The sequence below is a fragment of the Varroa jacobsoni genome, unplaced genomic scaffold (assembly GCF_002532875.2).
Source record: "Varroa jacobsoni isolate VJ856 unplaced genomic scaffold, vjacob_1.0 scaffold_482, whole genome shotgun sequence".
NCBI classification, from domain to species: Eukaryota; Metazoa; Arthropoda; class Arachnida; order Mesostigmata; family Varroidae; genus Varroa; species Varroa jacobsoni.
In genome coordinates, this window is record NW_019213384.1 from 1 (window position 1) to 138,448 (window position 138,448).

Genomic DNA, 138,448 nt, shown 5'->3' on the forward strand with positions numbered 1-138,448 from the left:
ATATTAGGAACCGCCTATTTTAAGACGTGTGAATGTCTTTTATATAGCACTTAGTATATTTATGAGCGAATTTCTTTTTTATGTATGAATTACGTAGCTCTTGGTAAACGAACTGTGCAGTGCATATTGTAACGGAGAGTTCAATAAATAATATATTTTTGTATTCTGGCTGGTTCTTGCAATCACCCATCAGTCAGCTACAATGAAGAGATACATTGCGCATATCTTATTTATTAATTTCCTTATATTCTTCACTATTTATTCTAAACTTAACGGAGCACATATAATTGCTACCGTGTGACCTAATAATGTCTCGTCGTTCACAGAGAAGAAGATGTGTTCTTCTTATCATACAGACATACTGTACTGTGAATGAAAGAAGCTCTTTACCGCTTGCAAAGCGAATATTCCAAAAGTCTTGAGTTCTGATATTGATTTATTTACAACACTGTAATTCTCTCAAGCATACGGCGTTACGGGATCAGTGCGACGTCCTTTTCTTCCGATCACCTAAGACACCGAGTCCTGTTCGAATTTTAATGAGCGTTTACAATTAGGCGAACGGAAATTGCACGCATCGTGCTATAGAACTAGATATCTTACTAATAACTTCGCGTATTTCGAACTCTCGGTATCAAGTGAATTTGCTATTTGATTGAAAAGGCCAGTGGTTAAATATTCACAGAACATAATTAGTACTATCGTTCGTGTATGTACTTTTTCTATGGATTTCAAAGGGAACTGTGTCAGATTGTTTCAAATTTGATCGCTTGCGGCTGAGGAGGAACTAATCAAATAGTGTGTTTGATAAGCCTCCCTTAAATTAAAAGAGTCGTATACAGTCTACATCTATGCTCTTACCCTGTTTTTACCCCCCATTTTTACCGAAACTGAACTCGCTCCAGCGATTCGATAGGCCGCGTTTTTGCTGAATAACGTTCAGGTCAGGTATATCGTGTCCGGTATCGCATCCGATATCGCTGATAGGCCACCAGCGTCAGGGAAAAACGGCTTTAAGGTAACTCCCATTGGTTGATTCGTCTTTTCAACCTGCAGTATGAGCAATGAAGGCAACGAACGTTACGTATACTTGCTAAAATACCAAAAAAAGTTCCTACCATTCCTCTGGTGGTGTAATCGGTGGCAGTCCTCTCCTGAGCCCGCTATTCTGCAAGCAGACTATTAAGCGACCAGAGACACGCGTACCTAACAAGGACAATAAAATTTAGCGTGAACTTTAGTTCTCAAGTTAATTGGAATAAGTTGCGTATATATCACCAATTCATTAGTTACGCTCATATAATTCTACTCCTGGATTGAGCTGTGCGACAAAAGGTGTCCACGGAAGGCTACGTAATGCACCAACGAAAATGCTCGTCATACGGCTCGTACCTCATGCGAAACAATACTCAGTGTCTTAAATAAGGTCAGCCCTGCTTTCGTATGATTACCACTATTTAGCTACGTATTCTGCTACATAAGCTTTGCCATAATTTGTACTGCGCAGTTACTATATCGGCTCAGATGCAAACGATCTTTCTGTTCTACTTGTGTACGCTGTGTTTTCGCTTCACATTGGCCTCATGTGCAAGCTTCGCCATCAACATGAGCTGACCTTCACCATTGCTGACGGCACCGTCTAAACGGAACGCGCCGGACGTTAATCTTGATAATAAATTGAAGAGTCGCTTGCTTTTCGTCATCATTTCGGCCTTCATCACCGATTTTTTGGCACCAATAGCGAAATCGGCGACCCCGTTCTTACGGAATAAGCAAACTGATTAATTTCATTCAAACAGAAGAATTTCTCATTTTATCGACATTACCCGTCCTTGTTTAAGTCCTGCCAGACGTCCCGTCGCCGATATATGGGACGTAATACCTACAATTCGCCTCGCGGAATATAGTGTAATGCTTCAGCTAGGAAAAATCAGTGTCTTCACAATGTATGCTGTTAAGAGAGCTGGTTAATTATATGAAAACCCTGACTTTTTCTTGTTGCTACACACAACTGCTTCATATCAGCTCTGTGCACTATGTTCATTTTTCCGTTTCCCTTCTTGGCAGAATAACCATTGAAGTTCTTCTACTGAGTGCCGACAGGTCTCATGCGTATTATGTAATGTGTGGGGAAAGAAAATGTTATGCTCAGGCGTAGAGAGAGTTTAACGAATACCAAAAATACTTTTTGAAAGAGCGGGTAATTAAAGAACGCGAAGATTATCCGACCGGACTGCACAACATGTGATAAAAACAAAAAATTACATAAAAACATCAATTAATATTGCACTGAGGTAATATCTGCTGCATCCACGTCTGATGCACCCGAGATGCCCTGCTATGAACAAAATCTTGCTAAAAATAGTATTGTTCTGTGTTGTCGTGGGCTCCGTTTTCTTTATCGTCGTCGTTGTCGTTGTCGTTTTTCTTTTTCTGTTGTACATTCGACTTTCAGCGCAGCTTGCAACATAAAGACATTCGCCAACCTGACCAAAACCACATTATAAATAAATTTTTATTTTCAATGCTTTTAAAAGCGGGCTTTGAAGCTTGCATCAATCCCGTTGTCTCCATGCGCCCCCGTATAGATGCCTGCCCGCCCAGCACAATCATGCAGCCAGCGCGATTCGGTCGATCGTCGGCAACCCGGCTACTTCGTAGCAACAGATCCCGCACGGCCTCAAGGATTGCTTGCCTGCTACTTTCTGGATGCTCGGAGGTCTTCAACGAATGCAACATGTGTGAACTCTGCTGTGCTCCTACCTAACTCTAGCACGAGTATCGACTTCTGTCAGAACAAATTACATGAGTGTTGCCGCCGCTCCGGGATGGAGATACGCCGTAAAACATCAAAGTTTTGAGGCTGCCGCTAACCCTGCTAAACTTGACCCCCCGTAACTAGCCCCTGCAATACAAAAACTCAGCGCCCGACTATCTGAGCGCCGTGAGCCTCCGGAAACGGCGCCGTGAAGGCGTTGGCGGGCTATTTCGAAAAGCTGTAAAAAAAAGTTATTCTCCTAGCACGATAACGGGGAATGATATGGTAAAGGAAAAGGCAGCTTCGAATTTCATTTTTTCGCTAAGATTTAGGGTCAGCGCGCCCAGTACCTAGTATTCGATCAGACTGAACTAGCGTTTCAGCAGTAACTAAAGAAGCATGGAACTTGAATTCAGAGCTTCTCATAGAGAGGCTTTGATCCTACAAAAATCAATTCAAAACACTAATTCGCGGCAAAAACCCATTACCTTTATTCGCTCTCGTATTTCTTAAAACGCTGTATATTTACTTGAACTTAGCTGTTCAGGCTGTTTGAAGGATATCTTCTAATTCCGCCGATTATAACCAATATGGATTCTTAATAATAAACGAGTCACTATAACTCTGCCAGTTCCCGTGCTTTCTCAAAAAAAAGTCGTAAATACTCCAGCCTCTATTGGGCGCTATACTCTGATTTATGCTTTTCCCTCCTAAGATCCAACTTCTCCACTCGAAGCAGTACACGTTGCTTTACGTTTGCTATTTATCCTTCTGCGAATTTTCCAAATATTCTTTTTAAATTCTCATACATTACTAGCAACATTCTCTAGAGCTGGTTTCATCTAAGAACGCTTTCACTTGTTCAGAATTAGACAATCGTCCTAGATAGAGGTAAGAATAGTTCAGTATAGTTCTATACGATGAGCTTCGGAATACGGCGTTTTCCAAATAATAATAAATTTTTCAATAGAATCGCCTCAGAGTGATCGACCTCAGAATCTTTCGATTCGTTTCATCTCCTTCGAGCATCATCCCAGCATGCACTCTCAGTCTTAGCAACGATAATATTTCTATATTAATACAAAGTTGTCCCAAAAGAATATATGAACTTTTTCTTCGATTGCCCTTTGTCGATCATTCGTGCCGTGTCGTTTTCGATGAAGACTTGCACCCGTGGTCCGTTATTGTTGCAAAATCGTTTGCGCTTCAAGGAGCGACCTGGTGTAGCGTCAGATGAGTCAGTAGTGAACTACGTATATGCATTTGTCAGTATACGCGTCTTTTTGTAATCGATTCTCTAACTGCGAGGACCCGTAAGTATGTCTACGGATACAGCCGTAGACATTTTCCTCCAATTGTTTCTAATCTGCCATTTTCATCTATATATATAGAATGATGTTTCGTTATGATCAGCGCTTGGCAACGTAGACTCTGGTTTTTAATTTTATTATGATGGTGATTATTAAAATGATGTGGATCAGTCGTATCGGCTTGAATAAACAACATATAAGAAAGATTTCTTCAGAAGCTTCATTGATCCGAGCGGGTCACTTGAGCCCCTATCGTATCGAATTAACCTTCCAATAATTCCAATCTCACTAAAATGTCTTTGGTCCTTGTTAGAATTCTTGAGTCTTCCATGAGCGGGTCTTGCGTAGCCTATTATTTGAGACAGAAAACTACGTGAGTCAGATAACCACCAATAATATTTTTCGCTACTAACTACGAGAATGACAGTCTAAGGTTCAGTTACTCGAATTTGACCTTTTTCTGAGAAGGTTTATGCAAAATCCTTACGTTCGAGTGCGACCAGGATTAATTTTCGTAGAAGCCTAGTATGGCGCTTAGCTCCGCTAGCTAGACATATCATCAACTTGTTTTTAGTTTTCTTCTTACATTTTACTCCGAAAAAAACCCAGTTGTACATTTAACAGCACTACGGTTGTATTAGATAAATTTCATCTTCTCAGAGCGCACATAGTCTACGAGAAATAGGAGGTCACAGGTTTGATTTTGCTAAAACTTAACTACTATTTGAAAGGGTCTAAAAAAAAAAACAGATCTCTTTAACGCCAACATAAATCAGTAGACTTAATTGAAACAAGTGCTTTTTGTAAATAATGGGTCTCTATAGGTCGCGAACAGCCATTGCATTCTTGATCGTATCTATACTTGCCTGTAGCTGTTTGCTAAGGTGAACGCGATAGTTCTGTAGGAGACGGACAGTTGTCTGTTTGACTAACGTAAGGGCAAACCGCATCCCAACACAGCTTCGTGGACCTTCCCCGAAAGGCATGTAGTAAGCCGAAGGCAAATTAAGTGCAAAGCGGTCAGGATCAAACTCATTTGGCTTAGGAAACACTCTGAAAATAATAGATACAAGCGATGAAATATCATGTACTTCTCAGGTTCATAGATACCTATTATAGCGCCACGTAAATTGATAAATATTAGAATTTAGCAAGAGGTTTATCACCACATAGATACGTCTGTTTCAAAAGGCTAGCTTATTGCAACATACTCATCCGGGACTACACAAGGGAGGTATCGCTTAGCGTTCTGTAAGTTCAGTAGAAGGGTTTAGTTAATAACATTACCTGATTTCACACAATAGTCTTTCAACATTTCGTGTATTACGCAATATTTAGTCACTTTCATAAATCCGTACCTTATTTGAGGTTTAAAGTCAACCTTAAAAAAACGCCAATATCTATGAAAAGGCTGAAGCTAGCGCAGCGTATTACTTGGGGTCACGTTGAAGAACAGTTAGAGGGACCTGAATAGAAGTTCCCTGTGGAATCAAGAGACTTCCATGCCAGTAGTCCTTGGCGGCTTCACGTAACACAAACGCAGGAGCTGGAGGCTGCAGTCTAAAACAGAGTTCGCATACTTTGGTGTCAACTTTGTAATACACGAACCTGTGGGTATATTTTAATTTTTGCTGATTCAGCGACCCTTATCAAATCTATAGCACTGCCGTTTTTCTTGTAAAATATCGGCCCAGACACGTCCGGTAGTAAAGTAGCATAGAGAACTATTAAATGTATATGTTAGCTAAAGGGATTTGCCGTGCTATCGACAGTGCTGTCTATCTGATCATTGTTAAATATGGGCAAGTGCTTGTGTCATTTACTGCCATTGCTTTGACTGGATAGCAAGTTGACGGCAAAGCAACTGATTCAAAAGTACAACCCTTGGGTAACCTTTTTAACAGCATAAAAGGCCTAAAACAAGCTCGGGACATTCTCGATGCCTAGGATATCGTATAAAGGATCACTATTCCTCGGCGCACATTGGTAGGTAATCGTTTGCAAAGAACAACCACAAGTCCCCAAAGTTTCAAGGTTGGCCGGCCATTCTTTTGACACCTAATCGAAATCGGTAGATTTGGCGTGAACAATGGTCTCAATTTCTTATGAAATGCACGCCTAATTTTTAGCTCCAGTAAGTTACACCCTACACACCTATGCAATTCAACGTAAATTCAACGGACTCAATGATATATTCAACGGATATCTCATTTTATGATATACTGGCAAAATCACATATAAAAAAATCATACACAAAAAAAATATGTAATGCAAACTTAATTATGCAGTGTAAAGCAACATATGACCACCTGACCCATTGGGTCTGTCATTGGGCGCCAAGGATTCCTTAGAACGCCTTTGCAGTCTTTTGAGCATCACATCATTTTGCCTAATATTTTATTATACTGCCCTCCGTATAATAGTAAAACATGAACTGCTAGTTCCTAGGTATCTAGCAGTAAAATCCTCCATGTGGAATTAACGTTCAATGACAAAAGTTCTCCTGAAAAAGCCTTTGAATTAGATTCTGATACCTCAGGGTCTCTGAAATGAATCTGTCCAACAGTTTGAGGCTAGAAATGCTTGCGGAGGCATCGGCCTCGTTCCAGAGCTCTCTGATTTCATCTCTAAGTTTTTCCTGCCATTCAGGGTGACGCCCAAGTCGATACACAATCAGGGTCAAAGTAACTGCGCTGGTGTCAAAACCAGCAAAGAACGCCGTGGCTGCATTTGCCATTATTTCTTCTTCTGTCATTTGACGGCCTGAAACAACGATTATTGTTATTGTTAATTTACAATAACATGTGATTACATTCTCATTTTCAGTCGTATTTATCTTGAATCAGTTGAGAGGTAAACAATAGTGATTTTTTGTGCGCAACAACATGGACTATTTGTGTGCTCCACACCGATCGAACAATCAATCAACAACGGAAATGGTTGAAGTTTTATAGACTTTCATGGGCGAACAAACATCGGCCCTTCTCTTTACCCAAAATCTTCTTGTAGAGGAGATTATCGACAATGGTACCACATCGATCCGGATTCCCCCTCCGGACATCAATGATGGCGCCAATTTTCTTTACCAGCGGGTCCATACTATGCGCCAGCAACTTGACAGCGTAGAGTGCTCTTAAGGTCGGTTGAGTGATGCTGGCCGGCAGGCACGCTCAAAATCGTAATTGTACACAACAATAATAGTCGTAACGTTATTAAGGCTGGTTGTTAAGAACATAAAATAACGTCTCTAATAAAATATCTGTATGTAAAATGTTTGTTGTTTCATAATTAGCTAGCATTTGTACAACGAAACCTTCTTGCAGTTTTTCTTCCTTCTAAAATCACCTATATCACTAATCTAACTTAATGAAGCTATTTTCTGCTATGTGCTATATGTTTGCGCAAATATGAACGTTCTTTCAATAGTAAAAAAAACTATTATGATTCTGGGTAACTGTAATAGTTTCGTGTTAGGCTGTGCCTCTGAGTTCAGTTTTACTGTTGGTGGAGGTCGGGGAAGTACCCTTATTTTCCTATTGCTCTATTAGTAATAGCATCGACAAAGGCAGATTTACGTCCATTCGTCTTGCTCTCGGTCAGCTGAGGCAAAGTCAGTGGTCATCTACTGAACGTGTGTATCAATAGGTATTTATCGTACTTCGCTAATTGACGCCCACGAAACGGTCACTCCTAACCTTGTCAAGTTCCTAATGGTATGTGTCGTTATGTGAATAAGCACCTATTTATTCCTGGTAGAATATATTATAACTATTCGAAAAACTGCTGGATCCGTTTAATTTCGAATTTAAGTCTGTCATAGACCGTAGTAGGCTACAGTAAATAGTCTTGTTATACAAGGAATCCAAACTGACATACTGGCCAAAAATTCCGTTTTAGAGGTTAGACTCTCCAATGCTATTTTTTCACATAAGTATAAGATTTCTGGAACCTTTTCCGCAGTCTGTACAGGAAGTGCTAGGCCGAACGTGGTCCTGCTAACCACGTCCATAGCAAGCCGCTTCAATGGTTTCGAGATTTCGAACGCGTTACCTGCCACCGCAAACGGCTTAACAACCTCTAAAAAGAGTCGAATAGCGTCCTCTTGTGTTTGTATCACCTAAAGAAACAATATAATGAGTTAAAGAAAAAAAAAATAACCTCGAGTGAGAGGGCAGCGTGGGCCATTTGTTCGAATGTGCCGCCATAATAATCATGAACATGCAGCCGTTACTTATTCGCCTTTCAACCTTGGCGCTATGGTTACTGCTTCGGAGATTTGTTGGTAAATACTTCCAGATAAGCTCAGTAATACCGCCGGCTAGACATTTTAAGGAGGGCAGATCCGTGATGCTCTGCCTAAGAGCTGCTCTCTAGGACTTGTTCACACAAAAGAAATAACCAAAAATCGTAGGAAAAAGAAGCAGGATTTGTCTCTTGCGCAAGTACTAGGTACGCTCAGTGTGCCCCGTATCTTGATCGTACGGTAATTAAACAAATATAATATCTGAAGTTCTTTTTATGTTTTTTCAGATCCGTACGAACTTTCCTCACTTAACTGACATCTCAAAACGAACCACTGTGCCGAACTAGCAAGTCAGAATTGCGCGAGTCGTACGTACATTATAGGGAAATGAACCGATAAGACCTGGTAAAAGTCCTGCGGGACCGACCATATATTTGTTAACTTTGGTAGTTTTCGCGCTAGCCACCTACCTAAGTATATACATATGGCGCTAAAACATCTCTAGTATACCTGCAATATGTTACCTTTTTGAGTTTGCTTGAAGTAAACGCAGATGTAAATTGTGTTCGCACTGCTTTAATTTCATTAGCATCTCGAAGAATATGGACCTGTCTTCCTGCCACAGGGTGGGGTGTGTCCAAGTTGAACTGGAACTGTGCAAGTTCGTCATTTGGAAGTAAGGCAATGATAACCGTAGCAAGACAAGTTAATGTTCGCACTGAAAATTGGCGTTCGGCATTTATTATTCGGGCATAGAGATAGCCAAAATCACAGGAAGCTCATCCTTTACATCTAGGTCTTACGATAGCGTTTAGATTGATAGGTTAAACGAATTAGCTTTCAAAATTATTTAGAAATTACATTATCTAAAATCAAATAGATTTCGTATCTATCCGCTGTTCGTTGTTTGGGTTACTCGTGAGCGCACAGTTCGGCGATCGCTGCTGATCAGATTATCTAGCAAAAATTCAGCCTGTTCTCGTGGCTTGCGTTACTCTACTATTTGATCTACAAGCTTCGAACATTGATACGTCTTGTATGAGTAACACTATTGCTTTTAATTTAGGAACGGCTATATTCTTGAACTATTACACTTGAAGCAAAAAAAAGCGGAAATCTCTTTTAAAAAACGTTGCTGCTACGCTACAGAGTTACGTTATCTTTTTGAATTTCTAGTTAACATATGTTTCGCACGACGTTAACAAGAACCGAGTGTCAAAAATCATAGATCGAAATTCGAATGTAAAAAAAATCCGTTCAGGTACCAACGAACCATGCGGTTGTAGAAAACGTGTGCATCCTTAAGAAGGACCTTGCGTAGTAGCTCGACGTCGGTCGTTACAATAATGGGTTGAAGGCCATAAAAGTAACCATACGTGTCTCCGAAAAGACGCTGCCACTTCCGGAACGCCTCGGTGTGACCGAGTTTTAAGAGCTGTAGCAGATTACCCGTTAACACTGAAGGCGTCGGACCTGACAGGCCCAACTTGTTGAATAGGGCGAAGTGCTCTCGTCGCCGCCTAACCAGAGCAGAATTTTTCATAAGTACACAACAATAGCCAGCTAGGTGAGTCACGCCACATTTTCATGAACGAACGGCAAGGTCTTTTGTAAGAAAAAGTTGACTTCAGTAAAGACCTCAACGACAACGGTGGCCAGTGATATCAAATAGATCGCGAACTCGTATAGACGACAAAAGAGTCAAGGTAACCAGTTGATTGTTTGGTTACAGACGTGCTTTCTAGTTCCATGAGCATGCTTTTTAGCATGCATCTAAGCGAACGTACTTCACAATGCATAAATAGCTTTTTTTTTTTTTCTTTTTTAAGTACATTAGCAGTGCAATATTTACATCTTTTTTAGCTAATATTATGTTAATGCTAGTATAATAATAGCTAATATAAATAAATAACTAACATAATGATTTGATGGGATCATTCGTAGATCCTTCTCAATGCGTAAAGTAACTACAATATAACAAGCTAGATTGATACGAGGTATCAAAGATGTCGTCGCGTATCTGAAAATGCTGGCTCTGTAGGTTGCAATCTCCTTCATTCGGTACTTTAGCAATAAACAGGGTTCGAAGTTGAATCCAGGCATATTTCAGGTCGTACTGGAAGAAATCGGCTGTCTGAAGCCAGCTTAGCTATTGGACCTCAGCTATCGAAGCGAACATATGGATAAACAGAGGGACTGGGTGTATAAGGTTTTGAGTGTACTGGACTTACCTATAAACTAGTACAAGGTATATGGATAAGATGAGTAACAACAATGACCACATTTCGTTGCCTGGCACAAATTCACGCGCACTGTTACCCTTTGCGTATTAAACTAATAATAGCCGTCAAGTAACCCATATAACTACATCGACAAACGGAGAGGGTCAGAACAATGAAAAAGGCTCTTTCAAGGATTTAGCTGATGCTTGAACGTGTTATTGCTTAGATGTATTGTTAACTCAAGGGCCAAAAGAAGACAAAACTAACGTATTCACCCAAGTGTTCAGCTTGCTAGTTTGCTCGCCGCTCGAAGGGACCGTTCCGTTACTTAGCTGTGGCCTTTCACTGGAGGAAAAGTATCAAGTGTATATCCATATCTATAGAGGCACGCAACTGACGACAAATAATGATCACTGATTCACACACGTTCGTGCTGGATGTCGAAGCAACAGAAAGCAGCTATAGTAATTAATGTGTGTAATATTGGCATCAGTTCTATTCTCGTGAAGGCAATCCTTTGGCAAGCAGACAAGCCTACTGCGAATAGCGATATTTACTTGGGCCAATAATTTAGCAGAAACACGATAATTAGATAAGTTACTAAGCGAAAAGCCAGCCGTTTGACAAAAGGGAGAAAAGAAACTGCCCCGAACGTCCTACTTCCAGAAAGCTCTCCGTAAACAAATTGTTATGTTTACCAATAATTTCTATTCATTGTGGAAAACAACTAGCTACAAGTAATAGCCAATTACAGGATGTTCGAAAAGTGATACGAGGGTACAGTTGTGAAAAATATGGAGGCTATTTTGGACGCACAGTTGCTGTGTTTTTATACGATAATTTTAGTGTATTTTTTGTCTAGGTTTTTTTTTTATAGGAATGAATAAAATTATGCTTGGATTAATAAAACTGGTAAGCTTGTGCGACTCTTTCAATTTATTCTAAAGGGTAGCTTTTTTCGTTTGATACCCACCATGTCTGTGACTTAATATTAACTAATGAAATAAGGAAGCGTTTTAAATTAATAAAGCTTGAGGTTTAAGATAAAATTACTCTAAAATTTTACATGACCAGCGGAGACGTAGAAATATCTACTTAAGCCCAATAAATAGACTTACATATAAGATTACACCACGGACATTTGCAGTGCGTTATAATGATGAAAAATAAGGTAAAATAAAAAAATCAATTACTTGAATAAATATTGAATATGGCATCCGATACTGCAGCTGCACATTGCCTGGCTCGGAAAGTTGACTTTCAGAGTATTCCCTGTGCAAGACGGGTATAGGCAGCTAACCTAGCCTTTTTTTAATTGCACGTGAATAAATAGGTTGTGGCCTTTTTATAGCATAATATATATATATATATATATATATATAACTTTATAGCAAACAGACACTGCTTTGTCTCAACGATTTGTAAAACGGCTCTCGAATCTCTGCTCAGTTGATTTCATACTTCCCTTCAAAGCTACAAAATTGCAGATTTCTACATAATTCGAAGAAATTATCTCTGAAACAAGGTTTAAATATAGCTATCTGAAGTAGTTACTACATCGCAATTCATTTTCTTGCTTGGAGCATTGTTGGGACATTGAGCACGAAGGCCACCACAATCGTAGCATAATACCCCACTTTTCAGTAAAAGGTTTGTATCTTATTGTACCGCCGCACACAGAAACAGATGTGGAAAACCAGTCTGTTCTAGGATAAACCTCTTTGATGGTAACCGTATGGCGAACATAAAATGTGTTTTTAGCAAGCTAAGGTAGCAGTATACTTTGTTATGAATTCATTACCACAGAAGCTTACCTATACAATATTCTTTCGATGATACCAATAAGTGTCAACTCAAACTAGCTGAATATGAAAACACCTATGCGTGTTTGCTGCTCTTGGTCATCAAGCCTATTATCTCCGTTTAGAATCAGTACGGGCCATTGGAAAAATACATCTTACAGGAGGTAGATTCTCTCAAGCCACCTGCTCTGTGTTACGGATTATCGGATTGTTTTTCTACCTACATTGAATGCAAAATAAATGTCAAAATGTATATGCGTAGACACATCTGCAAATCCATTGAAGTTTGACCTTATACGGGTTCGACATGCAGAGATATTCACAAGTTCACTGCAAATCTACTGTTTTTGTTGCCTACCTGAAAACTTACACGAACCATTTTACCTCTATTACAACTTAATTATACAAGTCAGACAATCGATGTATAGAATCGTTACGGTTTAGATAGGTCATTTTATTCTGAACCTAATACAGGTCTTACGACGAATTCTGTAGGTCGTTGTAAAATTTCGAAATCAATTAACAACGATTCGCGCAAATTCAGAAAATTAGATACTTAAGTTTTTATGAGCTGTCGCTAGGGACAGTTCAATTCAGTAAGGTTTAATATGTATTTTTTCTTTCGGAGATCTTCAGGCCGCATTAACAACGAATGTAAAGAATCTCTTACAAACTCACCCCCACAGGAGTAGCTTTGGCGATCGCCCGAACGCAATGGTCGTCGTTTTACCCTGCGAGTGCTATAGCTTTCTGTATAACAGGTACTGTGGAATAAATTCGTAAATATGTATATGGTAGTTTTTCAAGCTGTCTATTAAGGTAGGTGCATCCTAAAGCGATTGATTTTTGGTTAATAACAATGAGTGCCTTTTACAAGCTTAACTGATCCTTGTATTTAATAGTCCAAGATGGATATGGTAGAGATCTAGAGATGAACGCTTGCAATAACAAGCACCCCTACACAGTTACAAGGATCATCCTTGCCAAATAGGGCGATCGAGGTCAAATGCAGGGCTGGTAAACGCCCTGACAACGAAAAAAACGTTTCTCGATTGTCCGTTTTCGCGCGGAAAATTTTTGCTTTCGATGTGAATGGTCAAGTAGCAGGAAGTAGGTTTACAGTGAAATACGCAATGGATTTATCACTGTTGGGATGTATTTTGAAATTAATACCTATTTATGATACCTGCACGCAGAACGTAAGGCAATAGCAGGAAATATAATCGCTCATTTAGCTAGAGGACCATTTCCATGTTTTCTCAATGCGGGTTACGTTTTCCAGAATGAGATTGGCTTATCTGACTGTCTGCAAAGATGTCTACTGCTTACAATCAGTGTATAGATAAACTGTTTAAAGGTCATGGAAACTTTTATCCTACGGAACAGCTGATATACAATGCAATAGAAATGTTAGACGTAAACGTCTCTCAATACAGAATACCGCAAAACTGTAACAGATGTTTGCACAGGAGCTCCCTTTCGAATAAACTGATCCCCATGCCTGTAGTGTTCAGCAACTTCCCAATCAATGCAGATGAATCCAATCTATAAGTGAAATTTATACGTATATTTAGAATGCAAATATACCTGGTTCTGACAGGTTCTATTGGTCAATATTAAAGTCTCCATAAGTATAACACCCACACAATATTCTTTACGCGTGACTGCTACAGGGTCCATAAATGTCATAGTGTTCTTTGTCCCAAAGTAAGGCTTTACTTGAAATGGAAAAGCTTATTCACTATTGTTGAATTTTATCATATAGCTAGTTTTAATTAATTATGGCTGTGTGCAGGCAAGAACACAAATGGCACCGTAAACATTTATCTCTATATTCACGCTTGATTCACGAGATCTGTGCTGTCCTAAACGATCGGACAAAAGTGCCATTGATTTTTATAATGATGAATAGACATTGACCAAGTATTCAGATGGCCTAGACAAACCCCCACACGAAATTATATCTGGCTACTGTTTTGTTAAAAAGCACCGTTCAGTGTTTTCTTCTACCCTGACGTTTTGTTTTCGACCGTATAGTATACTGTTCTGTAGGCAATTGAAAAAAGGTTACAATCAGTAAAGATGCAGAATATCCCTTGCTTCTGACATCGCTGTTATAACTCGGCAGGGAATTCACTATTAAGAAGCCAGAAATTCGTGTGTATGACAAACAAGAAGATTGAATCGCCTTAAAAAAATTAGTACACAATGCCGTTTCGTTCAAATCGTTGCGTCAAAATCAGTGCTGACGTACGCACACTTCAAAGTTTCCCAAATAAACTTTTCAAGCTTTTTCAACCGGCAAATACCTCCATAAAGAGCTGTATCATTTTATATTTCGTTAACTTCTGTCCGAACATTGTTCTGCCGCTTGGGATGCAACGCTAGCCAGAACGCGGACCCCGTAAGGAACGCAACCGTTACGTTGGCGGCAGCCTCTCGGCGTAACACGGACCGACCTGCGAGATAAGTGTGCTTTATGTGCGCATCGTAGGATTTGCCTCATTAAGGCTTAAAAGAGGTTCAAAGAAACGGCAAGCCAAAACAATGGGTCAAACTATAACAAAAACAAAATCATAAAAGATTAGCTAGGATATTGTGAAAATAAATACTAGCCGTGCTTGCTACTAGTTCCTTGGACGTGTTGAAATTCCTTATAAAGAGGTTCTTCGCTTAGGGATATTTTTTTTTCGTTTTTTAAATCAAACGCCAGCTCAAATAACATGTGACCCACCGCATACACCATGAACATTGGAATCCGTTCATTTCCCGATTCGCCAGATCATTCGTCACCGACAAAGGTACAAACGCGGGTCTTGCGCGTTTTTTGTTAGGAATTATTCAGTCATAAGGAATAGTTCAACTTTTTGCTACGGGTGTAAGTTTGGTCCACGGGATAATCGTTTAATCCGAGATATTGCCTTACTGTCCTTGAACAGGCCAAATATGCATACAGTAGCTGGTCGAAAATTATGTAAATTGTCCATATGACCGTATGCAAAAAAGGACTCGCAGCTATAGAAAACTGCTACAGTTGATTTCACTGGCCAGTTAGCCATTCTTCTGACATGATGTTTCAGAGTCGACTATCTGTTAGATGCTTTGAAGTAGATGCGGATTGCCCCGCGATCTTCCGGCACCATTTAGCTTTGACCTTCCTAAGTTTATTCATTAACTATGAATTGATATAATAATTACAGTCATACAGATGATCCTGATCTCTTCAGTTTGCTCTTTCCATAGCAATAGAAATGCTTGCGAATAGACTGAATAATTTAAGTGGTTTCAGGTTTATACTATCCTGTTTGTGGCTCTCTCGAAATATTCTCTTACAATATGCGTTAACTTAGTAAACCGTAAGTTGCTAAATACGACTGGTTTCTGTCTGAAACAATTAATTAGAGTTGGCTTCATTTTAGATAAACGCTATTCGAACGTCTACTTCATAATGCCAGTTATTAGACAAGCACACATACGTTCTACCCGAACTGTGGACTTTTCGAAAAGGCATTTCTTCGAGATCGCATCTATTTTGAGACATTTGGCTCGCGTAAATGATTGCTTAACTTGGCTAAAAATTCAAAATTTTAACCTCACTAGCTAAGTAACCGATTTCGAAGCAAGTAGTCAGTACTTCACACCTATTAAACCCCTTGCCTGATATCCACCCTATTGTCTCTCTAACTTACATCAAAGCTCATGTTTCAACCTCTCTTTCTTGCCATAATTTATTTGATCCTCTAAACGGATCTAAAAAATCGCTGAAGAAGCTGGGTGTCGAATTTATACCCCGAGGATTTAGTATCATTTTGTCCATTGGTATGCTCCATACTTATTTAAAGCATGTTAGCGTAAAACTGACGGCATCGTTGATCCCGTACTGATTAGGACGTAAAGCATCTTACAAACATTAGCCCTTGAAAAAGTTTTATTTGTAGGAGACGATACTAAAGATCAATTCATCCTATACAATGCATTTCGAGTACATGGCACAGCAAAACATTTATTACAAGCTAGCAACTAGATACGAAGGAACTTCTGCTAATTGTTTGCTTTCTCATGATTTTTTTGTTTTTGATAACTTCGTGCATTTTTTGCCTAGCTATCGTCTAAGCTGCCTGGAATTTACGGTTTTTTCTCCAAACATAGATTAATCGATTCTTCAGACTGTAGGTTTTTTGTAGACTCGTCTGATTTATGTCGTCCGTTTTTACCGCATCATTTCACTATAGCTATATAGGCTAATTCACGGTCCTCTACAAACCTGTTAAAAGAGACTGTCTTGGATTTTATGTGACTCGCATGACGAACCTTTTCAATCTATACGAGGAACACAATCTTCGTTGTATGAGCCCGTATTTTTCGGTGCCCGAAATGATGCCATGGTAGCGCCGCCCACCTAAAGATTATCGCCGACAACAAAGTAACAAGAAGAGGCTGCCTTGGGATAACACTTTCACTTCTTGCCATCAAAGTAAGCGCATTTGTGAAAGACAAAGTCTCGCGTACCGGTATGTGCTTCTCTTACCAACCCCCGTAATGCTCAGGCTTTTGGCTAATCCTCCTCATTCAAAGATCACTTCCTTGTTTAGTAACAAGGTAATGAGAAACACTGAGAAATATTCCTAACCCTATTTACCTAAGGCCACATGCAGAAAGTCGATATTGAGGGAGCACGTTCTCTAAATGTTTATTTTTCCAGTATTCATTGTTCATTAACATTTATTGTTTCTTAAAGAATCTTGAATTTTCCTTAGTCTTTCTTAGTTACTTCGTGAGTGCGAGCACAGTTGTACTAGCTTCTCTAACACTTCGAGAATAACGCGAATTGTCGCCACATATCTTTTTTATCCCGTGCTTGGAACACAACACAGATCTATTTGGGGGGAGGGGGGAGGGGGGGGGGGCATTCTGGAAACTCTAGAAAAGCAAGAAGAGCGCATAAAATTTTCATATATATATACATATATATGTATGTTTATGTAAATAGGCTAACACGTCTATCTTGCAACAAGTTCCAACAATGGCGTCAACGTAACTTTTTGACAATCAAAATGTGTCATTTTACGTCTCGTGTTATATGCACAGCTTACTTTCACGTCTGTTGGATCATTTGACCTCTTCGTCGTGCTCTAACGTCTTCAGAGGAAGCTAGGCAAAACTGAATTTATTCTCTGCAAGAAAAGACCGAACTCACTTGTTACATGGAATACTTCTCCCAGCTACACAAACACAGACATTCGCCCTTTCGATACAAAGCTACCGCATCTTGATCTTTCTCTCGCTTTCCTATTGCAATTCGCTTTGATACGGGTTCAATCGTACTATATCCATGAAATCGATAGATGCAGATATAGGAAAACGCACATGTGTAATCATTGATGAGCAAGCCGATTCGAGTACATTCGAACAGGATCAATAAACGACTCCTTCTCCAGCGAACTGTCATAGGAATTGTAGACGGAGCTGTTAAGTCTAACGCGCAGTTTTTGATCCTGTGGATTTTGCGCACTTCGTAACCTAATTCTCACACAGGTTCTTGCAACTTAAAAATAGTGAACACACTCTGTGCAACACACGAAGCAAAATAAACTAAGCAGCAAGTTCCCTGAACTAAAAAAAAAACGCAAAAAAATTACAAAACATCAACAGGTTTTTGTATTAATAATATTCCGATACCATTATTGGACCTTCGTAAACCCTTGGATTCTTGTAATTCCGGTCTCTAGTATGTTGGTACAAGCAATTTTTTAGAAAATAGAAGCATTTTTCCTTTTTGAAAGGTAAATAATTGGCTTGTAACAATAGGCCACACTAGAGATCAGGAATACAAGATTTATATACATATATTCCTGTTAATTGCACCACCTAAAGTCACCCGTTACCTTGTCGGTCTCGTCACCAAAACTGTCAGAACCAGTTTGTCCTGAATTCTTTAAGTTTGTTTTTTTTTTTTGAGTAAATGAAGCCGATTTGTGTTTGATGCAGGATGAACTTTGTCTTTGTCATGCATAGACGTGACACAGAACGTTGATACTGCTCGCAACGTCGCTAACCACTACAGTATACAGAAAGCCTCTACTCTACGTCCTCCTCAATCGAGGTCCGTTGCAATTGTCGCGAAATTTCCGGCAACTTATTAAGCATCATATTAAATACCTGCAAACAAAAACAACACAGTAGACAAACCCAACATGAATTTAATCCTAGGTAAATGATACACTCATTACTATAGTCGAATACAGGGTCCATGAAAAATCTATAGACAGTTTAAAAAACTGAACAGTTGAAGACCCTTGATTTCATATCCAAAAAGCAGAAGATACGCCTGAGTACGGAGCAGATATAACCACGTACTACGTTTTTATCCGTAACACCTTAATGTAATCCCTATAGTTCCTGAAATACTATGTTATAATGCCGGATTGTTGTGATAGCTACTGTGATTTTTCAAACTAGACGATCGGCATATCAAACCTACATTAATTATGGCATACTATTACAGACTATGACGAAGCTTTTCAGGAAGAAACGTCAGGATAAAAGCACATGTTAGTGTAAAATTAAGAAATGGGGCGGGAGCGACTGTCCATTGTATACTTGATGCTCTCCACTTCGATTCGTCGACTCTTGATTTGTCCTTCTCTCAGATTAACGAAACTGTCTTCACGTGGCCTGTTTACTTAACAGGACTGATAGGTAGACGATAGCTGTAAGCTCCCAAGTAACAGTCGTAGAGAAACACCTGAAACTTGCCATACGAGACGCTTTTGGGCCTTCTAAATCCCAAAATTACAGATATAATACTTTGTAACTATGTATAATTTCTCGTTCCGAAGAGCCAGCAGCTCTTGTCGTTGGATATAAAACCTCCAATTGTCTGCCGATTAAAGAGGAAAAGTCTATAAAATACTACACGTTCGAGGACAAGCTATGTCCAGCGTGAGAGAGAAAGGAAGAAAGAGTGTTTCGAGAAATTTACGACCATTTTTTGTCTGTAGACCTGTTAACATCGGATCTGGAAGGCACTTAACAGTCACCATCGCAATATAATAGCTTGAAATTGGCTTACGTCGTAGTATTAGCATGTTTCTGCAACAGGTATTTCCCCTTATGGCAATCATTTGTGTAACCCCCCCCGCTGCTGAAACAGTTCTGAACTAAATGCTATTCTGAGCCTTTAGGCTCAGCCTGTATAGTTACACGCTGTACGCTCCGCGCTTTTCCTCTACGAAGTGCATGGCGTTCTAATAGAAATTTGTTGTGCATATACTTGGACTCCCTGGAAGATGAAGAAAATACTACATCAGGGTAGCCATTGAGTTAATATGATGTTATTGTGATTTCCATGGTATATTCTATACACAAAGCTAGACACAGAAACTTCCCAAAAGCTAGCGGCATAGCTTGAAAAAGCTCCTCAATTCGACCCTTCCTATACCCCCACTGCGATGTTATAACAAACCAAATCAAACGTTTTAAGGACTGCCAAATAAAGCAAACTGTGTCGCGTACCGAGCATTTTCTTTTTCGTTTGGCAATAGATAGGCCGCTAAAGTATTAGGAATTAAAGTACAACTGTCGAGAAGCCCCTAGAGCGCTCGAAATGCTTTAAAAATAAATGAGGACACCTGTTACACATATCAGGAAAAAACGTTCTAGCCAAACTAATTAACAAGTTATTCAACTGCCAAGTTGGCCAGATTCGCTTACAACAATCCGAAATGCAAAACGACAAGAAAGGCGGAACAAACCTGTGGCGGTAACGTATGCTGCAGAATTTGTAGTAGTTGCTGGGGCTGTTCGCAGATAGCGACAGCGGCCGACAGATGCTCAATGCCCCCTTCGGTGTCACCTAGATGCAGGAGAGTTTCACCTGTCTGTACTTCCTGCAAGAAAAACTTCTGCACCGCGTCCTGATCTCGGGTGTCGGGTACTACAAATCGTTTCTCTTTCTTAGCCTTCTGACGGCGCTCACGAATTTTTTGTTTGTATAATGGGTCACTTCGCCTCCTATGGTCGAAGTATATGCAATAACCTGTACAAAGAAAACGGGAAATTATATCCTCTGTGATGGTGACATCGTCAAACTATGGTAAATCAGAGTTTGTTCATTACTGAGGCATATTATCTAAAAAGTCGTTTATAATTCGAAGTAAGACAACAACTAATAAAACATCATACTTCAGTCCACAGTGACCCGCCGTTTAAGCATCAGCTGAACTGTTGTTAGCACGTAATTTGCCTGAATGACAAGCTCTATGCAGTCCCAGAAGACGCGTCATTATAGGTTTAATTTATATATACGCTTTGTACAAACGCATATTTACGAGAAAAAAATAGAATAAGAACGTGTTCTATTCCCTTGAAGACATTGTGAAATCACTGGTAGCCTTACCAGGTAGGAGACAAGCCAAAGCAATTGCATAATGTGTCTAGATCAATATGAACTAGAATATTACCGTAGCTTCGGATGTCTAACTGCCAAAGCGTTTTCACATTTCCAGCGGCGTCTTTTATGCTTAGCCCACTTTTTAATACACAAGATTTGCATTCAATTAGACGCACGCTACGTAAGGCGTCTACGTTCTCTCATCTCAAACACCAATGAATATTGGTATTATGCCTCGTAAGTACCTGCTGATTTGCATCAATGCAATAGACTAGCTTCAATCGCTTGTAGGATCCCAGCTAGTTGATGTAATTGAGATCCTGGCTTTTAAAAGTCGCCTTCAGTATCTTCACACGCACACGATAACCGTCAAAATCAAATAACAATAAACCGAAGGCTTGGCGCTGCTTTTGAGCTATGACATAACCAATATCTGAAGACAAATTTTGTTTCCAAAAACGAGTCTCACGAAGTAATCACAACAACAGTCATCTGTGTGCGTTAATTGAGGTACTCAATTTTACTTACGCTTAACTTACCTAGGAAGAGCGTTCCTGCAATTCCCGCTGCTACTAAGGCAGTATTCGATGTCGAAGAAGGCAGCATTGCTCTAACGGCCGACAGCGAGCCTGGGAATGAAACGTTAAGTTCACTATTTTGTTAATTCCGACAAAGTCAAGCCGCACGCTGCGCGCATGGAGTATACAGAGCAGACAACCTAACACAGGTCCCCTTCGGGCGCTCTTAGTCAAGCTAACGCACTGGGTGCCACATTTCGAATTCGTACATATCTCGGCGTTGAGGCCGCACGTAAATATTGCTTAAGCTGCCGGCCGTCAGTGTACGAACTAAATCGAATCGTTTGACATTGTATAAGACAGCTAGAGGCTCAGTCTTTTATTTAAGTGTTTGTCGAAACTATTTTCTAGTGTTCGAACGCAGCGCCGTTCGAACTTGCGCGACTCCATATCAATAGAAAACCGGCTCACAGAAACATGGCGCTACCCACGATCAGTTCAGGCGTTTTCGGCGCGCTGAAAAAACTGTCGGTTTTTACTCGAGTTTGTTCTTCAGACGCACGGAAAGTCACTAGAAATACTTTGCAATACTCTACGATATATCGGACATTGCGTAGTGATTCAGTTCTCAACGTGCCGATTCAGTGTAGCTCGCGCAGCATACCCCGGCTTACACAGCAGCCACTACAAGCAGCGCTCAGAAGCTTTAAGAGCAATCAAGAAAATGCTGATTCGAAATCCACTTCTGGTGAGCATCAGCGAAGCTCGGAAGATGCTGAGGAGAACGCCCGCAAAAAGAAACACATGAAGTGGACTTTCTGGAGTTTTGGAATCGTAGGAACTGGCTGTTCGATAGCACTCATCTGTGAGTATGGTAAGTTCATCTCTCAGCATGCTTGGAGCCAGCATAGTGGCTATGGTGAAAATGGGTAGTGATACAAAGCTGAAGTGGTGCGCCTGGTGACCGTGACAAATTAATACTGATTGAGTGAGAGAACTTTCGAATGCTCCTAATAGTACTAGTGATGAAAACACGAAATTTTCTTCATGAAGTGGCAAATGAGCGACGAAGCGATTTCGCAATTTATCATCTTCGTGAAAAAAAAGCACAGAGGTTTTTTTTTCGGTAATACGGTTGTAATCCTTTGAGTTATCTGGACGCGGCCCAGGCCCACTATCAATAACGCCATTTCAATGTAATGGCTATGGACGGCAATGAATCGATATACTATTGATCAGAATGCCGCTCAGAGGTCAGATGATATTGTACTTAAGCTTATAACGCATATAGAGATCTAGATGTGGATAGAATTTTTCGTATGAATTGTTAAAACTGCCACACTTCGTTCGGGGCAAACTTCTTGATGCTAAAATATGTGCCTGAACAGTTGCGTCGATATGTGCACTATTTGTAATGATTTTAAGAAAGACACGATGAGTTCGCGCATGACAAACTCCGATTCTGCCCCTTGCTACAGTTGAGATGTCGCTGCAGACAGAGTAGATGATCCTTATGAAGTTATCATGAGATAACAACGACATAGACTATATTGATAACCCTATGGATATCCAGTTATGTGCGAATATTATGCAGTTACTCTAGTTGGATCCTGGAATACGCACTACCAATGAATACGTAAATCTAATATAAAGTTTGTGATTGTTGCCATGTAAACAAGTAATAGCCTTAACTAGATCGATACATCCACGCATTTCCTATGATGTTTTAATAGCAGTGAGAATAATCCTCACCCTCAGATAGCTTCTGCTTATCTTACATTAGTCATGTTCATTTTTCAGCATATAGGTTAAGATGTGTCCTAAACAAAGGTCAGACCTCATGGAAACGATTCAGGTACAGTTTTTTGACGCGCCTCGCGCGTTAAAGCTGGCGGGACCTGATTCGAAATTGAACGGTTCCTACTTTGTGCATCGCGCTTGGCCGATGTTTGTTTTACATGCAAACTTACGAATCATTGCGATCTAAGAAAATTTTGGAGGGACGCAAGTATAACACATAGTCCAATTATCCTTTCATGAAATAGGTGCTCCAAAGCGGGATGAGGAAGGTAACTTTATAGTGGATGAGTTAATGAAATATTCCGTTGTACCACAGTACCTCTTTCGTTTCTACCGAGAAGCGTTATCATTCAAGAAAGCTATCGAAGAACCGTCACGTAAAACCCTTCTTCCTGACCCATTGCCGGCGCCCTACCGACAGCCTCCCTACACTTTGTGTCTAGAAATCACTGGTGTTCTTGTAAATCCGGAATGGTCATACAGTACAGGATGGAGGTGAGTGATGTCCCTTCAAGATACATTTCATCTGCTGCTATCTTTTCCTAAATAAATGCGTGTAAAATCCACTTTTCTGCATGGTAGAATTCCAATTCTGTTGTCATAGATCACGTTTTAAAGCCAAACATTACGAAAGTTTTAGCTATATAACGTAGTAGCAGTGATGGATATTAAATTGTTAACGGTAATAGATAGAACCACATCCATCTCCTCGTTTGTTCAGCCGTATTCGTTTTTGTATCCATCTTTCTATTTGCTGTCCTACAATAATTATATGCCGATTTTCATGCAAGTTCTTAAGTGATTCGAGCCCCCTTGTAGCGTGTAAGAAAAAAAAAGCCTTCATTCTAGTAAATAGCCTCTTTCCTAGATGGCAAACAATCCAGGATTCCAACGTGTATTAACTACATTTTTTCAGGTTCAAAAAACGTCCCGGCGTCAATTTTCTCCTGCAGCAACTTAGTATGCAGTCTCTGTTCGAAATTGTTATTTACACGAAGGAAAACGGATTCACTGCTTTCCCAATTATCGACAGTTTAGACCCTCAAGGATATATTATGTATCGTCTTTTCAAGGACGCAACTCGTTACCAAGATGGACAGCATATAAAGGATCTAGGCGCCCTTAATCGGCCAATAAACAAGGTACTTGATTCATTCAACTATCAGCTATTTTTTATGAAATTAAAAATACGATGTTGTCCGACCCGTTTAGAAATGATCTTCAACATGGCCAAATAACATTTTTTTTTAATCAACAAAGTGGCTTGTTCAATATTAAGATTACGCAGATAAAACAATTTATTTCCCCACAATTGCCTATTGATTCACGATATTTGCATTCAGGTTATTCATGTTGACTGCGACGAGAAGGCTGTTCAGACGCATCGGTCCAACGCCGTTTGTTTGAAAAAATGGTTAGGCAACATGGATGATCGAACTCTTATCGATCTCGCCATTTTCCTTCGTACGATCGCTGAATCAGGTGTTGAGGACGTTCGTGGTAAGCAAATACGTGTACCAGCCTGCATAATATATATATATATATATATACATTTTAATTTACTTCTGCCTTTGTTACGCATTGATCAGACAGGATCCTTGTCAAAGGCGGTATCTACTAGCTAATGGTCATTCATAATGAGAGCTTTAGCAAAATCCTATATATACTACTGTTTCCGCTTTATAAAAAATTCCGTTACGCGTTCAAATGCAATATCCTTCGATGTCCGCTGTTTCCAGGAGTTCTTGAGTACTACTCACAATTTGAGGACCCTCTTAGGGTGTTTCGGGAAAATCAGCGTAAACTCGCAGAGCAACAAGAACTGCAAACGAAGGAAAACCTGAAATCACCCGTGATGCCGGCATGGAATGCGTTTCGACGCCGGTAAAATTTTGGTAATTATCGCGCGCTTGTGTATTTTATTTTATGGATGATACTGACTTTACTTTGGTAATTCTTATTGCTACTAAAAGTTAAAAGAGGAACCGAGACGACGTAATGGACCAGAGCGAAGCGTATATAATTGTCGGATGAGAATCTTCTATTCCTTAACATTTTGGGCTAGCGTATAAGGTAGTTTATTCAGGGTTGTATCCTAGGTAGCTGAGATCATCTATATTTATGTACTTCTAGGTCCGTTCGGAACTCGATTTCAAAAATTACAGATAACATATTTACCCAAATGGATTTTCATCGTACAGAATTGAGTTTAACGGACGATGTCGCGCTAGATTTACATGATGGATGATACCCTTTTCTTAACGTGTGCAAACATTGAATGTAATTATAATAATTCTACTATAGTAGCAGTAAGACACGAATGAAAAAGGATTCAAAAACGGTAGCAAAAAACATCGTTAATCAATAGGAAATACGTTCTTATGCAGAAAATAGGAGAAGTGGTAACGGAAGACAATACAGAATGTCGGTACGCGAAAGATACGAGTATGTGTCCGTACTTTTGAGGAAGCACGAAAACACACCGAGTTATTATATAGGGCTTGTAAGAAATAAATTGATGATATGAATGATTTTTTTAATGTGAGACGGCCATCAAAAGACGGAACTGAAAGAACGATGACGGCCATTTCAACGCAAACATCTTCTATTCTGTGGATATCTAGGATAAGCTAGTGACGGACGTCCAGATTTAGGCGTTTTCAGTAAAGAAATAGAACACACAAATCGATATACGATCCCGCATACGATCGTGTACAAATGAATACTGAAAACAAGATGTTGCTGTGTAATAATATCTGCTGAAAATCTAAAACAATGCAAGGCGGAAATAATTACGGAAAAATCGAGATTAACTACGATGGTGTTAAGTTTATAACAGTAAATATAGAATTATATTGTAAAACTAATACATGATTGAGTGTATTTTCCTTGCTTGCTTATTAAGTCTACAATGTATAGGCATAAAATAGAGGTACTGCAGCACTTAATGGTCCCCTATAAAGTACATTAACCCTTTCGATGATTTCTTCTACAGATGATCCAATGCGCTATTCGGTGTTTTAGTGCACAAGAATTGTTGCCGCCAACTGTGTGTCAGTGAAATATATAAAGCGTAAAAAAAAGTACTCATTAGCGTTGTTATCAATATTCAAGGAAAGGAAAGTTCACAGTTACGTTTTATAATCCCTAGAAGAACTTCATCCGCTTTCTGAAGAGCTTTACGTTTGAAACTGTGTTTGCAGTTCATAGAGGCGGCAATTATTGAGTCGAGTCGACGTCGTTCATCTCAAAAGAGTTTAAATATGCTGCTTAAGTTACATATGTACATACTCTTATTGGCTATACAGAGGTCATTAAGAGCGTTTTCAGACCCAATTACACTTCTATTCTAAAAGTCTGACACGGTAATAGTACTAAGCCTCAACATGGCCGTCCTATTGGTGTTTTTTCACTAGCTATGTTGGACGTATAAATCGCAACTTAGCGGAGTTGATACGATACGAATGAAACTTGGGTCGAAAACGAGAGAATCGGTTGGTAGGATCGATTGTAAGTAATAGTTATACAGAAAAAAAAAAAATAAACACAACTAGTACAGTGTCTGATACACGGAAAACACTTTATAAAGAGGTCATCATGCATGTATGTTACTTACGATTTAAGGACCTAACTGAAAGTGATAGAAAGGTCGCGGTTCGTGTCGTTGCTGAGCCCTTACTAGGCCAACGGCATAACGCAGTACCGCTAGAGTGCAATGGTAAGATTTATGGTAGATGACCGCTTCGTTGGACGTACTATGCACGCTCCTTTATCAGGTACCACATCTGCGAAGTTTTTTCACAACTGGGCCAGTACACGAATGAAACAAGATGGCGATACTTTACCCAAGAAACGTCCAGGTTGTCGTCAGTAATAAATTCCATTCTACCTGTATGTTCAGTGTATTAACTGCGTTACGTTTAATCAAACTAACTGCAAATTGCCCGAGTGTCACATCGAAAAACACGATTTTTTGCATTACGGTCCAATAAAATAGCCCTTAAATAGGTTATCTTATCGAAACAGGTGTTGTAGAAGCTCCGCTGTGGTCGCTCTGAGAGGAAAACGAGGACCCTTACACGTATCATGAAAGAATTCTCGGATAATTGTACCGCCTAAAAATGTAGTTAAACTACAATGTGCAAGACGACCTTAAAAGAAAAAGAAATACATTTTTGCAGGCGATTAAGACATTGTAATAGCTATGAATCAAAACTAAGGGCAGAGTAGAGCTTTCATAATCGAACACAGCACAATGTGTTTGAATTTTGGACAATTCTGTGTAATCTCCTTCTTTGTCATGAACGGAAGCCTTAATTTTTTAACCATGCAGCGAAAGTATTTTATAGCATGGGGGGGTGGGGGGGGTAAGCTATGAATGTTGTTCGTATAATCAATATCTCGTAAATCGATTTTTTTTTTAAATGTAGGTACACGTAAATTTTATAGTACAGTGAAGATGCAAGGGAAGGGCTTAAGGTCTCAGTTCATCAACGAAGCCTCACGACCTCTGGAAAATAACTCTGTAAAGAGATATGGGCGAAATGATGGTCGTTGTAAGACAAACCTGTTAGTTCCGGTATAAGAAACCGAAAACGAAGATCGCTTTTCTAAAAAAAACCCAAACCTGATCTAAACCAAAAAAAAGGGTTAACTTTCGCAGGTCATCGATCCTGGCTGGATTAATCTTTCCATGCTCGCACTTACCTTACACGCAAGTAATAATGCGTATCTCTACGCAATACATATATATATATATATACGGAAATACATATTTTTACAGTATAAAAATGATTTTATTGTACAGGTTACCTTTGCCGTTACACACTCCATACAGCACCTAAATAGAAACAATCTTTAAGCATCATGGTATTCTTAATTTTCATCGTCCTCATTCGCTTCAATATAATTCGCGCCCCCCTTCTTTTCTTCTTCCCTCTCATCTAACCTTTTTCTTCATTGGAAAAGAACGTGTTATTTCCGTGTCACTTCGTTCTTATAAATCCTTTCTGACACTAGGTGTCCCATTAGTAGCAAGCAGCTTGACTACACCAATATCCACAAAGCTTATGTTGGCTTGATGCTCTTATGTTCAACCCCCTAAATTCTCAACGATCGTATAAGGCTTTCAGTAGCCGTCTACCACACAGGCGTGTTTCCTCACATTTAGCGCGCTTCTGTCGTCTCAATGTAATCACATACATCAGTTGTAGTTCGCACAGACACGCATTCACACATACACCCCAGTTGGTTTTCATCTTTTGTATGCACTACGAGCGCAGATCTGATCTTCATCCGATGATTCTGATGTGCGATCTCGCACAGATTTGCGCGAAATTTCATTTTCAGGTGCCTATTTTTGCGCTTTTTGTACGGAGCTATATTCTTGATTGACTTCAAATCGTTTGCTATCTTGCACCTTTAAGTATCATCACGGAACCGCATTAATTGAATGTTGAGTAGCTCGCAGTGCGGCAGGATAATAAACAATGTTATGTATTGGTTCCTGAACGCATCGTGGGAACTTTTTACGCTCCTGATAACATTCGAATAAATTTGTGTTAGCTGTAGATAAACATTCCACGAATTCCCATTTTCATTTGGCTTTTTTGGCGAGATTTTCGTATTTCGACTTCGACGAATTGTATAGAAGGAACGGCACAAGTAGCGATGGCATGCATAGAAGCAGAAATACAACCCAGTCAAGGTAGTGTGGCGAGAAACGGCGTTCAAACTCGACCTCGGGCATGATGCCACCCTGACCAGGCTCCGTAGTTAGGGAATGACGCACTTCGGCGTTAGCAGCCTCGCTCAGTTTGTACTCAACTTCAGCAGCGGTGAAGTTGAACATGCCGTATTTATTCGGCCGGACCACAACGGAATGTGTGATATTCGTGTTAGGTAAGATCTTGGGGAAGGTCGCTTCAAGCGAGCCCGAAACAACGTCAAAGTCCGTGGGCGGAAAGGTGCGATCCTTAAGCTGCACGTCGACTGCCGTCGCATCACCTACGTTATATAATTCGTAGTCAATTGACACATCGCGATTCTCTACCAGGTAGCGATTCAGCACCTAAACCGTAAAGTGACAGAAATAAGAAAAAAAAAAAGAAGAGCTGTTTTTATTAAACAACGCCCTGAGGAGATGATTCTGGGTGAATGAGGCGCCTACATGTCACTAGTTTTAGACAAACGCAATTCCAAGGGCCACGGGGAGCATAGTGAACAAATTACAAGGTTGTTGGCGCATACCCACCTTCTTGAGGCAGAGGAGGCGAGCCTCAGGAACACGATCCTGGGCTAGCGTCATGGTGCAACAAAGACCGAGTAGAATAATTGAATGTATTCGCATTTTTGGATGAAATCAGCGGTAGCTAGAAATATACAACGATCAATAGACGAACTTAATTAAAACTCGGAATACTGGTGGAATCGTCTGTTAATTCAAAGATAAAGAAAAGACTAGACGACAGACGTAAATTTCGAATCTTCCTTTTTCCCCACTCAATTAATACCACACAGCGGGAACGGCACAAAATCAGCTGATAGCAGAAATCACGATCGCATCAACGAATGTTGTTAAACATTTACGCTAACATAGCGCCATTTATGTTTACCAGTCAACTCAAGGCAAACGTGACATAAAAACGACTACACAAACATATACAAATTCAATAAACGAGGCAATGAACAGCGAAAAATGTCGCTTCTATCAATTTCATTTGTAATTTGTAGCAGCTATGTATCGCTGCCAGTCCTATAATCATCGAACTGTTCACCAGAAGATCCGGCACTCTGCTTCTCCACTTATCGAATACGTTGACGTATTCTCTATTGGATCACAAAAGATTTTCTCTGTGCTTCAGTTTTTTTTTGTCAGCAGTGTTACGTATGATCATATATAAGAGTAACACTCTCAAGGCGGAATATGTATTGTGCTAAACCAGCTAATCCCCTGACTGCCGAGCACTCGGTAATCGAATCGTCATCATCGCACAGAGTTTCGAATGAGCCAAATGAAAACCTGCATACGTGCACAATACAAACAAAAAAACAATTTTATTCGTACAGTTTGTCTCGTGATCTCTCAGCTCTTTTAATCAGAGGCGATACGAACTATACAGCCTTTGAACTGTGCAGAATTTTCTGCTATCGCGTTAAGTTATGTCGCTTATTTTCAACGGTGCAGTAACTGCAACGGGCTGTGCTAAAGCACACATTTGGTCTCAATGCTTGGGACAAAGACCGGCTTTTTAGATTTACGAATCTGTGCAACACTGCTTGCCGGAACACTGCCAGACTGCCGGAATAGAAAAATAAAGACCTTCCAAATGATTTTTCTCGGAGACACTCACCGTCCGTCACTGAATGAGGTACTAATCGACAATACAGACTAATTCACGGCACTGTAAAATGCCAACAATCTACTTCGACTAGCCACGTTGGATCGGGTCTTTCGTCTGGGAGGTCTTTAGGTGAAAATGCCGGGCGGCTGAAAACGCGTTTGAATTAAGCTAACTGGGCTCGTAAGGCTAAAGTCGACACTATTATACAATCTTGGACTTTGGATTGCACGACTTTCGTCTATGATAATAGAAAATGGGTTAAGCCTACAAATCAACTGGTTACTCGTACTAACCGAGTATCGTTAGGTAAGCAGTGCGGCGAGCTGCTCAGACATTTTTTAAATACGTTACCTGTGAAAATAGCAGAGCAGTTAGTTACCAGATTATTTTTCTTTGTTTAATCACAATAGGCGCCTCACAGAATTTCAGATCCTTTCGCTATCGTCGAAGTATGCTTTTTATGTGTTCGAATTGAAACGACCTTGGTCTGCACGCTGACCTGGAAAGTTCATCCTAGTATAGTAGGAGTATAGTTTATTGTCGCAAAAAGAAAGAAGAATGAAGTATTTTCTCATGATATTGGAACCCACTGCCTGCGAACAGCGGGAAGTATGTGAAAACACATTAAGGATATTTTACACGATTACTTATTGCTTTAGCCACACTAGGCACATTCTACACGGAAAAATTATGACCTGGTAGAAATTAAAAAAATTTAGATTTTTTGAAGCATAAAGTGAATTAATCGTATTTTATATAAGAAATCTCAATGGTACGTATACTTATAATGACCAACTACTCTAGTTGCTTCGAGATTCCTGATTTTACATGTTTGCGTCTTTTTTAACGATCTTATGTATCGTTCCTTAGCATCCCACCATGCGGCCCCCTATAAACGCATATCGAACCTGCTAAGATTACTATATAGAGCTAATTTTTTTTGAGGTATACACTAGAAGTTTTGCTCAGTGCTCTGGTAGCTGAGCGGCTTTTGTACTTACACACAAATGGGACATTGTAGGTAAACATAGCGAAATTCTCATACCAAGAGCATATATGTTCACATCGACGCTTATTTTCCGCGAGCGAGAACGTTGTAAACAAACACATTAAAAACACCTATGCATCCCTGCACACCTGGAATGCAGAGGGGTGTTTGTTTGGCTGGCCGTTTTCCAGATTCAACTTATCTCAAGGGGGCAAACATTACAACACAAAAAAACAACGTGTGTTGGAAATTATCACAGCAAAGGCGTCTAGACCGATATGTCCTCTATCCACTTCGGAAACCTTTGTGAAATACTTTTCTACCACGACAGACAGAGTAGTACAATCTGATCCGAGTTTAGTTCGAGATTAGGATAGTGGTAAGCTATTTTTCTTTGAATGATTGCCAATATGCGGATACATCACTATTGTTATTATTATAGCCGTTTGTTGATTTCATTGTACTAAATAATTGAATTGCCGATCTGTAAACAGCAGATCTGCCATGTATTACTGGCTTTCCGTTAGCGGTGCATATGGTTCAACATGAATTATCAGATCAACATGTATCTGTTCAGATACATTGGGCTATGCCGCATAACCGATAATATGCAAAGCATCAGCCAAATACTCAAGGCACTATTTTGGGCAATGATCCATACTCGTACACAAGGATTTCGCCTTCCGTTACGCATCAGCTAAGAAATATTGTATACGCTGACATCGAATACCATAAACTCGAGCTTGACTCTGCAGCTTGCTAACAATCATCTAACCAAACTGTTTCATTTTTTCAAACAAACAATTAATTACAGGGCATAAATGATTGATCTACCTAAATTCAAGGACAAATGAGTTCACTCAGAAAAAAGTGCTTGGTGACGACCTGCCAAAATGAACGTTTAGGTACGGTGGTGGATTTTCGAAGATATAAAAGAAGCAAGAATTTCCAGCCTTCATTTCGTGCCTTGTCTGTAGTACTATACAGTTTCATTCAGACTAAAGGGAAAGCTAACTGTATGTCAGGATGTATATACAATCAGTGACCGTTTGGAGATAATCAACGCATGCTTCGAGACTTGAATTTATAGAAAAAAAATTAACGAATTTTTTTCTAGTGCTTTAACACTAGGCAAACATAAGCCAATACAAACGCGTTCAATCATCTATAGGGTTAAGATTTTATTTGAAATTATCAGGGAGAGTCGTTTTGAAGGTACTAATGTCACTTAAACGACTTCTTCACAGATAGTTACGTTTCGAGAGTTCGTGTACGTCAATGCAAATGTCCTTTGCGTAATATAATCTTCACTCCTGACCGTTATCTTGAGGGCATGCATATTAAACTGATTTATTTCGACAAACGCAACAGTTACCGAAATGATGAGTAAATATACGATTTTTTTTATAAATAAAAAGATATCGTCTTTTCGTTTATTATTATTAAACCGAAACTTTTTGTACATAATAATGATCACAAAAGAACAGAGATGCCTAAATATTTACAAGCGTATACCGATATCAGCACCGTTGACCGATACTTCACATTATCCTTCATTGAGTACATACAGTTTACAGTTTATCTACATATCGCAGACCTGTTGTTAATGTCCGTATCTATGTTTTTCCATGTTAGGTATTTGTGGTCATCTTTCTTGCCTGTTTCTCCCCCAAAAATAACCCAAGGTGGCTTTGAAGCCGTTTCAATAGTCCCTGTTATCCTTCGACAACGATTCTGCCTATTTTGAATGATAAAAAAGAGGACCTATTCACCGGGCAGGCGGACTACCGTTGTCTTATTGATCTGCCGAAAACTGTCCGCCCATGTTACCCATAAGTTACCATCATCCATATCACGTTGATCATTCGTATTTTCGATTAAGGTCTGTTTTTCCGGTTAAGACCGAAGACATCCTGAGAAAGGCTTCACCGTAGCGTTATTACATACTTACATTTACTAACTAGCCCAAAATCAAACATGCGTATTACATATAAACCATGCACCTGCTCGTCTGCTTGAGTGTTTTTCGTACAATTATGTATTTCCATTCGATAATATGCATTCTTGTAATGCTAAATGTATTGTCTTTTTCGCCTGTTGTCCGATTTCTCTTTTCCGTGTCTGTTACGTACACAATATGTATTTCTGCTCCCGTCCATCCAAATGGATTAACGTCGTCTGGATAGACTGAGTGAGTGAGTGTCTTCTGTCAGCGTTTGTCGCTTAACATTCGGGTCAATCGCTGTTGCTTAAATGTAATACAAAAGCGGTGTACAATATCTGATCTTTCTTTGTGTCTTGCGTTTTTCCAGCCTCTCCATTACACACTGTTGTTTGCAGGTTTTCCTTTACTACGATGGATGTTTATAGGGCCAATGAATCATCTTTATACAAGCTATCTATCTATCTATCTATCTATCTATCTAAACTGAGTAAACTTCCTTAGTTAGAGGTGCTAAGTCTTTGAAGAGAACTGAATAAAGCGAACACCCGCGGACGTCTCTATGGCCCTATCGTACAATATCGCACGCACTCGGGGGTGTGTCTCACGCTGGTGTGCGAAAAACCTCTTAAGAAGAGACGTATGGGGGGCAATTGAAGGGAGAGAGAACGGGAAGGATAATGCTGTACCTTTCTTGTCGACGAGAATCTACATATCATACAGACTACGTTAGATTGATATTTTGTTCTTTTGCATTTCGTCGACGCGTTGCCTTTAAAGATAGAAAAAAGTTTGTTATTCGTTGTCAAGGGCAAAGTAGAAGAGTTGATCGATATCCCTCACAATCATACGTACCCCACACAAATAGACAGTCATATGTCATATAGACCCACATCATCGACTACGCGAATGGATGTAAATGTTTCAGCAAATACAATAGTAATAGTAACTTCTAGTTGTGTTTTACGTTGGCGCGAATGACATCTTCCAGTCATTCTGGTTCGCACGCGCACACACACACACACACGCACACACATATGTATATATATCTTTAATATTAATCACATTTAAAAGATATGCTATATAATAATGGGTTACAGGTGGCGGGAAATGAACGAGCACAATCGTTTCGCTATTATACATAGAAAAGAAATGCTAGCCAACACAACCGGCCAGTTTATCGAAAGCGAAAGAATAGAAAAAAGATTATATAAAATGATGATAATGTTATGATTAGAGAAGATGACTTATGTTGATGATGATATAATTACTAGTAGCATACTATGTCGTAATGAATCAGTAGAAGAGTAATGGTCGTAGTAGTGATAATTGTAGTTGTGGTAGTAATATTAATGAAACTAGCTGCACCGAGATCCATTCCTGTCGCTGCTGCCGCGTTCACAGCAAACATCGAAAGAAGTGTTGAAGACAAGCTGAAGATATCTGTCGTTTTCGCAGCAATTCGTCTTCAGCGAAAGTAAAATTCCTTCGTCACCTAGCTTTCTCTCTCTCTCTCTCGCCGCCGCCACCGCCGCCGCTGCCGCCGCCGCCGCCGCCGCCGCCGCCAACTCCTTCCTTTCCGCTTCCTTTGATCCTTGCAATGAATGGATCGGCGTGTCATTGTATTAATGAAGGGTAGCCATCGACATAAAAATTCTTCGACTAATCGATCAGTTATTGTAATCACTAGCTAATTAGCCAGTTTTTAAATCTCGTCAGAGCCTTTCTAGTAGCGTCCTTAGAAAATGAAGGCCGTTTAGGAAGGGTAAATGGTTCGTTTCGTTTTTGGGTGAGTGGCTGCGACAGTGCGAACCGCGCGGATAACGACAGGCCAGTCACACAGGCTCTTTTCACTTGATCTGGACCCTTGAATTTGAATCGGTAGGTCTTGTACGGTCATGTTACCAGTCTAGGGGGTCTGTAGCACGTTCTAGCATTACGACAAATTTCATCTGCATGCGTGCTGCTCGAAACAGTCCTTGCTTGATTTGAATGCGCGTCCAGCATGAGGTAAAAGTATGTCTGTGTCTGTTCATGTGAAATGTGTATAGCTGCACATTATGAACAAAGCCGACGCGCGTTACTCATGTACTAGATTTGCTGTCGGTAACGGCGGCTGTGATCGGCGCCAGCCAATGAGACACCTTATCGAGACTCTGACTAGTAGCTGCTATCGGAGTTGTTGCTATGGTTCGAAGACAATGGATGATTGTACGGACCCTCCCAGCCCACGAACTCATCCACAATGGAGAGCGCTGGCGGTGTTAACGCATCAGGCAGCTCATCCTCGTACTCGGGCGGTTCATGAGGGGAGGGGGCGTCACGTTAGAGATTGGGCACGATGGTCTCATCGGCTGCTCCACCGGACATCGCCGAGTGAGCCGTTGAACAACGGTCACTGTCTTGAGTGTTGGCGTCCTCTGTAAGCAATGAGCCGTCAATTGGTCCGACGGCCGGCAGTAATCCCTGATTTCGCAGTTGAAGTTGTTGCTGCAACAGGTGCTGCTGCTTCTTGTAGTTGTTCTTGAGGGTCTGCCGCTTGTTACAGAACCATACCCGTACAACCTCTTTATCGTAGCCTAATCGTTCGGCTAAGGCGTTCATCTCGGCACTTGATGGATGTGTGTTGTCCTTGAAGTAACAGTTAAGCGTATTGATTGCTGCTGGTGCGAACGACGTCCGTCGCTTTCGTTTTTTGTTTGAATCAACTGCTGAATCTATAACGAAACAAATTTTCCAAAACGAACCGCAAGTAAAACCTATCAATATCATGTGAAGACAATTAATGCTCGGTAGCGTATACAAAGCCATGATGGGATGTCTGATACACGTTGGCTACTTTGTTTTGAACAAACGAACGAACTTCGACGAAGATGCCTGACAGTAATATCAATAAACATTACATGGTGGCTATTGCTTACCAGGTAGGTCAACGACTTCACAAGCTGTCCCGCTAGCGTTGTGTTTGTCTTCCATCTCTTTCATCCACCGCTCGAGGACAGGCTTGATCTTTTGTGCCGACTTTGGCGTGATATCGAGCTTCTCAAATCGACAAATAGCGCTTTGCGAATACGAAGGACCTTCGGTAGCCGAGAGCAGAACGCCAACTTGTGTTTGCGTCAAACCCAATGACAGGCGTCTCATTTTGAAAGCCCGCGCGAAATTCTTAATCTCCTCCAAGTTAATGCCATCCACAATGTTCGCTTCGGTTGAACTGATTACTGTAAACAAGAATAGGTCCGAACAAACCAATGTGAAGATCACCAGTAAAATAAATAAATATAAGTTCTAGGCAACTAAATATAGCCCGCACATAGGAGAACGGGATCAGCGTCTTTGACGAGCATTTTCCAGCCCTTTTCTTTTATCTATCAGATATAGTGATATGAGTAGTCAAAAATATACGATACGACAATAAGTCATCAGCTTCTGGTGCCTATAACTATCGAGTCCAGGTAATAGCCTACCTTGTTGCTGGGTCTCTTTGGATTCATCGGTTCCACCCGATTGAACTGAGCCAGGTCGGTTATCGTCGGTCGATTCGGCCGTTAGTAGCGCAGGTGGTGAAGGTGACAGGGGCGGAATGTTTGGCGTCTGTGGTACAACGATGCCACAATGCGAGCTCGCCACCTGCATCTGCTGCAGCTGTTGGACCGGGCTGTCGTCACCAACTTGTTGACGCCAATCATCGGCGGCTGCGGCAGCAGCTGCCGACGATAACGCCATACGCTTGGCAGCGCTTCCGCCGTTCAAATCCGATTTCGTGTCCATCGCTTCGACCTTGATCTCCGACTTGACAAACTGCCCTATCGAGATATTATGTATGCCCGTGAGAATCTTCGAGCCAGCCGATACTACCACAGAGTCCTGCAGCTGTTTCATCTTTAGCTGTGTAATGGACTCGATCGGCTCCGGCTTCGAGCCGATCCCAGCGCCACTGAGCGAATGGTCCATCTGTTGTTGCACGTTGTTGTGCGGACCCGTCGTTGTAGCGTGATTTTTGTTATTGTTGTTGTGGTTGTTCATACTGTTAATGTTCATATTGTTGTTTAAGTTATTACTATTAGTGGCGCCGTTCGTCAGTTGACTGGTCGGTAGTATCGTCGTGGTCGCGGCTGTTGAATGCTGTGTAGTATTATTATTACTATTAGCGAGTGGCACCGATGTTACGGGTGTCGCTGACACCGTGATCGCCGTCAGAGCTGCTGCTGCTGCTGTTGTTGTTGTTGTCGTCGGTGTAACAGCAGCAGCAGCGGCAGCAGCTGCTGCTGCTGCTGCTGCTGCTGTCAATGTATGTGTGGTAGCTGTCGATGACTTCTCAATTTTCGGGGATTTCGCGGCCAGCTTGCCTGTGTTGGTCGAGAGCAGGTGCACGCCAGCGGGTCCATTATTCATAATGTTGCTACTGCTGTTGCTAGTACCGCTGCTGTTGTTATTGTTGTTCGTTACCGAAGCAGTGCTAGTTGAAGTCTGGGCTCCAACTACCAAGCCATTCCAGCCATTTTGCTGCTGCTGCTGCTGTTGCTGCGTGCTAGCGCCGTGAATCCCCGCTGCCACGTTTTTTGACGTCACCATGACGACAGTTTGACCGCCGGACAATTGCTGACTTGTCGGCTGCGAGGCGCTCACGACGATGTTTCCTGTCAGTCCATTCACCTGCAGCTGGGGCAGATGATTATTGGGAACCATGATCGCTTTCTGACCACCGCTCAGTTGAATCTGCTGCAGCTGAGGGCCAGTAATAGTCTGCTGCTGCTGCTGCTGCTGCTGCTGTTGCTGCTGCTGCTGCTGCTGCTGGGGCGCCTGTAGCGATGTTACCTGTTGAGCATTTTGCTGCTGCTGTTGTTGAGGGCCCTTTTGCAGCTGCTGACGTTGGATAGATACTTGTTGCGGCTGTAGCGAGCTTTGCTGCTGCTGCTGCTGAGGTGAAACAACCTGCTGCTGTGGTTGTTGTGTTTGGAACTGCTGTTGTTGTTGTTGAAGCTGCTGTAACTGTTGTTGAGCAGCCTGCTGGGCCGTCTGTTGCTGAGTGGCGTTCGTTTGCTGCTGCTGCTGCTGTTGTATCTGCTGTGTCCCACTGTCGGCACTATTAACTTGCTGTTGTTGGGCGGCTGCAGTTCCTACTGCTTGTATCTGCAGCGTCTGAATATTGCTGTTGGCCATTTGCTGAGGCTGCTGCTGCTGCTGCTGCTGCTGCTGCTGCTGTTGCTGTTGTTGTTGCTGCTGTGATGGCTGGCCAAGTGGCGTTTGACTGGCAATCGTGAACAGCTGACCTCCAATCGAGACGGGTATTAGCTGTTGGCCATGCGGACTCTGAATTTGGATATGCTGACCACCTGCTCCAGCCATAGTGATGGTGGCATTCTGGCCGATACGCACGGGCTGTGCGCCCTTCGGTATCGTGACCTGCTGCACAGTGGATGCGTTGCCGGTCGCCTGTACAGCGGGCCTGGATATAACCACCTGTGCACTTCCAGTCGCATTCTGAACAGCGGACACATTAACCGTGCCCGTAACCTGACTCACGGGCACGACTTGCGCTAATGAAGCAGATGCATCCTGGGAGCTTATTGTCGTTCCACGCTGTTCAACCTGAACAAACCAAATAGACACTTCAGTGTCAGTATCCTATTATTTAATCCCATGATCACTGTCCCCGTGATCTTGCGGAATGCGTTTGTCTGCTAAACGTGGGAGCAGGTAGTCCAGGTTTGAATAAGGCCGTAAACATACTTCGTTTGGTTGGAATAAATGCTTAACGCCTCAGCTAATGCCGTACGTAAAAGAAAAAAATGCCCCTTGCTACTAGTTACTAAGCAGCATCCGCGAACGGCATTACAATACGATATTGAACTATACCGTAATAACATCTCAGAACAGTGGAAATGCGACAGGTGCGAGTTGCTAACGTTATGCCGGCATCCGAATCGAAAAGGACAAATTGAAATAAAAAAAAAACACTTCACCGTTTACCCACCTGCTGCGACTGCATCTTGACCTGTTGTACGACTTGGGCAACTTTGGCGTTCGCCAACTTTTGCGGCGAAGCGTCCGTTGTCGCTGGAACAGTAGTCAGCTGCGAATTATGGAACACTGTTTGGCCTGCCGGCGAAAGTTGGCTAACCTGATGCGGTGGTTGGGTCATTTGGAGCTGCACCGTCGTTGTTTGCTGTTGCTGAGGGTGTATTGCTGTCGGCTGAGCTGTTGACACTTGCACTTGCTGTACTTGAACGAGCTGCTGTGCCTGTTGCTGCTGCTGCGTCTGTTGTAGAGACTTTCCGGCCTGTTGAGAGGTGGGGCTTGCCAGTGAGATGCCTTGTTGTTGGGTTTGCGCCGGTGTTTGGGTAACATTTGCCTGCTGCTGCTGCTGCTGCTGCTGTTGCTGCTGCTGCTGCTGCTGCTGCTGCTGCTGCTGCTGCTGAGGTTGTTGTTGTTGTTTGGGCTTTGGAGCGATCGGCAGAGGGCCTTTCTGTGTGGGCGTCGTAGGGGTAGCCGCAGGCGCTGGAGAGGCTGTGGGTGTAGCTACAACACTTGCTGTGATCGTCCCCTGCGGAGCAGCAGTAGCCCCTTGGGGCACACACGCGATCTGCGTTCCTTGCGGGGTCTGAAATAGCGTGACACATCAAGACAACAACATAACGCCTTATGTGTGTTACTTTTTAACGTTAGCTTTCAGGAAGAGAACGCGTAGCTGCGCAGGTAAATCATAGCAAGAAAAGCAAAACCAACATCTCAACATTAACAAAAAACACGACAACACTAACATTGGAGTAAGTAACGATGCGCAGCACAATGGATGGACAACAAGGGCGGATTGTGTGAGACACAAAAAACATGCCATCTACCGATAACTTTTCTACCAATAAGCGTTAATATTAAAAAGCATCTATGAAGGCCACACATCAAAAGTATTACTACACCGAAGGTGCCATCACACTGTACCGGCCTTGGGTCCTCGATGCATCTTATTTGTAGAAAAGAAATACGGGATAAACCACGAATTATGCAAAAGTTACAGTTACTGCTCGAACGTATCCGTAGCCTCGAGGCGTTACCTGAAGGCACTAACTAGGCCATTCATTATCAACAGGTCCCCTATCGTCAAGGACAACAACAGGAGTGTATAGATATCGGATGATTGTCACAAGCAGGAGATAGTGATAATGATGATGATCACTGACAATAATACCGCTGTTACTTTTCTGTTGTACAGAGATCGTATCTCTGCAGGGTAGCCACGGGAATCAAGCGGGTTCATAAACACCTGATGCATAGAATTGGATAGTGGGTATTGCAGGAGAGACATAGAGGGTTCGTTGCCGTTGGCAACCTCAATCGCTTGATATTTGCTTATTAATTAGGAATCGATTGGAAAGTTTAGAATAGCTAACAACTACAAATTGCAATGCTATAAAATAAAATCGGGATGGATTACTAGCAATACAACATTATCGTATTGGGGCTGTAGGGTTGGGCATCTCTAAAGCATCCACTGATCAGACGGCCCCTTACCATGATTGTCACTCGACGCGCCTTAAGCACTTCGCCGAGGCTGCCCGCCTGTATTAGTTTCCATTCACCAGGAGAGCGGTGGTGGAACGCGTATTAGCGCAACGAATTTGGCAAAAGAACATACCAGAAAATATGTCATATAACTTTTCATGAAGTTAAATAACCCCAAAAAGAGCCCACGATAATCTCAGTGAGCTTTACTTTTTAACAAGCAGCACTCACAGGGCAACTCAGAAGTCTGTGAGACATTTTTTTGTGAACATTCGTAACGGGCAATATCGTCCTCGGGCTAATAAACGTGACAAAAGCCCCCCCCCCCCCCCCCCGCCAAAAAAAACAAAAAAAATAGCGAGTCTAACTTTTGCAATAAAATGTCATCATGACATAAACTAGCATTGATGTTCCAGTTCCTAACGATTAGAAATTTTTGATGTACCTCTGAATTACCCTGCCCGGTTGGCTGAGGTTCAGATTTCTTTATATATATATATACGTCCATTTTCAACTGGACGAGTTACACAGAGGGGGAATTTATTGTTTACCCACAATTTTCCACATGTTACCCCTACTGATATACATAGAGATGACCTCTAATAATTAATATAAGTGAATCTGGCACAATGCAATAATAATAATTGTGGGCTGGTGACGGTTCGCGGCTCGTTAGTGCAATCTTATGTTCGAACTTCTGGTAATAAACATGTAAAATATATATCATAAGTGTGCTCCTATGGGCAGCGCAAAATCACCCTAATCTGCTGTTCTCGCTCTGACGTTCCATCAACGTACCTGCGTAGCAATCTGTATCGTCTGCTGCGGGGCGAGCTGATGTCCCGCTGGCGCAATATTGACAATTTGTCCATTTGGTAGCTGTATGAGTTGGCACGCAGGCTGTGCCGGGGGAAGAGCAGGCTGCGGTGCTGGCGCTGTGATCGCAATCAATTGCCCATTTGGCGTGGCGAAGAACTGTTGCGTGGTTTGCGGCTGAGGGGCCTGCTGCAGCGTCTGCTGTAGCTGGTTGAGCTGTTGCAGCTGCTGAATTTGAGCTACGATTGGCTGGGCGGCCGCAGCAGCAGCAGCTGTTGTCGCACGAGGTCCGCCAGCCTGAACGGCACCTGTGGTGGTAGTTGCCCCTGCAGCTGCTGCGGCTGCTGCCGCAGCAGCTGCCGCTTGCACCTGTCCAACCGCCGTCGGGTCCACCGCTCCAGCAACGGCTTGTTGTTGCTGCTGCTGATGCTGCTGCTGCTGCTGCTGTTGCTGTTGTTGCTGTTGCTGCAGGAACGCCTGTACAATGGCCTGCTGCTGAAGGGCGGCGATCAGCTGTTGTTGCTGTTGGACCTGCAGGAAATGTGCCAGAGTGTTGGCGTACAGCCCACCATTAGGCTGAGCGATCATCTGTACACCCCCAGCCGTACTGCCCGGCAGTTGAATGAACTGGGGCGCGCCATTCGCTCCAGGCACGATGATTTGTTGGCCAGGTTGTGCTGCAAATTAGCAAATTACAGGAAAAATTGCGAATAAAGTAGAATTATTATGATCGTTTATCAGGAATGGCCGACGATGATCGTTGGTCCCGACTCATTGCAGACAGCAGTAATAATAATGCCAACAGGAAGTTAATCCGATCTTACATATACACACACCATATGACACCTTCCTAAGACACATCAGACTGAAGAGGTGCTGTTGTTACAATCGCGAAGAATCAAAATGCGTCTATCTTATTCGTTTCGCTCGCTGGATCATCGTTTTTTTTTACCGAACAAAACAACCCACTTAGAATATCGAGTCTTCTTCCTCTCCTCAATCACTCATAGGCATTAAAAAAAGTAGATGGCATCATGCAGAGACATAAATAGTTCAGCTATCAGCTCACTACTAACCGAGCATAAGGCCAGCAGTATTTTGCAACAGTTGTGGCTGGGCGGCTGCAATGACGAACGGCTGCTGTGGGGTCGCCTGTTGTTGAGGCTGCGCTGCCTGGCCAGGTTGTGCTGTCGTGATGGTTACCTGCTGGGGCGCCTGCCCAGCTGCCGCGTGGGCTGCAGCTGCCTGTAACTGCATTCCTGCGAGTTGTTGGGCGGCCGTCGATTGTTGAACAGCGGCCTGCTGCTGATCGTTTGCCTGTTGCAGAAGCTGCTGGGATAACTGTGTGGTATTAAACACACAATCGAAACGAACGTCGTTAGATTCGAATCTTCGGATGCTATTTACTTAATCCTATCGAGTGGCTCTACTAACAAACGACAAAGCATAGTATGATCATTTTATGAGTGCAAGATTATTTATACGACATTCGCTACTCTGGTAGAATAACGCAAGTGTTTGCAATATCACATAGACGATTGTCGATAAATACTGTGAGAAATGTTTTCTACAGATTATAAATTTATGTACACCGTCACAGTATGGCACAATCACACATATTACAGGTATGAGGTGTCTGCCATGTTAGTAATGCTTTCCGCGTGCCATGCGAGAATACAATTTTGCCTTGTCAGAGCAAATAAAGTCGCTTGCGGCCTGATCACGAACCCGACGACGTAAGTTAGCGATCTGCCTCGGAGCAGGTTGTTAAACACAAGTTCCTCACATAGAAATTTTTCGAACTTATAATGACAAACAAACGGCAACTCCATAAGATGCGAGACAAGATTTGACGGATAAAGTTTTTCTTTTACGAGTCTACATGTTCCCACTTCTAATAGGAATCTACATAGTGCATATATAACGAGGAGGCAATATCTGCACGGTTTTAGGTAGACTTTTATGAAATTAAGAGGAAATTATCTCAATAGCCTATAGCGAAGTGTTATTTCGGACAAACTCTAACCACAAACAGTTTCTTGCGAAAAAAACTGGAAACAAATGCGACAAGACGGAGTCCAACATCCAATAAAATAGATAAGTAAAACGATTGAATGCGGACTCCTTTCAAAGGCACTTCTAATACCTCCGTGTAGCAATCAGCAGAGATGCTGTCGATGCAATTAACGCGGAATACGGATTGGAAACCCAAGAAGACAATCAACGGTCGTTGCGGTTTGTGAAGTGTCGCAAAGAGATGAGGTCATATACGTTCGAGACAGCAGCCAACAGTATTTCAAATAAAAACGGCTTATGGCAGTTTGGGATTATGGTTCTGTTCGGGTGACCTATCCTGTAGCTAACCGAATAGGTCACTGTGGACAGACGAGTCTTGTTTGCGTGTTGCGCAGTATTCGGCCAGAAAATGGACATTGTGCCCCGACTAGCCTATCTAGTCGTAACATTTCCCTTCTCTCGATTACTTATCACCTTAGCGCTGTCAACGGTTATCAGAATAGATAAATCATCCTTGACTTCCGAGATTGAAAGCAGTATTTTATACAATCCTCAGATTCCATGATACTCGTCTTAAATAATAAACACTTCTGTTTCGACTGGCAACTTTGTAAATGACCCCGTAGCTTGCACGTAGCAGCTTCAGTCGATCGCGACGGCAGGTCTAGCAGCGCTCATAAACATTTCATGGAGTGTGTTATTAGCAACAAGACTGAGATGATTTACAAGCAATTTATATTGAAACCTCTTGTTCCAATTGGACAAACGTAAACCACGATTTCACGATAGCTCGCCTTCGAGATAAAGCACGAACGTCTTCAGCAGAGGTTATTTCATCAGAGCATAATAATGACTTGGAAAATTTTCCATCTCCAACTATAATCTTCGTACAAGCACGTTTGAAAGGTTTACAATTAAATTGACATTTTTCTTATTATAGGGTTCTATTCTTTCTCTCTCTTCTTTTTTGTTCATTACATTGTATATATCAATACCCGTGCTGTTTCTATAGACCCTCTGAATTTCCTGAGCACAAAATAAAAACACACGCTATTAAAATTTCTAGATCGCAAACGAAGCCACCAAATTAGACACTCGAGAAACGTAGAGATTGATTCTTGTACACAGACGACAAATATATAAAGCCTAATTTACGAAACGGAACGATGCAGTTAGTTCAAACACATCGTCCACACAAAAATCACTACGCGCATAACGAAGAGATGCCTGCAGCAAGGATGAAGGGCTGGGCAACTTCGGTTTTTGTTCACTCATACGTGAATTGGGCGTACCTTTAGCCAGCTGATAACGTGCAGCTGTTTCGGTTCCTACACATCACCCGCCCGCTGTTAAGAAAGGGTACACAATTGCTTGTTTTGCTTAGACTCGAGCGGCGACAGCCTTCTGTCTTTCGAACAGCTGACAATGATCAGTAGAAGATCATGACATAGTCCAAGACATCGGTGCAGCTCTTAACTCCCTGACCAGCGGCTGTGACGTTCTACCTCTTGCGCTTCACGAATAGCATTTTGAGGAACTTTTGAACACGACTGCTTCACGTTTAGTTGATTCGATGGTAAGCAAAAGTTGCATCCAAGGTTATCTTTTGCTAAGGGAGATCATACACCACGGCTTACCAACAGCGCTAAATGTACCTGATAAAAGTAAGCTTCGGTTCTCTTTCAGTTGAAAGACTTACTGAACTGTATATGACTATAAAGAAAATACACATTTCCTGTTATCCAGGTAATCTACATTTAACTAAAGCAGGTGACGATCTTTCTATAGACCGAAACGAAGTATTGCTCATACTTACAGTCGCTTGCTGTTGGCCTTGTTGCTGTGTGGCCTGTTGTGCCTGCTGTTGTTGTTGCTGCGGCTGTTGTTGTTGCTGCGACTGTTGCTGCTGTTGTTGTTGTTGTTGCGATGCCGCCTGAACCGTCTGGAGCTGCAAACCAGCAGTTGCTCCTGTCGCCTGCGCGGCAACCTGTTGAGTGCTACCCTGATTGATAGCGAGTTGCTGTTGTATGGCAGCCTGTAATTGTTGTTGTTGTTGCTGCTGCTGCTGCTGCTGTTGCTGTTGTTGTTGAGTCCCCGCTGTGGCCTGCTGCACAAGCTGCTGCAATTGGAGTTGCTGGCCAGCCGCTTGAAGATGGGGCTGTAGATGGTTAACTTGCTGTTGCAGGGCGGCGGTTTGTTGAAGCTGCAGCTGTTGTTGCTGATGCTGCTGTTGTTGCTGCTGCTGTTGAGGGTCTATGTGTTGTACGAGCTGTCCCTGTTGAGCCTGTTGGCTGAGATGCTGGCCCAAATGTTGCTGCTGCTGCTGCTGTACCTGCACCTGTTGCTGCTGTTGTTGTTGTTGCAGATGCAGCTGCTGCAGCTGTTGTTGGTGTTGATGTTGAAGCTGATGTTGCTGCTGTTGGTCAGCGGTTGCCGCTGTCAGTTGGCCTGGCTGCTGCTGTTGCTGCTGTGCAGTCGTTCCCAACTGACCATCAGCCGTGATGCACTGTTGGCCAAGCTGTCCGACCTGGCCAACCTGTTGTAGCTGGCTATGTCCGACCTGCCCGGCCTGATTCGTCTGAAGGACAATCTGCGTGTTTAATGACATATGCTGTCCTAGTTGCTGCTGTTGTTGTTGTTGTTGCTGCTGTTGTTGTTGTTGTTGTTGCTGGTTGTTGGCGACACCGACCAGCTGTTGATGCTGTTGAGAGCTGACCCCAACACCGACGGCAACCTGCTGTCCATTGGCCATCTGCTGCTGCTGAGTGGGGTCAAGCTGTTGCTGAACCAGTTGTTGCTGTTGTACACCAACGCCAACTCCAATTTGTTGTTGTTGTTGTTGAGCTCCATGCATTTGCTGTTGCTGCTGTTGGCCGATTTGTTGCTGTCCGTTTAGCTGCATCTGCTGATGTGTTTGGCCGTTCAGCTGTTGGATCTGTTGAGAACTGAGCTGCTGGGTCTGCTGGCCATTCAGGTGCATGTGTTGCTGACTTTGGTCATCTAATGCAGACAGGTGGCCAGAAACCTGCTGCCCGCCCTGGCTTAGCTGACCAAGGGTGGCCTGCAGTGTGGCCTGGTCCAAGTGACCCAGGCTGAGCGTTTGCTGGGTTTGTCCGCCCACATGACCTCCGTGCGTCTGTAAAAGCTGGTTGCAGTCGAGTAGCTGCGCCAACTACAAGTACCGGCAAGAATACAAATTGAACAGGGTAGGATGTTAAAGTATGTTCGCAAAGCAGTCAGTCGATGAACCAGTTTGCCACAGCGACTCCAAGTTTATTGAAAGTACACTGAGACTAAAACTTGTTATCACATAAGTATCGACCAGATACTATCTACACGAAAATGGTTACATCCGTTTAGCGCTAAGCACCCATCAAGATATTCCGTATAGTTAAAATGATATAAACAGGCCAATTAGTAGACTCATAATCGTCATCCACAACTCTCTCATATGGTCAGAGGCAAAATCGAAAAATATTTAGAAAGGCTAACTTTAATGTTAAGTCTAAAAGATTACCCTGCACACTTAAGCTATTCATAACAGCAGTAAACGCGGCAGAGTTCGACATACTATTGCTAAAAATGCCCGTGACGTTGCAAGAGGATTCATGTGCTGTGATTCAAACCACACAACAATAGCCCCACGCGTTCAGACGCGTCGGACTTTGCCTGATTAAATATGCTACCAATAAAAGCTGTCGATTAATCTATCAAAGTCAACCATCGTAACGGCTACGAGGATACCTTTCCCCCCGGAGGCATGACCGACAGGGAAATCTTCAGAATCGTTTGCAATAAAACCTATTGAACGACAGGTTACTGAAATTCGGCTGCAGGTGTACAAGCGCGTAAGCTGATCGATCAAGGTAGCTTCTTTGGAATACCTATACAACGACGAACCAATAAGAGTGAGCGGCAAATGAACAGTGCGAAAAAAAAATAGATCATCATTTTGGGTTTTCTAGTCTCTGGTATATTGCTGGCAAGGAATAGACCACAAGAAATGAGCGCGTGTGGAAAGATCTATTCAACACCAATATCAATATTATTTCACACAAAATTTGCTTGGTCCTATACGGTAATCCGCGAACAGCTTAGGAGAGAATCTTTGCATTGATATGTCCTTTTAAAGGCACATGGACAAATTCAACTCCCTGTGACCGTTGGCTGACAGCGAGCGATACAAATAACAAAAGCAACTAACAGCAGAAGAAGCTGCAGGTGTCACCTCCTTGGCGTATAAAAAAGAAACAATGAAAGCTGACAGCATGAACCAGCGCGGGAATGAACTCGCGGGTAAAATCTGAGATATATATAGTATGAACTCAAATTATCTCTGCCACAAAACGCGGAGGCCTAGGCACACCGGCATTACGTGCCTTAAAACCCCATGTAATTTTTGTACGTAAACAGTTTGCTAGCATATAAGGCATGTGCACAAGGATAGCTTGCGCAAGCGACAGGAGATACGCAAAACTACGTTCTGCTAGATACTACTGAGTAAATGTTATATTTCGTAGAACGCGTTCAGTCCTGGGGTGGTTTTTGTAAACTACGCGTGGTCTGCAATTACTATACGTCAATAGAATATGCGCTAGCGTCGATGTGAACAACTCACCTGGGCCGTGTTATGACTGGGATCTTCATACTGGGTTGTTGCGTACTGATTACCACCTGCCTGAAGTTGTTGGCCAAATGCGTCTCCAGCGAGCAGGCCCATACCATCCACGGTTGTAGTGGAGCCATCACGGCTTACGTCGTAGGCCCCTTGCTCAAAACTGGGCCCAAACAATGAAATGCCCAAGAGAAGGGTGTATTAGTAGATTATCGATAGATTCGAGTAAACAGAGTGCAATTTTAGATATGCTTACAGAAAAGGTAATTTTACATTTTGCAACTGAGATGAATTACTCATCGCTATAATATTAGAACTTTACCATACTTAAAGTTCTCATATACGCGGACGCGCAGTTACCTACGGTTAACAATTTTACATTTCTAGCGTTACAATTTTAAGATCAAAATAACTGACTTCTTGTAGCTATTCGACTCACATAGTTGTGTGAATGTATATAAGATTTGATGCTTACTGCGTCTGATTTTGGTATACGCCGGCGGCATTCGCTCCCGCTGCCGCAAGCTTAAAGTCGTGCTGGCCAAACTCGTGTGCGGTAACCGCTCCTTGGGCATCGATGCCCGAGCTGATTGTCGCTGTTCCTAATGGGCCAGCTCCAATCTGCTGTTGTGCCTGCTGCTGTTGAGGTCCGCATTGTTGAAGCTGCCGGATGACATCCTGAAAGGCGTCCTGCGACATTCCGGGCTCCCAAACGGCCGAGCTGGCAAGGGCAGCTGCTGCCTCTTGTTCTATTGACACCGCCCAGTCTATTAGGGCCGTGAGAGGCCCGTGGGAGCGCGAGGAGAAGGCCCCTGATCACGGCCTTCTAAATGCCTTTGCACCTTTTTCGTTGCACCTAAATTCGCAAAACACAACAACGAAAACCAAACAACATATATCAGAGTGCATTAGTATCAACAGATTCGACAAAGACAAATGGAATGTAAAGAATGGTAGGAAAGCCCACATTACGCGTGCACATATGTAACGTCCAATAAGATAATTTTATTTTGTATGATATTATTTTTTGCTAAATGTGACAGTGATAACGCTGTTTATTAGCGTTCTAATATCAATGTGTTACGCAGCTTGGTGCTAATTTATCGTAGAAGAATTGGCTAGAACAAAGAAGTTCTTTCGAATACGCTTACACTGTATCGTGCTACAGTACTTGAAGATTATTTCATAAAGCAAAATGACATTTACGTTGTATCAACAGCAGCACAAAAAATATATAAGTTGATTTCGTATATGTTAAGTGTTGACTAATAATAAGTGTCTTCGTTAAAAACTTTACGTAGAAATTAACTGAAGCAGCAAAGTATAGTGTCGGCAATATCTAAACGATTTAATATGTATCATCACTGTCGTAAGATTGAAGACCACTCGTCGAGTATAGAAACTGGCTAAGCACCAGTTACAGAAAAACCATATATAAAAAACAGTAATTCATTGACACTATCGATCTATTGTACAACATCGACACAAGCGTCAATAAGCCTCATTGAAAAATAATAATATATTTTCGGAAAATAATAGTGTGTACGCTCAATTTTTACGGTCCGAATTGCTGCAGACTGGGTAGCCTAAATTAGTTTCTCTAGCTTAAAGCTGATTTCACTTTTACGACACTATATTTCTGTTACTAATGGTTGTAGCGTTTTGTTAGTCGCGCCTAAGGCCACTTCAGAAAGCCTTATTCTCTGGGCAGTCTTCTAGCACTGCATATCGCAACGGCGGTTAATGGTGGAACATGCTACGTCAAAACGACTAAGGCAGTCTAGGGACTACTTCCATTAATAACATGTGTATGTAAACAACTATATGGTAACAATAAAAATAGGGGAACAAATCTTGCGTATCCGGATCTGGTGCGCGGTTTCACGATCGAATATCCACCCCGGGAGTCAGTCAATGACGCTTCTCAAGGAAAGCAGCGAAACTGCCCTATGAGGCTGAACCGGTTTTTGCTCAAAACCCTTATACTGTGTTTTAGTTGGCTTATATCATTTGGTAGGTTTGTCTGTACACACATCTGGAATAAGATCGATTGATCGGTGCCGACAATTTAGATGGCAGCGTAGATAAGTCCGGAAGACTCAACTGAAACGGGAAAGCCCTCATGAAACCAGCGTTAAGCTGATACTGTTGCAGCTGGTTTACAGCTTGGAGCGCACAAATTGTAAGATGCGGCGATAATCTTTCCTAACAGATCTTCTCTGCTCATCTCTGTCACGTCTCGGCCAGTCGCAAGACACAGTATGCTGTCTTGCTAGAACTGCCTGCATACTTAACGCCATCTTAGATATCAATAGTGAGCTTGCTTCAGAGGGCGGTGGGGGCGACGACCTCAGCCCCTTATTGGCGCTATAGGAGCACAGCGCATCTTGAAAAACGTAGTTTAAACATTCGTCAATACGGAGGTCTGCTGGAGAGCTTCCCGACAGCATGTCCATAGCCTGACGACCATAAATTTCCCGTATATATCTCATCTATATTAATAGAAAATAAACAATAATATGGCGGTGCCTGCTGACTCTGTTTAGGGGGCCGTCCCAACCGACTAAATTATGTTAATGCAAGCTGGGGCAAGATTTTGCCACTTTTCCTCGAACCTACATCATAGTGCACACTCGGACGTCACCACACGACACTTGCACACCATTTACACATAGGTCCTGCCCGAACGTCGAGCGGAAATCACGTCGTTTGAAGTAAAAAACCCGCACGTACACGATACACAAGCGACCAGGCCTAACACTGAGCATTATGCCTCGGAACGAGCCAAGCTGGAGTAGTGCCGCCATACTGATTTCAGCGGCTGACGTCTGCCGCGATCCGATAGGCAAAAGCGATTCGATGCGATGCTGTGCCGTCTGCAGCAGCTGCTGCAGCAGCGGCAGCAGCTGCTGCGGCGGCGGCGGCTGCGGCAGCAGCAGCAGCCGCGTATGTTATCGAACTGCGCGAGACAGGACGAAAGCACAATATCACGGGCGTATGATGTTACAAGAAGGTGCTGCTCCGCACAGGGGCCTGTCTCGTAGCTTGCCTTTACTTACATAGTATCAGGGAGCGAATATGCTGGGACCTAGTAGGGCTATCGAAGGCTACGATCTAGCCTAGCAAAAAAAAAATATTATCGTCTAATTCGGTATGAAAGATAGATTTATATCGTCTATAGCATATGAATGTGCGGATCCAAGCTGGAATGTAGGCGTGGAAATCATAATTAAGTCAGGGTAATAATTGATTAGACCAATAGAGAAAAGTAAGGGATCTTGTTGTTTTGAATTTGCTCGTTCTCAATCGACAACTTCAAGGTAGATTGATTCCCACTTGAATGCTTCCCCTCAGTACGAATTTTTCCGTTTGTTAACTTAAATGCTGCTATCTAATTAGTTAGGTGAGCTCGTGGCGTTAACAGTCATTAACAAAAGTAAGCTTTTGCTGCGCCCAAAATGTCGCTACTATCGAAAAGTGGACTGGAAACGAACGCGTTGATAGTTTAAAATTTGCTTCGCCAATCCGTCCGTTCATATTGCGTTTGTGTGCGGTCTAATTTGTTTACTGTATCAGGATGTTTCACGTCAAACGTATCTCTATGCAACTAACTTTGCCGCTAATAACTAACATTAATTAACAAAATGAATGCTCCGCGACATAAACTAGATCACAATTCACAGCGGCTCAACTTAAACACATCTTATTTGAATGAGCACCGAAATGTATTGGATCATTTCAGACGCTCATGCATATTTCAAGCAAATGTATATTTTGCTCGCTGCTTTTGTTGCTTGCACTTATTTAACTTAGTCTAGTTAAATGAAAATAGCATTATGAGAAGTGCGGTTTTAGCGGCGCGTTTGCAGGCGCTCGAGACCCGGCTGGTGGAACGGCCAGCGCGTGACGTCACACCGTAAGCAACACACAATTGGCCGCCCCTCTCGTCCAGTAGTTTCGAATTGCAGACGGAAAGCGCCTACAACGTCGTGCAAACACTCCTACCACGACCCTCTCTCAGCTCCCCAGCCGAAAGAGCGGTGGCTGATCGTTCTATGACTGGTGGCTTGGTGCGCGGTTCTGCATTGCTGACTGCCGTTATGCAGTTGTGTGAGTGGTGGTGGCCGCTCGGTTGACTAGACATCGGCCGGCCGGCCGGCCTGCCTGCCTGTCTGCCTGCAGGCAGGTACCAGCAGCAGCAACAGCTACAAGTAGCTGAGTCTCCCTTTGCTTCCTTCAACTTGTGAGAGTGAGGGTGGCGGCGATGGCGGTCATTTTAGTATCTCTGGTAACCGCTATGCGAATGCGCTTCCTCGCTGCTCACTCGCTTCGCCTGTGTATATGAATCGTTACCGTTTTTGTTGTTGTTGTTGTTATCGCTGTTGTTGTCGTTGCTATTGGGGACCGAACTGCTTGAAACGAACGGCAACGTCGCGCAGTCAGGCAGACAACCGTGTCATAACGCGTAATGACGCGGTGCAGTTTCACAGCGATCGGCTTTGCCACCTGGAAGCTCCGACGGCAGCCAGCTGATACCGGATTTTAGACTGTCTACCTTGTGTAGCTGCATGCGTCGTAGGCAACAGACGCGTCAGCCGGTCGAACGGCCTCGCGGCCGTTGGTGCTAATGCTCGCGTTGGCGGGGCTGTCGCGGACAGCAACAAGAGAGCGCTTTTCCGTTCGTTGCTGCTGCTGCTGCTGCTGCCGCCGCCGCTTGGTGGCTATAACTAAGGTGATGGTAATGGCAATGGTTTTCTGCGAGCGCTAGTAGAGTGCCGCTGAATAATGTGTCTTAAACGCGACCCTCTCCGCTCTTTGGTCCCTGCTACAATAGCAGTTCGGCCAACTTGCGCCTGCCTAGCCGTCCGTCTGGCCAGCTCGCTGGTTGGACGATTATTATATGCCAGTGAATGAATGAGTAGGTCATGACGCTCTAGCCAGGTTGGTGGCCGGGCAGAATCTGCTTAAGTTATTCATTCATGCGTCAGTCAAGTAGTTAGCCAATAAATCAGCCTTGGGGGATCGAATGATCGATCTGATCTCCACACCCAAGCAAGATCGGAAGTATTCAGCAAATGGTTGGTCCGGCAGCGGCTAGACGCCCAGCCGATTGTATACCCAAGGGGATGTGGGTCTAGAACGCGTCCTATCCCTTGGCTTTTGCTTATGAAGCTGCCGTGTGCTGCCCAGTTGATGCAAAACAAGACAAGTAATAAACGGGCCGTAGTATTTCGCATAAATATTGTGACTACATTATTTGTGTGTGTATCTCATGTAACGCCTTACACATTCTAATTGGCTGAACGCGTATGCATTTGTTTGCGTATGTAAGAACATTTGATTGTTTATTAACAAATGTCATTATTCTATATATACTGTGATAGGAGGTTATAACGTGAAAGAATCATAGATTTTCTTATTTATCTAGACACCTTACTAGGGGAACAGGTTTGCGGGATTATTTTTCTAGCTTCCTTCGAACACATGATATGTCAAGAAATCAACTATTATCATGTCTATTGCTATTTATAAAGTTCGACATGTTACTACCAGCACCGCATCTTTGCTAGCCGTAACGAGACCTAGTCCTCTTTTATTGGCATAGAGCCGTGTGTGCGGGCGTATGCACATGTGAGCGTATATTTGTGTAAGTGCGATACCGTCATAAATCGTAAGCGAACCCATTATCGTCACTATTTACGCAGGCATCGAAGCCACGTTTGTTGCGGCAGTGAGATTTATCACTTCTGCCATACCTGGCGTGTCTGCGCTGCACCGGATCTGTTCAAGAATCACCCATCGTCTATTCGGCTCGTAACATTATGATAATTCAAATAACTGTAACATCCATTATTATTATATCACGCGTAATTAAGAAGTCGCCGAACGAGGGAAACAACGGAATGGAACAGAGCAGCGCAACGCAACGTTCGGTTGTTGCCGACGGCAACGGCTGTATGCGAGTGTCCCGATGCTGGTGCCGCCTGGCGGCCATGGTAACGCTGCTGGTGATGGCGGTCCTGGTGGTCATAGTGATGGTGGCGTCTGCTGCCGTTCGCGCTGCAGTTCAGCTGCGGCAGCAGCAACAGGCATGGTATTATGCCACCGCTGGCGTCGCAGTCGCCACTGCGAGTGGCGCTGCCACAGCGGCACCACCACTAGTCATCAGCGCCCCGTGTAAAAGCCACGACCACCAGCCACTGCGGCCATCGCCCACGGCCATTCGTTAGAATTATTAGTCGGGTTGGTAGTTCCTGTCTATGTGTACATGTTTATATATGTGTGTGTGTGTGTGTGTGTAGATTAGTCGGCGCTCGTGAGCCGCTCTTTCCGTCTGTCGTCCGGTGACATAACCATGGACTAGCGGCTGTAGCGATAATATATTAATGGTTGGCAAGGCGGGTTGGCTATCCAGAACTACATGCCCAGGGAGAAAGAGTAATAAACGGAAATAATTATATTAGTAATCATATTTCGGGGTCATATTGGTGGTTATTAGCTAGCAATTATAGAATAATTATGTTCCGCAGCGAGTTGCCATTGTATATAATTTTGTCAATTGCGGATGTTTACATAATGTTTATGGTATCTATAAATGTATTCGATTGTTATGATTGTACATCTGAATAAATAACGGTTTTTCTCCACTGTCCAGATTCTGCGTATGGTTGAGGTATTTTCGAATAGGTTTCCTCTTGTCAAGTATATGTCAGATCTTACCAGCAATTTTTTTTTTGTCTCGCAGGTGAATGGTGCACTGAAACATGAGTACGGAAAAATCTACTCCGATTTCTGTATGAAATTACGCAGGAATCGAGAGCTGGCACGGTTTTTCTGTACAACTGAAAAATAGCAGGTCTGCACTGGCCACTTTATTCAATCACCAATAGTCCACGCAACATAATCGTTGGGCTAAACGAAAACGTGCTAAGAATTAAGCCCACATCTAAATGCCGTTCCTGTAGAGGGGTGTTTTTCGGCCACCTAGCTAGTTAAGTATCTCACGGTGCTATCCACTTTGTTGGCAATAAGGGCTGTTAGACTACCTATAAAGGAACAAGTCTAATAAACTAGCTTCCCGTTAAATTGTTTTCCTTTTCTTTAATACCTACCTAACCAGTAGTAATATATTAAAACTGTGAATTTTTGCGATGTAGAAATCATACCTTCTGAGGTAAATCAGTAGCGCTTCGTAACAAGCACTATTTGACATACGAAAATGTGATTCTTTCTAAGTACGTGTATACATAATCGATCTAGGTAAAAATAAAACCAAAAGAACGGTATAGATTAATTTATTAGGCATTTCTTTTCAGCATCAATAATTCTGGGTCAGGTAGTTCTAATGGATGAAAATATTCGAATATATATGTATATATATATATATATATATATATCACAAGGGTAGGTAATTTTTCCAAATCTTAAAATAAAAGTAAAATCTGGTTAAGGCATTCTGGCTTGTACGAAGACGCATAATATACAGCTGATATATGCAGATAGTGACATAAACGCTAAGTTCTACTACATGTAACTATGATTACGCGTACATGCAGCTTCATATAGCGGTTTGTACTAGGACATGCCTCAGTAAATGTACCTACAAGGACTGAAGTTTTGCCATGAATTTTGACTTGGGTTGAAGTCAATTATGGTCGCTGAAGGTTAGTCCATTTTGCTAGAAAAGGTGTAATCCTTCAAGCACGCCCCTCCACACATACATACGAGATTCAATGTTCTAAGACTTCTCAATTCAATCTTCTAGGAGGCTAAAACTTGTCGCCTTACAATGGATCTGTCTGGACCCTTGGTTGCTGGAATCATATGGACAACAAAATCGACAGGAGATATTATATTTCGACAATTCTGATGAAGTGTTTGTTTGATGATGTATAGCTCATTCCTGCTGATGTAGTCGATCGAAATAGCTAGCTTCGTCTAGACATAAACGAGAATTATAAGAAGTGTTCGTATGAGCCACTTAACGTAGAGTCGTGTCGCAAATGATGAGTTTCACATACATCAATAGGGATAAACAAATGAAAAAAACTAATTAAAACTGAGCGATAGAACGAAGTCCATTATGTGAATCAGAGTAGTTTGCTTCCATCTGAAACTGGCCTCTGTACGGTCTTTCTCTGGACCGCTTCTATATGCATGCAGCTGTTAAATGGTGCGGGAAACGTGCGAATGCGGTGGCATAGATTACGCACCTCTCTTTTGACCGAGGACTCACAGATGTTGATCGGGTGCGTATGGTCCTTTTCAAATATTACGCGACTTGTCATTGGTTTGCCAGGATAGCGAATCGTTACAAACCATGTAAGAGTAGTTGCTCTTTGTTGATGGTAGCTAACTAAACCGAATACACACATTTCAAGCAAGGTTTTTGGGTGTTTACTGCAGATCGAGAGAGTCACTATAATCAGTTTGAGTTCAAAAACATTATTATTTCCGCCCTTACGCAATGACGGTTGTCCTTAGGCATGACGATTGTATATTCCTACTGTTAATATGGGTGTTAACATTATTATCATATGATATAATTTACGTGCAGAAGCGAGTGGTTTGGTAGGTTGATAGAAGGACCTCCCGGGGGTGGGTCCCAATTTGTTCAGGCCGTGCCGTGCACGCTAGCAGCGACACCATTACATACATACTATTGTCCTGGCCGCACTTTGGGCTGAGGAGAGAGAGCGAACGCTCGATTCCTATGGGAGTCCCCTTCCCGCTAAACGTCGAACAGGAAGCGGCCTGGGATGATGGCAAGGAAGTAAAGGCTCAGCGACAGCAGCGCCGATTGCCGCGACCACAGCTGCAGCGGCCGCTTGTCCCCACAGTGACTCCGTATATAATAATCAACTTCAATGCTGCGTGGTAACGGTATCATTTGCTGATGGCCAATCGGGTCTTTGGTACATTTCCTAAATTCGTAGCTTGACCTACTTTCAGGCACCTCTGTTTCTATTGCTGCTACTGCCGATGATGATTCTTGGGAAAGGGAGAGGAAGCATACTTAAGAGGAAGGTTCGCCGCACCATGCAGACTTCATGAACGTGGCGTAGAGCCGCACCCCCTTTTGATGGGGCTGCTTCTAACAGGCCCCTTTCCTGCCAAGGCCTGATGTTCATTAGCGGCGGAGGGGATATGGCCAAGAACGCTCGGCCGTGCCAGTGTACTGCTCTATATATATACATACACATACGCGCAAGTGAGTGCATAATACTTCGGGCCACCGCAGCTCCCTTTCTCTTTGTCACCGAATGGAGCAAACGTGCCTGCGGTCTGTTTGTTTGACTTGGAAAAAGCAAGTGCAAAATCTATAACGTTTTCCAGACCTTTCGAAGCCCCGAAATTTTGTGGTTTGTCCCGCTATGACATGTTCGTTATAGCCTGCTATAGGTTAGCAGCGTCATTGTTCCTACAAACCAGCATCGTGTACACGACAAAATTAGGGGATAAAAGTCTGAGTAATGGGGGCCCGTGAAGCAGCAGGCGCGAGGATAAACGGCATGCGCCTCACAGGGAAAAGAGTGAGGGGTTTCGCTGGCGGAGGCAGCGGCGATCCATGAACACGAAGGCGAAGGAAAGGGAATAAAGACGAACAAAGGAGAGTAAAGGCGGGCTGAACGTGGAAAAGGTTGAGTGGCTAGTCGAACTCCCTGTTGTGCTCGTGCTAGACCGAAAAGAGGGTTTCTGTTGTTGTTGAGTTTGCTCTGCAAGCGTGCCGGAGGCAGGCGCTGGAGCCAGTCCCTGGAGCCCGCGTGAGAGGGAGTAGATCGCCGGGAGGGTTTCCAAATGGCGGCGAGTGGAGGAAGGCCGTCGACCACGAACTGCCGAACCGTCGTACCCCGTACGCCAAACGCTCCTCCATGTGTCCTCTCTCGTGCGTCAGGCGGCGCCCTCAGCGGGGGCCTAGCGCAGGGCGCACGCCCAATGGGTAGGACCACACGTCAGGAGAGGGAGTGTACTCACGAGTTCGAATGGGCCGTGCAGGGCGCTCCTTTGTTCGGCCATCAACGATGAGTAGAAGCTTATAGCGGATCGGCGGAGGCGTTTCAGTCGCGGGCGTGGCGGGGCATTAGACTTTAGCGGCGTCCTAGCTCTCACTGGGCTGCGCCAGTGGGTGGCCTGGCTGCTGCTACTGCTGATAGTGGTGATGGTGGTGCGGCGCAAAGAGCGTACGTAATATATATATATATATATATATATAGATATATACTTTTTTTCTTTTTTCTAGCTGACTCTATTTGACACTGAATAGATTTGTATTTAGAACACACGAAACACACGCACATAGAACATTAAAATACGTTTAAAAAAAGACAGTACGAATAAAATTTCTTGAAAAAATAAACGTAACTCCACGTCCCGTTGAGGTAATGATAATAATGGCTACAGTTTTCTTTCGTCAACGGCTATCGGCTCAAAGCAACGTTGTCATTTTGCTCTTCAAAGGGGTTTGCTGCGGGGAAGGGGTCCGTCCGGCAGGGGGGTGGCAGAGGCTTAACGCGCGCAGCCGTTGGATGGAGGGCAAATGCGGAGTAAGTGAGCACTGACTGGAGTTCGGTGCGAGAGGGCAGAATGAGATGCAAGCCAATTCCGCCCCTTGGCCTCTCTCTCCCGACACAACTCTCTCGCCCACACGCGAAACGATTGAAATGCAGAGCGGGACGTCCTCCGTTTTAACTTTAGCTCAACCATCGGGTTCCCACTCCCTCTAGTACTCCTTCACGAATATTAATATCATTTTTTGCCTGGGGCGGGAACCTCTCGGCACCAATAGCCTCATGACGTATATGTACGCTTGTTGTAACACTTAACATTAGACGACCGCATGGTACGTAACGAACGGGATGCGTCTATTGGAGTCTTTATTTATTAACTGAGTTATTGTAGATTTGCATAGAATAAAAGGAATACTCCATCAAAATATTAATTATAATTGGTATATTCTTACTGACCTTTATTCGTTATTAATTTCTGTGCGGGCTTGCGATTTGGTATTTTACCGAAAAAAGAAGCAGAGAAAACATTACTATTTATATCATTTAACTGTAAATGCCAGGATTAATCATCGCCGGTCAGTAGAACCGAAAGCTATGTATTCTAGCAAAAATATGCCAGAGCTAAACTTCTACTTGCCCTTCAGCCTGTTACGGAACACGGAATGAAGTTATTACGCACTTCATTAAGTAATTACGCGTTTGTTCTTTTTTTTCGTTAATCGTAAATGAATCAGTTTATTCGATTATTTTTACAAAAGCAATCCAAAGCTTCCTTCGTTTTAGCTTAATTATTATTAGTAGTTTCATTGTAATTATTGTTGTTGTTGTTGTTGCTGCTGTTGTTGTTGTTGTTGTTGTTGTATTCTCGTATAACATCAACTTTCATCAGCTCTACTATCAACTTAGATATTATTAGCACTTATAATTCAATTGAACTTTTATCGTCATGTGTGTATACGTGTCAGTGTTCACTCTATATGGTTTTAACGGTTGACTACCATTGTTATTATTGTTTATTATTGTTCGTTTTGTGGCGTCTGTGCGATCCGTTCATCATTCGCGTCGACTGTGTGGGACGATCAACAAACAAGCATTCCCCTGCTCCGTGAGTGATTACGGGTAGTTACGATAGGCAGAAAAGCTATACGATATCACCCACTGTGTGTCTCAATTCAATCCACTGTGTTCGTTGTCACACTGTGAGATTTGGGCCGCCGTCTCAATGGGGGCTACGGACAGGGGAGGCATCGTTCTCACCGCCGCTTCTACTGTAACTTTATGCAAACGTTATTACGTGTAGAGCCAACTTATTCGGAATAATGTTGAGTGGTGATTATTTAGTGAATGTTATAAAGGACGACTTGTTGCTGTTGTCCTTTGCGAGAAAGTTTGCAGAGCCTCCCTTGCTAGCTAGACTCAAGCGAAAAGAGAATCTGCAAGGATATCAACATTTGGCTTAGTCGTTTATGCCCAATTTCAGCTGGATAACCTTTGGCCGCATTAAGCCTCAAGCTAAGACAACTAGCTGCTACGCCAACCATGTCTTGGTACACTGTTGATCGTCCCGATCTCTATTCTATTCAATGCTGTTTGCTATATACGAATAAGCATCTATAATGAAATCATTTCATCTACCATCTGTCACTTTATGGCCTTCATAATATATTTATTGTGTTATTGCAGTCACACGCCAACACACACACACACACAACCACCCACCCACCCCCATATATATACGATGAATGATGTCATTTGAAGAGCAGCCTCATGATGTTTACCCATTTCCTTTTCTTATGCCCTGAGTGTCTGAATAGGACACGCAACAAACCATGCTTCGTCAGGAAAAACATTGCTTTTTGCTTACTTACGTTATTCTATTAGACATGGTAACTTTGAGGCATATCTCTAAGACGTCAACGCGTTTCAAACGTTGGAGGCTTTCATAAGTAACTTGTGTACTGTGACAGATGATTTTGTCGTCCCTCGCACCATTATTACTATTCAAGACGATTTAATGATTTACTCCTTATTTTCGCTCTGTCAAGAATACTTTTGTCGTGCATTAATATCGATGAAACTATTTCACACCCCAGTTTTGAACCTGTGTGCCTGTAAACAAAATCGTAGCCGTGTGTGTATTTTGCGGCTTCTTCCCATACAGTACACAGTACTTGTTATAAAGATTTTCTTGGCGTACTTTGCTTCTGCTACCGTACTCGTCGTCGTCGTCGTCGTCGTCGTCCCCCCCCGGGTCCTAACAAAAAAAAGACCATCATAAAGCGTTTGCCTTCATTAAAGAGACCTAAGGGGTTATTTTGAAATAAAAATCTCCTTTTTCTCTTCGGCTTGACCCTGCTTCTGCGGTGTATTCCGATTTACCGCTTTGGTTCGGCTAAATGTGTATGCATGTATGTATGTATGTAGGGGAACAAATGAGAGGTTCAGAATAGAAATGGCGGACACGCATATTTTACATAGAGTTTTGTCAACAGTACGTAAAAGTTCTATACGACATATGACTATTATTTTCACTGGACTAACTTGTCTATAGCATGATTTTGTTTAGAAACGTATTTTTGTTTGACAACGACGTACATATGTCTTCCGTATCGGTGCAACGTTTCTGGCCATGTCGAAGCCCAACGCACAAAGATAACATTGAGCAACGCATTGTTTTTGTGTAATTGAAGCACCGTGTTTCGTTACTGACCTCCAGTGTCATGTCCTGAGCGGCAAATTAACCTGAGCTGGCGGCCTTCTTTGGTCTGACTAATGTTGATTTGGTCAGTTGCAACCCTTCAAATCATTCATTGCGCAATAAGAATTAGAAGGAGCGAACTGAAAATAATCCGTTTTATAATTACTTTCTCTTCACATAAAATTTTGAAGACTTAAAGGCGTCGTTCTGTCACCTATATGTGACTTGTGTCCTGCGGGGATTTTTACTGTGGCAGAATCTGTTTATGTTCGCATGTGCTGTTAGTCGACAATTACCTGCATCTCACATACAGAGACAATGCATCACGGTTGCTTCCATAGGTGTTGTCGTCACTGCACGTACTGACAAGCATGTCTGTGGGTACTGCCGTGTGCATTGTGACGACGATTCATTGTATATCAGTTATAATTTATATGGTCACTCGTCTGTTTGTTGCTGTTGTTATGTTGAATACTATGAAGGTTCGTTTACTTATTTACTTGTATGTGAGTTTGCGTGATGATTGCGTTCATGTTGTTCTTTTTGTGTGAGTACAAACATGATCGCCCTGTAGCCGAATTGGTTCCTGGTTCTAACCGCAAAGCGATCCCGTATACGCCCAGAGTTTGTAGTACGTCGGCCGACCATCGACGGCACCCATCAACTTGTGATAATGACTCGTCTGCACATCAGATTGAGTGTCTCAGGGAAAATAAGGGCGCGGGCTGAGGAAAGGATGTCGAGAAAAGAAAATCAGTCAGGAGGAAAGAATACTTAGACATCGTGATGTGCAATGGAAAATGTGGTGGTTACGGATAGACAGAGTGGATTTGGTGTAGCTGGTTTATTATTGGAGGCGAAATACTGGTGGCGCTTACTGCTCGACATCAACGAGACCCTGAAGGGCGGTGTTGCTTTAACTTTAAAACTTAGATGATTGCAATTCAATAGGTACTTTCGGAAGATTTAAAAAGATACTGTGCACGTATATATCTCTTGTTTGTATCATAATTACGGTAGTAATATCAACAATCATCATCATAACTGGGTGCTGACGAAGTCTAGGTCGACATGAGTTGATATATGTACTTATATTTGTTGAGCAATCGTAAGGGCTCAGGACTACAAAGGAAAATTTGGCATCTACGGCCCTGGGGCCAGCTCACCAGTCTATAGGCGCTTTGACACGGCCGGCTAAACGGTGCGTAGGGGATGCGTTAGTGTGGAGTACAATCAGCTGGTAACTCACTGCCCACCCCCATTTTTTTAACGACAGTATCCATGCCTCGCTTCCATATGGCGAAAACTCATGGTTTGTGTTCGCTGGGTTCCTCGGCGTCTGCGGGAGGAGTGTCAGCCACACTTTGATAGTAATTGGAACATGTCCAACAATCGGTGATCTTTGACCTCGTGACATACGCAGGTTTCAACAACGACTTCATGCGGTATCGTTGTGGCGCTTTATGGTGGGCGAGACTCAAGGATTGCCCGAATGCGACAATATGTTCCGTGTTTTATAAACTGCCCTCGTTGCAACGCGTAATCGTTGCACGCCACCGCTGCCGGCCATTAACTCAATCGCGCACTCGGACGATTTCTAAACATATTATCCGTTCCTACTCGTCTTCTTCTGTCCTGCGTCTCCTTAAATATATATATATATATATATATATATAAGAAAAATGTATGTGATATATATATATATATATAGCGCATGCATTTTTCTTTTCTTTCTGTCTGCTTGTGTTTTTCTATCTTGTTTCGAGATTATTCTTCGGTCTTATATATTCTTGGGTTGTTATGTTGTTCTTTGTAGTTCTCCATCATCGTAGTTGTCATCATTTCATCGTATTGACCGGTGGATGCAGTCGCATCATTTTCATGGTAACATCTTTAGCGGCCTCTACATTATCATTATTTCCAGCTCAAAACAACATTCTCTCTCTCTCTCTCTCTCTCTCTCTCTCTCTCTCTCTCTTTCTCTTTACCTTTCTCTCGCTCGCTCGCTCGCTCTCTCTCTCTCTGGGTATTATTTTGATCATCATCAGCATGATAATCGTCACCAACATCATCTGTCCCATCAATCTCTCCGTCTTTCACGCTTCATGTTTTTTTTCTGTCGCTTGTTTTTCGCCTTTCGTGTATGAGGTCATGTATGTGTATATGTGTGTTTCGGAATAGCTTGCTTACATTTATTTGTACGTCGGAGTATTATTATTATCATTACTACTATTATACTAGTACGTAACTAAACTGTCGCTGGAATCCCTGCGCTGGAGTTTCTTTCTGTCTGTCTGTCTGTCGCTCGCTCTTTCAATTCCATGTCAGCCCTCTTTTTAGTATCTTCTAACATTAGTCTTTATCAATACTATTATTGTTATTTTCATCTTTTTTATTCCATGATCATCATTGTAAATCAACCAGTTGCCACGACCGGCACCGGTCTGAAGCTCGTATTTATTAGAAGTTCCATTGCTGATCTTGCGTGAAGTTCGATTTGAAATCAACAGATCGTCTCTTTTTATCAGTTTAGCAATGTTTATTTGTTGCCTTGTTAGTTGTTGGTATTGTTGTTTTTATCGCGTTGACTTCTGGTGTTGCTGTCAATTGTTTGGTATCAGCGGTTCGCCGCTTAGCAGTTGCGAGAAGATAGTTCTATCACCATGGACTTGTATTCTGTAGACACGCCGACTTGGCCCTGACACCCTTCGCTGGCGTCCTCATCTGTCCTGAGCAAAAGAAGAAGACAGAGTATAATTAGGACATGTTTTTCGTTCTTTGCGGAGCCATACGCCGTCACGAGGCCTGAGAGCTCGAATGTGTCCAGGGATATGGTTGTAGTACCCGGACGGGCCGCACTCTAGCCGGTTTCCACCTTGTTGCTACGTGATCCTATTATCATCACTGCATGAGATCTGTGTTATAACCACACATCCGTTTCAGTGACCTACGTCATATCTGACGTATGTATGCTGTGTAAATGTGTTGTTCAGTGAACGGCTGAGCGAATCACTCTTGGCTAACATCGAGAGTTCGACATTATTGAGACCAAATACAAACACACACAAAATTACGCCTATGAAGCGGAATACAGTGCGCAAAAGAATAATCATAGCAACCCGACAAGACGCTTTCTCACCCAGGCCGAAATAAACTTCACCCTGTTATAAATAGGGTAAAGAAAGTGGCGTAATAATATAATTGATTGTTTCTAACAAAAATATTATACTTGAAATTTCTAGCAGATACTTTTTTAATGTCCGTGATAGTATCGTTGAGCTGGTCTAAACTCACTGGGCCGCCGGTATAGTACAAACAATTCCAATTGCATAACGGGAGAAAATTTCTGCTTGTTCAGTGTAATGATGCCTCTGCATACAGAGGCAGAGTGTTTTAATAAATGATTGGTCGGAAGTTTCAAGCTGTTTAATAGTTATAATAGTTTTTATGTTCGCATTACAATTCTTTATTAAACGTTGCAAAATGACCCCCAGTTGTTTAGAGGATAAGAATTTGAATTCCGAGTGTTTTTAGCTATTGGCGTAATTATAAACCTGTAATGTCTACCTTTTCATAGGCTTGATAATGAGTGCAACGATATCATTGCAGCTTTCCTATATTTGATTTCTGCAGCGACGAGGAATTTGTGGGTCTGATTGGTTTTTAATCGACCGCCAAGTGTCGAAGATGGCGGCCGATACAGACCCGGGTTCCAGCCATCAAAACTCACTTTTTTTTCAATAATTGGCGTGAGCTCTTAACTTTGTCCCGTGGGTAATATCGAGCAAGTTCGATCGTCACAAGGTCGATGAGTTATAAGGAACAATATTTTTTTTTTTTTCGAGTACGTAATGTGGAAGGCAAAACAGAGACGTTGTGGCCATAATGAGAGTCAACTTCGTAACTCCGGAGAAACACAATCGTCAGCAATGGCTCGATTGTCAACCAATAAACTGGAGTACAGTTGTTTAGCTAATAAGTTGGACGGATTCTGCGCGTCTGCCGGTTTCAGTTACGTGAAAAATAATTTTCTCATATCTTTGTCTTATGATGTTGACTAGGAACTTGTAATGAGCATCACTGCGTTCGTTCGCTTTGGCTTTCTCGAAATAAAAATGGTACCGAGTTTTTCGAAATTAGTTTATCTAATAGGGAACGTTCACTTTCTCAGTGTCAGTCTGATGTCCAGCTAGTGTCCATCGATGTGCCTTTTTTGTGCCATTTCCTACCTCTTGGTTTATGTAAATATTGTAGCACACATGGAATTGTCGTGTATTTGTTACAAGCTCCTTAGGGTGTCATGGCTTAAATTAGCTGCTAGAAATAGCCAGCACTTCAAAGAGATGTTGATTTTATTTCACGACTTCATGAATTCGGTCGATTGTTTTTACTCGTCAAATAAAAACAACTCTATCAAATACAAGGAACTTATAGGCAAATGTTACTTTTTCAGAACTTTGTCTGCATCTGTGTTTGCGACTCTAGCTCGCTCAGAACACCATATATATATATATATATATACTGTGGTGTTGTGACCATGGTCGGTTGTGGCTGTTATTATCGTGTTGCCTATATTTGGACGTGCTTTTACTGGCGTCACGTTTTGTCCGTCTAACCGCCTCGTTATCTACCCTGTTTGCATGAACCCTATCGAGCCATTGTAGATCCTAGATAATTATGCAGTCTGTATTTGAGTCAAATTATTGAAGCTAGCATTATTTTTGTCCGCCAATTTCCATCGCAGTAGTGTTTCAAACGGTAGCTCCGCTTCTCCAAGTAGATTTTAACGCTTCCGTTAGGTTTTCTTTACATGGTTCCGTTTGTAGCATGAACAACATTCTGTTTCATAAAAGTCTACTTTCTACATGCATGAGTGTATTGTTCGTTTAGGTCTCTTTAGCTCCTAGACCCTTTTTTCCTGCAGCGTAGCCACATTGAGCGGAAAGGACAAGGGAATGATGAGAGGGTGCCCTGATCAAGAAACTGTTCCCCTTGGTTATATAGATTCAAACATGTTAAAATGAGGGAAAAGAAAATCCTTTCTGAATCCTTGTTATGTTACGGTAACAGACTCTGTTGCACTGGTTAATTTTCTAGTCAGTATCATCCTGTTTACGTTTTCGGTTCTAACAAATGCAGAAGTTAGAGAGGGCGTTTGTCTAGAACTAGGTTAATCTTATCTTAATATAAGAAATAACCAATTTGCCAATTATTATTTTGGATAAAGGACCGAGACAAAGATTCGATAAATAACGAATTGTTTAGGGGGTCGTCGTTGTCAAATAGCTTCGTTCTGTCTGTGCGGTCGGTTTCGTAGGTGACACGTCGTGAGCTGTAGGCGAGAAAGTCTCTTGCCGCAGCTATTGTATCTTGTCGCGTGACGTTCTAGTAGGCAGGCCGCTACCGCTATTATATTGCTTATTCCGAGATATATGTATGTATACCCACTGATGACGAAAACGAGCTACTCGTTTACTTTGTTTGTGTTTATTGTCTCTTCAGTGTATCTCTAAGCCGATAATAGTTTGTTCCTGTGGACGGCTAGCTTCGTCTACGAATAGTAGCCATTCAACTGCTATGCGATTCTACTATTATATGGATGTGACTGAGAGGCGGAACAACTTTCGCCAGTGGGCCTATTCGACGAAGACGCGACCTTTTGAAAGAAAGCTGCGTTCCATCTTCGAGAGGCCGCTATTATCGGCTTCTTCATATTGCTGTTTCACTCGGTCTTCAGTTCGCTCACAATTAGCCATGGATCATGGTCGTTTTACGTTGATAGAACGTCGAACATGTTCTCATTGCGAGCTTCACTTCCGCTGTCGCTGGCATTTACCGAGTAGAAACTTCGGCTTAGGTTTGTTAAGTTTTATCCGGGCTGGATTTTTTTCAAGTGCTGTTGCTGCGCTGGTCTCTTATGTCCAGTTTTGTGTCTCTCTCCCGTTAGATATATACGATAGAAGCTATAAGTAGATGCAGTATCGTGCCTCATATTATTACACAGTAATCATACTGCGCTTGCTCGTCGATTGAAGCACGCGCTGCTACTTTTCGTTATTTCAGTTACTAATCTTTGCGTCATTTCTATTCTGTCTAGCCATTACTTTGGCCGCTGGAGACGAGGCGTGCTTTCTGACGCTGTCCGACTATTGCGAATTCTCCTTCGTTCGGTTCTTTCCATTTGTCTGGTTAGCTTGGGTTGTTTTTGATTTTAGTAGCCACTTAGACCCGGGTCGATTTTTAATGAGAAACTGCGTGAAGATGATCGATTTCGGCTGATCACTAGCCAACTATCTTCAATCAAGTATGTACCTTACTTGCTAATACTGATATTCCTATGTATAGAGTTTTTGTTAACCAGAGTAGTAGTAGTAGTAGTAGTAGTAGTAGTAGTAGTAGTAGCAGCAGCAGCAGCAGCAGCAGCAGCAGCAATAGTACGGTTTCGCCTATTATTACGACTATTATTATGATCAGCTGTTTTTATTTGGTTTTCGTTATTGTTTCATGTTTGTTGGCTTTTTTCCCCTATTCCTCTTTTTAGGGTTTTTTTTTTATGTGTAAACTGACTGCTGCTGCGAATGTGGTTATGTATGGCTGTATGAATGTTCTGGTGTTGCCTTCAAAGTCAACTGTATTTGATTGGCCTGGTATTGCACCGTCAACAATAAAATTTCATGTGTGTTCTGCGTCTTATCATTGTACGGATAGAATGCTGTTTTTGCATTCGTAGAGTTCATAGCATCGTTACTGTGTAGGGTCTTTGCACGCATCTTTGCGGTGGAAGAGTTCGCGCGACGCTAGAGTGATTTCTGGGTCGTGCAGGATTAAGCGCCGAGACCACGCGATGTGTCGAGAAGAACTCGTTCGAAAACATCATTGCGATGGGTCAGACAACGAGCAAAAATCGGCTTGTTTGGCTGACTGACTGACTGACTGGTCAGTCGGTCGGTCGGTCGGTCGGTCGGTCGGTCGCTTGCTTTCTCTGTTTCCCGTTGTCTGTATGCTCGGCGTTCAAGTCCTATACGAACTGTGTATAAAATCACGCCGCTTGGCAAGGTGTTAGGTTTTGAGCGTGCTTAGCGATGACAACAGTACGATAATGTAGGTCGAAATAGCAGCTCTAACTAATTAGAATTTCAGAAGTGGTAGAGGAGAACAGAACTGTTCGTGATGGCTAAGATTTGGGTTTGTCGCCCGGTCTGCAGCAGAAGATTTTCTAGCGCTGACAGATGTTTCTTTGCGATCTACCATCTCATTATGCTTGTGACATCGTTGCTCGGCTCGCGTTCCAATCTCAGTTGTTTTACTAGAAATCATTGTCATCATTTTCCGTCGACAGCACTTACTTATGTTGTCACTATTGTAATGAAAGGCGTAATAACAGGATTAACAACAATATTAATACTACTAATTATCTAATAATAGTCGTTATTATCGTCACTATTACGAGTCACGTTGTACTAGTTGTTTTACTTTCTTCGCAGTCTTCCTTTTTCGCAGTCTATGTTCTTTTTGTTTTCGCAGCTAATATTATCGTGTAGCTATTTTACAGATAATATAACACACTCAACAACATCTCTAACAGTATAATAATTATCAAAAAAAAAAAAGATAATAATAATAACAACAACAACAACTTAATAGGAACAATAACTAGTAGTCATCACGCAAACGTTATACAAAGAAATTTTCCACGGGTCCGTTGATATACGCACTCTATATGTATGTATATATTAATAACAATTCTAGCTGCCTCCTGATTTCGTGTCGTTACGGTAATCACTGTTGTTTGCTTCTTCCGCGGGTAAATAAACGAATGCGATATTGATAACAAGCCTAGTTAGTAATGACAACAATTGGACCAATTTATGTCTGCTAACGTAAAACGTTTTCGCAGGGATAGATATCATCGCCGTCATCATCCTTCGTCGCCGTCATCATCCGACATCGTCCAGTATGGCATGTTCTGCTTTGTGAATTCGTTCCTGTCTTCCCATGTTTCGTCTGCCCTCAAATGAGAACGCTTTTGCTTTTTTTTCTCGCCTTGGCAACAGCAGTGAATAGGAGAGCTCTATTTGCTATACAGTGGTATTTGGCATAGTCGTCTAACGATCATCAGTAAAAGTATCTGTATGTGTATTTTTTTTTCCTTTTCTTTTCTTCGATGCTTCCCTTCTTCACTCGCGTTTAATCAGGAGGACAGCACGTTCTGGTATGGCGGCCGCTACACTAGTGTCAATATATCTATGCGCTACCTTAATTCTGCTTCTGCTTCTGCTTCTGCTGCTGCTGCTGCCGCTGCCGCCGCCTTTTGTTCCTCATACTGAAAATGTAAATGCCTGTTTCTGTCGATGCCAAGCGATCGAACTACTTGCGCGCTTATGGCCCTGTTCTGTTTACTGACCATTCAAACTATCGTAAATTAGTAATCTTCTTATCATTATTATGACGAACAAAGTCATCTCGTCGAATTTGACTCGTTTGGCCAATCCGATCTTCTGTGATCCCAGCCGTTTTCCCAATGCCTCGATGTGTGTTTGTGAGTAATATTAACGTCAAACGTCAATTTACACATTACTTTCTCAGTTCTATCTATAATAATAGTAGAATGAAACCGTCGTCGTACTCACTACTATTACTGCCATTGTCTCGAAATAGAATTAATAATAATAAAAAGGGGAATAAAAACTTGCGAAATCAACCGTCCTTGCAAGATAACGTCGCTAGCGTCGCTCTTTCTTCTAGGGCAAAAGAAAACGATGCTCGCTTTGTACGTTGCGTTGCCTGTCAACATGTCCTGCGTGCGTACTATTTATCTATTTGTCTTCTGCTGTTATCTGTTGCCGGCGGATACCTTTGTCTAATCGACCTTTTCTTGTTTCTTCTGCTGCCGCAGTAATAAACGCGTTGGTTGAGTGCTGAGTTGTCGAAGCGAGCCATTACCGAGTTGCTCTTTAAAACTCGTTAACTAGCCATAAGTACTTCGATGATTACTGAGATGGCAAAGTAATTCGTCTTAGTAAGAGCGATAGCGGTGAGAGTAACTTGTGCCGTATTGTTGCTTACGATGACGGACTGCTTTATATTTATTAGCTATTTGTTTGCTTGCCTTTTTTTTTTTTTTTTTTTGTTAACGTACGTTAGCCCGGCTGCAGTCTACGACCTGCAAGGGAGCCACAGACCAAGAGAACATTAGGTCGAGTCTGTGTACGATCACAGTATCCAGCCGTGTGTTAAACGGTGAATAAATTTGACAAGAACACCTTTAACCAGAAATGATTAATAATGAAAGTTAAGTTAACGAATCGAACCAGATTAGGCAGTTTAACTTAATAAAACGCGCTTGAATCTATCGCGAGGTAGGATACGCTACGTATCTTTGTGATTGCAAATCTATATCGGAGCGGCTAACCAACTACTGGATTGGTGAATCTCTAATAGGCCGATCAGCTTTGACTCGTAATCAACAACGCGCAAGACATACTCGCAAATTGTGTTTGTCCTCGTCGAAAGGCCGCGTACCTAACCTTCAATGGAAATGTCTTGCAGGCAGCACACCAGTGACAAAACGATCGGGCAAGCATTTTCGGGAGTGCGAGACATTGGCGTCATTCGTCAGCCGATGACTATAGCTGAAAAGATTGGTCTCGAATAGATAGTGACTAGCTCCACGCATTATAGGATCAACTGTCAGTTCTGAGCATAGATATGAAGAGATATTCGCGAATACATTACGAACAGTTCGTAGCTACCAATTAGAGAAACCGTATCGTGCGCTGCTTGCAAGTACGCACCCAAAGGCAAACTTATAACTGAACGAATGTACCAATCAATTAAGTTCATTATGCGGGAAAAATTCTAACTATAACAATACTATATCATCCTAGGAAAGTACGAATTAGCGTCGTCAAGTATCCTCTAATTTCTTTGTTACGCTATCATCATGACAGTACTTATAATCACTAAGTATTTACTGAACTGTGACCGATAGTGATATTGGTCCGTTTGTCTCTGCAGAAAAAAACTCGTATACGTGTATTCACCTATAAAATGTCATCTGTTCTAGCCCTCGATCTCTTCGGGCAGAATGTCGCTGATGTGAGTGTAGATAATCCAGTACATTAGCTGGAAGCAGACGAAGCAAACGGGGAAGATGACCCGTGAATACTTGTCGATGTCGGAGGGCGACACCCCGAACAGTTTGTTGGGATTCTTGATGAAGGCGGTGGCCTCGAGCTGCGTGGCGTCAGCCGGAGGCCCCCCCGACGACGGGGCCGAGGGGACCGAAGGAGGCGCTCCGTTGGCGCCGGAGGCCGCCCCGCCTCCGGGCGTCACCGGCATCGCCGACGTCTTCGACTCCGGACGCGCGGGACCGTCCGAGATCATCTTTAGCCGCACCTCCTGCTATTAGTGGTGCGCCCCCATCCCCCCGCCCCCCCCACACACACGCACACGCACACCCAATTGATTGTTTCTCATTAGAGAGAGTTTAATTAGAGAAACATAGACCCGTGCTGCACACCCATTAGGAATCGACTATTGGCAATAAAAATACCCCTCTCTCTCTCTTTGTGGAAGCTGGCACCATATAGAAACATATATAAAAATATAACGTACATATACATATACGTTATATTTTTCGAGTTTCATTTATGTTGAAGCGCGAATGAAAGGTCTTTGAGCATTTCAAGCACCATTGCAGCTATATAGACTACCATAATAGTAGTATGTTAATATAAATCGATGTGTCGTGTGTTGAATTAATCAGTGCACAGAAGATTTACAGGGGCTTTACGTTAACGAGAAACGAACAGTAGGTTGGGGTGGCCATTACGATTCTGACTATACAAGGTACTTAGACTTTCCCAAAAAGCAATTAGTAGTTGAAAAAGTGGGCCAATCAGCAAACTTTCCTATTGATTGTCGTGTGACGTCGCCGAATTCGCACTCAATGAGATACTACAGTAGTAGACGTGTTGGTTAAATGCCAGTTCAGGTTAGCTCTGTGTCAGCTCGTTATCTCAGCTTGTTTACGCGGGCGCTTGCAATAGTCTAGACAGCTAGATGACAATTCCCAGTGCACACACTTCAAAATTAGTATGTATGTTTAATTTTCTCGGCTGATTGTATGTAACGTCGTATCTGGGTAGGATACAATGACAAAAGATTGGAGTCAGCAACGTTGGCAATTGTAGCTATACGAGCTCTTATAAATAGGAACCTTACCATTGACATTGGTTGAGGCGTAGGGTTGCCCCCTGAGGGGCAGCCACAGCCCCCGGGTACACTCGAGCAGCAAGTGTCTCCCACTCCTCGCCTGCGCAGGCCCCCCACCATACCCTGTGAAGATGAAGTAAGCAACGCATGCAACAAACACACAGGAATTATAAGAACTTCCGATATCGGCACTAGGCAATGTTAGATAGTTCCATCAACTGCAATCGTTCGCTTGCCAATGGCTTCTTCTGCGAATCAGACGAGTAACTTTAGGCGCCGCACGTGTAATTTCTAAGCTTAGCTATTTCTAACGACGTTTAGTCACCTTATTCATTGCTTACAAAGAGATTTCAGATAAAGGTCAATAACGTGTACTTTCGATGCGTAACTTTGACATGCAGAAAAATGCTCTCGGAGCACGTCAATTGAACATAAGTAATTGTAATCTTTAACAGGCCCGACACAATAGATCCTAGCTTAAAAGCGCAGGACGTCGTCGAAGCCAATATCTACTACGGTACGGAAGTCTAAGCATGCTTATAGCTGGTATACAGTTGCATAAGTAGGCATACAGACAACGTACAAAATTGTCAGAATTTACGAGTACACAGTAGTCATGCTCAGGCCAGATATTTGGGTGCAACAGTTCCCATCATAGCGTCTACGGTTTGGCGTGCAATTTGCCGGTTACCTGGCCTATACAAAAACACACTATAGATTTTATATCAACGCTCAAGAGGCGGCAGACTGTTCAAGCGCGTGCGATCTTCTATTTGACGTATTCTTCATATTATGTAATCCTGTCGATCTTAATGTAATGCTCAAAAACTTACATTGACAGTAATCATCTAACGTATGTATGTCTACTTCATAATTGTAAATGTTTGATTTACCATGCCAAATGGGTAGTCTCGGTACTGCGTGACGGTGGGGCACACCTGACATGAGCCCTGTAATATCACATAAACGACTGGTCACGTTAATCGAACCTCAACTACTATGTAGAATTATGCTAAAAACGCAGCAGGAAATCATACACGAATCAGAATCTCAATCAGAAAAAACCAGAATATTAAAGATGTGTTACGTAATGAATAACAGTGTGATTTCTATTAATGATCTTTGATTATCAGTCCTCTGTAGCTCCGCTGGACAAAAGACACTTACAATAGATTTTAAAATAGGATTCACTTCCTGGTTTGGACTTGAGCAAACATCTTGGTTGGCTGGTATTGTACTTTCGGCGCTTTTGCTTTTATTAATTTCGTTCTGAAATAGGCAAACATGTCAAAACAGGACAGCATGTGTGACAGTTAATAGTCGTATTAGTTTTTTTAATATGGCCAGTTTTTACTTTGTGACGCGGCAAATGTTAAGAGTGCTTTTTTTTTTAACAGATCCTGACCTGGTTTTGTGATTTCGCATCTTCGTCTTGTTTCTTCTCTTTGCTCTCCTTTTCTTCCTTCTCCTTCGCGGCAGCCTGGGCCTGTTGCTGGGCCCTCGATTTTCGCATTGCAATTCTTTTTCCGAGATAGCCTACCGTGGCGTACTCCAGAAGCGAGGCAAAAACCTGTCACGAGTCAGACGAATTTACTTGATATTTGCAGTTCTGGCGTCGATTCAGCTTTTTTTCTGTTTGTTTCTTTTTTTTTTAATTGTATACTTACTTTTCCGCCGCGAACGATTCGATCGTCGTTGTAGCTGATACATTACATAAAGTCGGTCCCAACTTGGCCCTACTATAAAGAGCCAAATTATTAAAAGTGACATTAAGTATTCCGGTTGATCTGGTATGGAGATTTTACGGTATTGGACCGATCAGTCGTACCTTGGAACCAATGCTTGAGAATAGATAATCAGGGTAGCCTCTTCTATAAGTAGATTAGAATTTTATGGATACGCTCACCGTTCGTGATGCGTAACCAACTTTGTTTCGATTACCGGGTGTTTTACGCTTCATTGTAATCGCTTGAACAGAAGGAAACTGTATAATGATTTGGTCATACGCCATTTCCCATGCAAATAAGCTAGATACGGGCAGATTTACAAACAACGTTTCTGTCACCATGATGATAAATATCAAAAGTAATCTATTGTCATGACTCTTCGCCCGCCATGCTTTCCTATGTTGAATAGTTGAAACTGACTTCAGCGCTAAACAGCTCAACGCTGAGCTTTTTTTACAGATTGCTTTGATGCTACCCGTTGACGTCGGACGTGCTGGTCCAGAGGGAAAGTCTCTCCTCGACTGTTCGTTGGCTTAGTATCGCTGACTGCTTCTTACCACAAATGCGAACTTCACAGAAGCTGTTGGATAGCTAATCAGGTCGCCCGTTAGCTATATAAATGAAGGGCAAACTAGATGCGTGCCTACGATCACGAAGTTCTCACGCCTGTTCCGTGATCAGGGATATTGGTTTTAGGGTCGAACGAATAGAAGCAGGGCCTTTGTTATCGCCACCACAGGGAGATGAATCATATATTTTGTTAAGTAGGAGAAGCGTTAGGCTCCTCACCTCTTTCAAGTTACCGGCCAGATGGATAAATTAACGAAAGGCGTGGATCGCTTTTCAAAGCGATTTCACAGTAAAAAGCAGAATACATATCACCGTTATAGAATGTCTATAGGAAATTTGTGGTGTTCAATGCTCGTTGGGAAAAGCGACGACAAAACCAATCGGCAGGACGACGACAGAAAAGTTAACGTTACTAAAAGCAATGTATTTTTTCACGTCTTCGATAATATGCATCAAATTACAAATACCTTGACTGACTGTTAAGTAATGAGAGATAAGATGCTAAATTTAGATAAATCTACCTGACGGATCCTATAGTTTTTTTCCCGTATTGATAATGACCAACTAAGGACCAACGGAATCAGAACGTTATATGCGAATACCACGCTAAACCCTCCAGTAAACGCTTGTGTTTTGAGCGGGTTGGATAATTATTTGATTAATAGGAAATTGAATTAGCTAAATTTAAGTTAAGAAAATCGCTAAATCCTAGTAGTAAATAGGTGTAAGTTAAAGACCCAACAAAATAAAAATTCATGTCTCATTTAGTAGACGGGAGTCCTATTTTAACGAACAATTAGTTATTTTTATCGCGTACGATATAAGCTTGCCTCGTTAATACAATAATATTAAGAATAGCGGATTCGTCTAACGCTAGCTCTTAGGTTGAAGTTGTTCAACTAGATCGCTGCAAATGTCAGCGATGTTTCTCTCTTTGTAAGTTAGAACGTACACAAGATGGTGGGACAAGATAGGTCTTCGTTCCATCCAGTTGTCACATCTGTTTCTGTACATTACCTATAGCATGGCTGCTGGGCACAGTCCCAGATGGTAAACCACACACTATATAATTGCGGAGCTGTTAATTACTGTTTGCACGTTAGTACGCCAGTCGGTTTTCTTATGTTGACTTGCCATTGTAGGCCAGTCAAAACATTTTGCGATATTGGGTCCGTTGCGAAGAAAACCCTTCTACGAAGTCTCATACCAATACTTGTGGCGTCATGCGAACACAAATGATGCATCCCGTGTTCTCAAATAGTTTGTCAGATGTCAAGCAGCCAAGCAAGCCACCTTCATGGACAACTAGCTAAACAGGACCAGGGGGTAAGTAATAATGAGTCCCTTTCTTAGATTGTGCTGCTTCGTAGCCGCTGTTCTGTCTAGGGGCACAACGGCTATCAGGGTCGCAGATAGTCTCCCTCCGGATTCCTGTGCTCCTTTTCCACATCTGAAGTCATGAGCGTGCACGCTTCTCTAGGCACATCTCGATCCAAGTAGTCAACATCACATACGTGATATAAACTCTAGATTAGTTCCACCAGTGGGCTTCACTAGCGTGTCGGTTGGGTCGGTAGGCGGTCGACTGGCGAATACTGTTACTGGAGAAGAAAGAGCAGCGTCAACACGATCGCTGCTATTCATGCCAAAAACGTGCTCGACATACCATGATGCACTGATGCGCACGTCACGCGTATCGCGCTCATCAATTAGTAAAACCAGAACGAACGACAGGGAGAAAAAGCGTTCATAGCCCGTTGTCTATTAACCGAGCGGCATTAGTACGAATTCCGGTATCCGTCTAGAAGCTGATACACGGATGATGTTAGCTAGCATTATTATTTATCATTCACTTAGATGAGATGTTCTCACCATAGGGCTAATACTCGCCGAACAGTAGTACTAATATTCCGTCGATGATGACCAATTAATTTTCACGCGTTAAGCATCGTTCTATACGCTCAGCGGAAGTAGCTCCAGAATGCATCATATCCACCTGACATTTTTCTAGTCAAGAAGCATCTAAGGCTTATGCTTAACTTAAATTGCCTGTCCAAGGCATGTGTGTAGCGTTCATACAGCCTCGGTGACGACTGAAGTTTGCTACGCTTCCCTCTAGCGACAGGTGCTGTTTGATTTGAGGAAAAACACATTCGATGGGGTAGCCTCAGTGATGTGTTTTGTTTAGGATATGAATTGTGTGTGTTTCGTTAACGAATTTGTGCCAGCTTGGCATAGCCTACATTGGCCTAAACGAAGTACACAGTGTTGCACGCGCTAACCCCCGAATAAGATTAGGATGCTTGGAGACCAGCGTTTAACTAAAACTTATCACGGGTCGGCCTTTCGAAAATCGCTGTCCGAAAATGATCGTAACAGATCTTCTGCTACGGACGCGCCCCTCCTTTAGCTGACAAACTGATTAACACCGGCCTAATATACCCAAAAAGCCATATCGTTGCTAGGAAAGATGCGTTTGCCAGCACTGAGCGACAAAGTCACCAAATGTTAGTGCCTGTGGGGTAATTGATTTCGGCGGATAATAACTAAGTTAAGTTAGACGGATCATATTTGACAGAAAGGGTTGAAATATATGGAGTGTCTAATGCTGAAGTAGTAGACACGGAAAAGTTCGACAAACGAAAGCAGACCCATCCAGCGCGTGTATCGCTTAGACGTATTACAATGATACCGTTACTTACCTAATTTCGAAGCAAATCGTCACGCACTGATGTACGTACCATAACGAAACACGTTCCTAGGTAGACGTCGATCGATTTAACATATGATATTTTAGGCAGTTGAGAATTAGTGCTTGACATAAGGGTGGTCATTGTCAGCACGGTAGTGACTCCGAGCGCCACGCGAGCCGGAGTAGCGTTACGATGTAGCCAGAAGGATACCTATAAAATTACAATCAGATGAAATAAGGTCACTGAACATATATCGATGAATAATCTATGCTTGGGCCATAACAATAGACCGTGATTTAGAAGTTTCACAGACAGGGATGATTCGCAAACAATATATGTATTCGGTGATGCTTACCCACGAGATGACCACAATAAGACCAGCAGGAATGTAGATTTGAATCAGATAATAACCCATGGCTCGACCGAACCGAATTTCACACACCAACCGGGAGTAGTTTCCCGTGCTAAGAGTTACCTGTAATCATTTGCATCTCCGTGCTTAACTCCGAGCCAATTTGTCAAAGAGGAACTTCTTCCATCAACTTGAACATTTCAATTTACGACTACACCTGACCAACTACGACTCAAAGGCCGAGCTGAATCTTAACTTAATATTCAAAACGAGACACTAGTACTATTTGCTCGGACATTCATACAGAGTATGTACATACAATTACTTAGAACGAGGCACGATTTTTTTTGAGCAAGACGGGCGAGTGAAGGAGCGAACAAGGAACATCGAATAAATACAAAACCCGTAATATTAGTTCTCAAGCAGCTGTAAAGCATATATTGAAAACGAATTATTCAGACATTACAAAAGTTCTATATGAAATAATGTGTTGTACTGGAATAATCTGTGCTGTACAAACGTTACGCTGCCGTACTATAGAACACACTATACACAATTGCCTATTGTATAGTATTGTTTAAGGAAAAAAAAACCAACTCTTGATTTTTACCTACCGAGTTAGCCGACCGACACAGTCACTGTAAACCAACCTATTCCTTATGGTTGCGGTTTCAACGGTTCGGGATGCCTATATGCTCCTCAGTAAGCAAATTTATCGAAAAGACCAAATTCCAGTCTATCAGATCTACTTCCAATTGACTTTGTACCGTTTAGGTCCCGCAGGCGTCCAAAGTTTTCCTGATGTTCGAGTGAAGCCTCACTATCGTTCTAATTGTACAATGCACGAAAAATGAGGCTTGTATTATAGGTGTGCGCATTTCGGATGGTCATAGTTCCGCGATATAAAGCGCTGGAAAGGAAAAAATGTCGATCACGAGGCTGTGGCACCGTCAACGATCCGCCATCTCGTCTGTTCATCTCAGGCAATCCACGTATTATTTTTATAGCTAATTACAGTGGTCGAGATGAAAGTCGCGTACGTTCAAATGCTTGTTAGCCAGTTAACTCGTGCTGGTTTTTCCGAACGCCCCTGTTGCCGTGCACGTCGGCCCTTATGGGGCATGCCAATGGTAACTGTCACTGAGAGTTTGACCAGTTAACGCTGCTGTGACGGAGGCAGTCGGTTTAGTTAAAAGCAAACAATATGGCTCATTTGCGTTTCTACGAATAACGAAGTGCTTTTACGAAGCACGAAGTTGTTTGACGAAGGCTGACGGTAAATGCAGCTGGGCCAAAGGGATATAGTGGGACTTTCTTTACTGTGATAGGTGAACTGTTATTATTGCAGGTGTGCTCGAAAAGTGTACACAACTCATCCTTTCTAGAGGGCTGTGAGGCATCGGCAATAAACACGAATAGGCAAAGAAGTCAACCGGTCGCGTGCTGCATCATTTACCCCCCTCCTACTGACCCGCTGGCTAGCGATGTTAAATTGCTAGCCTAACTGGCTATTAAATTAATGCCTATTCATAGAGACTCACTCGTAAGTTAGGTAGTTACCAACAACAAACTGAGCCATACGTACAATATGTGCTAGAGATTCGCACTGGTATAAGACTACACGATATGGACCACGGGGCTGTTGGCCCTAGAGAGCATTGCTTTGGAGTGGGCTTTCTACCGTAGCAAGAAAGCATCGACAGCTTTGACTGCCGTTTTTACGTGAGGTTAACACTCTTACGGCTGGAAAAATGAAAGTAGCCCCTAAAATATCGGAACATCAAAAAATCATTACAAATACTCTATAAGAAAGCACATAGAATAACATATCGTATGCTTACGTCAAGTGTGAGTTTTTTCTTTGGCAAATTTTTCCCTTTGATTATACATTATGTCGGTACTTTGGCAACGAAAGGCAGACTTCTGGCAAGCGAAATACGAAAAGGGGCGGTATATGCTAGCCTTACCACAATAGTCTTCTGCTGATGACCAAGAACTTTGAATTGCGGCAGCTCTACGTCAGGTGAGATTCGAACCGATTTCTCGCCATCAGCCCACTTGTAACTGATATCTGCAGTTGTGTATCCAACTGAAAATCGCACATAGTCCAATTAGTGAGTTAATTAACGACCCATCATTCACGCTCCGAGTAGTGCTGTTTTATGGTAAGCCCAGCAGTTTTTTTTTTTTTTTTTTTTTGATGCCTATTTTATCGGAAGATATCTGTGACAGACCCATAAATCAGACGTTCCTTAGCTTGATAATAAATTGAGCTGAATATTTAATAGCTGTCTATGGGACAGCGTTGGTGATTCTGTATGATTGTTTCTGACTGGTTCTATTACAACCGAATCGGAAATGGTCAAAAATTAGAAATACACGCCATAGAGATTCGGCTCGACTTTGGCGCACCACTACTAACAGTACAACTGAAATAATTATTAAATTGTAATAGTTCTAACTTGCTTTTTGTTGGTACACAGCTGCAACCTAGCTTAGGGTGCCATCCAAACGAATCTGCTACGATATCGTCATTGTTTATAGAAGAAAAAGGGGCCTGTCACCGATAGTGCTTGCTGAAAGCGGATTAATCTATGCAAATTCTCGCTATACAGAGTAACAGGCATACATGAAGGGACGTGGTTTTAGGTAGACTATCTAAACCTGTTCTGAAGTCCAAAGGTCGTCCAGCGCTTCTTGTAGTTGGGTTACACGTATGTGCTCAACAAGAATCATCATCTGCAGTCAGTATCGAAGCGCAAAGTGAACGTGAGCTATGTACAACCAAGAGGCCATACGTATAGGCCGATAGTCTGACCCTGCCAGGAACAACGTCCTTTGTTGCTTATTTGATCCAGCTTCTTTCTTGCTTTCTTTCTTTCTCTAGTCCATTCGTACCGAACCCTTCATGGCGACAATTTATCGCGCGTAGCAGCATGACGAATATGTCATGCCTTAGCTAAAGAGCCTTCATTTCCAGGCCGTGGAAATAAAATGATAGGATAACCCTACTTCTCAAGGAAGGCAAATTCGATAGCCCTGAGATACCCATTCGCCGTTTAGGAGGCACTGACTCGTGCATGCGTTATCGATAATCCGTTATAAATAACACAGCGATACGAGAAACAAAACATAGCCAAGCAGACAGATATCTACGGATATAGAATTAACAGGTACACACACAACAGTGGCACCTTAACGCCGCCCTAGCAACCCAAACGGTACGACCTATATTTTGTGCACACAAGCGGCGTCAATGGGGGGTTCGTTTGTTGCCAAAAGCATTCTCAGCAAAGTAAAGAACGGGAGTGTGGCAAGGAACCGCTGTTGCCAACATCGAGCTCGCTCCGACATGATAAATCACCTTAATAGATTACTAAGCGGCGAACAACTTGTGCATTTGTCCTTCGTTATCGTCCACGCAGATGTAGATAATTGCCTGCCTGTCTACCTGTGTACATATGTCTCTGTATATTCATGGTCCTAATAATGCGGTAATAGGGCGTCTCTTTGAGTATCTGTGACTGACGAGCACGTGGACATGCATAAATTCAACAGAGAGCTTTGAAATAAAGCGCAGCAGGAGAAAAAGGGGACGGGGAGAGAGATGCGTCAACTTGGCAGATCTGACAGTTGTGCAAGTTTGCTCCGACACAGAAATACACGCAGCTCATTTAAATTGGCAGTGCACATTATTACGTTACAAGGCTATGAATATCCTACATAGTCGATCCATGTGTAGCATAACTGTTACTATGATTATTGAACTATGACAGCTTGTGTGTGTGGTTGCCACGGCACAGTTACCTTTAATCCTATAGATAGATATATCGTGTTTGGGAGAAACGGGAAATACAGGATTGGTGGTAAAAGTAACTGGGAATATCAAAACTTAAAAATGCAATTTTCTACTTACAGCTTTCTATTTCAATGGCACAGCTTTGCCTGTCCATAGGAAAGTATCGTAGATCCATGGGACATGTGGCAGTCACCGTCAATCTGAAAAAATAATATATTAACATAGAAAAAGTAAAGGACAATTCACTTCTTAATTGATAATTAGTAAAAATTGTTCGGAAAACGGTGTAAAAATATATGATCTTTTTCAGATAAGAGGACCTAACTGATTCCCTAGTTTTCTAGATATTCTAACGGGTGCAACAAGCATACTCTTTACAGACATGCCTACCTGTGTGAACTATGTCCGCAGTACTTTAGAAACAGGGCCACTATAAGACAACACATTACCGTCCTTCCTTGCCGTGGCCTGGCAGGCTGCCCGATAAGTTTTTGGGCTTCGCGGAGACTGTTCTACATCAGACTTGTTTACATTTGTAATCAACGTTGACAACGAACGCGTGATCGTAATTATACTGGAAAATATGTTGACGGATCGCTATGCTCGGTCATGCTAGTAATGCCACACTGATGTAAATCGAACGACCCTTTGCCGCCTAATACTTGCTAAACCCCTCCGACGTTTGCGGTGACGATAGCTTCGCGTGCCGAATGAATGAACCAGTGTCAATGGGCAGTGAGTGGGAACATCTCGGCTAGCAGCCAGCAAGATCCCATAATTCAATATCGATATGGGATGACAAAGGCGGTTGCGCACGCCATTACATCAGCACGCTGGCCCATTCAGCCAGCATGCTTTGTACCTTTGTGGGATAAGTGTGCACCCTTGCTCAGTGCCCGGCGCTCGACGCTGGCTAACCGACGCTCGGGCCTTTACTACCATGATGTCCCGCCCGCTTGCGACGCGATTTCGGTCCGGACCAACGACGACGACGACCTGGTCTGTTGAGGCTGAATTTCCATTATGGGTCGTCTATCTTACAACCGCTCATTCGTTCGCTCTTCGTAGCACTGCACTTGTGTGACCACAGGGTTCGTGTTCTTCTGTTTCGTAACTTAGCGTCTCGACAGATCGATCCCCATTCGGACTATTCCCCAGTTCTACCTTCTCTTAACTTCTCTAGCCGGCCTCAGCAGGTGATGGTCCTCGTCTGTGGTGCTCGACTCACGTCAGAACCATCAAACGACACTACCCCTCCGTTCGCGTTCACCTAGTGGCGGCCGCGATAGCTTCTGTGTGTAGCAGCAATGGCGGAAGAGTTGAAAGTGCAGCCCATTAATTACTCACAGCCTCTCTTGTCGCACCAGCATCGCAAGCTACCAGAAGTAGCATTAACGCCAGTGTTACCGGTATTCAGCGCGTCTTGGGCTTTTCCGGGAAGGCGGCTGCCGCCAGCGCTGCTGCTGCTGCCTGCATCACACATCTTCGTGTGCTACAGCTTCTGCGTATGCCGTCCATGCTGCGGCGAGGACGGCCGCAGCAGTAGCACGACTTCCAAATTGTACGAGAGCGTCGAACGTCAACTGCGAGTGGATGACAGCAATAGGAAAGACAGAGCTACTGAAGGGGAGACATTTTTAGCGAATACAACAGACTGCCTTCACATAGCAAAGCGGCGATGTTTACAGCTGTCTGGAAGGGGGTAGCGTGAAACCATGCAGCTAGACGCTGTTCGCTGTTGGGGATTGGGAATGTGAGCTGGAGAAATAAAGTAAAAAGGTTTCGTTTGTAGTGGCCACTTGGTTTGGGGTTTTTGGCTTGATTTTTTTTCAAACTTGAAGCCAGTCATTTTGTTTAATCCATAACAATTCTAGCCGGCTCGAGAATTGTTCCTGCCCAGTCTCTCTAAATGCCATTAATAACGCCAAAATCGCTATCACAACTGGCCCTATTACCGTGGCTTTCGCCTATACTATTTGTAAATAAAATAAACTATAGAATAGAACCCAGAAAAATTTAGCAATTTTTTGTAGTTTACGTTGCTAAGCTACTTTAAGGTTGACACTGACACCTTGTAAAGGCGTTTGGCTATATGTGTTCGTCATAGTAATCCTGAACTTACGGAGCACGCTGGTCGGCACAATCATCAAAACATGGACAATTAGGAATTAGGATAATAGACAAATTGATTCCAAAATAGACTGGGAAGTTAAATTAACTTCCTAATAATGGTGGCGTAACCTATTGGCTAAACTTCTAGCGTATGGCAATTAGCCCAGTACTGTTAGGTAAGATATAGACAGTTACTGACCGTTTACATTTTATGGGCTTCTTTTGATTCGATTCCCAGAGTTTTCACCTGACTGCAGACGAGCACTTGGGCTGCTACTTCAGGGACATACGTGGGTCGACTATATGTTCCAATGTAAAGCCGCTGCTGCTAGTGAGCAAAATGGCGAAAAATGAAAACTTCAAAAGAGTCTCCCTGATTTAGTTTCAGGATCCTAGGCTAGGGAAGGACTGTTCGAGGAGATGGCACCTATTCACACAAGGAAGGTGCCAGGGAATCCAGCAGGAGCAACAATGAGAGAGGTCTATTCTTCATGTGTTGCAGCCGTTGTCAACGCCTTATCGCGGCAGAAAAATATATTTTTCCGCTTGCGGTAGGCCTAACAGGGGAGGAGGTGCGGAGGAGAAGGTTGGAGTGAAGTGCATGAGCAGCTTGCCGGCTACCGTATAACCCGTCCAGTCAGCTAGCCGGCCGGTTGACGTTGGACCGGCGCTAACGCGGCGTACCTCAGCTGGCGGCATTAGCCAGCGAAACAGGACGAAATGAGGAAGCTATCTAGAGTCAAAGGGCCGGGACCTGGGACAACGGCTAGGACCACAGGCCGCTTGGCCAGCGAAAACCATGAAACGACCGGACACGCGCCCAAACAGCAGAAGCAGCAGCAGTTAGAGCAGCAAGCAGGTCTTCGTTCGTTCGCTCCGGTTCGTTTGATCTCAACGTTATTCGAAAAAGAGGACAGGTGGTAGTAGGTTTCCTGATAAAACTCCAGAGAAAAAGGGGTTCGACGAGTAAATTCACCTCTCAGTCGTCCCAGATAATAAGGAAGGCAATGTCGCCCCACGTATACGTTCCAACAAGGCAGACGAACAGATGGCGAAGTCCTCTCAGTAACGGGTTCGTCATTCTGTCTTTAGAGAATGTAAACAAAAGACACCTTAATAGGAACGAGCACGTTTACGTGGTACCGCTGGTAACCTTGATACGTATATAATTTTCTAAGCTCGTTTTTTGGCTTTCTCTGGTATAATAAGGAATGGTAAACAAATGGTCTGTTCAGGGTATGGTGCATACAAGTACATGCAATAATGTCTAATATTAGTTTCAATCCTATTATATTGCACTCACCGGATCGACCGCAGGATATCGCCTCCTGCTTTGATTCGCAGGAAGGTGTTGTCTGTCGTGGCGGTGTGAAAATACGCGCTCTTTTCGTTAGCGAAGAAAGTATCAGGCACCCAGATCTTGTCGGCGACCTCTGCGCCGACAATCATGGAGTCCAGATCTTTTGTGCGAGTAAACGACAGCCGCTCGTCCCGCCAGGTTTGGCGAAAGTAGAAATCCGATGTAAAATCCTTCAACACGACAGCGCCGATGAAGCCAAAGAGGATGATGATGAGAAAAAGGTCAACGTCGTCGCATAATAGCAAAAACACATGAAGCGAAATAAAGATTTATACGTAATACGCGTGTCCTTTAAGCTTTTCGGTCTCTTCCAATGAAGTTAGTTATAATCTCAACCCAGCCTTTAGCCCTGCAGTGTCGGCGACTGGTGTCGCTGCTCGTACTCCGACCTCCCATACTCAGTCACTCTCGTCCTAGTCGTTTCGTTCACCTACACCCTATCGAAATAGTAGCCATTGCCTTACCACGTCCTGAAGGTCTACCTACCCACCCTGTCTTCCGACCTGGCCTCAGCCAATCTTGTCTAAGCGATCTTTTTATCGCAGCCTCTTGCGAACCGCCCACCGTTGCTTTGGCTACCATGTCGGGAATTCGAAAGCCTGACAACTATTTTCTATTCTCGGTTCTTCTCACCCCTTTCGCTAGTGCGCAAATGTGCGCCACCATCGATTGCGGCGAGGATTCGTTATGCGCATGTATGGGATTTTTGTTTTCTTTTTTCCCGATACTGTTATGGCTTTCATCGCCTTTTCGTAAACACAGGGCATTGTCGTCTAACGCAACGTACACACATTTGGTAGGTCATTCGGTAAGGACGGGGTATCGCAACCGCTAGCTAGGTGACGAGGCACGTTTACTAGGCTGTGTGCCTTCATATACGTTTCTTTTTTTTTCTCGAGTAAATCTACTCGAACAACTGATATACCAAAGGCGGATGTTTTTGGAACACTGACTGTATCAAGCGGGGAAATTCATTTTTCTTATCAGCAGTAATGACAGGTTTCCCTATTTTTAATTTTCACTCATATCTCGTTGACCTCGAAAAAAAAGAACCGATTTATTTCGAGGCTAATAAACATTTATCGGAAAGGCTGACTTTTAAGTGGAAGCATACACGTTGGCGCCATACTTGGTAACCGGACTAGGTATTTGTGACATCATATCTCAAAGGCAACAAGGCGCAGTATTTAAATCGAAGTACGAGGCAATTCTATTTTATGCTGAAGTTGAAGGAAGAACCCCAGGAAGACAAACAATCTTCAATTTAAATCCCTGTCTCTCTAATAATGAGTGATTAAGTTTACTATCTGTTAATTCAGAAACAAAGTTTCGTATAATAATTGTTTATTAAATTATTAATTAAAGCAATTTCAATGTTTGTAATCTTACGTACCTATCTGATTAACTACCAACGTTAATGCAATGACCACTTACCATCTGTACCTCAGAGACAGTACTTATACTTATAATCTGCATGGTAATCCCGACGTCAACTGGCGTCCCACCGTAGTTAGGACGCACCCGCTTGTCGTACTTGCCCGACTCGAAGAACGACCGAAGGATGTTTGAGACGTTCTGGCCTTTCATTGTTAGGCTGAAATTCGATCATAACACAAAAAAAAAAAGGCGAGTGGTTGATTTTCCGGCTTTCTGAATCTCTGATTGAGTCTAAGATAAGACTAATCCTTTTCGGAGATTTGTTTCAACGAAATTAGCTCTTCTTGAAGTGCAAGAATACATGTGGATATGCTGTAGACACCTTTCCCCTGTTTCTGCCATTACGATATCATTTCGTACGGTGTCGGCACACAGTTCACGGTGATTTCGCATTATAGTTAACTAATTGCTGCTGGAAAATAGGATTTCGTTTTGGGACAATCTCTTACTTATCTATTATATACCTTATCATGGACACAGCATCAATTTTCAAGTCGATGTTTTGTAACTGTAAACATTAGAGTTAGTAGCTTATTTAATAATTCAAAATGGCTGTTGTTTCTAGCGTGTAAGCCACAGTATTGTTCAACTCGCATGGCTTTGGTGGAAGTCATTTTAGTCGGCCAACGGCAGATGCAACGCGGAGCAAATGACAAACCACACGTTAATACTCTCATCCCTCAGAACGGCGTCTACGGGATGCGTCTGCTTCAAGTGTGCCTCTCTAGCCCAAGCCGGCGCTGCCGTCCACACGAACTCACAGAAAAAAAAACAACTACAGAAGTAGAAGTGTAAAAACGAATAAAAAATAAGGGGAGAAGGAGCTAGAAAAAAAACGCCGCAACGGCAAGCCGCACTGAACGCTGTTGTACAGAGTTTCGACGAAGAAGAACGGTGACAAGGGTTGCTCCGACTATCTTCCGTCGACGGCCCAAGAATACCCCGAAAGTCAGGGCCTTCTTACTTCGGATGATCCAACGGTATGCTTCTGAATATCTAAATTTGTATATGCATGTATGGAAACGAAGTGTGAGAGAATAGATGACAGCAAACAAAACGAAGCACAGAAAGAGCGGTTTAAAGACTCCGGGCAGTGACCTAGAGCAGCACAACGGAGCACACGCGTGTAACAGTGCGTACCCAAATAGTACACAGATGTAGACCCGGTCAAAACCCCAGCGACAAGCTGCCACGTAGATACGGACGACAGTACAGCTGCTTTGGCGATGGACAGTAACAACAGCATAACAGTAAAGTTAGCCACTAACGTACCTTATTCTACTCAGCTGAACGGCAGGTCGAGTTGAACTGCCGCCCAGCAGTGCTGCAACAGGAGGGTACGGGTTCCGGACGTCCGCTCCAGCATAAGAGGTAGTGTTGGTTTAATGCTGTTCGTGTTAGTGGCAGGCAAAACGGCGCCGTTAACGAAAGAACAGGGCGCAAACGGGTTGTAGGGCGGGAGGAGGGGGATAAAGGGATAAGAGAATCAGGCGTTGCCAGCAGTATCAATCCCGCTTTCGCACACATTGATGTGAATAGAACAACTCCGATGCCGGGCCCGTGCTAACGCTGCGATACAATGTTATATCTGGCTGGTGGTGGTGGGGTTGATGGGAAACGCCGGTGGGGAAAGCCTGCCGCAAGGTACTTTTTCCCTTTCCATCTCTCTATTTTCTCGGCCTTTTTCAGCTCTCTCATAGTCTTCCCCGGTGTCTCTTCTTGATACAGTTGCAGCACACCGGCTTTGCTGCTATTGCAGCCGTTGAACGCGCTGCGCGTAATTTCGAAACTGGGAGTTTCGAAACTCCGTGCGGCCAAGATCCGCAAAAAGACCATGAGTGTAAGATGTATGGAGAATATGCAAGGTTGCAAAGGTGCCCATCGTACACCTTCACGCACACTCGCGTTCGATCAAGGCATGTTTTTCACGCTCTTTTTGCCTCATACATGGGCAAGCTGCGGTACTTCACGTCAGCTTCCCTAGCTTAGGGCTGCTTTTTCTTAACAGGAAATTAACAATATGCACAAAGTTGAGATGAAAACCATGAGGTGGTATGAGAATAACGGACAGGCTATTGGGCCACAAGACAACCAAGCTGCGACATCAGCGCACTAATCTACAAACGTTGATGATTATACGACGCTTCTGTTGTCCGTTCAAATTTACCAGTGCGTTCCAGTTCAAAAGAACGCGCGTATTTTGTATCCTATAGTTTAAAAAAATGAAACAGTACGATCGAAAAGACAGCATTGTCTTGAAAGACGTGTCATAGTTTTTTCTCTGCTTAAGCAAAATCTCGAACGAGCTGTTTCTGCCCCGGATTGTGTTTGGATTTTATAATGCAAAGAAAGCCACGTGATGAGAACTGCGATGAAATTATAGAGTTAGAAAATGATCTAAGAGCACTGTGTTTTCTGCTTATATAAGAAGTAAACCTTAGGGGTGCTCGGTCTGTTTCGTCTGCAGCAGCAGCGGCAGCAGTTCTGAAAGTCGAATGATTGAACGTGTTGATCCTTAAAATCCAGAAACATTCGTGAAGGCCTAAGCCTAGGTCTTGAATATGTACAGATCCAATGGACGAGAATAAGGTTGTTAGGTCAGCATTAGCTTACGACAGTGGTAACACGGCACGCACAATAACGGTACTGTCATATAAGTATGTACCTTAAAACTGTTAATTAATGTTTCGGCTGTAATAACAGCAACTCTCGCTGTTTGTTGGTCAGTCCGAGTTTTCGTACACAACAAGATCTACTTAGAGATATATGATGAAGAAGCAAACGTGTCGCCAATACCCATGGCAACACCTAAGTTGTGTAGATATTCAAGCACTTGGTGAGGTGCTAAGCTTGGATTCGGCCATGCGACATATACACGTTTTGGCAAATTGTAAATTCACAAACATAAACACTATCTTGGTCCAATCAGTTTAAAGATCGTCATTTTCATAAACAAATGCTATAACATTATGCTTTCAGGCAAACCCAAGTCCTAGCACTTAATGCCATTTGACTGGTACACATTTTCCATGAAACATCGCTTTTCAAGGAAAAAGAAGCAGCTTGAATATTACTCAATAGTGATTATACATTAAACGTATGCAGCGTCTTCTTTGTGCAGGGTAGAGAGAAAAATGCAATCCTACGTTTTCTTCGAGGGTGTACATATTGGAGCATCGTTGATTTTGTATGATTCAACGAACTGCTTAAGATTGGTCTGAATTACTCAGTACGAAAATATCCCACAGACGTATGGCAAACAAACAAAAACAAAGGTAAAAAAATAGCAAAACAGCGAGTTCAGGCAATTGGGAAAAGTAATTGCCAGCGTTCTGGAATAGTTGGGCAATACGAATGCTCGACTTTTTGCCCAAAACTATTTTATTAGGACTGCGCTCGTGGCCCGCTCTCACTTGGGCGCAGCTTTCGGTATAATTCTTGCGCTAAACGCCAGCTTCATCCGCGAGCCTTTTTGGTGTCTCTAGCCATACTCAGGGCATCCTATGTGAGTGAAAAGCCTGCCAAGGATCACTTTCGTCCTGTTTGGAAAGCTGGCCGTTTGCCAATGAACATACACGTTCATTTCTCTGAAAATATTTCACATGAAACTGGATTGAGTCCAGAAGATTTACTACGCGAGCCAGCACAATTGAGTTTTAACTTGCAAATCAAAGAATATGGCTGTCAGTTCTGATTTTCGAGAGAATTACTGATGATTCTAAGGGCTTTAAAAAAAAGTTACTTTCCAAAAATGCTGTGTTCATACAACAGGTGTGACAACTAGCGATAAAACAACTAACTTCGACTATCTGTACTTCTAGTGTATATGTCTTGTTGCGGACTCAAAACGGCGGAAGTTCATAGAACTTTTGTGATCGTTCCGGCTAATACCAAGCCAATCTTGTCACTTACTTAGATGACAGGCGTTTTAGTATTTGTGAGAGGGGATTTTTGGACAATAAAGTGGTCTCAAGCGATCAGCCAGTACACAAATAGTGTAGTTATTAACAAGCGTTCTAATTTGCGATTGAACTGGGGGCTCATATCAATTTACCAAATGATTTTAGGGACCGTAATTGCTCTTCAAGTCACCATCGCTAGCCTATCTCAAGGAACAACATGTTGGTGCCCTAAAAACCTCGATTTGATTAGCAGTTTTGGAGATGAACCGGGCAGGTTCAACATTAGAAACTCCTCTATGATAATGGTTTCGTCTCTGCGGTGTCTTAGACTAATCGGACTCCTCTATGACGTTCTGTTCTTGATTCGAGAAGCTCTCTTTATTCTTTTTAGAACTATCATAGTGATTCTCTACGATGGAAATAAATCAGGTCAACACAGTTGGTTGATGGCCAACCCTGGAAATAGTTTTATGCAGAAACAAATTATATAGCCGTTGCCCAAAGCATCCGATGCGAAAGAACTAAACATTGGAGTATCATTTTTTTATTCTCCTCATAAAGTTCATCACCGAGATCAAATGACGATACCTGACTACGTGCAATATGCATTCCGGCTTATTTTATATAAACTATATAAATATATGTTCTGCTGGTTATGTTCGATGCCTCAAAGAGGTTTGGTGAGAACTCGAGGGGCATAAAACGATTGCACAAATCGAAACCATAACTGTTTTGTGGTCCTAATAGGTTATACACTGTCTAAAATATGTCGAGGTATCGCTGGTTTTCTCCGGTCCTCTGTCAAGCGCTACCGATGTGTCAACATAGAATAATTGAGACGAGGTGATCTATTTATATGTTTATGGCTAATGTGTATTTGAAATTTCAGGACAAAATAGCGGCGGGCGTGCTGCGAATAGGAACGCTACTCGAAGTTTCATCCATTTTTTTCGCTGAGAAAAAGCGCCTTTGCTTATCCAGCTAAGTCTTGTGTGCGGTTCTACATTGCTGCCATTGTTTGCTGCAAACAGTTGCTGGGGTGGTAAAAGCCAATTATTATTACGACAAGTATCTAGCTCCACACACGCAAGGAAGACAAAAAAATGTCGGCTACTTACCCGGGCCGTAGATTTGTCTGCGTCGAGCTTCTTGCGAATACAAGAACTAATATCGCAAAGACGCTGATCCATCCCGACAGCTTGCCGGCCCCAGCTCTTCGAATCAGTGTGGCCAGCTTCATGTTTAGGGATCTTCCTCGTGCGTCTTCAACTAGATAAAACAAGGTGATGAAATGATGATGATGATAACCAAGTTAAACTGTATGGCAAAATGCCAATTATTCGTCTGAGCAGTTTTGAGTGGTGGTGACCTTCTAGCACCTTCTGGTTGTTGGCCCAAGTTCCATTTGAAGCTGAGTCTTGAAGTCTTGATCAGAGCACAGGCTTGAGTTGAGATAAGGCGCCCTAAACACTTTTAAGGGTTTACCTGGCTCTGATTTTGCTATGTGCTTGTTTGTTTGTTGCTTAATGCTCACTGAAACAGATCTGGCACTAATTTGTCTCTACTTTCCGTCTATGCCAGACCGACAGTCAACAGCGCGGCCTGATTGTTGTCCGTTCCTATTTTTTTTTACCAGTAGTTGCAACTGTCGTACAAAAATAAGCTTATAGTACTCAGAAGTCGTTACTAATGTTATCTTGTCTCTTGTTTTCTTACTTGCTTTTTATGAAGCATCTATAATACACTCGCCTAGACCTGGTGATTCTGCGTTACTGCTGGCTAGTATCTAGGACCTAGAGTGGACTATGTACAAAAAAGGTGGCTGTGGCTGTTATTATAGGCCGAGGGCCTTTGAGGACTATCTTCTTCCTCTTGGTCTGCCGCTGCTGTTGACGCTGTTGCTTCTGCCGCTATTATTAGTGCCGATACGGCCTCTTTGGCCTGTTGTAGGATCGGCTCAGCAGAGGCGACCGGATTTTGATGGGACGGTCGTGGACTATCGCGGGTTTGCGTCCAGCCCGGCTTTTCGTGCATTCGCGGACCGGCGTAGGTTGCCCGGGTCGCACCAGCTGCCGAAATAGCTGCTGGAGGAACCCTGGTAGTACTTCAAGGAGGCACTTGGGCGCTTAAGTCAGATACTCCGAGGATCACACGTCAGTGACCACGGATCGTGGCCGAAAACAATGACGGGATGCCTCACTGTCACTTGGTCACAAAAAAAAGGAGCACTCTCTTATTTCAACGGACTACGTGTATGGTGGGCGTTTTGATTAGCTGTTGCTCCGACGTGTCGGTGTCGTTCCTGTTAGGCTTCCTTCCTTTGCCCTTTCTACTGCTGATGTTATCTATGTCGGGTGGTGACGCATTCGGCAAGATGGCTCTTTTGAAACGCGTTGATCTTCATGTTTATTGCTTATTCTCCTAATGGACGAAGCGTTGTTAGTGTAGTCAGGATTCCAGAAGTAGGGTCCGTAACCGTCCCTTGTTCGAGGTAGGCGACCACGGTTGGTTTAAGTCAAACGAACAGAGAGATCCTACTGCTAGCTTAAAATGGTTAGCAATAATGTCCAACTTCCAGAAATTGAAGTCGAAGAGCAGTTTGCTAATAACAATCCAATATCCAACAAGCCCAAGTTATTGAGGATAGTAACGATGATGTTCAGGTATGTTCTGTTTTTGTCGTTCGTCTGTACGGAGGCGCTTGCTTGGTCGGGCCGAATCGCCAAGATCCTGCTACGCAACAGGACTTAAGGCTGACAATTCAAAGCAAAGCATTCACCCCACCCGATGACTGTCTGTCTCCCTTCCGCTCTGGACAAGCTGTATACCTTATCCCAATGGATGGACTTGTCGATCCTGGTACACTGAACAAAACTCAGAAGCTCATCAACTTAGACTATCATTGCATCAGCGCCTAATGATCAGACGACGTTCGTTAGTTACCGATCGCTGGCGACATCCTCTTCATTGTCGGCTTGGCGCGAAAGATGTCTACTGGTAATATTCTGCAGAATGGAATAGAGTTACGGTATTCTTATTTGTTTAATGAAGGCCGCATGCTTATTAGCTGTTACTCAGTGATATTGCGTTTCTGCTGCTGTCGCTGCCGTCGCTTATATCCGCGTATGTGCTGCCGCCGTTAAATTTCGTCAAGTATATTTTAGTTTGTTCTTTTATTTGGTTTGTACTACGATATTGTATAGGCTTGCACCGTATAAGCCGGTAGGGGCCGTTCCTCTTCTTCAAATGATTCGTCTAACTGTTCTGCAGTGTTAACTATATCGAGGTTAGTTAATTGAATAGCTGGTTAGTTGATAATATAATTGCAATAGTACTTTAGCTAGCTCGCTATTGCCATTTGCTGCTCGTATCAAACTGTGATACTGGACTAGTTATAACAGTTACAGTGGTGGTAACGAACGACGCTAACAATGGAGTGAAACTTTCTTCTAGCGGGGATTAGTGCCGTCACCGTTAGTGCGTAGAACTGATACATTTGTTGCAGTTATAGCAAGAGCTGTGGATGAATATCTTATCCGGTGGGTGTATTTATCGATCTTGGCCTCGTTTTGTTTTACTTTCTGCTAGTCGCTAGTATCTGAACCTCGCTCGCCCCGTCACTGACGATGTAAATGTGCCCCTTTTCGCCATTGCTGCTGAATCATAAAAAGTAGATATAATACGAATTACGTCCTTCTTCGTCTGCTTCTGCCCTCGTGTTATTTCAATTTCGTTGCTATACTCTAGGGTTACTGTAGCCTGCTAGATCCTGCGTTTGTCATGTTTGCTTTGTCACGCGTTGACATACGTCGCCATTTGCCGGTTGACTCTCTCAGTCAATCGTAATACTAGAATATTATCTTGCTGTTAGCTCGCGCTGTTGCTTTGCTAGCAGCGGATATAACAATTGCTGGTAGTATTGCTCTGTCCTGAGCGGGTTTTTTCCCCTTAAATTTTCGCTTTATTGGCTTACTTTCTGTTTGGCTGTTTTTCAGACGTCTGTTTCCAACGGACACACACATACACATACATGCACGTACGCACGTTTTCTCTTGTTGCGCGAGATCGGGTGTCGTTTGGTAGTTGTCGTGAGTTGAAGACTTTGTCTGATTGTGAAGACGTCGCCGAGAAGCGGATAAAAGACAGCAGCAGCAGCAGCAGAAGCTGCTGCTGTTCTCATCAAAAACAAGTTTTGCTTTTGGCTTTAGCTTTCCTCGAAAGGTCCTCTCTTAGGGTTTATTTCCGTATAAGTTTCGTTTTTTGGGTTGTGTTCTTATGGGTTACTTTCCAGAATAGTTGAGACGGCAAAACTGATTCGGTTCTGATTGAGCTAGAGTGGATCACTTACGCGATTATGCTAACTTGCTTGGTAGCTTGCCTGGTAACTTGTCGTCTTGCAGCAACAAGTTCCGCTGAGGAGTTCCTCCTGAAAGTTCGGCGTCACGTGATTTTTGGTTGACTATTTTGCTGAAGGCTAGGCTAGGTCCGGCGGGTACTAATGATGATATTGCTGCTGCCGCTTCTGTTCAAGCTGTGCCGATTTCACAGTCGTCTGTTTTGTTATTACCAATTTTCGTTAGATCATACACGTTTTGATCGACGTTTCTTCGTTCAACTGATCAATTGCTTGCTTATATCTGCTGATATATCTCGCAGTGTTGATGACGTCTCGTCCGCAGCTGCTCTGGCATATACCCTGTGATGATAATAATAACTCTGTAGTAAACGGGGATATAGCTGAGATACGTTAAGGCCAGAGCGAAAACAAAACAATAGGCGTTATTTTTTCAACTGACGGCTGAAATCGGTAAGCAGGTTAGACCGCTGCGCGTCACCGCTGCGTAGGAACGATTCTACCGAACGATGATAGGGGGTCTTCTTGCCTTCTAACTGTCAGCCTTCGTTAACCGTATTGCAGTTCAACGCTAGTTCAATTCTAGAAGTAGCAGTCGTAGTGGAGCTGTGTTATTCCGCGATTCTCTAACGTTTGTGTGTATATGTATATATGTACGTATGTATGTATATATATGTATGTACTGGTATAATCGTATTATAAGGAGCACGCGAAATTCGACGACTCGCTCAATCCGTAATAGCAGTACTAGCTAGTTACAGCAGTTGTGTGTATGAAAGCAACAATCTTTCTTTACTCTGAGATATAAATGGATCGGTAGTTAAGATTCTCTTTTTCCGATCGTCTGCTTATGTTTCTGTTTCTCTCGTTCAATAATTTACGTAGTAATCACGTAATATTAGTAGTAAGTATTATTAGTATGTAATGTACTGTTTGTGGTAATCTGTAATATTGTAGTAATTATCTGGGCTGATTGGGCGTTCTCTGCTGTCTCGTTGCCTGCGTGGTCTCGCTCGCTATGGTCAGGCCAGCGCAGTATTCGCGCTGCCTTTTTTTCCGTAGTTGTCGTCGTCGTCGTTATTGTTATTACGTTGGCGTTTGTGGTCTTGCACACTAATCCTGCAGTCCTGCAGTGATAGATTATCCAGGGCGCGATCGACACGTTTTTCGCTTCATTCAATCGATCCGACTAATCTTTTTCCTCTGCGCTCGTGTTTGTAGCAGTTATTGACAATACGTCGATGTCACTCGTGTCTTGAGCTGTGATCAATGTTAAAGCAGGAAAATCGAATCGATAAACAACGGAGAGTATGGGCCAGTAGTTTTCCTGGCTGATAGCAGAGATAAACAAGGTCCATTCGGATTTTTCGGAGAATTCACACTCGTAAAAAAAAAATGGCCATTAAACAAGAATGGCGTGTCAAGGGGTGTCGATGGTTGTCGTGATCTTGCTATTGGGGTATCGAATAATCATATCGTTTGCCTGCTTTATTTTGACTCGAAATCGATCTGATTTTCTGGTTGTTTGTTTGTCAGCTCTTCGCTGAGGACTACAGGATATTTGCTCAACGAGAAAACCAACTCTGTTTGCCTTGACGTTGCTGTCTTTTGGGCTGAAATCGTGGGATATCCTATGCTCTGACGCTGGCTGGTCTCAGAAATGCGAATTATGTTTTTCTTCCCTTTATGTCAGTTGTTTCTGATGACGAGGACTGGTGCAAAGATGGCGCAGTCCATTGACGGCCACTTCGTTTTAGCCGTAGTACGAATCATTCCAATTGGTGACGTTGTTTTAATGGTAGGACAATAGTCCTCTTCTTATTTTAAGGCTTCAGTGTATTTTTCAGGCTGCTGGTGAACAGTTGTTCTCGGAGTATGTGGCTTCGTTCGTTGTTTCTTCAATCTGTTGTCTTCGTTCTGCTTCTTCTTTTGTTGTTTGTTACGTATAATTTGCTGGTTCAGTAGCGTCTTATGTCGTCCTTGTCTTCTAGTTGATCGGGCTAACGAATTACGTACGATTTAAATAAGATGATGACAATCATAACAGTAGAAGTAGTGATGATTAATATGAAGATCGCAGTAGTAATTGCAATGAAAATTGTCTGCGTTAGCGTAGTATTATATACATTGTAAGTTTACTGCTAGATGGTACACTCGTGGTGAGCACGTGTCGCTTGTTTACTTGCTGATATCCATTCGTTGAAGTTTGTTGAGTTGGCTCCTATATTGTTTGCTCGAAAGGGCGAAAAATAAAAACGTGAATCATTAACGTTTTTGGTATGTTTTTGCCTTTTTTTTTTGTCGTCTTCTTGCTATTATTATTGTTTCTTCTTAAAATAAGTATTATTACGATGATTCGTTGACTAGCACAATAGAGACATGGTCCAATGCTGTGGGTTCTTTCTCTTAGCGACAAGTGGTTCGCTAGCTTCGCTTCATTGAAAAATATGTCTCTCACTGTCAATAGTTTTCCTGAGATTTTCTTGTAGTATAGCTGTTTTTAATTCATTGGTGTTTTTTTGTCCAGACAATGTTAATCGTCTGGTTGTTATTGTCCTTATTATTGATGTTGCTGTTTGCCCCGCTTCGTTGCTGAGGCTGGGCTATGCACGACCTGCGAAGAAGCTCGAGGGCTCGCTTGTGCACTAGTTTGTCCTACTGATTTGACTTTGTTGTTGTTTATTATTTCTTTTGCTTACTGTTAGTTGTTATTTTGGTTGGCTTCATTTATCTCATTGCTGCTCCGTTGGCCGATTTATAATGGTCGTAGGGTTGCGTTATCGTCATATTCCTGTTGTAGCTGTTCATTCCTCTTAATGTTAATCGTTGTTGTTGTTGTTGTTGTTGACGTTGCAGTTGACTCTGATGGTGACCATTAAGGTTTAAGGACCGTTAAAGGTTACGCGGACGCGGAACCGAGCTGGGCTAACTGAGCGAACGGAACCGAAGCTAGGAAGCCGGCTGTGCGAGCATGCGACCAACAGTAGCTAACCACTAGGTCGACACAGACAAGAGCACAATTCCAGCTGATCGTAGCTGATGATCGTCGTCTTCTTCTTTTGCTTCCCTTTTTTTGAACTAAATGGTAACGCAAGTGTCGAACGCTCCGGAGGGGACGCTCGCTGGCACGGGGGCCCATCAAGAACGGCGCCCTGAGCGGCACATGCTCGAGGGCCTTCAGCTGCCGTCAACGAAGCTCGAGACCCAGAGCAGTCGCTTCATGCCGCTCCTCGTCCTGCCTGCAAAATAATTCATAAAGATAACAAGGAAAAAACGATAAATCTTGTTAGTTGAATGTCACTTACACTCTATATACGCACAAACTAACTTCGTCGGATGTAGCTTCGTTTTCAGCCATTATACTTTGCACTTTAACCGATTGATCGATGCTATATCATAGGGCTACACACAGCAATAGTCAGAAGCATAGTCCGGATTACTAGATATACGTGTGCTGCCTTAACATCTGTTGTTGTTTGCCTGCCGCTGTTGCCGGTTAAACTATACTATTCATCCATTGTAGCTGGACCTATCATTCTATTCACAGAGAAACGTAAACGAAGATGTCTCTTAGTTGAGAGGGCACGTATCATGACCGCATTCTGTGGCTGGGGTTCTTCCTCCGCGCACATAGATTGAGACACAGACCCTCTGTACACGTGAAAACGTCACCGAAACAAAGGGACAGTTATACCCGGAAAGGCGTCTGGACGAAGCTTGTGCAGCCATTCGCTTTTGCATACACGCAAAATATATACATCCGCCCTCAACCGCACGTTTACAAACAGATACAGAAATATGTCCGTTCGTATGTCTTCGGAGAGAAAACAGTTTCGTATTATGCCCGCTTTTCTTCCCGATTCTCTCAAACGCTAAGCTAATATCGAATATTGCGCTAAATACAGCCACGACTACGACTCGCCCAACGGGCAGGTGCTTCGTAGGACACAACAGTCCCATGCGACACTACCTTACTCCACCGTAGCCAGGTCCCACGGCCGTCAGCAAAAGTCGGGACAACGGAGCTATGAATCGAGCTTAGTCGTATGGGAACCTTGTCAGTTCTCGAAGTTATGTTCGACAGTCGCCCAGGCCACAAGTAATGTTTCCGCCTTCATCGTCACCGTTAGATGTTGCTGCACGACAATGTCTACTATGCAAAGATGGTAAACAGTGGAAGCAGCATGAGCGGCAAGGTGACTGAAGTCGATTTTATCTGCTTTTTGTTCCATCCCTTCATCTTCCGTATCATGGCCCATCGCACACCAGATGCCTACTCCCCTCTGTTACCCCCTTAGAATCTGAACAGCTGCACACAACGCAGCATAGAGAAAGAGGTCTGTTGGACCCTGCTATTGCGTTCTACAGCACTGGTCAAGGCAGTAGAGGAAGAAGTTCTGTCTTTCTGCTCGTCCCGTGCCCCGCGCTCCCCCTTTGCCCCTTCATTCTGCCCGTACAATATCCATTCTGCCCTGCAGATGTGCCCAAGAAGCTTTCGGACAGAGATCACTATACGATTCGCCGAAAGCAACCAAAATGTCGAGCACAAACGCAATGGCCGACCGCGGACCTTGCGAACAAGACTACTACGTTAGCAATTATGCTGTACAACACTTAGGAAACGATCAAGTTAGCGATCTTAAAATGATCACATATCTCTTTCAAAAAGCTATTGATTTAGCTCGTTTCTGTTTTGAATTGTTTCTTAACCAGTTAGAGATATTCGCGCACAGGGAGCTCAGTAATGCTAAAGTAGGTCAAGTTAGCGCAGCAGTGGAATGAAACCCATGAGAAAACTAGATGACGACGAGTATTCTGTCTGTCGTGAGCCGGCATTACATTGTTCAGCGCCAACATCTGTGACATGTTTTTCATGTTCTCGTCATTCAGGATTAATGGCGACGACAACAACAGAATCAGGGTTTATGTACAGGCGGGCAGAGATGAAACTAACTTGGACGAACGGGCCGATTGTTGTGTCGACACTGTTGCGCGGCCATCGGTTAGTCCTCGTATAGACAGAGCAGTAAGCCAGGGCTATTTGAGCCTAAACGGGGAGAGCCGTTGAGATGTGACACCACATAAACATCACACGCACACGACGGGTAAACATAGAAGAGATAGACGTTGCATTTCTTATCCAAGACCTTCAAGGGTGTGCTGTCGTTGTGGCCCATTCATTCGACAACGTTGCCGAACCAGAGCGATGTACGCTCCAAAAACCCGGATGTCATAACCTTCACAGGCACCACACACTAATGCTAATGTTGAGAGGCAACGGCAACAACGGAAGAGGCAGACAGGTAGACAAGAAGAGCCAGGCCATAGGCGCCTTGCTTGGTCGGAGTTGAAAGCGGCGTCAAGTCGTTTAAAATATCGTATTGCTGCACACATTGCGTATCATAATCGTTGCCTAGATCGCTTACGTCAACGTTGGCCGCCAAGAGACTCATTTTTGCGGGCGTCTGGTGACAGAAAACGTGCAGGATGGTAGGAACAGCATTGCTGGAAGTCGTCAGCAGCGAGGAGCCCAGCCAGCGAGCCACAGCGCCAGGGACGTCCGTCTGTAGGTCCTTGGTGGTGGAGGAGCGCGCGCTGCCAGCGCAGAGAAGGCTGGTGCCGCCGACTGTCGCTCAGCGGTACTCAGTGAGTCGACCCGCGTAGAAGAGGGGCTCCTAACTCCTTCAAGCTTTTCCTGAGGCTGCTTAAGCGGTAGGCCGAGGCGGTAGCGGCGGCGGGGGTGGCTAGTGCTGCTGCTGCTTCTACTGGTGGAAGTTCCGCTCGGGCTTTGGGTTTTCGTTTAGGCTCTTTGCTATTGCGAGGAACAAGGAGGCCGCCGAGCTCGTCCGTCAGGACGGACGAGTCAACGCCTCTCAACCTCCTACGACGCTGTCCCAGTGTATAGTATAGTCTCGCCTCACACTCAGCCAGCCTGGCCGGATGGCAGACTCAGGCACACCGCTAAGTAGCGGGAGAGCCTCTTCGGCGTGAGGCTGGATGCCTGCATTTAGCCTCGCTATAGAGGGGAAGGGCATACAGCACAGTGGCCTAGACGCTGCACAGAGATAGCATGGAGCGGGGTATAGAAGGCGAAGAAACTGCACGGCAGGCCCGGGAGAGTTAGCGCTCAGGTTGTAAGGCTAGGACAACGATGCCAACGGCTGAATACCATTAGCGGAAAAAAACGCAGACGCAGGCCGGAGCTGGAGCAAAATCTAAGACCTCCAAAACAGCAGTTGCAGTAGAAGTACTATTAACAGTAACAGCGTAAACCAATACTAAACAACGACAGCGGATTTAAAGCTCAAAGGATTTTCGTAGTAACGTTTCACGACGGCTGAAGGTATTAATTGTGGCAGCGACAATAATTCGCTTGGCCGCGTAAGAGGGGCCAGCGGATGCGAACGCCAGCAAACTACAAGACGGGACCCATAGGAGAAAAAGACAACTACCCTTTAAACCTTTCTTTAGCTACTTGGTTTTTTCTTTGTAGTTTGCAAAGAGATTTCGATGTGTTTAGCAGGACGGCGGAAATGTAGTTAGAAGATGCCGAACGGTTACTGCAAAGTTACATGAGTCAAAAGTAGCATGATCTCTCGAATTTAGTCGAAAGGTGTACTTCCAGACATACTGTTAGCCTGGAAAAAAGAGAACTCTTCGCACTTCAACAGACTACTCAAAGAGGACTATTACAAAATGGAGAAAGAAAGGTACAATCTTATCTGTTGAATTCTGAGTAGCTGGCCCACATCACATAGTTGCTTCATCGTTTGCTGTTCAGCAGCAACCTCGGAAAGGTTCGCTGCTGCTGCACCCATCGCATGCTCCGTTACTTACACCCGATTATATAACGTAACCGATATGTTTCACTCAGGACTCTCTGGCTAATCCACCTTGGCCTATTCACTAGCCAGCCAGCCAGTTTTATTAGCAATCATCTTCCAAGCAGAACAGTCGGCTCCCCGAAAGTGGGCCATTAATTCCAGAGCTTGCATAAATGTGCAGTCTAGGCGATTTGATTACCTCTAGTACTGCTGACACGATTATCTACTCCGAAGATGTGCCTAATAGCTCCTACCTTTGATAACGGACCCAATGACTTCTAAACACCTTAGACAATTCCTATAGCGTTTAGTGGTTGTATGAAGACGATGTTAGGCCCCGTAAAGGGTAACCTGGTATCTTAAAAATGATTATGTAGTACTTTGCTGGATCGGTATAAAGTGGCCTATATCTGCGACCTACGATTGTTAAGTTATATCTCGAAGAACTATAAGCATTGAATTTCCTAGCCTTAAGCTGTTTAAGTAACATAGAAATATTTGTACAAAGATTGCTCTTCCCAGACCCGGTTACACAAATGAATGTACATACGAATATAATAGGATGATTCTTTTTTTGTTTTTTACTTTTTGGCTCACTAGAACGCAGGACTATGTTGTCGTATCCCTCCTGATTAATTATGAGGCAAGTATTCCTTTTATTTGTTCCCTTTTGCCATTCAAAATTATATTTGCTAATGGCTGTACTCTGCTTCGAAGGTTTTCTAACTTAAACTTTGTTTGCTGCAGTTCTAATGGTCTTGTCTGTTTCCACACGAACAGAAAGTGCGTGCTGTTTGTCGTCCTATGCCGTTATCAGAATAGTAGCAGCAGCAGTGTATGACCTTTACGCGCGTATGGTCCACCTTAGGGAACGGCGCCAATGCAAAAAGTTGTGAGTAAGAGCTAGGGGACTAACCAACTTCCGGGAGTAGGAGCAGCCGTCTGCACCAACATCCCTTCAAGGGGTCCAGAAAATCATAGGAGTGGGGAAGAGACGGAGAGGGCAATAGCGGCGGTTGAGGAGGACGGAAGATGCGGCCTCTAGCGCTCCTCGCTGCCTTGCTCCACATATTCTATCTTTCTCTCTCATAACGTATCGTTCTTGGTGCACCCCCTATACTTAAGTCCCTAAGGCTCCTCCGCGTTTACTCCCGTTTTCTTCCGTGGGTTTTCAAAAAGCCCGACTCCCCTACAGCTTCCTGCTCCCGTGAGCCCCACTTGCGCCTTTCTACGTCTGCCTGCCTGTCTATCCAGAGCACACGAGTACGAAGCACAGATCGACAGGCAGGGCGCAGGAGGACAATGGATGAAGAGCACGCTCCTCCCACCTTTGCTGTCTTCCCGTACCTACGGAACAGGATGGCCCATGGCAGTAGTAGCAACAGCAGCAGCAAAACCTCGAAACGGTTGTACGGGCAATGGTGTAGTAGTTGGGGTCTGACGGAAGGCTCAGCAAGGCCAGCAACCAGCACCAACAACGAGTGAAGCGACAGGACTACGAATAGCTCTATCACCATCAGCAGTAGCACGACCATTTGGCAACCTGCCCTGCCAGCAGCAATAAAGGTGTCAGTTGGTCACCGCCAAACGGCAGCAGCAGCAACGACAGCCACTGAAAGTAAACGATGGACTCGAACTTGACGCCTCGGGCGGAGGGTCGCCCGGAGGTTGCAGGCGGTAAAACGGTGCATGAGAAAACAAGGACAACAGTGAAGCAGACGACGTCGGGAACGACTATGGCGATGAAGACCACAAGGACGGTACGCTTTTTGCATTTTCGGTACGACCGGCCGTCTTATCAATAGCGTGCGATCCACGTACCTCATATTACTGATGCTGCTGCTGCCGACGCTAGTACTTACACCGAAGAAGCCAAAGTGGAGCCTGATCGAAGACAAAGCATTGTAGGGAAAACGAGACGTCGGGAAACGGCGAAAACTCAAGATGATAAGCGGAACAAGTCGGAAAGGTTGAACAAACACATATAGAATGCATAGATGCACATGTTAAGGTGTTTAGGGTCAGAGCCGATGGGGCCCTGTTGATATGCCTTGTAACCATTTTTGACTAACCTAATTGATCGAATATTGTGGAGATCGAAAGAGTCGCTTCAACAAATAAGGACCTCTGAACTGGACGCTTTATGACCTTCATTTTATTGACGCTGATATTTTTTACTGAAAAATTGCACGAAAATGATTGCACGATAACTTGCGTATTTTCAACAAATGCCATCTGTGTTCGACGTGTAAATCAGTGGATGCGTTTGTGTAATAATACACAACAAGAATAGTATAACCTCTGTACCATATTTTTACTGCCAGATTTACTGCTCACGGAGTGGTGGGGGCCAATTCAAGAAGTGTGCTTGAAGCCAGTACAATGGTTTCATTCCCACCGAACGTGTGCTGAGAGGGTCTTCGGTGGCCATGAAAAAATTCTATAATAAATATCTGAAAGATGTAAACACTGCAAAATCAATGGTGAAGCTCCTACGCATTTTAGCGTAAAGAGAATATTCGAACGAGGTTCTTTCATTATTAACTATCCTTCCACAATGAACCCGCATTCTGCTATCGTTATATAGTATTGGTCATAAGTAGCCCGATAAAACCTGTAATTTTTTTTTTCAATCGGAATTAGAGCGAAATGGACCCAACATATTATGTAATTAGATAAAATCTGGCAAGTCCGAACAAATAAATAATGGGCGCATATAATAACATATGCGTCTACATATATTTCAAAGGTAGGTGATTGTTATATATTATTGCCTTAATAACAAATTAGCTTTCTTACCTATTATATAATGCGTACTTCTATTTTCGGTCTACGCTTTGTCCTTCGTCCTGCTTATACTGCGCACTTCCAATAGAAGTCTTGATCAAAACGAGATATATTCTCTAATGCGCCATTGAACATTAGACAAAATACCCTATTTAGCATACACCTTAACCTAAGAAAAGGTAGCCAGGTTTATCGTGTACCAACAGATATATATAAATAGAGATTGCATACGGCGAATGTTCATAGACTCATTTTATAAGTATGATTGCTACGACAACTATACAAAATAATGATTGTATACTCTGATTCACAAGGCCATTGGACAGCCTTCTTTATATTTAAGGTCACTCTCATTGGCGTAAGCAAATTTTCGCTAAATCCGTATATACGAATAGACCAGTAGACGGTATTGGTCTTTCCCAGTTTTCTAAATTAAGATGTCTATTATAAGCAAAAAAGTTTGCAAGTTGTGGATATCTATATAACACACACACACACAAACATATGTATATATATATGTTTGAGAGACCTAGCTCTATTCTATATATATATATATATATATATCCGTAGTGATGCCGAACGTTCTGTGAAAATAAGCCAGTTGATTTTGCATATGCCCAATATTATAATGATCGTTTTAGGTCGGCCCTAAGCGAATTTAAATTTAAATTTGAGGAAATACATATAAGAAGATGTCCAAAAACTAGAGCCTTACATACAGATTGTCCAATTGCAAATTGAGACAATCCAAAACTCTAGTTGTGAGGTCTGTTCCATAGTAGTGGTAATAGTAGAAGCCTCTGAGGGTAATAACGGGTCTGATAAGATCAAAATAATATTAAAGTGGTCTAAACCTGCCTTTTCAGTAAACCCAATTGCGCTATATTAGCGTTACAGGAGTAGTTTTACGTCACTTTGCTTTCTACCTTAATACAATAGCTAATTTAGAAAAACTGTTGTAAAGTTAATGTTGTGTATTATAGTTGAAATCAATACGTTTGTCCTAGTTGAACGGAAAGGCTCAATAACAAGTTTTATAAAAAGAAAAAGTAAAAGACGAGACACCTGAATATGGAATCAGTCTGTTAACTAACAATTAACTTAATTTAACATTGTATTGAACTGAACAACAAACTCTAGGCATTTATTTAAAGAAATGTTTGCTTATGTTCCAGAAAGAAAATGATGTAAACCAGTTGCTACTAAATGAAATGGTTGTAATGTATCTTTTTATTACGGGGTGATGGATATAGCTAGATAACATTAATTCCTATGTCTGTGTATGATTTCTCTATAGAATTACCTTCGTTTGTCAGAGACACGACGGGAAGTATATTGCGTCCGATTTCTAAGATAGCCGTAGAAAAACATGGAAATTCCCTTCTGTCCAAAATATTGTTTAGAGTCATAGAATATATGACCTTGCTATTAAAAGAGTTTTAGGTTTAGATCGACATCATGTAACAACTTGAGTAAGTTGAGCCTTATTTCCAGTATACACGTTGTGTTAAAACTGCCGTTACGCTAGAAGAATCCATTTCCAGGACTAAATAACATTTACGAATTTTAGTAACAGGCCTCGTTAATATTAAAAAAGTGCAGGGAAGCTTCGCACTACATTTCTCGACTTTCAAACATAATTGTTCTTCGGAGGTACGGTATCATTCAGTTCAAAACCATCGTTTTAATACTCATTTGAATAGGTTGAACCGTATAACTGAAATGGCAAAAAAAAACAGTCGTTTATTATTTAATTTACATCTGTTTTAATTTTCATTGTTAATTAAAACAAGTATAAAAATTTAAATCAAGGAGACGATCGGTTACATTTTTGGAAGACTGCGAATTGAGAGAGAAAGGTGATCTTCTAACATTAGGTAGAGAAGAGGTATTGACGATACGATTGCGAGTATAGGCTTCAAAGCATAGCGTGAAAATCTTCAAATGCCGGAACTAAATAATCGGTTGTAGATACAAGCCCAGAAGATATAACACCATTCTATCGATAAAATTCACAAAAAAAATCCACTTGTGGCGAAAGGCTGACAACAGGCAGCTTTTGCAGACACTGAAACATATAGAATATGGTTACACGATGGCGTATCACTTCGACGGATAGGATTTCCAATGACTGTTTAAAGCTCACATGTCAAAATGAGTTTTACATAGTGTGTATATATTGTATAGCCGTAATTAGTCGTCGCAACAAAAGCCTACAACCAAATATTACGTTAGAAACTGGCTATCTAATCTTGAAAAGTATAGAGAACTCAATATCTAGACTGTAAAGAGAATACACTTCCTTCAACTTTGCTACATATTCATATTATTTTGAATTCGAGAAAAATCTAATTTATTTCAGACAAGCATTGTCCTAGTTTTTCAGCCCTCTATACCGCAAATCGGTCTTCATGTCAAAATATTACATATAAAAATACATATAAAAAAAAAGAAGGTGGGCTCTGAGATCGGTCCCAAGCGCTCCCGTTCTCCGCTCTGAAGGGTGTCGGTGAAATTTTTACCGCGTGTAGGATAGTAACACATTTAATGCGATAAAAGGCCGCGGCAAAACAATTGCGACACTCCAAAGGGGACAGGTCCTAGGAGCGATTTTAGCAAGCAAAGCACACAAACGGGAGAGAAGTTGGCTCACCGATCGCCCTTTGAAGTTTACATCTTTTAAAGCTTTAAGCCAGACAGATGGCTCGCTAAAGAGTCGGTAGACAATGCTATCTCTAATTAAAAGTAACATCTTCAGCGAAGAGTTAAAAACGTTTATAAATTCAGCACTCGTAGGCACCGGTAGGCGGTTGGCTTTTTGACCTCTCTTGAGTTCTCTGACGGACTCGTCCATATTGAGGAGGAAACCCACTTTGCAAGAAGCCTTCAAGATGAGTTACGAGAGAACTTTACTTTGTCTGGCCACGTTATCGTTAAGAGATGTTGTTTTAGGGCTTCGGATGGTAGTCTTAAACTCTTTTTCAATAAGCTGCAACTAAAACGTCTTAGGCACACTCATCTTCCCGAGTTACGAAAGGTAAATATTGATCTTGTCTGTGTTTCAACATTTGATTATGTAATGACTCATAAGTGAAGATTGTAATATGTACAAAGATGAGGACTTCCCTACAGTCACTCTGGTTAATCTCTCTAATATTTTTTATGCAACTGCAACATTGTATAAGGCTTGATCATTGATGCTGGCCTTATTTCGAAGTCCAACGGCTTAATTTTCTATTATAGCCTTTAAATGGGATTTCGACGACGGGATATAGATGGGAATTCGAGAAACACCTTCACTAGTGAATATCTATCTCTCATCTAGTTTCTTATATTAAGGATATCCCTAACAGGTATTTTGCAGGTGCATTCTCGCACCAATGAGATCTATTTCAGTATTTTCTTTCTAATTATCCTTGAGGCAGTCAATATAAACTTAAAGGTCGTTTCGCAAGTGAACTTATAAAGAAATTCGGTTTGGAGATGATACAGTTGAAAATAAAAAATATCGTAACCCCTCATCCAAATGTTTAGCTAGTGATTGGGGCTATCGTTGTTCAACTATTTTCTTTTCTAAGAAATATTATATACATAAAAAGCCATAAATGTCTCAGGATCTTTTTCGCACAAAAGGTCTGGCGCAAAATTACCGATCTACAGAGATAGATCTTTGTAAACGTATAGGTAAATAGATCTATGGCTATATTTGTTCACGCCTATAAGCGACACATTACCAGATAACGTTAACTATATTTATTAGACGTTTATCTAAAAGTCATTCTACTGTCGTAGGACGCCAAGCCGATGCATAGGAACCTGCATAGTAGCAAACATGCGATTCAACTTGTCGCGTCTTCAAGCGCCTACTTTCTTTATGCATTTCATTCAAACAACAAATGGCCAAATAGAAAATGATGAGCCTTGACTATTTTAGTTCGTGCCTGTAGTCGGGTGTTAGTCTGTTTATTCCTTCAGAGTAAGGGGAAACACCATAGGACCGCTGTTGAGTGACCGATGGAGCATAGTAGCGCGGCCGATAAGTCGTCGAGACCAAACGGTGTCCTCGGTTGGCCCGGAGCAGAGGATCGAAGAAGGACATTCAGTACGGCAACGGCTGCTGCACTGAGTTGAATGCTTGCCTCTTTGATAGGATCGGTCGAGGAGAAGCTTCGATGGGTCAGGTCCATCGATAACATTACGATAGCGATGATTGAAAAAGTGGGTAAGCATACTCAAGCAGGGGTTGGCTAGCAAAAACGAACAGATTGAAAGAAACTGCCGCTTAAGACACAGAAAGAGTAAGAGAAATCTGAAATGAAACTACTTACTGCGTCGATGTTCCCCTGTGTTCATCGATGAGTTCCTCGATGCCCCAGGAGACGGATGATTCTGCGACTGACGGCCGATGTTTGGTGAGCGGCTGCTTGTTGTGTCCTTGGAAAAGTTGAAGCGTAGATGTAACGGGCATAAGGATTTCGTTGGCAAGCACTGCTTACTGAAGCTGGTCGACCGACTGGCACCTGGGGAAAATCCATTTGCTAAAAGCAGTAGTTACAGAAGGAAAGTAGCCGGCGGAGTGAGAGGGTGCGTGTCTGCGTGCGTGCGCGGATTTACATCGCTGGAAAAGTCGGCAAAAGTAATGCCGATGGGCATGAACCACAGGCAGACACGATAGTATACGTAGCTAGTTATTTAGGTAGGTACTGTACAAACAGTACAGATCGAAGCAGACTTCACTCGTTTCGATTCGACAGTTGCTGCTACTTCAGGTGCCGGACCCAGGACGCGGTTCCAGGAACGCGGTTAGGACAAATAGCCCTAGCGGTGGCGGTAGTATACTAACGTTTGCTTTTGCTAAAGGTGGAATTGCTTGGTGGAATCGTGGAGCACGGTAAAAAACACTATCACTTTCGTTTATCTAATAGTATCCTCAGCGCTACCCTCGACGCTTGCTGCTCTCTTAACGAGCAGAAGGGTGAGAGTAAGGCTGTATAAAAGCAATCAAAACTTGCAGAGCTGCCCTCCACGGACGTATATCTATGCTCAAAGGGAGACACGCGTACACTGCGTTTCAAACGAAATGAAATCGTTCGTCCATTTGGATCGCCCCATATTCAGCAGCAGGAAGGGACAGTGTCCGAGTATCTTTATCGTTTAGGCGCCTGTGACGCTTTAGTCGATGCGTTCCAAACGCAACGAACGACAACAGTATGCCACCAAGTGAGAATAGAAACACTTATTACTTTTTTTGCCCTATAACGGATCTTGTTGCATTGCGTCAGGCTGGTAATAACAAGCAAATTAGGCACAAGCTGACTTGGTCATGACCACCAAGCGGAAAATGTGTTGATTTATTTGATAAAAAAAAAAAAAAACCTTTTTCGATGTTGCAGAGTGGTCACTTGTTTAACTGTGTACATATATATATATATATATATATATATATATATATATATATATGTATCATACCTACTTGTCGCTGTTTCGATCACCATCAAAGTATTAGCCGGTAACCTTGTTTATTTCTCGAATTTAAGCGAAGTAGCCGACCTTATAGACGGTTTTGGTACAGAACTAGCCTTATGTGGTAACAGATGGAGAAGAGTGTAAGTAGCTACAAATCAAATCAGCTAAGGATTCTCGGTCTTTGAAACTATCTCCTTTATCGAACGTAACTACTACCTCACGCTTCGGGACGCTGTAAACAAAATTGACTTTAGCAACAATATTTATGCTTAAGCTTCTCAGCAGTAGGTAGAATGTATTTACCAAATAGAAAAAAGGTTCGAAATACTGACAAGCACTAGAAAGAACGCATAGATTAAATGCTTAAAATATTGTGGAATTAAGTTTTCTAAAATAGAAAGGGCAAAGGTTACGCGAAATTTGTTAAAATTAGAAATGACAAATGGTACTTTCAACGTGGGAGTGTGATCGCTTCCGGAATCTATTTCTACATCATTTATTGAATTTATTTAGCTTTAGTTGCGAATCGTTCCCCATTTAGAGACACGTCAATGGTCAACGCCGCGAGCATTAAACGATACAGAAAAGGCTACAATAAACATTCTACAATGGATTCCAGTAGCAGTTCCAAGCGCGATGCATCTATCAGCTGAAATACTTCGCTTACAATGTGTCTTCTATTAAATAATATATCGATTAATTATTATTATTATCATAAAAAAAAACACGATATCAATATCACGTAAGAGAAGATCTGACGTGACAGTTTACAATCGATGCGTTGATCGTAGAAGTGTTTGTATTGTAAGAAGAACAATATTTATCATCAAATAGGAGTCGTTGTTGGGTCCAATCAACTAAGGGATAACTATGTAAGCGGTCTGAATAAGACAAAAATAAGTTGGATCAGATAGCTTTAAGTTCACATATTCAGAAGGAATTTTCGCCGTGTCATGGTAAAAAAGAAAATAATTGTTGTGGTAGAATCTCACAAGTGAACTCCGCTAGGGTTGAAGCAGCACCTAGGGAATCAGGCGGGATTTAGCAGCTTCGACGTTCACCTTGGTAGCTTCATCCCACGCAAGGCTTTCGCGCAAATCTCAAAAAACGAGGCTCATTCATAAGAGATCACACTGGATAAGTACTCATTTTGATTGGAAACTTTACTTGAGGGCGAATCAGACTGTATAACTGGAGTGAGTACCATCTCCTTAGTTACAGAATCCCGCTACGTTTTCTGCGCGCACTTCATCTACGCTATTTCCTTTCGATCTTGGCACAGCGTGACAGGATACGACATGAATGCCGCAGAAACAGCCATAATCAATCGTCGTGTTTTCAAATACACATGTGCAAATGTGTGTATATTTCAAAGTAAATGGAATTAGCTTTTCTTTCCCTGCAAATAGCCTAAAGGAATAGTTTTTCTATGATCACCAACCTTCATTTGATATTATGACGTAGTTAGCTGTTTCTACTATTAGTTTTCACGGAAAATGTCTTATACCAAATTTGCTTTGTTGTTTGTGATTTCGTTATAGTCCTCCTTTTTCATATATAGAGCTCAATAGGCTACTGTGCAAGTTAACTTGTTGAAATGTTTACACAAATACGAACGAAATCCAAGCAGCTTTTAAAACGAAACATAAATACCTCTCATTTGATCTATTTTTGTCCGCTCCGCCCAGTTGGTTTGCGTAATGTAACCCGTAGAACTTGGGTCGATGTGTCCCAGTTTGTGTTGTAATCAAATGAAAAAATATCAACGCAAACCTGAATCTCTGAGACGGACGGGATTTACTATTGACATACCTTGAACGTGGAGATGTTCAATGCGCAGGTATGATGAAAAGCCAGGATAGAGAAATAGAAGATCCGAAACTGCTAACGTTCCAAAGCAGGGACTCAGAACATGTCGCTTCTAATGTCCCATCTAGGACGCTTACTTCTTTTCGTTCCTTATTTTAGCTGCCCTGAAACTGTTCGTCGGTCCATATCTTTCAAAAGACATGAAATCGGGTGCCAACTGGCATTGAGCTGCTGATTTGATCGATTCAGAATGTTTGCATACTTCGTAGCATTCAGAAGATTTGCCTGTGCTAGTATATCAATCAAGTTCCATCCTAACACCATATTGTTGCTGGTGCAGACTTCTTGAAAAAAATTGCTTATTCATTATCAAAGTAAAATGCGATCAAGATAAATTTGATCGGACTCTAGAGAACTAGGAAATATGAACGGAGAATTTTTCAGCTGTTTATGCATTTCTTACGTCGGCTCTGTTGCGAAGTATTTCTTTATTAAGACAAACTAATAAATTAGGTATTTTTTTTATTTTTTATACTAATATGTGATAGACAGAATGCTTCATGTAGCTTTAGACTCTCCTTTTTGACAATATAGTATCCAAGCAATCCGTCGAATTAGGACCTCCTAGAATGTTTTATTTCAAGGACCTTGGAGTGTGGCCGGTAACGCCATCTATGTAGTGGATACCGTACTAGTCCTTACAAATCTATCGCAAAAATGTACTTTTAGGACAAGCTTTTTTTATCATTCCTGATTCGTTAGCTATCCGATACATCACAGACGGTTTAGTGTAACGTGCATGAAGATATCCACTTAGCGGATAGCAAATCTAAACGATAGAGATATTGCAATTTTCAATTAGCATTAGGAAACGAAATCTTGGAAAATTTGGAAACCAACTTTTCCAAGATTTCGTTTATCCTTTTATCCGTTTATTCTTTAATCCTTGTTTTTAATAATATGTTGAAAATTTCGGAATTTTGTCAAATGGCTGGATTTAATAACACAGAAGTCGATATTCTGTTTATCACGATCAATCAAGCTGCCTGACAGATAAAATTTAACACTTCCAATTTAACTTATTATGTGGATAAAATGTGGAAAAGTAAAAGCCTGAGTAGTTAAGAAGAAGTTTTAAGGTACTTTGACTGTGGCTAAACCGGAAAAATATTTCCCCATTCGACTTTCGCGTTCAATGAAGTTCAATGTGAATCTTGTGCGCCACAAAGCGTATTCTGTCAACGTCATCTACAATCTTATAGATAATCAATAGCATCAACTGCAATTTGGAAACCCAGAACTAAAGCTGTAGAAAGTTTGGAATGCAAGGAAGGTTGCAAGTATGGAATTCATAAGTGCGTAAGTTAATAAAAGATCTACTGCGCACATAAGTAGCACTTGAAAGAAACTTTTAGTTCAGCACATTAAAAACGGTGGTTAGTAGTTTAGTAATAATGTAGTCTATGTAGATATTTAAAATATAGTTAACAAATTATAATTTAAAGTTATTATATTGTGTCGATCACACCGTAAGTTTGCTTAACATTCATAGTTCCCGAAGAATTTCCCAAGAGTAGTAATTTGCGTCGCTTGTTAAGACCTCGTACAGAAATGGGTTTATTGCTTCAGAATTGAGATAACGGGCTAGATATAACACAAGCACCGTTGGTTACTACTGCAAGGACTTAGGAGTACAATACTTGACTCACTCCCTATGCACCCATAAACCCGCACAATGAATAGAAAAATGCATGATACATGAAGTATCTGTAAATGAATATCGTATCCTTCAAAACAAGCGACGCAGTTAAGTTAGAATGTACATTTGCGGTACATTTTATCATATCACTAATACTTAAACTGTACTCAGCAATATTTTGCACTTCATCAAGTGGCTTTCGACAAATCAGCTGGGAGAGAAGTACTTGTTTAAATATAAAGCATAAACAACATCAGGCAGCTGTGCCGTCACGCGCGCCTCTCTCGACTGTCTGCCCGTTTCTGTTCATGCTTTGTCAATAGAAGATAATATGAAGCCCTAACGAACACGTTATAGGATTTTATGAGTCGTGTGAGACCCAACTTGTGCATTTGACGTAATATCCATTGAAGCCTGAGCAAAATAACTTAGGTTGGGATACGGTTCCTAGAATTAGGAGAATTTCACGTTTTCTTTCTTTCCTTTTTCTTTTCCTCTATTCATTCCCAAAAAAAAGTCAATAAAAAGTGTAAATTCCTAATACATCGCTGTTAAATCGTACGCGAAGGTCTCTAAGCTACTGGAAAATTAATAAGGATCCAACCTAATCAAATATATTTAGCGATACAAGCATATAAATAAATAACTTCTTTTCACTTACACAATTGTGTAGTATATTTGGCGATTTAAGGCTACGACTCTTGGTTTCTTTCAACCAGAAGACACACAGATATGTCATGCGTGCAATTTATAAGTATACAATTATGGAAAGCACATTTAAAAATATGATGTGGCCTTTTAAAGAAACGTTAGATAATTTCGAAAAAAAAAGCTAATATCTTCAACCAGTTATCAACTATTAAAAAAATTGATAAACTTTAGAAGCTCCATTATGAACCTTGATATAAAAATACAAACAATTATGCTACGAAAAGTGTATATGATATTTTACTCTGCTTCTATTTTTGTTAGTTAAATAGCTAAAAAAAAACTAACGTTATGATCTTTTCCAAAAAATAAAGTCCTCCACAGAGAAGAAAAAGCTATTTTATTTGTTAGCTCGTGCTTTTTTAATACCGCTCCCGACTTATTTTCAAAATCTTTAAACTCTATGCACATAAAGCAAGCCGAGTTAGTATACTGGTTTCGTCAGAAAGACGTCTAGCCAGCTTCAAGAAATAAAGTTCTATAGCCTTCAGGAAAGATAGGAGGAAGTAAATAGAACGGCAGCGGTAGCGCTCGAACCAGCGTATCGCTGTATGGCTGCGTCATAGCAGAAGACTCTATTTTGGCACATAGTCAACACGCTAGTGGCTGTCTTCACGAGAGTAAATTGAGCAAACTGGTTACTATCATTTCATGTTTGCTCTCCGGTACCCATTGCCGGTTCTCCAAATGCCCTCCACTTCTTATTCTTTTCAAAACTTTACTGTAGTAGAACTGGGACCACTAATAATACTAATTTTGTTTCAGCTGAAGCGACGGCCCAGACCACTACCCGCTGTTAGCGTGAACGGCGGACCGGTTCAATTCATAGCTATACGCACCAGCGTTTGGCTGCGCACAGTTTGCAGCTCAGACCCCACTCTGTTCGCAGTAGCCTCTACTTTGCCACTACGTCATCGTCATCGTCGTCGTCGTCGTCGTCGTCGTCGTCGTCGTCGTCGTCGTCATCGTCGTCGTCGTCGCCGTCGCCGCCGCCGGACGACAAAATGACCAGGATAACAGAGATGGATTTGCGGGGTGACAAAATACAGGGGTAGACTAATAGGGGATTCACTGGGGTCGTTATAAAGGTCCTACTTGTCGTCTTCAACAAGAAACGGTCGCCGGAGAAGCTGCATACGATGTCAGCAGAAGGCAAACTTTTCAGCCACCAAAATTCTAAATTTAGAATAGCCCCACACCCACACGCATGCCTTACTGCACAGATGGTGGTCACACATCAGCCATACACACACGCAAACACACACAGTTGCTATGCCCCTAACTGTGAACGTTTTATTTTGCCCCATTTATCCCTGCTTTTTATCGCCATCATCCCCTATCTCATCAGCATACCCTATTTTGACCCTAGCCACCGATCTCTTCCACGATCCAGTTGTCGGTCGATGGGCTAGTGTTTGTTTACCGACTACTGTTGTTACCCTTCTTATCCGCGGCCCTCCACGTAAATATTAACCCGCCCTAACCAGCCCTCCTTCTTGGTCGCCCGTATGCCCCTCTTAAGTACCCATTAACCCGATAGTATAGATCCCCAGCTAACAAGTACACTAACGTGGCCGAAATGCTGCCACTGTTGCCACCAACACTTGAGACCGCCTGAACCTCCACGGCTGTGGCCGTCGCGAGAGGACATCAACTCCAAACTGACGGCTGATAGTGATGGTGCCGGTAGCGGTGGTGGCGACGAATAAACATGGTCGGAGCGTGCTTATTCTCGATGAAGCACAATGGGTACACTATGCCAAAGGGCCGACCGGAAGCCCGACCGAGCCCCAGTGACGTGAGAGTGGCAGCTGCGGCAGAGCAGCTGCTATATTTAGTGCAGCACGAGGGCAGAAAGAGTGGACGGACGGACAAAAGCAGAAGGGGATAAAAGTTGACGGCAAGGGGCCTAAAAAACAGATAGAAAAAGATAACAATGTGGGTGTCTGAAATTACGCTGTTGTGAGTAAACGTGTGTTGGATGAGTGTGAGCCTTCTGGCGCGTCACCTCGTATCCAGACGGACATCGGAAAACGGCCTGTACATCGCATTTGGAACGGGCGTACTGTATCAGGTACTATACAGAAAAAGCTTCGTAAGGCCACTGACTAACAGGTGATGTTCGACTGGCTCATACTTTTTGCTAATTTAAAACTTATCGGCTAAAAACAACGTATAAGTAAGTGAATTAGGGGGAAGAAAAAAGGAAAGCGAACCTATGAAGGGCACCCAAATCTACATTAATACTTTACCAACACTTGACTTTGTATTTTTACGTAAAGTTAAAAAATCAGTAGACGTCGGCTATATTTTTAGTTCGTATAAATGATTTCATTATGTAAATTTAATGTAATTAATGTTAACTTGTAAACAGTTAATGGCGCACGACCAAACGTTAATTGATAGGCTCATAAATTATATATTTCTAAGCACTTGGTGATGTTTTTTACGGTAGTAAAACAAAGATTTGAGCCGTAAAGTGCATCTTATAAATAATCAAATTACTTCAATTGACACAATGTCAGAATATTTTCAATGGAAAAGATCACAATCGACGTAGAGAAAACATTACGTTTGTGCGGTAGTCCACCAATGGTTTACATTTGGATCCACTGTACAACAATATCTTGAATAGAATACGGTGAAATGTAGGGCAAAGGATCCGCGATGTGAACACTGCGTTGTCATGCTATGAAACAACATGTTTTTAATACCGATTTCCAACCGTTCAAACGATTCTCGAAGAGATTTACATATTAGAAAAAAAATAGCAAGCTTATAAAGCTTGTCTAAGTTCGAAATTTAGATTTAAAATAGACACTATTCTGGCAGATCTTTTGAAAATTTGGTTAGGTTGTTACAAATATTTTTCTTGTCTATATTGTCTATGTGTAAAAAAAAAATATTGAAAATAGCCTCAACTTTTCAGCCAGCGAACCTGCCTAGTCTGTTAGAGTAATGGTGCCTAGAGGAAACATATACTTTGCTCTATTAGAAAAATAAAGTAACATCTAGCAGCTGTCGGCATTAATAAAACCGCACGTAAAATTGTGACAACTACTCAGTCGCGGTAACTCACTCGATTTTGAACACCATGAATACGATCCTTAAATGAACCTGTTGTTATTTATTTCCGAAGATATTTTGAAGATTATCCGCCGTATGAGCTACACCGTTCATCACAACTGTGAAGCACTGAATAACAGAATAATCATAAGGTAAGTATGCTACGTTCTTGGCTACGTTGTAAACGTGGCAGAAGTTACTCTTGATTGTCGATGGGTATCATTGTCAATCAAGAGAACATTGCTGAGTGTAGTTTAAAGCGAAGAGTTTCTTTTGTAATTACTCAATATAAATAGCTTAAGTTACTAAACAGTAATAATCGTTTTCGAATGGCCATATTTGAAAAAATATCCTTTGTCAAAAATTGATATCGAGGAGTGCCGCAACAGTATCAATGACGTCGAAGGAATCTCGGGAACATTGTCTTCTTTTATGACCGCCTCAAATGCTCTGCAGACGATCGGCAAAATCACCAAATAGAACCAGCGACATTAGGCTTTCAAAATCGCCAATCCTATTTCGTAGCTCGGCTTTAAAATAAACTATTTTCTACGAGAGCACACGAGGAACAGGTGTCTATAAGATTCGTCTGCCAAGTCATATTCCACATATTGACATTTTGTCGCAGTCATCGCGAGTGAACTGTCATTTTGCTATATATGAGTCGATGCGATAGACTGGGATCGTCTCTATTGATGTGTGCCCTGATTAATTGTTTTACGATCTTGCTTATTACTGATGCTGCTAAAGTGTGGCTTTCTTCGAAATCTACCTGTTATAATTTATTATATTGAACAATCTTCTAACAATTTTTGCAATATATCTTCCTCTCATTGATCAAGGGTTCAGACTAAAGCACATTGTGTCATGTCATATGTTATCATTCTGCGTACAGACACTATATCGGCAAATAAGTTTCAGCCACACAACCTGCACAACAAGAGCTTCAATATATCCGTGTGTTTTTCAACACTATGGCAATTAACGAACCAAAGACCAAAATAAGCTATTTATTGACGATATGATCTATTGATGTCAACAAATAGATGCGGTTAAATTTTTTTAGATTTTTCTAACATCATTAGCATTCATAGGCGATAAGCTTGAATTTTCAAGGAGACATGCAGTTATTTTAGGTATTAATATCAATAAAATTTAAATAATTATAAAATGTAAAAAAATAAATAAAAATAATAAATATGTCCTATGTTGAGAGACTATGTTTAGTAATAGGTGCGGACAAATTGGTCACGTTTAAAGTCGCACAGTTGTTGACAGTTCCGTACTCCAGCATTTTGTTTTGCCTTCATAACGAGTAAATGTGCATTGATCTATAATATGACTGCATAACGTTTGGTGTCGATACAGGATAGAAATACGAATGTACTTCTGTGCTGTTTAAAGTAGTTGCTATTTAGATATACGATACAGAGGCAAACAAAGAACCTTGAACTCGTCCGTATGTCTATGAAAAGAGTTGAGACTTGCGGGTTTAGCTTCGATTAACAATTGCTCGCAACGCGTGGCCGTAGCTCTTAGGGCCCCGATAATTGTTACCATTGCTAATAAGTGGACACTCCCGTTATTTCGCGTATCTTTGCTTCATAACAGTGGCATCTGCCACAGCTGCTTTGTGTTCTTTCTGGCACATTAAGACAAATCTGGCTATCCTCCCTTTTTTTATACACGATTTTACCTATTTATTTGCTACCTCGATATCTTCTGATTGTTCTGCGCACTCCGTCACCTGCCGGCTGGTTATATTAACATGAAAGTTGCCCATAGTCGTCTGTCGTTGCGCGAGCTTTCGCGCGTTTTCCTTAATTGAAATCTATAAGGAAGCGAGGACAAATCGAAACCACTGGCGAAAACATGAACAGACGGTATCGGTGACCGCGGGTGCAGCTGATGCTCGCACGACTATTATCGCCGCTGCCATTGCGATATTATTCTGTAGGAGCCGTTGTCGTTGTCGTCGCCCTACCAGCAGCGGCGGTGAGGAGGCCAAACTCCCTCGACCCATGCTGTTGATGACAGCGCCGTCTGGCGAGCGGAACAGAGCAGCAGTAACCACGACGTGCAGAAGGTATAACGTACATCGGGCAAGCAGCCAGCCAGGCAGGCAGGAAAATAAGCAAGCAGACACTACCAACGAGTGAACGAACGGCCAGTCGCGAGCGTCGCTGGCTTTGCTTGAAGCGGCAACGGCAGCAACATCGGCAGCAGCGGCAGCGGCAGCGGCGGCGGCGGCGGCAACAGCGGCGGCAGCAGCAGCGGCAGCAGCGGCAACAGCAATAGCAGCAGCAGGGGAGAGCAAAAGTAGCGGCTATAGCAAATACAGCGGCGGCAGCGGCCGCGGCAGTTTTTAATTCAAGCAGCAGCAGCAGCAGCATTCAACTGAAGCGAACGCATAGGACACGCCGTCGAAGCGCAGTCGAGAAGACGGTTCTAGTTAGTCCGGTGTTGTGTCCGGTCTGCTCACTATTCCAGTCCTACTGCCGCGGCTGCATCTCGTATAGCAGCAGCATTGGATTGCTCGCTGGTTCGCTCACTCGCCTGCTTGGCTGACTGACGACTGTGTGTTAAAGCGGCGCTGCTGCATCGCCATCGCCACGATCATCACATCACTTCTATCACAGCGGTGGCACTACACGCAGGCAGGCAAGCAATACCGGTCGCAGCAGCAATAGCAGTTAATACATACATTCACACAGTCATACAAACACAGCACAGTTGTCGTTAGCTGCGCCGCAGCAGCAGCAGCAGCGTCCTTTGTTGCCGCCGCGAGCACCATCATCATCGGCAGCAACAGCAGCGGCACACAGTCAGTCGGTCGGTCGGTCGGTCGGCCGAGCGAACGAACGAACGAACGAACGAACGAACGAACGAACGAACGAACGCCCGCCCGCCTGCCTGCCGGCCCATAGCAGCAGCAGCAGCAGCAGCAGCAGCAGTAGTTGTACTAGTGTTAGTCGTAGCGGTGGCGGCAGTGGTAGTACGGAGAACGCGGAGCAACGAAAGAAGTTGCGCCAGTCGTCGTTAACTCACCGCAGTGAGTGGCTGTGCCGCTGTGCTGTTGTCTGTCGGTCCGTTTGGGGACGGTGCTGCTGGCAGAGGCTGTCGCGGGTGAGTGCGCTCGCTCCCGGACCGTCGACGACAAAAACAGAGAACTCTGCTACTGCGGATACTGATAACTCTACAGACGCACAATTACCACTACAACTGCTGCTGCTGCGCTGCTACCGCGATCGTGAACAGAACCGTAATGTCGCTCATAAGCACAACTCGCTGCAGTCGCTATCGTGTTAACTAAAGAAAAACGTGGATGGATCAAGTGGATATTACCAGCCCAGCGAGTTACTCTTCGAACCGGAAAAGAAGGCAAGGGCAACAGAACTTACGTCGATCACTAATCCGTCGTACGTCACCTGGGCACAGGGTGGCGTATCGTAGACCGATATTCCTGTGAAGGCTGCAACAACTACAGCGACGACATCTAATAATATTGACATTGCCATTTCGTCTGTCGGCGAAACACGACGACGACAACAACAAGTGTTGGACATTCATATACATCCCACTCACAAGTAAGATTCAGGAGAAGTTGAATAGGGGATTCGAGGGGCAAAGTACGGATAGAAAGTGAGGGAGAGGGAAAGGGCGTGCAAGCTACGGAGGTGAAGTGGCAAAAGCAACAGTGCGTTCGAATGTATTCAGCGACGATGGATATTTGGGGGTATGCCTATGAAACCAGAGTGGGTTCAAGTAACAGAGGCTGAAGTTGTGGGGGCGTCGCGTGCCTCCGCCAGTGCGTCTGCCGAAAAGCGATCGCCGCCAGTGTGTATAATCTTTTCATTTTCTGCCCCGATCTGACAAACCAGACGGTAAAAAAGTGACAGCTACGAAGCTTCATATATATGTTTATACGTGTATATACCCATATATATATATATACATATATATATATATATATATATATATATATATATATATATATACACATATATGTGTGTGTGTCTGTGTGTGGAAGGATTGTGAGGGGCAACAGCAAAATTATTCCGGAGGAAGGGCAAAGTGGAGCGCCGACCCCAACGACAGCAGCAATCAGCAATAATGTCATTAAATGCCTATAGACATATTGTTTCTGAATGATCACTAGCTGACTGTTGGATGTCTGTTTTTCTGTGCGAAATGTAGTGCAGAAGACAAGTGGATAAGGAGCGATACGAATTAGCGGAATAATTTAAAGTTTGGACGCAACACTGAGTCTATTTGTGCATGATGATTTGATCTCAACTGATCTGGCTTGATCGTCGATTTCGTCATTCATCGGTGGTGTACCGCAATAAACGGCTTCGAATAGTAATCGCGTTGCCAAAGTGAACGGTCGGCCAGACGCGTACTCTCGTTCGCTCCGAATCAATTAACGAATGTTTATCAAAAGACGAGAACTACGATGAGGCAATTCTGGTGCTGGTGTAAGAGGAATTACTGCTGTTATCAGTAACGGTTGCGGCCGTGGTAATCAGTCCCTATAGTGAACGAGCGTGTGTTTGGCACTGTCGCTCTCTCTCTCTCTCGCTCTCACTCTCTCTTTCTTGTGAGCGTGTACGTGCGTGCGTGAGTGAGTGCGTGCGTGCGTGCGTGCGTGCGTGCGTAAAAGGGCCGGTCCTTCAGGTCTGTGGTGGTTGGCGATTGTTGTATTCAACGGCGAACTGCGCTGTGTGTTTATAAGCTGTGGCGGGGACTAGCAGCAGCGACGGCGGCCGTAGCAGTAAAGAAGGAAGCATCGAGTGTTGTTGTATGAGAAATCGAAATACAAAGAAAGGCACGACGACAGAGTTCATAAGAGGAAGAGACTGCTGCTAGGCCACATATTGCCCGGTGCTGCTGCTGCTGCCGGTAGTAGATAGCGCTGCTTGTTGGTGCCGCGGTCTAAAAGCGGATCATCGCCGGGGTCGGCTGGGAAAGGAGAAGATCTCGTTGCAGCCGCCGCCGTCGCCGCTCGAGACGAAGCGGAGTCATCTGCTGTCCGTGCGTTCGTTTGTCCGTCCGGTCATCATCACCACCCATTCGTCTGCCTGAACCCCAGCCAATTGTGTTATTTGCTGTTTGTTGTTTGTTTGTTTGTTAATAGTTTGGTGGTAGCCAACGAGGAAGGGCGAGAACGTGCGTTACACGTTGTGCGCGCTGTGGCGTGAGCGCGGGTGTGTGTCTCCCCTATATATACGCCTGTATATGTATATACACATATATATGTATATGTGTCTTGTGTGAGTGGCTTGTCTCTGGGAGTCTAATGAATGAAGCTCCAAACGGAGCTCGCTCACCTCCCGTTATTCAACAAAGGGAACTGTCGAATTTGATCGACTGAAGAAACGGCAGCAATCACTCCTGCCGGAGAGAGCAATAACAGCAAAAGCAACGACAGCTGGCAACAATTAAAAACAACCATATAAGGCAAATTAGCAAGCTAAGCATTTGTTGATCAGATCAACAGTTGAATTAACGAGCACAAGTTGACCGGCAGTAGAGTGAAAAAAGCAAGGAATTACCGTTAACGGATACCGTTCAAACCGTCAACAGCGACATTAACAAATAATAGTAGTTAGCGACAACAACGCCGCCGCCGCCGCCGCCGCCGCCGCAGTAGCAGCAGCAGCAGCAGCATCACAACTGCAAACCGCAAGTTCGACGACGGCGACGGCAGCGGGATGCCGCATCAAATCAATCTGTGAACGAATCAAGACAAAACGGAGAGAGGAAAACGGGGAGAGTGAATGGTCGCGTCGGCTTTTGTGGCTGGAGCAAATTATCCACTTCTAATTACGCTATAATCTCTAACGAGATTGCATTATTATTGCTATTACTATTATCATAGTTCGTACCGGTAATCCTGCAAGCACCTGTGTAGCGACGTGTCGCTACGCTCACTCGAATCGAGTTTAACCGTCCGTTACTCAGCGCGCCATAAATCGGCCGTAGGTGCTACCCTATTCTGTGTGACCGGTGCAATTGTTACCGTTTGTTGTGTAACGGCAGACATCGAGTGCGTCAATAGCGTGCGGATTGTTATCACGACTGTAGAAGCGTTCCTTATTTACGGATTATCTTTCTGTTCAGTTTTGCCGCTGCTGTTCACACAGTTTTCGAAATTAAGGTAAGCTTTGTTCAGGTTCACAAACTGTGTACCTTTCATTTTCTGATGATTCCTATTCAGTTGTCGATGCTATTGTCGCCTAATTGTTCGGCCACGATGGGCTGTGGATGCGTCGTTTGCTTCACCGGACGGATTATCAATTGCTCATATACTTATATTCATTTTAGTCAAGCTTCCGTTGTTGTGTTCATCATTTGTTAGAAGGAAAAATGACAAATTTTCTTTGGTTTCACTGAAAGAGCACACCCTTTTCTAGCTGGCCCTTCCAGTTGACAAGATAACCTCCTATTGCTCCCAGTATTCTAGTTAGGGTTTCTTCTTAACCCACATTCAGTAAGACGCTCTGCCTGTGTTTAGCAGCCAAATATGGTGGTAGCGCAGCTTCCAGTCGCCAGATCAGTCGTGATGTTACATCTGATCCTGAATATTAGCATTAGGTTTTGCCTCTTTAAAGCATTATTTTGATAATCTTCGCTAGTACTCTTATGGCAGTGACGACAAATATTCTTATTAATATGGGGTTATAATAAAGCAGCGACTGCGTGTGACTTCGCGTTGTTCGGCGATAGTGCTGCTGATACTTTGATAGAAGCATAGGAGACTAGATAGACGACCAGCTTGTCTAGACCAGACGAACGCCGAAGTACCAGCGGCGCCGCCGTTCGCTCCGTCCGGCCGGCCGGCCGGCCGGCCGGCCGTCCATCGGTCGCTCACTCGGTCTTCGAAAACGGCAACCAGCAGGTAACGGCAGCAGCAGTAACACAATGGCGTTATTGGGCTCCCGCTGCAGTGGCGATTTGGCTGACGGAGTATTGCTGCCGCTCGTGCAGATAGAACCTGACAAACGAATGAACGAACGGCATTTTGCTTTGCGCTTCATTTCTTTGTTGCGTAGCGTTGCTGTTTCATCGCCGCCACCGCCGCCGCCGCCGCCGCCGCCATCCTCTTCCCCGGCCATTGCGCTCCTGCAGCTAGCGTTGCAACCTAATTCTGGAAATTGACTGACTGGCCAACAAACTGAGAGGGGATTAACGAGGACATACCTACCAGTAGTTTATATCTATATATGTGCATATATATATGCGACCGCTGTTAGTTTTCTAGCTGCTGCCGGTGGTGTTTCGATTGTCCCAACCCCACGGCAATGATTAAAAAGGGGTTGTTTCTATGGTTGCAGATGCGGCTAGCGCAACTGCAATGGGTAGCGGTAATACAAACAATGACGATTTTTATATCTTCTAGATTTGCCCACATAAAGACATATTATAGTTTTATTTAGTATCCTTATATAATCTATAGGCTAACAAAACGGAAAGAGCTTAGTTGACAGAAACTGAAGTGGACGTGTTGATGCTCGATATCAGAAAATTAATCCAAATCCACCTGCAGGTCGCCAGGTAAGAACAACCAGACGGAGACTAAGGGAAGTAGTTGAAGGAGGCTTATGAACACGATCATCGAACAGGTGAACAGAAAAAAAACACTCGTTGGTCGAACTATCTAGATAGATATAGATTTCACTGTGCGACATATTCCTGTGATTCTTTACAACTAACTACTCTCAGATGTACCCCGCTGTAAAATTCGTTATTGCGACCATCTAGGTGAACCCAACACATTTAATGTATGCGATAATCATGAGCGAAAATTTGTGTGGAATAAAATGTATGGCGGTCACCGTTCGATTGATGATTACAGAGAGTACTTGGGTCTATTGTATTGAAGTGGCAAGGAATTCGGTTATCGTATAGCTAAAATACGTTACTGGGTTGGAAGCGTGCTTCTATGAACGGCTCGTGCATTGGATGATGCTCAAAGCAGGATAATTAGTTCTGCCTATCTTCTATATGCAAGTGAGGTTATTGCCAATGGATGTCAACCGGATAACTGTTGATGATTAGCAGGATTGTTACATCTGGTTGCTAAATCATCAGAGCTTTACACTTATTGAAAACCGGAAAAACTTTATGGATAGTTAAACGCGTTACTTCTCTTTCGTGCGCATCTTCATCACGTGGTAGCTACGGGTCGTTGGGCAAGGGACGGGCGGCGTTGCAAATGACAAATGCCTTTCCGTAGACCTTTCCTGTGTATATATATACCACGAAAAAAGTTGAACGAAAAGAGTAAAAATTGTTGTCTATCATGTATATGTTGTGTACCATGTCTGTATGCGACTTTGCTGCTATATGTACTTTTGGGGCTTTGGATGGGAATTTTATGATTGTATCGCTTAGAGTAAACGGAGATTTGAGGAAAGTTTTGGGTGATGAGTATTTGCCCAGCATTCGTCATGGGCCAGATCATTCTAAGCGCGTGTCGAAGAGAAACGCTTATACCTATATGCGTCGTTCGGGTGTCGCTGTACCTTTGTATCAGGATTTAGCCTTCGACCCCAGCGCTTTCATACTTTTGTGCGACGCAGTATGAACCATGAGTAAACATCAAGTATAAGTGAGCACTAGATCTAGACTAATTAAACAAACAGAATTAACTATGCAGGGGTTGGTTAAAGTAAGGGCGAGAGGAAGTCTGTGTGAGAGAGCCTAACTTATAAAATAATCACTGTTTACCGGTTTATCGTACTATGGTTATAGTGAAACCACTTCTACCTAGGAAACCACTTTTTGTTCGTCTATTAAGCATTTGTCCTGTGTGTTTGGATTGTTTTAATTGATTGCAACACACGCCAATGTATATTGATCAAACTAGATTTACTGTGCGTGTAGTCTGATAGTGTTAGCCATGCAGGATTTTCCTGTGTCATGCTCAGTCTAGAGATTCGTGGCTCGGCAACCGTATCCCAGGCTGTAACGGCACTCTCTCCTTTTGCTTTTGCCCACTCTACATGGACCAATCACGGAGACTTATCCATTCCACATTTTGTTCCTCCCATTCAAGGCGAGTCGTCGGAGTCGGCCTCGATCGTGGTCTTGCCTGCGTGTTCTCCGAGGAAGATCCAGGAAAACCAAGCATTTCAATCGGCCTGCCTGCCTGTTTATTCATCTTGTGTGACTCATACACATACGCTTGGCAATATTTCGGCAGCACATTTTCCCTATATGTCTACCTATTTCTTTGAAAAAATTTTCTTTGCTTAACTGCACTATCTGTGTGTCTAGGAAACCATAATACTTTAGCACGTCCAACCAAGCTCCAGAAAATTCGAAATCAAAAGATACATGCTGTGTATCGTCAACAAAAAAACCCCTTTTATATGGAGCCGATCACTTATCACCAGTATTTGATAAAAATGAATATACATTGCTCTGCACAGATTACATTACGCCGTGTGCTCTGTTAAGAATGAGGCTCATCTTTGAGCTAGAAAACGGGCTAAACAGCGGCAAGTGAAGGAGGAGTAGATAATTATTAGGTGACAACAGGAGGGCATTGAGTAATAATGCATGATAGCAGTGGTCTCATCGAGACTGGTTTTATCTGGTATCCAATACGTATATTAGGTCGGTCTTCCGTCAACGTCAAATTTACGTGTTTGGATTGAAAACGAACCGCATTACCGGACGCTTGGACAGATATGACCCGCGAGAATACATGCGGTATACAAATATAGTATATGTACAATAATGTCAGTGGCAATAGCATTGCTGCGGTTTATGATGTGCTTTACTGTGGCGTCGAGTAGCAGCTGCTGCAGGACTTGCGACTTTTGTTGTTGAAAGTGGGTCAGTTAGACGGACTAACGAATGAAGAAATGGACGGGGAACTGACAAGCGGTCGGTCGACTGGACTGTCAGTGAGGCGGTAGTGCCGTTACCACGGCAGCGGTAGGCAACACTACTATAAACGGCCGTTCATGCCGCGACTGCTCTTCCTCCTCCCCCTCCTTCGCTCTCTCTCTCTGACAGTGACGCTGCGACAGTCCGCGGCTGCTGGCGCTACTCTGTGAGTGGAACCGCGTTGTGCTGCTAGCGGCAATAACAGCAGCTACAAACTGCCAGCTGCTGCTGCTGCTGCTGCTGCTGCTGCTAGGGTTCGCCGCCGCATCTTCTGCAAATCATTTGCTTCAAGTTGCCTCTTTCCGAAGTCTTTGCTTTTTTGTCTCGTCGTTCCATTTTTGCCGTTTATAGTTCATAGACGAAATGTGCTTGAAGAACTTGTTGTTGTTGTTGCTGCTGTCTTTATTCTTTGTTACGATGTCCGTTGCACTTTTCTTACCCAAGTTTGCATCGGGTCAATAGCTTGGGACCGATAAAAATCTACGAATGAATTGGGCCTGCAAATACTGCTGGCAGTAGCAAAAATTATATGATTGCAGCTGTTGTTGACACTGATCGCGTCGCTTAGGAAAACTGCAGTAGCATCTACTGCAAAAGGACCATCACTATAAACGCGTAAATGGGCGCTATGCGTACAAGTTTCATGCGCTCTTGCGTGCGTATGGTACGTTCATTTTGTTTCAGCCCGAACGATTGCGGTCTATGCTCTTCAGTGACTCAATAAAGAGTTACAATATACTGAAAAGTACCCACTCTGGCGTCCTTTGTTGGCACTGATAAAGCAGAGGTCATCACGTGTCATTTGTTGTCAACGGCGTTCTCCCGCGCGCCTGTACCGCTGCGTAAAGCATTTCCCGGCTCGGTCTGGATATGTAACATATAACATCATACATTTGTCAGATAGTATGCACACCCTTACATACATCCGGATAACAATGTGGTACATTTAAACAATTACAGTTACATCAATATTATTGCAACAGAAGTAAACCATACCTGCTGCTACAGCTGACGCTAATTGTAGATATGGAGCAGTTTCTTTACCTACTTATGCCCTATTCTGTTGGCCTAGGATTTTCTGCACACTTGTGGCAGCGTTCGCCGCCGACAACAGTGTAATTGTTACCGCCTCCTACACTGCGACCACTTTTACTAATAAATATATATATATATATATTTTTTTTTTTACTGCTAATACAACTAGGGCTTTCCTTGTGCCGAGGAGTTTTTCGTCATTGATCCGGCCGTCTAAGTTGTGTGATGCTTGCCCTGTGGTAGAGATAGCTAAAGGCTACCTCTATATTTATTTTCATTATTAAACGTGACGCTGCCAGTGGCGATTCGTGAGAGCAGAAATGGCTTCAACAGTGGGGAACGTCGGTATCAGTAGTCGCGCGCGAATTGACGTAACCCTGCCAATGTTTATCACCTAAGTCTCAACATTAACTTGTGCTTTTGTCCATGTGCTGGCTAATCCTTCCTATTATTCGTTGAGCTCTAAATTACATTATGCAGGATTTGACATTTTGCCGCGTTTCCATACACCTATGCTTATATAGTTAATTAAAAGTTGACTAAAAGTTCCATCAGGAACATAGAAAATGACTACGGCACACTAATAATAAGCGGCCAGAATTCGAGTAGAGTATCAAATAGGGTATTGAAAATTACATTGGGCTGCAGCATTACCTTTTCCCGTAGAATTGAAAACGTTGAAATAAGACAGCACTTTATGGAGTAATTTCGTTGCGAATGTCAGCTTTCACACGCAATGTTAGCACAGTTCTGAACGTCGAATTCAAAATATTTCATAGTCTTTTTTTACTGATCATCATTATTGCTTATATATTTAATTTTAATAATTATATATTTATTATATCATAACTGTGTTTTGTTAAAAGGGCAAATATTGACGAGTCAGTCTTTTTTTACGAATGTTCCGTATTATCCAACGCTATGATGCGTTCTCTCTGTTTTGTTAATTGCGTGTGCTGCCACTACTTTCGTCGCTTCTTTCAGCTATTATTTGATTGATGATAATCAATAGTTATATATATATATATATGACAACGGTCATGTAACTAACATCGTATAACCTAAAGGGGATGAAACTTGAAAAAATATAGCTCAATCAAAATCGGATTAAGTCTTTATCTAGAGTTAGTCACTGCCAATCTACGTACTGACGGACTCGCTAAATTTGGAATTGTCGCCCAGTAAGCAAGCTCCGTAAGTATCTTGAGCCTGTATTGTAGGATGATTATCAATGAAGTGGCGCAAATAATTGTTCACTATTAGACATAGGGACAATCAAAATCTCACTTACAAACAGACTTCAATGACAGACGGAAAAAACATTTCAAACGCAGTAACCCTAAAAATGGCGATCATAATAATTATGGCAGTGATACGGACGCCATCGAGTGCGTACGCTCATGCAACACCTTCGTGTTCTAGCTATCCGTATATGTGTATACCCTCTCGAGTTATTGTTACTGTTTTGCTGCCACAGTTGACACCGCCATGACATCGTTTAGGCTGTCTTTTGAGTTACTCTCAACGAGACTGCGCGCCCTATGATATAGTCCTCCGCTTCTGGTCCTTCCTTTTGAATAGCTTTTGCACTGTTGACTGCCCGCGCCCGGTCGGCCTGGTCTTGTCGTCGTCATCCTCATTGTCGTTGTTTCTGTTGTAGGAAGGTTGTAGGTTGCAGCTTGGCGCTCTGTGTCTGCTTTTGCGCTGCTACAAACAGCAGACCTTATTGCCCTGCAGAATACCGGCCAAGCTGTCGGTTAGAGCCTAAGTTCAGGCTGAAAGCTCGTTGTTCATGACAAGCAGGCTAGTCCTGTGCTATAGACTGTATATACCTCACCCGTTTCTGCGTTCGCTGTTGTCGAAGCTACCACAGCTCACAGTGGCGATGCTGGTGCCGGGTGAAGTCTCCGTGAGGTGAATAATCTTCTCCTCCCATTTCACCCCCAGAGCTCATTGCGACAGACCGCCCACCCGCTTGCCAGTCCCAGCCAAACGGCCAAGCCAGTTTGCCAGCTACTCCGACCACCATTTCTACAACTACAACTATTACAACTTCAACCATTGCGGTAGCAGCTGCAGCAACAGAACTGGCCGATCGTCCTCTACCCGCTCCAGTTACCCATCGTGTTTCCATAGCGTAAGGTCCCTCCCTAACCCCTTCCCCCATCTCTGAGAGCTTCCCCTGGACCAATAACACCGAGTGCCCGCTCTCACTATCTGCGCACCGGCAGTGGCGCCAACGCCAAGAGCGGCACCAGCGGCCTAACCTCGACCTGTTCTTCCTCTCGCTGCTCGGGGACGACTGATTACTAGAGCTCCAGCGCCGCGCCTTCATTCTACGTTATATCGTATTAAATTTTTGCATGATTACCTCTGCCGCGCACTGGCATTGAATAAAGAAAACAATGTGTACTACTGAGATAAGGTTTATCATGGAATAATGACTCGCAGGTTTACAAAAGTCTAATCAAACCATCTAAATTTACCGATAATTTACGCTAACCTGACAGATATTTGCAATATGACAACAGGACATCAGCCAGTTGAATGCGTACACTTCTAGTTATTTAAGAATTTTTTTCCGACATCACATAGTGCCTCTTCTACCTGAAAGTGGATACGTTGTTTGATTCATTGCGGGACAAAAAACGCTGGTTCAAAAAAAAAAAGCGATTTTATCATCAGCTGCCCTAAGTAGTACGAAGTAGCGAATTGGCGCACGAACCGTAGGGCTAAGCATCAGTATCATTACGTGTTTTACTGAAACCCCTTTCAGTAATCAAACATTAGCTGGACAACCACAATAGCTCATCTACCCCGCTAGATTGCCCATGCCCCTGTAGGCTAAATTGAAATGTTATTAGATAAAATCGTGAATTATCACAATGCGCTGGCATGTACAGGTGTTTATCGCTAATGGGCTTTCCGGCATACAACTCTGGGTTAACTATGGATCAGTTGTTGAAGCAACAAGTCCATCGTTGGTTCCCTCAAATGATAACCAACTTTTAACCGTGCGTTGCTCTGATGTGGGCTACTGCTGCTGCTGCTGCTGTTGACGCTTGAGTTTTCGTTGACCCCAACCAGGTAAGTGAACAGAGCTCAACACGTAAGCAGTGACTGAAATATCCTGGGTGACATCACTATTAATAATCTGTCAATTGGCTGGATCTGCTAGCCACCGCGTGTGAGCCTACTTCTATGTTTAGATGGCGAAAATGACTGATATCTAGTGAAGCATCGGTGCCAAATGAAAGTGACTCCTGGTCAGCGGTAAGTTTACGGTACTTAGCAGAACTAGTAAGCTCTAAACTCGCATGATGTAATAATCGTCGACGACAAGATGTAGATGACAGGCATCATATTGTGTACACAGGCGATGCGACTGGAAAGCATTTTCGAACAAATGTGCCGAGCAATGACAAATTGCTCTTGTGTTATAAATGAGTTGAAAAAGACCAATGTGCGCGTGTGTTTGTGTTTTTCATGAATGAAATGAAGTTTCAAATAGGTTTCCTTAAGCTCTTCTCAAATAGGCAACCTGCCAGAAAGTTTAACACTGAAATACAGTACCCCAAACGCATTCAGTTCAGAACATTACCTACCGTGAGACAGTACGCCTATCGAGTCCGTGATTTTTAATTTAAATTAACTTATTCATATTGACCATTATCATGATAAAGTTATTATTGCTTCAATTTAAATTCACTCACATTCCGCTATTACATCGTACACTAAATTAAATGATGATGCGTAGATGTACTTCTGTGGTAACAAGTTGACCCAGCGCCGTTCGTGCGTGATTTTTCGTCGGGAATATCATCTCTAAGGAGAACAGTTGTTTTCGGAACAGCCGCTAGATTACCACTATTTAGTCTTGTGTCATATCGAAATCACTGCAGCGGCATGCTAAAAGAAAGAATGACGGCGACTGGGACCGCTCAGTGCCGGAAGAGAAGCTCCCACCCACCTCTCGCCTATTTAGCCATTATCATCTTGTGCTAACAACATACTGATGCTGTTGCTATACTGTCTTTATGTTTCCTTCTTTTACCTCACCGCGCGCCTGCGCCTAGGCGTCTCTCGTTATACGACACTTGGTGTAAACCTATGTCCATGTAGATCTATTGAGTCATTGAAAAAGTAATGACCGCGCTAGCTAGATGACTTCAAAATTACATATTTCAGGTAGTATCGGTAGCGTTGACTCGACGCTCGTATCACTTGAAGACTATGATTTGGCAATATTAGATTTGCTTTTATTCAAACTTGAGGTATAACGCCTTGAGGATGGGTGAAACTTCTATAAAAACTTACTACATTTTACAGTTTTATTATGGTAAAGGCACCAATAAAAAAAAATTGTGCTATTTGTAGTGAAGGTGCGTTATCGGAGGAAACGACCCAAAGATGGTTCTGTCGCCCTCGTTCTGGAAGTTTCGACGTGAAAGATGCTCCTCGCGGCGGTCGACCAATTACGGAGAAAGTTGATGAATTTATTGCAAAAAGCTGAGCATGACTGACACGTGACTAAAAGCAATTTACTCAATAGCATTTCCATCCGCGGAACTCTACAGAAAGGCAAGGAAATCGAACCGTTCCTGAAGTGGTTGATCGCCGGTGATGAAGAGGGGATTACGTGCAGATAAGAATTTTTTTTTTTAAATGTGCTCCACAAACTGCGACAAAGCCCAAACTGACGCCGAAAAAGATAATGCTATGTGTTTGGTGGGACTGGTGAGGATTCGTGCGTTATGAGTCGCTGCCGCGTGACAAAACGGTTGATTTGGACTTCTGTTATCTACAGCTAACTAGATTACAACAAGCCATTGGAAAACTAGTGAACAGAAAAGGCGTCGTCTTCCATTGCGACAATGCCAGAACCCATACATGTTTGGCTAGGTGGTAAGAATGGAGAAAACTTGGGTTGGAAATTTTAGTACATCTGCCGTATGGCCAGGATCTTGCAACACAACGTATTATCTCTATCGGTTTCTGCGGAATTATCGTAGTGGTGTTGATTTAGTTTCAGTGAAGGGATGCAAAAATCACCAGAAGCGACAGAGGTGCTACGCTAATGGGATTGTGATGTTACCAGAAAAATGGCAGAAGATGACCGATCAAGATGGCGCATATTTAATTTAGTAATATCATTTTCAAATACAAACAAGTATGCACTTCAGTCTTATCTTAAAGTCGGTCAATATTTTCTCGACAGCTCAATATATCGAGATATACATGCACACATCTGCGTTTGTGCTTCTGTATGTGTACACGGAGCGCCGTGTACAACTGCGTCACCGGAAGGGACTGTTCCCTTGTGTCTACTACAAGTACTATAATTATCGTTGTTACTCCATCCTGCAGGTACACGCTAGCCATGAACAAGTCTAACAAGCAGTTTGTTATCGGCATCGGTGTTAATTTGGTCCATGTGTGTATCAACGAGAGTCCGTTACGGTATTTCTATGTTCTACATGTTCAATTGTAACTGCTGTACACGATACTCCTCCATCTCGTGCTGGTTCAGTTGGCTTACGGCCCGAATACATACTACAGACTTTTTGTCTGCCCATCTGCGCGTCGTCCGCTGTGTTACTGCTGGTGCCGCCTAGTAGTAGCTTAGCTTGGACGCACACCGGAAAAATGACGTCAAATTGCAGCTGGTGATGGTGATGACAGCGTCATAGGTACTCTTGTGTGTCGGTACGCAACCCGTCGTTGTTGTTGGAAATCTAATATAATCTAGCTAATAAGATTTTCTCCGTCAACGACGAGGGCCTAAAGCTATCCCTTTGCCGTGGAGAACACCGTTCTATAACCATTAAGTATCATTATTATTTGGTCGTTGTATTTTTGTTTCTACTTCATTTATCCATAGTCAATGCATTCAGAGTAGCCTATCTTTGATAATCAAAGCGTAGCAATATGTCTAGATGGAGGCTTGTAGAACGTTTTCTACGAGAGTATAACTGTCGATAGGTGAAAGCATAACTGCCTTGTATAGGTTGGCGAAAAGAGAACTCTTCTAGACATTTCAGTGCTGACAAATTAAATTTGATCTAAAAACGCCGTTTATATTGTTGTCAGAAGAATTCATGTTACTAACAGTTGCTGCTTTTCACAGTAGGGATTTTAAGTAAGTTAGGACGAGTCTACTTGTGTAGGGTGACTCAAAGGCCTAGACTGAAATCTAATCAAAACAGAAGTAAGAATTAATGGGAATTTTCAGAGTGACAAACTGCGCTTGCAGCTAACATAGATGCTTTATAACCTGTGAAGAGCGCGCTCGTGTCTTACTAAATCTAAATATGCCTGTAGGAGTGACTGTTTATAGAAATAAGCTTATGTTACTATCGCAAACGCAGTCAAGCTCGATAACATTTTCTCAGACGGCAGTGCAGCGATTATTCGGAGATGTTAGGCGACGATACTGAAAAATGCCGCCGCAAGAAAAGACTTCTTAAAGCCAGCGAACTCCACAAGAATGAAGTCCGCAAACAAAGAGAATGTCGGCCTGTACTGTCACACGCAGAGGGCCCACATGTGAAAACTGAACTGATATTTTAGTCAGCGTTTTTTGTACCTCGTTATGACGAAGTCTTCCAGTTTATACGCTGAACGTCGAGCGGCTTCGGATGACTATTTTCTTTTTGTGATGTTACAATACGTTAAACGTTGCGTTAGAAGCTGTTCCGTTGGACGATATCGCAGTTGCACGATCTGCTTCCTCCAAAACCATTAGACTGCAATGCAGCTGGACACATATCGACGATGCTAGCACTGCTACTCTCGGTGACACCATTTACTTCAACAACACGTATATAGGTATAAAATAAATCTCCATAAACTAATGGGATAGTGGAAGCGTTTGTGGGCTTTCGTCAGTTCGCCATCTCTCCGAATAGCGGTAATAACAGCACATTGAAGCGATGTGTACATTTGGAGACAGCTGCTGTTGCTGCCGCTCGTCAAACGGGAGTACATGACATGAGAGAGGCATAAAGGTCATGCTGATGCTAGTGGTGGTGTTGTCAAGGTTGGGGTTTTTGATCGGCGTCAGGCTTTGTCAAGTCAGACTATATCAGTGCCCCGTCTCGTTTCGATCTTGAATACGACGTTAGCTCTGGCACGAATAAATTCGTTCGACGATTGCCGGCTTTTGCACTTGTCCACGTTGGCTTACTCTGACTGACTAATTCTCATGGAGCACAAGCTTATGTGTTATATACCGCTATCTTAGAAAACATAGCATAGGAGCTGGAAATGACGGCGGCATCGTGCCATTGTATCGCTAACGAGCTGGCAAGAAGCCAGAGTGCCAAATTCACCAAGGGATGTCTTGCTTCCATTCGAGCTAATCAATTATCATCGTTGTTGTTCGGTTTATTTGAAGTGTTACATTGGTAACTTGTTTATTGGACGACAGACGTAACTTGACAGATACGTTCGACATACACGAGATAAAAGCAACTACCAACCTGTACAATGATTCCGTTCTATTTCTAATGATATTCACACGCCGATCCTTCGTAACAAGGAACCAGCAAGCCATTCTGTAGCTCAACGGGTGATCGGTTGCCATTTTCCAACTCGATGTGTCGACAACGCCTCGTCTCATTGACAATATCTGTGGCATTAAAGTATAGTGTACGTATGACCATATGGCGTGTGTGTGTGTGTGTGTGTTAGTCATTACATACGCCATATATCTATGCCCGGATCGATGTAAGTTGTCGAACGACGCTAGCAACAACAGGTACTGTTATTGTTTAGTTGAGCCATAATCACGTTCCTATATTTCTTTTTTAAAGTTTCGGTCGACACGATACATATCAATAGTGTGATACGGTGTGAAAATATTCTATTGAGTTCTCCGTCTGATTACGTTCGTACCATGACGCTGGACAGCCTTTAGCGCCATCTTTGATATTCGAATTTGTGTGTCGACTAGTAGAGGGAAGCATATAAGCTAGAGGGCATGCGTCTAGTTTGTATGTCGTTAAAAATATTCACAATTTGTCTAGTCAGATATGATTGTGATTAACGAAATGGAAGTGACTATGTGTGGCTGCTAGGGCTGCACTTTTCAGAAATAGTATAGAACAGATGGACAATGCCATTACTAGAAATACGTGTGGCTGTAGTGCTTCTCTCCGTCAGCTCGAATGCATAGTATAGCATGGGCCATGTCTAATCTAATCTATTATTATTGATGGTGCATTATGGCCAGTAGCGTCTGCTCGATAATAAGGTCCGTCTCAGATTTTTGACGCTGGTGGAAAGCTTATTTGTACAAGAAACGAATCCTTGTCGTGTGCTACACAAAATCCCAAGAGTTGCACCCGGCTGGCACATTAACTAGCGTACGCGATCTTATAAACCGCTGCCAGTAATCTCCTTAACAAAATGATTACGGGATTATATTATTATTGTCTTAAAACTGTAAATGATATATGGGGCAAGTGTTATTGAATTAGTTGCCTGTTTGCTTGAATTAGTTGTCTGTTTAGGACCGCGTATCCAATGTCCATAGTAGAACACGTCCAATAGGTATGGCTCTACCTAGTCTATAAGCAAATCACAATTTTTCTTTCATCTCAGGATTATCTTATTTTTTCAGCATCAAACGTTTAGTTTAACCAAATGCTTTTTTGTTTAGGGAGCAATTTGCTTTCGAAAATTTTCAAGACATACAAAAATGTTCTATGTCTGCATAAAAAGACGTTTTTACGACCAATAACAGTTGACACAGCTGCCTCGTCAAAGCATGTGCCTGTTATGGCAATTGTCGTTCTTGCTTCTGCTACCTTCTGCAGATTCTACTCTGAGCCATAGGACAAAACACGGACGAGTCTTAGCCATGTTAGCTCGTTTCTATATATCAACGTGGTTTCTACAAAATAAGTACCCATACGACAAATACGTTCACCTATTGCTGTGATTATTTTGCGGGGTTGCAAGCACCCGTTATCATTTTACTGCAGTAAAAAGCTGACTATTATTTAATGGCGTTTATAATTACATCAAACACACAACAGCAGCAGTGTCACAGCAACTTCTACTACTCATACAGTACAAACGAGCGCTAATATGTTACAACTACCATTGGTAGCAACTGGTAAGTGGTGCTGTGGTGCTGTTACAGGGAGTATGTGACCGTCGTCTGCTTCAAATGGTTGTCGTAGTGGCGTTGGTGGGGACTGGCTGTTCTGATAGTCGCTGCATTTGGGGGTGTTCAGAGTGGCGCTACAGGCATCGAATTGATTCCGGAGCTGGGCTTGCAAGGTAGCAGCAGTGATAGCTGATGCTCTCTGCGCACGCGCATCTCTCTCGTTTTCCTTCTCCATTTCTTTTGGCGTTTTGTAGCTTTGTGCGCTCCGCTGCCGGTAATGCTGATGACGCTGGTGCTACTAGTGACATTGTTGTAATCGCTCCATCCATGTCGTTTGTGCCGCAATCTGATTTTTTCGTCGGCGCTCGCTAAAGCAATGGCAGCATTAACAGCTTGAGTGCATTGGGCATGGGACAGACGCGGTTCTTTAGCTGAAGTCCTCAAACCAGATTCTTCGTAAACCAGTCCCCGATGACTGTAGAAAGGCCCCACGGCTGCTACTACGACAACAACATCCGTCAGATTTCTTACTGGGTAAGGCTGTGCAGGTTTCAATCGTGGTTGTCTTAACTGCCACCGATGGCAATTGCAACTGCAGCACCAGCCGACGGAAAAGCAAAAGCAGGAGGAGCAAGTTGATGCTGCAGCAAACACGCGCGACCGAATGAAGCAAGAAGGCATCCAGCTTTCGAATGCAGTTCAACCAACTTTTTCAGTGGTGGTGCCGGTATTGGCGCTTCTTAAGGGGGTTTTCGACTATGAGTGAGAAGAATACGATGACTACTACGGCACCAGCGGCAGACAACGTGACGTTTGGTAGACGAACCGTTAGAGAATATGATGATTGGAAAGTTAAGCTTGGTCGGGGCCGCGTACTGACGTTAGATCCGATTTCCTATAGCCATAGTTGAGACCGCTCCTTTTTATCTCCTTCGGCGTTTCCTCATTTTTCCATTACCCTTCTCCTTCTATCAACATAACGAAGGGTTTTATTTCCCCTTATCCTCATAACGTGTCTGCTCCGAATCCTTCATCATTCTAT

General features: G+C 42.9%; 8 protein-coding genes and 3 long non-coding RNA genes across 29 annotated transcripts in view; 5 read left to right on the forward strand and 6 right to left on the reverse strand.

Moving 5' to 3' along the window:
* Positions 1–385: 385 nt before the first annotated feature.
* LOC111260837 (cytochrome P450 3A24) lies at positions 386–10,765 on the reverse strand. Of its 5 annotated transcripts, none has more exons than XM_022833879.2 (10): positions 10,543–10,698; positions 9,585–9,831; positions 8,836–8,964; positions 7,945–8,185; positions 7,061–7,237; positions 6,603–6,831; positions 5,503–5,628; positions 4,935–5,121; positions 886–1,050; positions 386–525 (listed from the first exon to the last, which is right to left on the reverse strand). In XM_022833879.2, exons 1-9 carry the CDS (start codon positions 10,593–10,595, stop codon positions 940–942), a joined length of 1,500 nt encoding a protein of 499 aa, XP_022689614.1. In that variant the 5' UTR covers positions 10,596–10,698; the 3' UTR covers positions 386–525; positions 886–939. The 5 variants fall into 5 exon arrangements, with proteins under 5 accessions (XP_022689614.1, XP_022689613.1, XP_022689617.1 ...); XM_022833878.2 differs by having other exon boundaries at positions 862–1,050; XM_022833882.1 differs by lacking the exon at positions 5,503–5,628 and having other exon boundaries at positions 862–1,050; positions 10,543–10,765.
* Positions 10,766–17,970: 7,205 nt separating this feature from the next.
* On the reverse strand, positions 17,971–21,451 carry LOC111260827 (mitochondrial import receptor subunit TOM20 homolog). Its single transcript, XM_022833865.2, has 3 exons — positions 21,267–21,451; positions 20,090–20,373; positions 17,971–18,494 (listed from the first exon to the last, which is right to left on the reverse strand). Exons 1-3 carry the CDS (start codon positions 21,331–21,333, stop codon positions 18,414–18,416), a joined length of 432 nt encoding a protein of 143 aa, XP_022689600.1. The 5' UTR covers positions 21,334–21,451; the 3' UTR covers positions 17,971–18,413.
* Positions 21,452–21,631: 180 nt separating this feature from the next.
* On the forward strand, positions 21,632–26,939 carry LOC111260826 (mitochondrial import inner membrane translocase subunit TIM50). 2 transcript variants are annotated; one of them, XM_022833864.2, is made up of 6 exons: positions 21,632–22,119; positions 23,291–23,540; positions 23,962–24,187; positions 24,389–24,545; positions 24,785–24,940; positions 26,041–26,939. In XM_022833864.2, the coding sequence occupies exons 1-5, from the start codon at positions 21,723–21,725 to the stop codon at positions 24,931–24,933; spliced, it is 1,179 nt and encodes a 392-aa protein (XP_022689599.1). In that variant the 5' UTR covers positions 21,632–21,722; the 3' UTR covers positions 24,934–24,940; positions 26,041–26,939. The 2 variants fall into 2 exon arrangements, with proteins under 2 accessions (XP_022689599.1, XP_086824600.1); XM_086968474.1 differs by lacking the exon at positions 26,041–26,939 and having other exon boundaries at positions 21,672–22,110; positions 24,785–25,914.
* An 880-nt stretch (positions 26,940–27,819) lies between these two features.
* On the reverse strand, positions 27,820–30,514 carry SsRbeta (signal sequence receptor beta). Its single transcript, XM_022833875.2, has 3 exons — positions 30,398–30,514; positions 29,299–29,416; positions 27,820–29,115 (listed from the first exon to the last, which is right to left on the reverse strand). The coding sequence occupies exons 2-3, from the start codon at positions 29,392–29,394 to the stop codon at positions 28,642–28,644; spliced, it is 570 nt and encodes a 189-aa protein (XP_022689610.1). The 5' UTR covers positions 29,395–29,416; positions 30,398–30,514; the 3' UTR covers positions 27,820–28,641.
* A 1,569-nt stretch (positions 30,515–32,083) lies between these two features.
* Positions 32,084–33,137, forward strand: LOC111260833 (uncharacterized). The gene is made up of 2 exons (XR_002680570.2): positions 32,084–32,281; positions 32,624–33,137. It is a non-coding gene; the product is annotated as an uncharacterized LOC111260833 (long non-coding RNA).
* LOC111260828 (uncharacterized) lies at positions 33,006–49,118 on the reverse strand. The gene is made up of 9 exons (XM_022833866.2): positions 48,744–49,118; positions 48,272–48,431; positions 45,470–46,825; positions 42,714–42,978; positions 41,620–42,314; positions 39,296–39,922; positions 36,786–38,910; positions 36,240–36,539; positions 33,006–36,035 (listed from the first exon to the last, which is right to left on the reverse strand). Exons 1-9 carry the CDS (start codon positions 48,965–48,967, stop codon positions 35,644–35,646), a joined length of 6,144 nt encoding a protein of 2,047 aa, XP_022689601.1. The 5' UTR covers positions 48,968–49,118; the 3' UTR covers positions 33,006–35,643.
* Positions 44,529–75,758, forward strand: LOC111260832 (uncharacterized). 2 transcript variants are annotated; one of them, XR_002680569.2, is made up of 4 exons: positions 44,627–45,229; positions 55,014–55,259; positions 56,034–62,675; positions 74,878–75,758. It is a non-coding gene; the product is annotated as an uncharacterized LOC111260832 (long non-coding RNA). The 2 variants fall into 2 exon arrangements; XR_002680568.2 differs by lacking the exons at positions 56,034–62,675; positions 74,878–75,758 and having other exon boundaries at positions 44,529–45,229; positions 55,014–55,354.
* Positions 59,475–91,894, reverse strand: LOC111260829 (gamma-aminobutyric acid receptor subunit beta). 11 transcript variants are annotated; one of them, XR_002680566.2, is made up of 15 exons: positions 91,762–91,894; positions 86,739–86,898; positions 85,248–85,474; positions 81,950–82,032; positions 80,001–80,122; positions 78,037–78,156; positions 77,730–77,891; positions 74,097–74,261; positions 73,859–73,960; positions 73,585–73,641; positions 72,701–72,814; positions 71,518–71,878; positions 70,959–71,106; positions 70,329–70,637; positions 59,475–64,203 (listed from the first exon to the last, which is right to left on the reverse strand). XR_002680566.2 is itself a non-coding variant. In XM_022833868.2 (13 exons), the coding sequence occupies exons 1-12, from the start codon at positions 91,881–91,883 to the stop codon at positions 71,537–71,539; spliced, it is 1,776 nt and encodes a 591-aa protein (XP_022689603.1). In that variant the 5' UTR covers positions 91,884–91,894; the 3' UTR covers positions 64,141–64,203; positions 71,518–71,536. The 11 variants fall into 11 exon arrangements, 4 of the variants coding, with proteins under 4 accessions (XP_022689608.1, XP_022689609.1, XP_022689603.1 ...); XR_015311211.1 differs by lacking the exon at positions 70,959–71,106 and having other exon boundaries at positions 71,518–71,875; XR_015311210.1 differs by lacking the exon at positions 70,959–71,106 and having other exon boundaries at positions 59,475–64,198.
* A 6,307-nt stretch (positions 91,895–98,201) lies between these two features.
* On the forward strand, positions 98,202–104,573 carry LOC147753447 (uncharacterized). The gene is made up of 2 exons (XR_015311217.1): positions 98,202–98,282; positions 102,422–104,573. It is a non-coding gene; the product is annotated as an uncharacterized LOC147753447 (long non-coding RNA).
* Positions 104,574–105,115: 542 nt separating this feature from the next.
* Positions 105,116–121,245, reverse strand: LOC111260835 (uncharacterized). 3 transcript variants are annotated; one of them, XM_086968475.1, is made up of 3 exons: positions 120,758–121,245; positions 108,937–109,128; positions 105,116–106,325 (listed from the first exon to the last, which is right to left on the reverse strand). In XM_086968475.1, the coding sequence occupies exons 1-3, from the start codon at positions 120,930–120,932 to the stop codon at positions 106,300–106,302; spliced, it is 393 nt and encodes a 130-aa protein (XP_086824601.1). In that variant the 5' UTR covers positions 120,933–121,245; the 3' UTR covers positions 105,116–106,299. The 3 variants fall into 3 exon arrangements, 1 of the variants encoding a protein (XP_086824601.1); XR_002680572.2 differs by lacking the exon at positions 105,116–106,325 and adding an exon at positions 106,351–106,676 and having other exon boundaries at positions 120,758–121,034; XR_002680574.2 differs by lacking the exon at positions 105,116–106,325 and adding an exon at positions 108,339–108,775 and having other exon boundaries at positions 120,758–121,235.
* Positions 121,246–121,290: 45 nt separating this feature from the next.
* The window catches only part of LOC111260834 (uncharacterized), a 52,781-nt gene continuing 35,623 nt past the window's right edge, over positions 121,291–138,448 (forward strand). The window contains exon 1 of the mRNA XM_022833876.2: positions 121,291–123,516. The gene's annotated coding sequence lies outside the window, so the exon portion shown is untranslated. The remainder of the gene's footprint in view (positions 123,517–138,448) is intronic.

Excerpts from the sequence above, each read along its gene's own strand:
- LOC111260837 (XM_022833879.2), bottom strand. The coding sequence starts at position 10,595 with ATGTGGTCATTGTTGTTACTCATCTTATCCATATACCTTGTACTAGTT. Across the intron at positions 5,629-6,602 it reads TTCATTTCAGAGACCCTGAG|ACTGCAGCCTCCAGCTCCTG; the intron begins GTATCAGAATCT and ends ACTCTGTTTTAG. Across the intron at positions 1,051-4,934 it reads ACCTTAGCAAACAGCTACAG|GTTGAAAAGACGAATCAACC; the intron begins GCAAGTATAGAT and ends CTCATACTGCAG.
- SsRbeta (XM_022833875.2), bottom strand. The coding sequence starts at position 29,394 with ATGCGAATACATTCAATTATTCTACTCGGTCTTTGTTGCACCATGACG. Across the intron at positions 29,116-29,298 it reads GCCTCCTCTGCCTCAAGAAG|GTGCTGAATCGCTACCTGGT; the intron begins GTGGGTATGCGC and ends TTTACGGTTTAG.
- LOC111260827 (XM_022833865.2), bottom strand. The coding sequence starts at position 21,333 with ATGCTGCCTTCTTCGACATCGAATACTGCCTTAGTAGCAGCGGGAATT. Across the intron at positions 20,374-21,266 it reads TGCAGGAACGCTCTTCCTAG|GTTATTGCATATACTTCGAC; the intron begins GTAAGTTAAGCG and ends TTCTTTGTACAG. Across the intron at positions 18,495-20,089 it reads AGCATACGTTACCGCCACAG|GTATTTAATATGATGCTTAA; the intron begins GTTTGTTCCGCC and ends TTTTGTTTGCAG.
- LOC111260829 (XM_022833868.2), bottom strand. The coding sequence starts at position 91,883 with ATGAAGCTGGCCACACTGATTCGAAGAGCTGGGGCCGGCAAGCTGTCG. Across the intron at positions 73,961-74,096 it reads ATGCGAAATCACAAAACCAG|AACGAAATTAATAAAAGCAA; the intron begins GTCAGGATCTGT and ends TGCCTATTTCAG. Across the intron at positions 72,815-73,584 it reads GAGACTACCCATTTGGCATG|GGTATGGTGGGGGGCCTGCG; the intron begins GTAAATCAAACA and ends TCATCTTCACAG.
- LOC111260828 (XM_022833866.2), bottom strand. The coding sequence starts at position 48,967 with ATGTCGCAGGACGCCTTTCAGGATGTCATCCGGCAGCTTCAACAATGC. Across the intron at positions 39,923-41,619 it reads CGATACAGATTGCTACGCAG|ACCCCGCAAGGAACGCAGAT; the intron begins GTACGTTGATGG and ends ACGCTATTTCAG. Across the intron at positions 36,540-36,785 it reads CAAAGAGACCCAGCAACAAG|TAATCAGTTCAACCGAAGCG; the intron begins GTAGGCTATTAC and ends TCTTGTTTACAG.
- LOC111260835 (XM_086968475.1), bottom strand. The coding sequence starts at position 120,932 with ATGTATATGAATGTCCAACACTTGTTGTTGTCGTCGTCGTGTTTCGCC. Across the intron at positions 109,129-120,757 it reads ACGACGGATTAGTGATCGAC|GTGCCAGTCGGTCGACCAGC; the intron begins GTAAGTTCTGTT and ends GATTTTCCCCAG. Across the intron at positions 106,326-108,936 it reads CACAGGGGAACATCGACGCA|TTATACGGTTCAACCTATTC; the intron begins GTAAGTAGTTTC and ends TTGCCATTTCAG.
- LOC111260826 (XM_022833864.2), top strand. The coding sequence starts at position 21,723 with ATGGCGCTACCCACGATCAGTTCAGGCGTTTTCGGCGCGCTGAAAAAA. Across the intron at positions 24,188-24,388 it reads TTAATCGGCCAATAAACAAG|GTTATTCATGTTGACTGCGA; the intron begins GTACTTGATTCA and ends ATTTGCATTCAG. Across the intron at positions 24,546-24,784 it reads AGGTGTTGAGGACGTTCGTG|GAGTTCTTGAGTACTACTCA; the intron begins GTAAGCAAATAC and ends CGCTGTTTCCAG.